At 41.1% G+C, this 144,179-nt stretch overlaps 2 protein-coding genes across 3 annotated transcripts; one reads left to right on the plus strand and one right to left on the minus strand.

Moving 5' to 3' along the window:
* Positions 1-19,294: 19,294 nt before the first annotated feature.
* On the plus strand, positions 19,295-89,297 carry sort1a (sortilin 1a). Its single transcript, XM_068007541.1, has 20 exons — positions 19,295-19,726; positions 30,302-30,361; positions 42,233-42,306; positions 43,470-43,572; positions 45,099-45,263; positions 47,627-47,700; positions 54,486-54,535; positions 55,905-56,032; positions 60,171-60,315; positions 63,607-63,762; positions 64,493-64,599; positions 68,945-69,047; positions 70,092-70,263; positions 72,577-72,767; positions 74,940-75,129; positions 75,755-75,871; positions 77,481-77,589; positions 80,070-80,182; positions 82,125-82,239; positions 88,245-89,297. The coding sequence occupies exons 1-20, from the start codon at positions 19,463-19,465 to the stop codon at positions 88,257-88,259; spliced, it is 2,451 nt and encodes an 816-aa protein (XP_067863642.1). The 5' UTR covers positions 19,295-19,462; the 3' UTR covers positions 88,260-89,297.
* A 9,895-nt stretch (positions 89,298-99,192) lies between these two features.
* Positions 99,193-137,250, minus strand: LOC137344507 (acidic mammalian chitinase-like). Of its 2 annotated transcripts, XM_068007542.1 has the most exons (11): positions 137,153-137,250; positions 135,150-135,182; positions 134,145-134,349; positions 127,339-127,395; positions 123,870-124,035; positions 121,245-121,369; positions 118,630-118,753; positions 112,828-113,010; positions 108,972-109,088; positions 105,623-105,758; positions 99,193-101,250 (listed from the first exon to the last, which is right to left on the minus strand). In XM_068007542.1, the coding sequence occupies exons 1-11, from the start codon at positions 137,175-137,177 to the stop codon at positions 100,994-100,996; spliced, it is 1,428 nt and encodes a 475-aa protein (XP_067863643.1). In that variant the 5' UTR covers positions 137,178-137,250; the 3' UTR covers positions 99,193-100,993. The 2 variants fall into 2 exon arrangements, with proteins under 2 accessions (XP_067863643.1, XP_067863644.1); XM_068007543.1 differs by lacking the exon at positions 105,623-105,758 and having other exon boundaries at positions 101,148-101,250.
* Positions 137,251-144,179: the final 6,929 nt, after the last annotated feature.

Here is a 144,179-nt window from a genome sequence, read left to right on the forward strand (position 1 = left end):
AAATAGCAGTTATAATTAATTTTTGCCTTCCCAGATCTAGCTAAATTGGCTGAATTTACAGTTGTCTCTTTTCTCTCCCTGCCTTCACAGGAAGTGGAAGGGCAGTGCCTCTGACTCCCCTTTGCAGGAATTTGTGAACAAACCTGTAAACCAAACTGCTCAACCCCTCTTCCAAGATTATATTCTCATCTGACTGCTCATGTTGGGCTCTCATTGAGTCATCCCCATTATAATGGGTGTGGTTGTTTCTTGGGCCATCTGAGAGGACATAACAAATTGATGAATGTCTCCAGTCGTCATGAAAACCTCTTCAGTGCCCGGCCCATTAACACCTCGACCCTCTCCTTTCCCCATCAGAGACTGCAGCCTGTGGCTTTTTAAACCTATGCAAATTCACTGTTTTAAATTACAAGATTTAAACAGAACTCATTCCCAAATCCTTGAGAGAATAATGGTCCAGAAATGTGACAGAGACCCTCTGCGCTACCTAGTTTTTTAAACTCGTGGTTAGATCCTGCCACAGTGAAGCTTGGTGCTTATATCATGATTATTATAAAGGAGTGTCTAGCATTTAATGCAATTACAGACTTGCTGTGATCTTTTCCACAACATGAGCATTGACAGCCTTCCTGTTACCGCTCCCCCTAAATTGTTCATTATTATATCCGAACAACTAGATTGAAACCCAAGCAGAATTCAACATAGTCATACTATCAGGATTAGATACGTGAGATGAATACAAAGGATTCCTACTGAGTAATTAACTGATTCTCCACATTTTATTCACTTATCAAAAGTTTGCTGAATCAATGCTGGTTATCTGTTGCAACATAATTGTGCATACTTTTAATTGTAAGGGAAGATAATTAGAAATTATGCTTTGTTTACTTATAACTTGCAATGACCTGTCAAATGGATTTATTCCTACCATTCATGGTAAAAGTGGTTATGTGAATTTCATCCAAAAAGTATGCAGTAAGCAACAACTTACACTTGTATAGCAAATTTAATGTGATAAAACATCCCCAAGTGATTCAGAGGTGAAAATAACCAGACACCAAGCAGTGATGGGAGAACAATTAGGGGTGGTGACTGAAGGCATGATCAAAATTGTAGCTTTTGAGTGAGGTGTTTAGGGAGACCATTCCAGAGTGTGGAACTGAGATGGCTGACGGTGGAGTGGGCGGGGGGGCTGCAAAGGTAGGCCACAATCAAAAGAGTGGTGGACACATGCAAGAACATAGTGCTGAATAAGCTTGTAATTATAGAGAGTGCTGAGGTTATGGAGGGATTTGTAAGTAAAGACAAGGATTTTGAAATCAATGGGTTTGGGGGCAGGGAGGAGCTAGGGAGCCAATGATGGTTGATAAGGATGGATGATTGGGGAGTGGGGCTTAATGTGAGACAGGAGGCAGAGTTCTGAATGAGTTGCAATTTGTGAAAGGCAGAATTCAGCCAATAAAGCAAATGTTAAGGTAGTTGGATCTTCATGGTGATAGAGACATGGAAAAGTATTTCAACAGCAGTGTGGGTGAGGTAGGGGCACTGGTGGGATAGGTGGGCATGGTGGTAGTAAGGATGTGGCAAGTGAATTTCATCTGGGGCTCAAATAGGACATTGAGTTTGTGGACCATCAAGCTTGGCCTAAGCGAGCTGCCATGGAGACGGATGGAGTTGGGAGTTAAGGTGCATAGTTTATGGCAGGATGCAAATTTTTAAATTTTTTTTTTATTCGTTCACAGGATGTGGGCGTCGCTGGCGAGGCCAGCATTTATTGCCCATCCCTAATTGCCCTCGAGAAGGTGGTGGTGAGCCGCCTTCTTGAACCGCTGCAGTCCGTGTGGTGACGGTTCTCCCACAGTGCTGTTAGGAAGGGAGTTCCAGGATTTTGACCCAGCGACAATGAAGGAACGGCGATATATTTCCAAGTCGGGATGGTGTGTGACTTGGAGGGGAACGTGCAGGTTGTGTTGTTCCCATGCGCCTGCTGCTCTTGTCCTTCTAGGTGGTAGAGGTCGCGGGTTTGGGAGGTGCTGTCGAAGAAGCCTTGGCGAGTTGCTGCAGTGCATCCTGTGGATGGTGCACACTGCAGCCACAGTGCGCCGGTGGTGAAGGGAGTGAATGTTTAGGGTGGTGGATGGGGTGCCAATCAAGCGGGCTGCTTTATCTTGGATGGTGTCGAGCTTCTTGAGTGTTGTTGGAGCTGCACTCATCCAGGCAAGTGGAGAGTATTCCATCACACTCCTGACTTGTGCCTTGTAGATGGTGGAAAGGCTTTGGGGAGTCAGGAGGTGAGTCAATGGTTACAGTTTTTCCAATGTCGAATTGAAGTTCTTACTCATCCAGGGCTACAAGAAATGTAGCTACTTGTCCAAGACTACAACTGGTATAGACAGTCATTCAATTTATGTTCACTTAATTAAAATACCCACTTAAGTGGAGTCAACTGTAATCCTTTTGCTTAAAAGTTGTGTTTAGTATGTCTCATTTACTTTCAGCTGGGAGGAAACTGCTGAGGAAAACTGAAAGGAGGGGTTATAATTAAGCATCATTTTCAGTAAATACAGTATTCAAACAGTACCTGAAGTTAAATGTGACAAGCATGCTGCTTGGAGTTGGTGATTTTACTGAGATTTACTGTTGCCATGCTAGAAAATATATTGATAGCAATGGCTTCTTTAAAGGAAAAATAATCACCCAGGAAAAGATTTACGCTGCCATTGAAATTTCTCATTTAGAATTTTATCGAGATTGTATTAAATATCTTATGTATGCACGCACTTCCTGTTAGCACAATTTGAACAATGCTTTTATAGAATCTTACAGCACAGAAGGAGGCCTGTCGTGCCTGTGCCGGCTCTTTGAAAGAGCTGTCCAATTTAGTCCTACACCCCAGCTTTTTCCCCGTAACCCTGCCAATTGCCTTTTGAAAGTTCCTATGGAATCTGCTACCACCACTCTTTCAGGTAGTACATTCCAGATCTTAACAACCTCTGCAGAAAAAAAAATCCTTTTTCCCCTGTATTATTTTAAATCTGTGACCTCTGGTTACTGACCCACTTGCCAGAGAAAACAGTTTCTCCCTACTTGCTCTATCAAAACCTCTCATAATTTTGAATACCTCTATTAGGTCTCCCCTTAACCTTCTCTGTTCTAAGGAGAACAATCTCTCCACATAACTGAAGTCCCTTATCCCTGGTATCATCCCGGTAAACCTCCTCTGTACCCTCTCCAAGGCCTTGACATCCTTCCTAAAGTGTGGTGCCCAGAATTGTACATAATACTCTAGCTGAGGCCTAATGAGTGATTTGTCAACATTTATAATGAGAATTCCCTATCTGTTCACTTTTTGTTTATTGTTGCTCAATGGGGGTATGTCATGTTAAGTGCCAAATCTAGCACCTAGATCCCTTTCCACTTAATCTTTAGCTATTTCTACACTATCCTTAATATATTATGACACCATCAGTTTGAACATCTTTTCTGTCAACTTGTTCTAGTAGTAGCACATTCATCTCTGAATCAGAAGGTTGTGGGTTCAGACTCCACTCTAGAAACTACAATTCAATACTGAAGAAGTGCTGCATTTCAAATGAGATGTTAAACTAAGGCCACATCTGCTTGCTCAGGTTGATGTAAAAGATCCAATGGCTCTATTTGAAGAGTAGGGAGTTCTGGTGTCCTGGCCAACATTTGTTCTTCAACAAATGTCACTAAAAGAGGCTGTCTTTTTCACTTCTCTCATTTACTGTTTGTGGAACCTTACTCTGTACAAATTGGCTGGCATATTTGCATACAAAAAAAGTTTTTAAAAATTTGTTCTTGGGATGTGGGTGTCGCTGGTGAGGCCAGCATTTATTGCCCATCCCTAATTGCCCTTGAGAAGGTGGTGGTGAGCCGCCTTCTTGAACCGCTGCAGTCCATGTGGTGAAGGTTCTCCCACAGTGCTGTTAGGAAGGGAGTTTCAGGATTTTGACCCAGTGACAATGAAGGAACGGCGATATATTTCCAAATCAGGATGGTGTGTGACTTGGAGGGGAACGTACAGGTGGTGTTGTTCCCATGTGCCTGCTGCCCTTGTCCTTCTAGATGGTGGGTTGCGGGTTTGGGAAGTGATAGTAAATAGTAACTAGACTTCCAACTAATTTTATTGGCTTTAAAGTGCTTTGGGACATCTTGAGGAAGTGAAAGGCACTATATAAGTGTAAGTTTCTTTCTTTAACTCCTTTTGCACATCAAGGGTGGTTTCTCTTCCCTCCCCCAAGTTTAGTTTCATCTGTGAATTTGACCAATTTGCATTGAGTTTTCAAAACCAATTTGCTAAAATAAATTAGGGGTCCCAGCAACAATCCCGACTGCATTTAGAACTTCCCCCTGTCCTCATTCAACATCATTCCACTAGCAAGTACCTGCTATTTTGTTTCCTTTAGCCAATTCATTATTCACATCTGGGTTTAACCTTGAATTTCCACTGCTTTCAATTTCATAGAATCATACAAAATTTACGGCACAGAAGGAAGCCATTTGGCCAAAAATGAGCCACCCAGCCTAAAGCCACTTTCCAGCACTTGGTCCGTAGCCTTGTAGATCACAGCATTTCAGGTGCACATCCAGGCACCTTTTAAATGAGTCGAGGGTTTCTACCTCTACCACCCTTTCAGGCAATGAGTTCCAGACCCCTACCATCCTTTGGGTGAAAAAAGTTTTCCTCAACATCCCTCTAATCCTTCTATCAATCACTTTAAATCTATGCCCCCTGATTATTGACCTCTCTGCTCAAGGAAATAGGCCCCTCACAATTTTGTACACCTCAATTAAATCACCCCTCAGCCTCCTCTGTTCCAAAGAGAACAACCCCAGCCTATCCAATCTTTCCTCATAGCTAAAATTCTCCAGTCCTGGCAACATCCTCGTAAATCTCCTCTGTACCCTCTCTCTACATCCTTCCTGTAATATGGTGACCAGAACTGTGCACAGTACTCAAGCAGTGGCCTACCCAGTGTTTTATACAGTTCCAGCATAACCTCCCTGCTCTTATATTCTAATGAATATGTTAATAAAGGAAAGTATTCCATATGCCTTCTTAACCACCTTATCTACCTGTCCTGCTACCTTCAGGGATCTGTGGACATTCACTTCCTCTACATCCTTCCACTTATTGTGTACTCCCTTGCCTTGTTTGCCCTCCCCAAATGCATTACCTCACACTTCTCCAGATTGAATTCCATTTGCCACTTTTCAGCCCACCTGACCAGTCCATTGATATCTTGCTGCAGTCTACAGCTTTCCTCCTCACTATCAACCACACAGCCAATTTTTGTAGCACCTGCAAACTTCTTAATCATGCCCCCTGCATTTAAGTCCAAATCATTAATATATATCACAAAAAGCAAGGGGCCTAGTACTGAGCCCTGCGGAACCCCACTGGAAACAGCCTTCCAGTCACAAAAACATCCCTCGACCATTACCTTTTGCTTCCTGCCACTGAGCCAATTTTGGATCCAACTTGAATCCCTTGGAACCCATGGGCTTATACTTCTTTGACCAGTCTGCCATGTGGGACCTTGTCAAAAGCCTTGCTAAAATCCATGTAGACTACATCAAATGCACTACCCACATCAACCCTCCTTGTTACCTCCTCAAAAAATTCAATCAAGTTAGTCAGACACGACCTTCCCTTAACAAATCCATGCTGACTGTCCTTGATTACTCAGTGCCTTTCTAAGGTTTATCCTGTCCCTCAGAATTGATTCAAATAATTTGCCCACCACCGAGATTAGACTGACTGGCCTGTAATTATTCGGTTTATTCCTCGTTCCCTTTTTAAACAATGGTACAACGTTAGCAGCCTTCCGATCCTCTGGCACCATGCCTGTATCCAGTGAGGATTGGAAAATGTTGGTCAGAGCCTCCGTTATTTTCTCTCTTGCTTCTTTTAACAACCTGGGATACATTTCATCCGGCCCTGGTGATTTATCTATTTTTAAAGATGCTAATCCCCTTAATACTTCCTCTCTCACTAAGTTTATCCCATCCAATATTTCACACTCCTCCTCCTTAACTACAATATCTGCATCGTCCCTCTCTTTTGTGAAGACAGATGCAAAGTATTCATTAAGAACCATACCAACATCTTCCACCTCCACACATGGGTTACCTTTTCGTCTCTAATAGGCCTAATCTTTCCTTAGTTATCCTCTTGCTCTTAATGTATTTATAAAACATCCTTTGGGTTTCCCTTGATTTTACTTGCCAATATTTTTTCATGCCCTCTTCTTGCTTTCCTAATTTCCTTTTTAATTTCACCCCTGCACTTTTTATACTCCTCTAGGCTTTCTGCAGTATTGAGTTCTCAGTGTCTGACATAAGCTTTTCTTTTCTGCGTTATCGCACCCTGTATGCTCTCTGACATCCAGGGGGCTCTAGATTTGGCAGCCCCGCCCTTTTTCTTTGTGGGAACATGTTTACTCTGCACCCCTTGAATCTTCCCTTGAATGCCCTTTCACTGCTCTGACACTGATTTACCTTCAAGTAGTTCTTTCCAGTCCACTTTTGCTACACCGCTTCTTAGATTAGTAAAATTGGCCTTTCCCCAATTGGGAACTTTAACTCCTGTTCTAGCTTTGTCCTTTTCCATAAATATGCTAAAACTAATTGAATTATGATCACTACCACCAAAATGCTCTCCCACTGACACTCCTCCCACCTGCCCAGCCTCATTTCCTAAAACTAAATCCAGAACTGCCCCCTCTCTTGCTACGTACTGGCTAAAAAAAGTTCTCCTGAATGCAATTTAAGAATTTTGTGCCCTCTGTACCCTTCACACTGTTTGTGTCCCAGTTAATATTAGTATCAGCATTTTAGGAGAAACTTTACCAAAGGCCTTTTGGAAAACTAAATACACCACATCATATGGTTTTCTGTTCACTTGCAATTTCAGCTCTTAAAGATGTTAGTCTGGCTGTTTCTTCCCCCTTCTAAACCCAGGTTGACTGCTATTTACTGGATTATTCTGATGCAGGTAGTTAAGTTTGTTCCTGATCAATTACACTATTTTACCATGTATTGACATAAGACAGATGGATTTTGTCATTTCTCAGGTTAAATTTGTCCCCTTTCTTGAATATGGATACTAATTTAGCTTGTTTCTAACCCAGTCAGACTTCCTAAACATTCAGTGACTCCCTGATAATTGCAGGACTTAACAATTTTAATTCCGAGTTTCTCTTGGTACGTCGATATAGATATCATCCATCCTTGGGGATTTGTTTGTTTTGAGCCCGTTAAGGCACAAGCTGATTCTTGTTGATGTTGAAGTCTGTTGGTCTGCATGGATTATTTCCATTATTGCAGGGCAAATTACTCTAATCTTCTGTTCACTGAGCATACCAAATACTTCCACCTGAAGTAAGGACAGGATCGTGGTTGGCTGTGATGTGTTCTATGGTTGAATAGCCTGTTGATACCCATTGCCTAGGCTTACATGTGAAGAATGACTATTTTGGATGAGGTAGTAGAGGGCAACTGGCACTCATGGTATAGTATCTAACTAGGCTTCAACACAACGAAAAGAGAGAAGGGGAAAGAATTAGACGGGTGAAGCAATTATATTGGTAAAATTTGTAGCTAACGCCATTAATTGCACTGATCCTACAACGCTTAGTATTAGCTGGGGTTGGTTTGTTGACAAATAATAGGAAGTCCACATGCTGAGTTATCATTTTAGCTGTGCCATCAGAGACTGGGTGTTTGCCATCAGAGAGCAAATCATTACAGACTGCCTTTGTGCACGCACTAGTAATTGGCTCCAGTGTACCACTGACTGAGACCTTGGTACAGTTCATGGCCAGCCTCACAGCTGGAGAACATTGTGTGGCCTACAGAAGCCTATAGAGAGAAAAAAAACAGAACACCTAAAAAGATTTTTAAATGTAGTTTTTAAGGAAAAATTCTATTTTCCCATTTTTCAAACCTATTGATCATCAAGCAAATTCATGGGTATAATTTAAAAATAACTTAAACTTCTCAATCTATTGAAGGGATAAACTATGTTGGTGCCATAATTCAGAGTTATAAAGGGAGATATCTCTAGACTTTCTGGACTCTCTTGAGTCACCCTTGTTACTTTTTATTTGTTCTTGGGAATGTGGGTGATGCTGGCAAGGCCATATTTATTGTCCATTCCTAGTTGCTCTAAGAATGTGGTGATGGGCCTTCTTGTTTAGCTACTGCAATCCCCGTGCTGATGGTAGTCTCACAATAACGTTTGGCAGGATTTTGACCCAGCAACAATAAAGGAATGGTGATCTATGTACAATGCAGGATGATGTGTGAAGGGGAACTTGGAGGTGACAGTGTTCCCACGATCTTGCTGCTTGTCCTTCTTGGTGGTCGAGGTTGTGGGACTGGCATTGCTGTCAAAGTAAGCTTGATGAGTTGCTGCATTGCGTTTTGTAGTTAGTACATACCGCAGCCATGTTGCACCGGTGATGGAGAGGGTGGATATTTAATCCCAATGGCAATGGCACTGATCAGACAAACTGCTCTGACTCGAACGGTGTCAAGCTTCTTGAGTGTTGCTGTGGCTGCACCCATCCAGGCAAGTGGTGAGTATTCCATTACTTGATTTGAGACTTATACATGTGGAGTGGCTTTGAGGGGTCAGGAGTACCCAGCCTCTGCTGTGCTCTTGTAGCCACAGTATTGATATGGCTAGTTCAGTTAAGCTTCTAGTCATGCTAGGATGCTGAGGTTGCACAGTCTGGTTCAGCCTGAGACAGTAACCACGGAGGGGGACAAAAATCAATAGCGAGGATACAGAGTTTGTGGCTGTGACTGAGCTTGATAGCTTCAGTCTTCCAAATGTTTAGCTGGAGGAAATTGCAGCTCCTACAAGACTGGATGTCAGACAAGCAGTCTAACTGCACAGTGGCACTGCAGGGTCGAGAGCGGTGGTTGTGAGATGGAGCTGAGCATCATCAGCATACTTGTGAAAATTGACCGCAGGTTTGCGAATGATGGTGCCATGGAGCAGCATGTAGATGAGGAAGAGATCATTGGGGGACTCCAGAGATCATGGTGTGAGGGCTGGAAGAGATCCATTGCTGGAGATGTGCTGGCTATGATCAGATAGGTAGGAATATAATGAAGCAAGGGAAGTCCCATTGAGCTGGACAATGGAGGAAAGCTGTTGGAGGAGGATGGTGTCACCTGCCACTTACCAGTCCAAATCTGGATGTTGTCCAGGACCTGCTGTAGGCTGAGGTTGTGCAGTCTGGTTCAGCCTGAGACAGTAACCACGGAGGGGGATAAAAATCAATAGCTTCATTATTGGAAGAGTTACTTTATGATGAAGGAAAGGTCATTGCTGAAGCAGTTCAAAGTGGCTGGTGTGAGGACACTTCCCTGAGGAATTCCTGCCCTGGAACTATGATGATTAGTCTACAATAACCATGGAGGTATGACTTCAAACACCAGAGGGATTCCTCTTGACCCCCATTGACCTCAATTTTGCTACATTCATTGGTGTCATACTCAGTGAAATGCTGCCTTAATGTCAGTTCTTATCTCTTTGGCATTCAGCTCTTATGTCCATGTCTGCATCAAGGCTGTGATGAGGTCTGGCGCCAAATGATTCAAGCAGAACTTCAACTGAACATCAGTGAGCAGGTAAGTAGGTATTGTTGATGGCACTGTTGCTGACTTTGCTGATAGGATGGTAATTGGCTGGGTTATATATGTACTGCTTTTTGTGGATAGGACCTACCTGGCCAATTTTCCATATTGTTGAGTTGTCGATGTCATAGCTGCACTGGAATAGCTTGGATAAGGGAGTAGCTAGTTTTGATGTGCAGGTCTTCAGTATTACAGCTGGGATGTTGTCAGAGCCCATAGCCTTCACTGTGTCCAATGCACTCAGCTACTTTTTAATGTCATGTAGAGCAGAGCAAATTGGCTGGACGCTGGCATCTATGATGCTGGGGATCTCAGGAGGGGGCCATGTGGGATTGTTCACTTGGTATTTTGGCTGAAGATGTCTGCAAACTCTTTAGCCTTGTCTCTTGTACTCACGTGCTATGGTCCACCGTGGTTGAGGATGGGGATGTTCTTGGAACCTCCCCCTCTCTAAAGTTGCCTGATTGTCCAGTGTCATTGCTGACTGGATGTGGTAGGGGTACAGAGGTTTGCTCTGATCTGTTGGTTATGGGACCACTTAGATCTGTCTATAGCCTTCTGCTTTTTGTATTTAGTATGCAGGTAGCCATGTGTTGTAGCTTCTCTTGGTTGGTGCCTAATTCCAAGGTGTGCCTGACCTGCTTTTCTAAATTCCCCATTGAATCAGAGTTGGTCTCTTGGCTTCAATGTGATGGTGGGGTAAAGGATATTCTGAGTTATGACATTACATATTGTGGTAGTACTAAATTCTGCTGCTCTTGTTGATTCACAGTGCTTCATGGGTGTCCATCTTTGGGCCACCAGCTCCGATCATTGTCTGCCTCATTTAGCACAGCAGTAATGCCATACTACATGATGGAGGGAAAATTTGTATTCATAAGGACTCTGTGATGGTCACTCCTGCCAATGCCATCGTGGACAGACGTATCAGTGACAGATAGGTTGGTGGTGACAAGATCAAGTAAGTTACTTCCAGGTGTTAGTTCCTTCACTACCTGACATGGGCCCAGGCTAGCACCTATGTCCTTTAGGACTTGGCCAGCTTGGTCAGTGGTAGCACAATGAAACCACTCTTGGTGGTGAACATTGATGACCCACCAAGAGTACATTCTGTGCTCTTGCTTCCCTCTGAGCCTCCTCCGAGTGGTGTTTAACATGGAGGAGTACTGTTTTTTCAGCTGAGGAGGCGTTAGATAGTAAAGAGCAGGAGGTTTCTTTGACTCTGTTTGACCCGAAGCCATAAGACTTCATGAGATCAGGAGTCAATGCTGAGGGCTCCTGGGTCCAAGCCCATCTGATGGTATATTACTTTGCCCTCATCTTTGGTGGGTCCATCCTACTGGTAGGACAGGACATGCCCTGGGATGGCGATTGAGGAGTAAGAGATATTGGCTGATAGATATGACTCTGCCAGTATGACTATGTCAGGCTATTGCTTGACTAGTCTGTGGGACAGCTCTCCCAACTTGGACACCAGTTTCCAGATTTAGTGAGGAGGACTTTGCAGGATCAGCTGGGCTTGGATTGCCAGAGTCTTGTGCTGATCTGATACCTGTGTTGTTGCTGATAGGTCTGTTTGATATTTCTCTTATGACAGCGTTCTGTTGTTTACAATTGAGTGGCTAGCTGAGCTGATTCAGAGGGCATTAAAAGTCAACCAAATATTGTGGGATTGGAATCACATGTAGGGCAGCCTGAGTAGGAGTGGCAGGTTGCCTTCCCCGAAGGACATTAGTGAACCAGTTAGATTTTTATGATAATCAGACTGCTTTAATGCCTACTTCTCTTCGTGCTAGCCCAGTGTTCAGCTGAAGGAGCCAGGAGAAACAAACTTTTCAAATAAAATGTCCCCTTATGTAACATCATAAATTTAGAGCACCGTCTTTCCCTGTTTGTGATGTCATGTAAGAGGGAGCTTTGCACAAAATGTCTGCTTTCAGGCTGCCTCTAATCAGTGGTACTAGAGTACTAGAGATAACTGAGATACCTTAGTTCTCCTTTTAACATTTAGGTTCAGTGAAATAAACTTCCAAATTACCTGCCATGAAAACAATAACAACTTGCATTTATATAGCACCTTTAACAGAGAAAAATGTCCCAAGACACTTCACAGAGGCACGTATTATCCTATAATTAAGATCTTGGAATTCCCATTGTAAACATGCATGCAGGCTAATTATCCGTCAACACCAATATTCACAATTGAAGTGACATCAGCAACATTGAATGCTTTCACTGCCTGCAAGGTCTCACTGTACAGTGATTTACCAGTATTGACCATTTAGACAGGTTTACTGCTTTCTCATTACTTGTTTTGTGATTTATATAAGTATTCTCAGGTTTATCTTACTCCATTGGTTCTTGCTAAGAGTCCTGTGGTGACCATTCTCATTTTGCAATTTCTCTTGATTGGTCCAATACTGATCATATTTGTCCTGTGGCTTTTCATTACAGAAGACTACATACCAACTCTCCCTTTTATCAGTGGCAAATAGCATTAATACCCTTTACTGAATTTTATCAAATATCAAGGATGGAAGCATGCATCTAAGAGAGACCTTAGAGTAAATTTAGGGTTGTAAACCAGTTTTGGTGTTTAGATTAAATTGATGCTCAAACTTTGTTCTGAAGCTTCACTGCATTATCGAATACCTTCAATTCAATTATAGCCTTCAACTCACTTACAGGAATCCATTTTCCCCACATAAATCATTTGGTGTTGTGATGTCCTTTTAATGCAATGCACCCAGAAAATGGTTTGAACAAACTGTAAAGGTTGCTGTTAGCTTTAAGTGAAACAATAGGAATAGGGTTTATTGAATGTTTTTAGACCAAAGTACTTAAAAACAATGGAAAATGTATTGTAATATAATGCAATATTACATGGCCTACATAAACATCTATTTCATATTCACTGCATGCTTTTGAACAATGCACTACATTCCAAATTGACAGCACAATAGCTACATTGCCAACTCCCTTTCCCTGAAGCACAAGGAAATAAATATTTTAAATATACATTGACTGATTACCTAAATTTGATGTTTATCAGATTAACTGAATACAAAGTAACTCTGAGATACCATTTACATCATAAATTTGCCATCTACATCAATGCAACATAAATCGTGGTTCACTCAAAGCCATTTCATACTGTGTCAGAATCCAATAATAATTTAAAAGTCATTGATTTTTCAAAATATGGTGTAATTTTCATTTGGGCAACCTTCAAATGGAGTATATTGACTCATTTACTTATCTGCAAGTTTGTATGTAATTTTCTTTCAGGTTCAAAACACTTGTAGGAAAATATATCATTGCAAATATGAATGTTTATTAAATGTGTGATTTTTTTTTCCTTGAGTAATGATAATCAGTTTACTTATCAGTTACCTCAAAGGCATTATAGATGGTGGATGATATAATGCAGAAAATTACACCACTGCACCCTTATCTACAGTCTTGTTCCTCTATACTAAGTGAATTGTAAACAATTTTACAACACCAAGTTATAGTCCAGCAATTTTATTTTAAATTCACAAGCTTTCGGAGGCTTCCTCCTTCCTCAGGTGAACGATGTGAAGGAGGAAGGAGGAAGCCTCCGAAAGCTTGTGAATTTAAAATAAAATTGCTGGACTATAACTTGGTGTTGTAAAATTGTTTACAATTGTCAACCCCAGTCCATCACCGGCATCTCCACATCTATACTAAGTGACGCCAGGAGAGGCTAATCTTCCAATACTATTCTGTCTATTCATTCTGAAACATCTCTAAGAGGTAAATTTACAAAATAATTAATGATAACATATTTGTCTGTAAACTTTGACGAAACACTGCTTTTTGGCTGAAGCTGTTCATGATTCAGCATTTATCTACAGCTTTGTGAAACTATTTATTTATTTTATTGGATGGTTAAAAATGTCTTTCGCTGTGTCTTCTCTGCTCTGCAGGTTGGTGACTAGTACACTTTATATTTTCTGCCCTCTCCACAGGTGGATTGCATTAGTCCCTAACTTTAAACATGTATCTTTTATCACATTATCTGAATATATTCGTCTTTGCCAGCCTCTTGATCCATTGCAGTACCATCAGATTTTACAGACATTATCCACCCCAATATTTTCCTTGTGATCCATGGACAATGTGTTTAATGTATTTAATGTTTCTTATTTACTCACCAGTCTTATTGGTGGGTATTTGGATATTAGGAAGGAGGTGGGTTGGTAGCGGGGGTCGACTGGGCGCATGGGTAACGTGCCCAGTGAAATTGGTAGGTTTGGCACAAGATTGTAAGTAAATTGAAGCCACTTACCTTGGCTTCCGGGTTTCGCGCTGGAAAGCTGTGCAGTGGGCGGACTGCGCACCCGCATCATAGGCTGTCAGCTAGAGGAGCCCTATTTAAAGGGGCAGTCCTCCACTGACTGATGCTGCAGCAAATAGCCAAAATTACAGCATGGAGCAGCCCAGGAGAAAGGCTGCTCCTAGGTTTAATGAAGCCTCACTCCAGGTCTTACTGGATGGGGTGAGGAGGAGGAGGGAGATCTTCCACCCGGCGGACGGGAGGAAGCGGCCTGCCTCTGCCACCACGAAGGCCTGGCTCGAGGTGGCAGAGGAGGTCACCAGCACAACCAACATATCACACACCTGCATACAGTGCAGGAGGCGCTTCAATGACCTAACCAGGTCAGCTGAAGTGAGTACTCTTACTCATTCCCCTACACTCCGTCTGCCACATCACTGCCCCCACCCCACATCTCCTTCTGCACTGCCAACACTACTCTATCACATCACTCCTCACACCCACTGAACTCTCATCCTCATCTTACCTGCACTTCCTCACCTCCCCAGTAATCATCTCACCACTACCACTCAACCCAAGCCTCATACAATCTCATAGCTCTGTCTCATACTCACCCTCTCATGCATCTTTTTCACGGTCAGCCTCACCCAACCTGCCACTACCTGTGCTGCAGCCACAGGGCATGCATCACGTATGTGTAGTAGGAAGCGTAAGGCAAAAGTGTCGTGAGCATGAAGGGGATGCACAAGAGTGTTCGAGGGTTTGTCATAGTTTTTACTTATATTTGATTTCTGATCAACTCACATTACATATTATATTGTCACCACTACTGCCACGTCTTGGCTATTCTTGACTGGCTTGTGCAATAATGCCCTTTCATGAGGTTCTCCATGAACACCCTCGATGCCACCCATTGGGCCACCCTACAGTGGGTGCATGTGTAGTTGCACAACTACTTTGTGCAGGTGCCTGTTGCGCAGCACTGTGTTGTGTAGCTCCACGTGGCGGAGGTGGACAGTGTGCCTGGTGAGGCTGGTGATATTGCCTGTCCTTCAATGGACAGGCAATATCACCAGCCTGTGATATTGCCTGTCCTATGGAACCCTCCCCCAGCTATGGAACCCTCCCCCCACCCTCATCCTGACAGTGTGAGTGTGAGGGGGTCTGCAAAGTAGGTAAATGTGTTTGGACAGCAGAGTTTAGGGTATGATGTAATAATTTTGAGTGTGGAGACAACGGTGTGGCAGGCAAAACTTTGTCTGTGGCGATAGAGTGCCTTGCTGCAATGAATGAAGTATTCCCCCCAACTGTCAAGGAATCCTCTGCATCTCAACAATGGCTGCTGACTGAAACACGTCTGCAACAACAGGAAGTGTTTCCGACAGCATTGGAAACACGCTGAGGAGAGTCCAAAATCACATCCCTGCTAAAATCTCTTCCCCATGAGGTCTGTCAACGACCTCAAGTACCTCCCTAACTATCTAAGCTGTCATCCCGCTGGCTTTAATTGTCGGTGGGAGTCCCGCATGTGAGGGCTGCACACACACCGATTCGCGTCATTGGGGAACCCGGAAGTGGGTGGGTTGGAGCTGGGCACCGGACCCGCTCCAGGATTCCCCAATATTAGGAATCCCTCGGCCACAAACGCACCAGCTTGGCCATCCTAAAATTGACCCCATTACCTCTCTCTCTTTTAAAATAACTTCCAATAAGTAACATTATGGCCAAAATTCCAGCCTTCGTCTAACCACATTACTGTACATCTATTTCTGATTTCCCACTCCTTATTCATGTTACTGTTTTTTTTAGTTTCTCTCTTAAAGTCATCTTTCACCTAAAAATACCTGTCTAATTTATTTTTTTACCTCTTTTAGCTCATTATGCATTTCTGCTTCCATACTTGTTAGAATTCCTGCTTTCTGACTACTTTTTTCTCTCCTCATTCAGATATTTCAATTACTTCACCTACGTTTTCTGGCTAAGTTCTCTACCACCAAAACATACTTAGATCCCAGCCACCTCAACAAAAGAATTGCTCTTTACACCAAAAAAATGTAAATAACCAAATTTCAGTTGCTGCCCATCACTTCATTAAAGGGCATTGTCACCACAAAAGGGATTTTTTTAAAGGAAGGCTCAGCTCTTACTCTAGAATTACATAGAATTTACAGTACAGAAACAGGCTATTCAGCCCAACAGATCAATGCCAGCGTTTATGCTCTACACGAGCCTTCTCCCACCTTACTTCATGTCATCTATCAACATATCCTTCTTTTCCTTAGCAGATGCTATCTGTTGGAATGCAGGTTTTGTTCCTGCTTATTAGTTAAAATGTTTAATTTACAAATCAAACTTATTTTTATCTGATACATGATCAGTGGTCCAATAATATTTCCATTGCCTCACCCTGTTTCCATCTGTTTAGCAACCTGGTAGATTGCTTTGCAAGACTATTTGCGTCATAGCATTGTGTCAACCAGGCTTCGTATGGCTTGGAAAGTAGCCAAGCTCCATCACACATAAACCATCCATTGTATTATTATTCGTTGGCCATTAACCTTTGACCTTTTTTAGGCTCCGCCTTGATGGATCTGTATCTTAGAATCATAGAAATGATACAGCACAGAAGGAGGCCATTTGGCCCATCGTGCCTGTGCCGACTCTTTGATAGAGCAATCCAATTAGTCCCACTCCCCTGCTTTTTCCCCATAGCCCTGCAAATTTTTCTTCTTTAAGTATTTATCCAATTCCCTTTTGAAGGTTATTATTGAAACTGCTTCCACCACCCTTTCAGGCAGTGCATTCCAGATCATGACAACTTGCTGCGTAAAAAATGTTTTCCTCATGTTGTCTCTGGTTCTTTTACTAATTACCTTAAATCTGAGGCCTCTGGTTACCGACCCTTCTGCCAGTGGAAACAGTTTCTCCTCATTTACTCTATCAAAACACTTCATAATTTTGAGCATCTCCAGCAAATCATCCCTTAACCTTCTCTACTCTAAGGAGAACAATCCCATTTTCTCTAGTCTCTCCAAGTAACTTAAGTCTTTCATCCCATTCTAGTAAATCTCCTCTGCACCCTCTCTAAGGCTTTGACATCCTTCCTAAAGTGTGGTGCCCAGAATTGGCCACAATACTCCAGCTAGGGCCTAATCAGTGTTTTATAAATGTTTGGAATCTTACAACACCAGGTTATAGTCCAACAAATTTATTTTAAAATCACAAGCTTTCGGAGATTATCCCCTTCGTCAGGTGAATGGATGTTAAAGGTGGTGGATGGGCTGCCGATCAAGCGGACTGCTTTGTCCTGGATGGTGTCCAGGACAAAGGGGATAATCTCCGAAAGCTTGTGATTTTAAAATAAATTTGTTGGACTATAACCTGGTGTTGTAAGATTCCTTACATTTGTCCACCCCAGTCCATCACCGGCATCTCCACATTATAAATGTTTAACATAACTTCCTTGCTTTTGTACTCTGTGCCTCTATTTATAAAGCCAAGAATCCTGTATGCCTTTTTAACAGCCTTCTCTACTTGTCCTGCCACCTTCAAAGACTTGTGTATTTAGACCTCCAGGTTTCTCTGTTCCTGCATCCCCTTTAAAATTGTACCATTTAGTTTATATTGCCTCTCCTCCTTCTTCATACCAAAATGAATCACTTCAAACTTCACTGCGTTAAATTTCATCTGCCATGTGTCTGCCCATTTCACCAGTCTGTCTATGTTCTCTTGAAGTCTGTTGCTATCCTCCTCACTGTATACTATATTTCCGAGTTTTGTATCATCTGCAAACTTTGAAATTATGCCCAGTATACCCAAGTCCAGATCATTAATATATATCAAAAAGGGCTGTGGTCCCAACACCAATCGCTGGGGGACATCACTGCACACTTCCCTCCAGTCTGAAAAACAACTGTTCACCACTACTCTCTGCTTTCCGTCCGTAAGCCAATTTCGTATCCATGCAGCCACTTTCCCTTTAGTCCCATGGGCTTCAATTTTGTGAACAAGTCTATTATGTGGTATTTTTCCAAACGCCTTTTAAAAGTCCATATACACATCTACCGCACTACCCTCATCAACCCTCTCCGTTACTTCATCCCGTTCACCAATCACCCGTGTGCTCACTGACCCACATTGGCTCCGGTTCCAGCAATGCCTCCATTTTAAAATTCTTATCCTTGTTTTCAAATCCCTCCATGGCCTCCTCCCTCCCCCACCTCTGTAACCTCCTCCAGCCCAACAACCGTGCGCTCCTCCAATTCTGGCCTCTTGCGCATCCCCCAATTTTAATTGCTCCACATTGACGGCCATTCTGCTGCCTAAGCCCTAAGCTCTGGACTTCCCTCCCTAAACTTCTCCAACTCTCTCTTTTCCTTATAAGACGCTCCTTAAAACCTACCTCTTTAACCAAGCTTTGGTCACCTGTCCTAATATCTCCTTATGTGGCTCAGTGTCAAATTTTGTTTGATAACGCTCCTGTTAAGTGCTTTGGGACGTTTTACTACGTTAAAGGCGCTATATAAATGCAAGTTGTTGTTGTTGTTCAACTTAGATCACGGGTGTCCAATATATTAGCCGCGTGTGGCTAATTGGGAATCCAGATGTGGCTAATTGCATTTCTGATCAGTAAAAAAAATAAGTAATAAACACTATTGTTGGGCATGTGATTTCAATACTTATTTGCACAATGTGTGCTTGTGTACTTTAACCTTTTGTGCATTTATTGGTAAATTGTTGTGACGAAAAACAGAGTGTACAAGTATGTTTTGATCATTGTTAGTGCTTTACTTCCTTCATTACTGAATGGTGGTTGATGTTTGTCAAGTGAATATACACCGTAAAGTACATTTACCTGTGTTGTGTGAGTGTAGGTAAGGCCTTAGCTAATAAAATTAGTGCATGTGGCTAAAATGGTGTCAGCAATTTCTATTGGACAACATTACCTTAGATCTCCTACCACTGCTTGCATTCCAAACTAATGTTGTTAAAATAAAACGAAACGTACAATACATTAATGGAATTAATACGAAGGTACTTTCAGTAGAGAAAAAAAATCCATTGCATTATATAAACGTATTTCATATTGTTCTAAGCGCCTTGGCACGTTTCAATACGTCAAAGGCGCTATATAAATGCAACTTGTTGTAACGACTCAACACCTGAATAAAAGTAATTGGGCGGAGTTTCCACGAGCACTAGCGTGATGACACGTATGCCGATTGACGCGTCCCACATCCAATCAACGATGGGGGCATGTCGGGCGCGCGAATGGTTGGCGGTTGACGTTGCGAAGGGGCGGGACTTCCGGCGGCGGGGGGGTGAGGTGCAGGTTGTTGTTGTTGGTGGTGGCGGCGGTGCTTTAAACCGGGTGTAATGTCGGCATTTTAAAAAAAAATTTAAAAAGAAGGAAAAATCAACCAGTAACTCAAATTCGGAGGTTTGTTTACGGTCGGATGTGCTTCTGAAATAAACATTTTTTAAAAAATGAAAGAGGCGGTTTGGTGGCAGTTGGTGCTTGTGCTCGTGGTCCCCGCCGTTGTGCCTTCTGATTTCCAGGGGAGATTTTCAAGTGTTTTGCCTGGCGAGCAGCAGCAACGCTTCAGCAAAAAGTTGTTCGGCGGTGGCGGCGGCGGTGTTTACAGTCACAGCTCGTCGGGCATCGGCGCCGTGAGGCTGCACAAGAGGGCGAGTGATGCTTGCCAGCAGCGGCAAGGGTTTCAGAGCAATTTAACAGCACACACCCACAAGGTGAGCGAGCACTTGTCTATCTTGTTCCTTATGTGCGTGAGAGCTTGTTCCTTTTCTTAAATATAAATAGTTATGTGCGTGTTATTTACATGTTAGAACATCCTTTTAACCCGTGTAATATTTTTTTTAAAAACATCGCTTTCACGCTTGTGTCAGAATTTTAAAAGCAAAAATGTAATTAAATTTGCGCAACACGCCCTATTCAATCGTGTCAACGTTGTTTTAAAAATAGTGCATCAGATGCACCAGGATTTGTAAACCTCTAGGCTGCATCTTGTGTTTTTACCCAACAGTCTTTTAAAAAAAAAATCCTTTTAATTCATGTAATTTTAAAACAGCAAGGGTGTATCAGGATTTTAAAATTGTAATTGATATCTCTGGTATGAGACCTACCCAATTTATTTTAAGTAGGCGTTTTGAATTCTCTCAAACTACTGTTGCTGGAAACGTTGTGAAATTTGGTAACGGTCAGGTTCAGGATAAATGTCTTTTTTTAAGATTTAACTTAAAAAAAAATATGAACTATTAGAGAATCCATATCTATAAATGTTGGTTTTTGATGCTGAAAGTACGCTAGAGTCATGCGATCAGAACTTAAGTAGGAGGTTGAATCTGTTCCTCCCTTTGTTGAGGCGTGTGTATTTGGGAACATGTTGACAGATCGGCGGCTAGAGTATGTTGCAAAGTTCAGATTTAGAATCCAAGCTCCTAAATTTTGGTTCTTGGAATTGATTATTAGAGTAAGGATTTGTAAAAGTGTTACTGATTTTATAATTTGTGCTTTGGATGTTATAGTTTGCAAAACTTGTCACTTACGTCACAAGTCTGAATTGATTGGAACTTTGGAAAAAATTGAATTTTCTCAAGTAGGAGTTAAACTGCATTCTGCGTGAACTGTAGGGGAACTGACACTGCGACTGTTCTTAAGGGGGACTCGCACCTCTGTGTTTGATAGCTTCCTGAGTTATAATGCCATTTTTGTGTTGATACAACCCAAAACTGCTTTAAATTGTTGGAAAGTAGCAGTAAAACTGCATCTTCAACTTCTAATGCTATTTTAGAGCTCATCTCTATTTGGGAATGTGGCCTTAAGTAGTAAATTGCACTGTACTTATAATTCAGGTGATATTTATCTCCCTGATTTATATAGCTGAACTCATAACTGTTGACTTTCTTAAGCTGCCTCTCCATTGCTCTTTACGTTCAAAATCCTTTGGGTTCTTCCTAACCTCTAATCTGTTTCCCTTCATAGCATTTTACTGTTTTTTGCTCCTTATCATTTTGCTCTTTCCTTTGTTTGAACTCTGCTTCCTTCTATGGTAAATGATTCATTTCTTTGCATTTTTCCTTCATTAAGCTTTGTTTAGAAAAGTAGTGCTGATTTTTGATTGCTTAATTTTAAGAAATTATATGAATGCATTTTTGAACTATCTGTACTCTGTTGTTAGCCCACTTCTGATTGACTCTGGTTTAGTGTTGGCACTGATGGCAAATAAACTCAAAATTTCAGGAGGCAGAAATTGGTTGGGATAGTTTTTAAGCCATGGTGTCAAATATATAATCTGTAGTCCAAAATAGCTCAAACTTTGGGGTCAAATTTGCTTTGGTTGGATAAGTTGCCTATTCCTTTAATTTCCTGTGAGAAGTATAGTGGCTAACTCCACATATTGGTAGAGAGCAATTAATTAATCCCTGAGGAATAATTGAACACAATCTCTGAACAGACCCCTCAGTACTTTACATCAAGCCCCTCTGTAACTCTGCAACAGTTACTTTGGGAACTTAAATCACTTTAGCTGAACCATTTAGTGAGCAGTAGTAAATCATGGGAACTGCTTTTGCATAAATATAAGGTGTAAACTATTGTCCTTTTTGTACAAGTTTTTTTAACGTTCAAAAGTCAGCTCTTGATGCATCAGTAAGACTTGAATTTAAAGAATAGTTCTGTTAATGCCTTTAGTTGGGAAATTTATATTGGAGCATCTGTGTGTTACAAGCTTGGATGAGTTCCAATGTCTAAGGGAAATGGATCATGGTTTAAGTTTGTGTCTAGGTTTTTATTGTGATGCTCCAGGTGTCCTATATCAATCATCTCAATTAAAAAGATACGGGTACTATTTGGTCACCAGCATGGATGTAGTACAGTATTGGTTGAATGCACTAGATGCACTTTAGAGATATTAGCACAAATGCATGTACCATAGCTACCATAACACCTGGCATTGGTGATTACAGTGATGCAGCTCCAAAAAGATGACATAGCTCAACAGAATATAAATCACCATGAGCACAATAAACTTGACTTTCAGTATTGCAACAGAATAACATTTGCTGTGTTCAACTAAACCCAGTACAACAAAATTACTGTAGCACAGCTTTAGCTGGGTTCAGTTTAACCCAAGAGTAGCATTAATTTCCAGGATTACAAAATGGTTTGGCAAGCTTAATTGTTGTAGACTATATTTTGCAAAGTAGCACTTGTTGGCTTTCAGTATCCTATCTATTACTTGGATGCAGTTAGTGCAAAGACATATTATCTCATCAAATAATAGATTAACTGCTGTATTGAAACAGTTTCATCCTTCTCTGTTATGTGCTGTTTTGGCAAGCAGTCTGTTGTCAACTCTACCTAGCTCATTGGTGGTCTTGTTTCACTTGTATACTATTTCTCAGTATTTAAACCTAATGGTTTGTTTCGTTAACCTTCCACAGTTCACAAGTTTTTAAAACTTTTTTTTCAAAATCTTAAAATATTTTAAGCTAATAACTTTACCATCACATTAAGCAGATCTCAGACTTAAGTGAACCTTTGTAGTCCTATGGAGCTTGTACAAGAGTAGTATCACAATCAAGAAAATATCTTGGAGAATGAATTGTTCTAGGCTGTAGATTTTGTAGTTGGCAAACCTAGTGATCAAAATGTATGATTACAGTTTCTAAATTTACCTCTGCCGAAACATCAGCTTTTCTAATGTCGAAAAAGCTATCTTACAGTGGATTCTTAAAATAGTCTGTATCAACACTAGAAAATACTGCACAGGAAACTGTTGAATACAATATATCCTCTACAAATGAAGTAGTTTGCATAAGTTGAGCAACTGAGCGCATCTCTTGCAACTTGCAGTTATGGACCTTTACATGTCCCAAGGAAGTCCCAGTGCTTTTATAGCCAATAGATTACTTTTGGAATAACATCACTGTCACACACAGTAAATGAATGACCAGATAGACTAATCTGTTTGTCAGTGTATTGATGGTTGAAGTAGGATTGTTGGCTAGGTCATTGGAAAGACTCCCTGTTTTCTCTTCAAATAGTGCCATGCCCATCTGAACTTGCAGACCAGGCTTTGGTTCAGCATCTCATTTGAAAGATATTCCCTCAAAACTGCACTGAAGACTGCAACTGTCTGACTGAGGTGGGAGTGCTGTCAGCTGAGTCAATCTGACACATGTAGACATATTCAATAACTTAGTTGCATTACTGCGCACTCAGTTTTATTGTTTTTTTCATTGTACTTTAAGCTTAACTATTTAGTAGGAGTGTTTTACTTTGGTATGTCAGCCTTTTGTCTTTGCACACTGGGCTACTATGAAGTAGTGCCATCACAACACAATGTATATGTTGAAAGCCATCATTACGTTGCTTGATTATTGATTTCTCTGCTGTATAGCACAAATATGCTCTGAGGTATTAAGATCTCCAGAAAGAGAGCTTAGCAGCTGCTAAGTGTGAATTTATTGTTACAGCTGATACTCCTGGTCCCTGGTGCCAGATCACAGTTTCCTGTTTTTTTTCTCAGTTGTGGTGGCTTGTACAAAATCGTTCTAGTTGTGTTGAAACAAAAAAAAGAAAATACTGGAAACACACAGCAGGTCATCTAGCATCTGTGGAGAGAACAGAAGTTACCGTAAACAAAAGCAAAAAAACTGCAAATGCTGGAAATCTGAAATAAAAACAAAGTGCTGGAAACACACACACAATCATAGAAGTTTACAACATGGAAACAGGCCCTTCGGCCCAACATGTCCATGTTGCCCAGTTTATACCACTAAGCTAGTCCCAATTGCCTGCACTTGGCCCATATCCCTCTATACCCATCTTACCCATGTAACTGTCCAAATGCTTTTTAAAAGACAAAATTGTACCTGCCTCTACTACTGCCTCTGGCAGCTCGTTCCAGACACTCACCACCCTTTGAGTGAAAAAATTGCCCCTCTGGACCCTTTTGTATCTTTCCCCTCTCACCTTAAATCTATGCCCCCTCGTTATAGACTCCCCTACCTTTGGGAGAAGATTTTGACTATCTACCTTATCTATGCCCCTCATTATTTTATAGACTTCTATAAGATCACCCCTAAACCTCCTACTCTCCAGGGAAAAAAGTCTCAGTCTATCCAATCTCTCCCTATAAGTCAAACCATCAAGTCCCCGGTAGCATCCTAGTAAATCTTTTCTGCACTCTTTCTAGTTTAATAATATCCTTTCTATAATAGGGTGACCAGAACTGTACACAGTATTCCAAGTGTGGCCTTACTAATGTCTTGTACAACTTCAACAAGACATCCCAACTCCTGTATTCAATATTCTGACCAATGAAACCAAGCATGCTAAATGCCGCCTTCACCACCCTATCCACAGTGGGTCATAGAGAGAGAGAGAGAGAGAGCGATCTGATGAAGGTTCATGGACCTGAAAATTTAATTATTTTTCTCTCCACAGATGCTGTATGACCTGAGTGTTGTCCAGCATTTTCTGTCTTTAGATAAGTCGTTACAGGTGTAGACCCTTCATCAGAACTGTAGGGTTGTTTCCTTGTGCATGTAGAATATTGTGATCTATGTAGGTGTTAGTACTAGTAACTATTGGTAATGTTTTATATAGTTTCTCAGACTGACAGTTTAAATTAATACTTCATTTAAAGAATGGATCAGTGTGTCTCATGAGCAATAGTTGTATTTATTGCATAAAATGTGGGAAACACTCAGGAGGTCAGGCAGCATCTGTAGAGAGTAGAAAGTAGGGTTAATGTTTCAGGTCTTACGACCCTTCATCAGAACCCTTAGGGTCATAAGATCTGAAATATTAGCGTTGCCGTCCCCTCGTTACAGATGCTGCCTGACCTGAGTGTTTCCAACATTTTCTGTTTTTATTTCAGATCTCCAGTATATTGCTTTTTGTTGTATTTTTTGCAGTTAACTACAACCATTGAAGCACATCTGCTCCAATTGACCTGTTAAATCACAGATTGAACTAATTTGTTTGTCCATAAGTTGATCTGCATCTGTTTCTGTTTCATTGAATAAGGTCTATTGAAATAGGTATGCTTAAAGTAGACATTCCTGGACTAGTCTGCTTTTTTTATAGTGCAATGTGGCTTCGCAGTTGGTCACCGATTAAGTTAGAGAAGCACTGTTACTGAAATGGTAACTATTTTACCCTTTTTCTTTGAGGTGGCCTGCATTCTGGTTCAAACAGACAACTGAATATCTCAACAGCTCTGTGACGGAGTATGATAATGGCTACTGCAAGACTCCCTAAAAGTCTTCTGTTGGATGTTACATCAATATAACTCAACATTGTAGCAGCTCTGTGGGGTCAGTATGGGAATGGCCAGTTGAAAATAAAGAGAAAATAAGACGACCCCCCCCCAGTTTATTTTACCTTGCTGCTGAAGTTGGGGCTACTATTGGTAAAGTGAGTAGTGGAGTGAGTCAGTTGTGTCCCAAAGCAAAGTGGTGCAAGTGCTGTGAAACTGGGTTTGTACTATACCTCCCATTCAGTACATCTTTATGTAAAGAGTGCTGTAAATTCATGATTCTAGATTAAAGTATTTTATATACTTGGTGTGCTGACGGTGTGTTAGCATTTTTATTGTGCATCAATCACATTTTTAAAAAATCATGCGCGTTGGACTTTGTTCCATTTATTGATTAGTTTGGAACCTGGAGATTAGTTTTATGCTTTTTTTATTCAGTGTTTAAAATTCTAAGGGTTTTTTTTAAGGTCAGATAAATGTAAGGGTTTCTAAATCAAATGTGTACTTGGCCTAAGTACCGTTTCTTGTTTCTTTCCCAAATGTGACATGCATATTTCTGGACTACAGATTTTCTCTTTCTGAACAGACTTGGGCTTATTCAACCTCAAATTAACATTGAACTGGCATTTCCTCTTTATCATAGATCCAACTAGCTACTCCAAAGTTGTACCTGAACCAGCATTTGTCACGGTTTTACTCCTGCAATTTTATTTCTTCTGCTTCTGTTTTGGAATGAGATGGATAACCTTAAATCAACAGTAACTAAAATTTAATGTTGATTCAGTAAAATACTGGCATATTTTGAAGAATACTCATTCAAACTCAAGAATTTTTGATCCTCCGTCCCAGCTTTTTCAGTCTACACACAAATAAGTCAAATATGGTAGATGTGAGAAAAGGGAAGCTTCTGTCTTAATTTCATGCAATTTCTCTGCCATGCCCCAACAAAAGACATAGCTCCCTGTCCCTCTCGAGACGGCCACTTGTCACTGATTCCCCATCTAGAAGAAATAGTCTTTCCCCATTCACTCTATCAAAACCTATTATTCTTTTGCCTTTTCTGCTCCTAGTGTTTCGAGTCTTTCCTCATAACTATAGTTTCTCATCTCAGGTATCCTGGTGAATCTCTGCTGTATGCTTTTGTTGGCTTTCATGTCCTTTCTATAATCAGTCTCCCAAAACTGGATGCAGTACTGTGGTCTAATCATTGCATTGTGCAAATTTTTTATTACTACTTAATAATAATAAGTAATTATTATTACTAATTAATAAAACTCAAAATTCTATTGGCTTCTCTTTATGGCTTTATTGACCTGTGCAAGTACTTTTGTACAATTTTATATTTGAATCCCTAGGTTTCTGTTCATCCACACCCTTAACGTCTTTCTGTTGAGTGTATATTCCTTGTTTTTTCTCCCAAAATTTATTACTTCACTCTTCCCTGCATTAAATTGGATCTACCATCTGTTTGTCAAACCCATACTTTTTTGTTGCCAGCAAATTTTGATATTGTATGCGTCTATTTCAAGAACAAAAATGAACCCAGCACTACCCCCTGATGCACACAACTTCCAAACCTTTTCCAAGCTAAACAACAATTCTTTAACCCTAATTCTTTGTTTCCTGTCTGTCAACTAATTTTCTATCCAAGCTGCTAGATTTCTTCTCCATGTGTTTGAATTTTTGTAATGAGCCTTCTGTGAAACGCCTCATTAAATGCCTTCTGAAAATTCATATATACTCCACATTCTCTTTACTCAATTGGTCACCACTTTTTTTTAAAAAAGCTCTCAAATTTGTGAAACATGATTTGCCTTGAACAAATTTGAGGGCTGCTTATATTCTTTTTCAAGTTATGCCTTTCAGTTTTTTTTAATGTGATTGACTTACAGCTTTGTGAAGAAAAGCCTCATAACCCTTCTGGATATGAAGTCATTTCATTTGTGGAAATCCAGTTTGTTCCTCTACAGACCAAAGCTAAGATGTGTGTACCAGATTTGTGGATCATATTTTCTCTCTGTGGCTTTGCAATCGCTCTGGCCTAGAAGAAGAAATGCAGCCATTCTTTTTATAACTCAGAAAACTTTCTTTAATTTCATTTTCAAAATAACAGATCTTAGTGAGATTGTTCAGTTCGTTTGATATGCTTGTGTTGACTCAGTGAAACTCTGTTTTTATTGTTGTGCTATTGAGACCCCAATAACTGACTAGGTCATAACTTTGTTACACAAAGTACAGAAACGCAATGATTAAATCACATTTGGCTGACTTGAATAGAATGTGGGACATTGAACAAGTGACAGAGCATTGTGAAGTTTTGCATTCTGAGTGTAACTTTGCAGAATAACAGAATTAAATTAGCATGTATCAAATATGTTAATTTCAAAAGATTCATAATGCTGCACACTTCACCTGCTGTGTGAAAAAAAATCCACACTAGTTATTAATTGACTTTTATCTTGTTATTTTACTAATCTCACTGCTCAGCATAATTCTCTTTCCGTAGCGCAGTAAGCTAAATAGTTTTAAAACCCAGTTTGCAAATGTTCTGATGAAAGGTCATCAACCTGAAACATTAACTCTTTCTCTCTCCACAAATGCTGCCTGACTTGTGTTTGTTTTCTAGCATTTTCTGTTTTTGTTTGATTTCCAACATCTGCAATATTTTGCTTTTGGAAATACTGCTGTTCATTTCAGTACTGCTTTAACTAATGTGCATTAACTAAAATACATCTACAAGCTACCTATAGTGGTACAGACGCACAATCACTATCTATTTGTGATGCAGGAATAGTATAAAATCAGAAATAACCTGTTTGAATGCAGTGCATTAGTAGAGGTCAATGTCTTAGACTTCAGCTATAAGATGTGCTTTCCCTTCAAAGAAAATCAACACTTACATTCTATATTTTTTTACATCGACTAATCATTAGATTCTGTAAATGCAGAAAGAAAGGGACAAGTGAAAAAGATTTTCTAATTGTATTGCTTTGAATGCTTCCCATTTTTATTTTGGTGTTTTTACCTTTTATGCTGTCAGTGCTGCCAAAAAAGGAATCTAGCTTAAATTTTAAAATTGGAACTATGGTACTTTGATAATATTAGGGCTGTGCCAACGATTCAATAAACATTTGGTTAACTTGTTGTCTTCAAGCTATTTGCTGTGGACTTTTACCGAATTGTAGATATTTGACTTAGTTCTACAGAATACATTTTCAACATTAGAGCACCACTTCAACAAAATGAGACACTGCCCCACTGTTTGCAAATGTTGCATTTAGCTTAGCTTAGTTGAGTGTCTCACTATTTTACTATTCCTAAGATAACAAGATAATTATGGCATAGTACACAAGATTTATTTAAAAACTAATTGCACAATTTGGACAGATGTTTTGGAATCATACTGGAACCCCAGTGTGAATCATTGCTTTTCAATAGGAGGGTTAAGTGAGAAAGTCAGGAGCAGGAGGAAAATTATTACCTGAGGGGCTGCATGGTGATAGATATTGGTGCTTTAATGTTTTGCATCACAGTGATGGGAGACTGATTTGCAACAGTGATCTCCCACAGAGTTCAGTCTCAATTGTGTTGTTGAGAGCTGACAGCTAGTGAGTGGAGGCCTAGTGCTTTCTTGGGCAAGGGAGAATTTCATGGAGAGTTACCCAGCCCATTCACCTACACCCCAGCAGCTAGTTATGGGTAGGCATTAGCAAATCTCAGTCTATCCTGTATGGCACAGGAAGACTTTAGACTAGAAAAGGTGGAAGGCAGTAGTAACTATTTACAGCAAAATATGTTTCTCCCCCATAGATTAAGCTTAATTCATGTGTCAAGAACTCCCACGATAGTTTATGGCAAGCATATAGATGCGAAGATCCTTTTTAACCAACTGTCATAAATACATTGCATGCATTGTGAGAAATAAACTAATTTTGATGTTGGCTGACTAAGTTTTGAAGTATGCCTACCCAACGTTACTGCAGACTGAATGCAATTAGTTGGTCCTACTCCACGCTGTAACTTCGCCAGAAATACGAGGTCATGGGACTGGACTAGCTACGAAGAAATTCCAGGCTGCTTCAAGGAACCAGCCAGACAGGCTCCCTGAGCATTGCCAAGTGTGATGGTGGATATTGCAAGTAGCGATGAGGCACGCAGGTGTGAAGTTCTGCAAATACAGAGTAATTTCCTCCTGGATTGCGAGCAGCCATGTCCAGGAGAGCAACACGCAATTCTGGGAGACTCCTGAACAACCTGGGAGGGTTAGCAACCCTAACTGGTTAATATAATGAATCAGTACACTATTCTTTCACTGCTGAGATATGTCAGTGTGTCTCTACGTGGTGAAAATTGGAATGTTAAGTGTGCAGGAGAGAACTTGGGCCAGAGCTGTGCAATGACTTAAGTTTGAGTGGTGAAGATGGGAAGGACTCTGAGGAGACCATTTAAGAAGTCAACCCTTGAAAGCCTGAATAGGCATTTCAACAGTGATGGGATGATTGAGGCATAAATACAGCGTTTTGAAAGTGCTCATATTGATGAGCCAGATGTGGGGTGTAAAGTTTAGCTCTGGGTCGAGCGCAATGTTATGATTGCAGGTAACTGAGCAAAGTCAGTAGGCACTGGCAGAAGTTGAAACATAATGATTTGTTATGCTGATAAACTCCAGGGAGTTTTGGTTCATCTAGTTTCATTTAGTTAGTAAAACAGCAGTCCTAGTGTCAATGGTAGTGGAGAGGGGGTAAAGTTTGGTATAACAGTAAGCGTGATGTTGGAGTTGCAACATCACTTTGAATGTGTGTTGTTGGTGTGAAAAACAATTGTGCAAGTTGATGCATAAGTACACTAATTACAAGAAAAAGCCTACAGTACAGTTTTAAAAACTATGGCCCAAGTTTATTTCATTAAACCCCCATGTTTTCTATTAGGCTACCATATCAGTCAGACTTTAAAGTGTCACTGCTTTGTAAATGTGTACGTCCTTACAATGGAAAAGTGCCTAAATATGCTTTCTAATGCTTCTGTTCTTTTTCTCCAGTATGAGTTTGTGGATTTGAGCGGATCTGTAACATTGGCATGGGTTGGAGACGGAACTGGTGTAAGTATTATGAGCTTTCTATTTCCCTTACAATTGAATGTAATAATTTTGAGTTCTAAGTCATTGAAACTGCTTAGTGCATATTTGCATGCAATTGAACTTCAACAAAGTTAGCATTATTTAACTGGAAATATTATGTTGAACAATGTGAAATATGTTCAACGTTAAACCAGTTCCCCAGAGTGTGCAAATAGATTTTCTGGGGTGCAAGTAAATTTGCTCAAATCTGAGAGAAAACAAACTTTTATACTTCATCAATAAACAGGTTAATACTGCCATGAAAGTATCAGATGGAAGAATTTCATCTGAGTGTTAAAGTATTTATTTTCTTATATTTAGTGTAATTTCAAAGACCCGGTCAAGATTAACTGAATCTGTCGCCTCATTGTATACCTTTTTATAATAGTGGTTATCAAGACTGCCGTCTGTATCAACAAAAGAATTGCTGTCCCCTGAGGAAAATATTGTGCCAGAACTGGTGCGGGTGCAGTTTAGTTTCTATAACTAACATTACATAAGAACATAAGAAATAGGAGCAGGAGTCGGCCAATCGGCCCCTCGAGCCTGCTCCGCCATTCAATAAGATCATGGCTGATCCGATCCCAACCTCAAATCTAAATTCATGTCCAATTTCCTGCCTGCTCCCCGTAACCCCTAATTCCCTTTACTTCTAGGAAACTGTCTATTTCTGTTTTAAATTTAAATTTACCTTCAGAAAAATAATTGTGTGGGTAATTGCTTGCTGTACTATCTAGTTTTCCTATCAATTAATAGTCCATTTAAAACAAAGCAGAAATACATATCCATTATGAGGTGAAGTTTTAAATGCAACCATTAAAGTTTGCACACCTATTTACACTCTCTACCCTGCCCCACCACCGCCCCCCCCCCCAAAAAAAAAGCCTTCCAGAAAACCTTTTCTATCAATAATGAGCAGGTTACATTTTTAGATTCCATTATTTATTACTGTCTGGTTATTGAAACTCCCTAATGATTTGCTTGATGAACTCATTTTATAGCTCAGATCCACACTAGACTGATAAGGTCCTGAGTCCAGTCCCTGTTCTGTGTTGAGTTATTCGGTGTGGCAGTAGGATACTGCATTTGACCTTTGTGCCCCTGGATTGGTAAGGGAAAAATTGGCCAGAGTTCATGCTCCTGATTTGTAGTTCAGCTCTCTTGTTGGAAATCGTGTGTATGTGTGCTTAAATGAGGACGGGATCAGGCTTGTTTGTGAAGCCTTCCACTAATAGGCTGCAGATGCTCACTGTCTAAATCCACACATGAAAATGAGATACCGGAGGGTAGCTAGTTTCTAAGGAAAGGCCCTGGTATAGGCCAGTGCCTTCGGGACATTAGTGAAGAAAATTGGAATCAGGATAATGTAGTAGTCTGTAAATATATTGGTATAGACTTACTAATACTAATTGGCAGCGTAACATTTCTGGTTTGAAAATAGGGCATTGTAGAATAGGAATATTGACTTAAAATTTCAAAGAATGCTTTCAGTTGGCAGGTTAGAGAGACTTTCACAGCTTCGTACTTGATATGACAATTTGAATCATGATTTGGATCTCTGCTGCTTTTATTGAGGCCTTGTAATTTGGTTGATGCTTTTTTTTACTGACTTTGTATCACAATTGGAGCCACTTTACATGAGTGTAGAATTTCACTAATCCTAGGTCTGTTTAGAAATCAAACTATTTGAGTATATTCAAATAGTGAGGAAGTATTGTGTAAACTGTATTCTTCCATGTGCTCTGCCCTTGCTTCAGGCCTTTATGCTATCAGTATGTTGCCTACTTTGAAGAGTGTTAACTTCCATACTCATTAGCACTCATCAGACATTAGCATGAGAGGTAGTTTTGCACTAAGCTATTTTATGGGTATCCCAAAGTATCTTATGTTTGTGGGGGAGGAGGGAGGAGATGAGAGAGGCAGAAAATGCACCCTCCCTCCATTTGTCAGGTCTGCAATATTAAGGTTGGCGTTTAGTGCTAACATTTTGTTGGGGGTTGGTGGAGGTGCTGGCATGCATGGTAGCGTTTGTCCAGGAGGGGATTTTTTTTTATTCGTTCATGGAATGTGGGCGTCGCTGGCGAGGCCGGCATTTATCGCCCATCCCTAATTGCCCTTGAGAAGTGGTGGTGAGCCGCCTTCTTGAACCGCTGCAGTCTGTGTGGTGAAGGTTCTCCTACAGTGCTGTTAGAGAGGGAGTTCCAGGATTTTGACCCAGGGATGATGAAGGAACGGCGATATATTTCCAAGTCGGGATGGTGTGTGACTTGGAGGGGAACGTGCAGGTGGTGTTGTTCCCATGTGGCTGCTGCTCTTGTCCTTCTAGGTGGTAGAGGTCGCGGGTTTGGGAGGTGCTGTTGAAGAAGCCTTGGCGAGTTGCTGCGTTGCATCCTGTGGATGGTGCACACTGCAGCCACAGTGCGCCGGTGGTGAAGGGAGTGAATGTTTAGGGTGGTGGATGAGGTGCCAATCAAGCGGGCTACTTTGTCCTGGATGGTGTTGAGCTTCTTGAGTATTGTTGGAGCTGCACTCATCCAGGCAAGTGGAGAGTATTCCATCACATTCCTGACTTGTGCCTTGCAGATGGTGGAAAGTCTTTGGGGAGTCAGGAAGTGAGTCACTCGCCGCAGAATACCCAGCCTCTGACCTGCTCTCGTAGCCACAGTATTTATATGGCTGGTCCAGTTAAGTTTCTGGTCAATGGTGACCCCCAGGATGTTGATGGTGGGGGATTCGGCGATGGTAATGTCGTTGAATGTCAAGGGGAGGTGGTTAGACTCTCTCTTGTTGGAGATGGTCATTGCCTGGCACCTATCTGACACGAATGTTACTTGCCACTTATGAGCCCAAGCCTGGATGTTGTCCAGGTCTTGCTGAATGCGGACTCGGACTGCTTCATTATTTGAGGGGTTGCGAATGGAACTGAACACTGTGCAGTCATCAGTGAACATCCCCATTTCTGACCTTATGATGGAGGGAAGGTCATTGATGAAGCAGCTGAAGATGGTTGGGCCTCGGACACTGCCCTGAGGAACTCTTGCAGCAATGCCCTGGGGCTGAGATGATTGGCCTCCAACAACCACTACCGTCTTCCTTTTGTGCCGAGTGTGACTCCAGCCACTGGAGAGTTTTCCCCCTGATTCCCATTGACTTCAATTTTACTAGGGCTCCTTGGTGCCACACTCGGTCAAATGCTGCCTTGATGTCAAGGGCAGTCACTCTCGCCTCACCTCTGGAATTCAGCTCTTTTGCCCATGTTTGGACCAAGGCTGTAATGAGGTCTGGAGCGCAGTGGTCCTGGCGGAACCCAAACTGAGCATCGGTGAGCAGGTTATTGGTGAGTAAGTGCCGCTTGATAGCACTGTCGACGACACCTTCCATCACTTTGATGTTTGAGAGTAGACTCAAGGGGCAGTAATTGGCTGGATTGGATTTGTCCTTTTTGTGGACAGGACATACCTGGGCAATTTTCCACATTGTCGGGTAGACGCCAGTGTTGTAGCTTTAGTGGGACAGCTTGGCTAGAGGCGCAGCAAGTTCTGAAGCACAAGTCTTCAGCACTACAGCCGGGATATTGTCGGGGCCCATTGCCTTTGCTGTATCCAGTGCATTCAGCTGTTTCTTGATATCACGTGGAGTGAATCAAATTGGCAGAAGACTGTCTTCTGTGATGGTGGGAATATTGGGAGGAGGCCGAGATGGATCACCCACTCGGCTCTTCTGGCTGAAGATGGTTGCAAACGCTTCAGCCTTGTCTTTTGCGCTCGTGCTGGACTCCGCCTTCACTGAGGATGGGGATGTTTACAGAGCCTCCTCCTCCCGTTAGTTGTTTAATTGTCCACCACCATTCATGGCTGGATGTGGCAGGACTGCAGAGCTTTGATCTGATCTGTTGGTTGTGGAATTGCTTTGCTCTGTCTATAGCATGTTGCTTCTGCTGTTTAGCATGCATGTAGTCCTGAGTTGTAGCTTCACCAGGTTGGCACCTCATTTTTAGGCATGCCTGGTGCTGCTCCTGGCATGCTCTTCTACACTTCTTATTGAACCAGGGTTGATCCCCTGACTTGTTGGTAATGGTAGAGTGAGGAATATGCCGGGCCATGAGGTTACAGATTGTGCTGGAATACAATTCTGCTGCTGCTGATGGCCCACAGTGCCTCATGGATGCCCAGTTTTGAGCTGCTAGATCTGTTCTGAATCTATCCCATTTAGCACGGTGGTTGGATGTTGTCCTCAGTGCGAAGATGGGACTTCGTCTCCACGAGGACTGTGCGGTGGTCACTCCTACCAATACTGTCATGGACAGATGCATTTGCGACAGGTAGATTGGTGAGGACGAGGCCAAGTAAGTTTTTCCCTCGTGTTGGTTCACTCACCACCTGCCGTAGGCCCAGTCTGGCAGCTATGTCCTTCAGGACTCGGCCAGCTCAGTCAGTAGTGGTGCTACTGAGCCACTTTTGATGATGGACATTGAAGTCCCCCACCCAGAGTACATTCTGTGCCCTTGCTACCCTCAGTGCTTCCTCCAAGTGGTGCTCAACATGGAGGAGGACTGATTCATCAGCTGAGGGAGGGCGGTAGGTGGTAATCAGCAGGAGGTTTCCTTGTCCATGTTTGACCTGATGCCATGAGATTTCATGGGGTCCAGAGTCAATGTTGAGGACTCCCAGGGCCACTCTCTCCTGACTGTATATCACTGTACCGCCACCTCTGGTCGGTCTGTCCTGCCGGTGGAACAGGACATACCCAGGGATGGTGATGGAAGAGTCTGGGACGTTGGCTGAAAGGTTTGATTCTGTGAGTAAGGCTATGTCAGGCTGTTGCTTGACTAGTCTGTGGGACAGCTCTCCCAATTTTGGCACAGGACCCCAGATGTTGGTGAGGAGGACTTTGCAGGGTCGACTGGGCTTGGTTTGCCTTTGTCGTGTCCGGTGCCTAGTGGTCCAATGCCAGGTGGCCCGTCCGGTTTTATTCTTATGACTTTTTTTAAGCGAGATTTTACAACTGAGTGGCTTGCTAGGCCATTTCAGAGGGCAGTTAAGAATCAACAACATTGCTGTGGGTCTGGAGTCACATATAGGCCAGACCGGGTAAGGACGGCAGGTTTCCTTCCCTGAAGGACATTAGTGAACCAGATGGGTTTTTATGACAATCCGGTAGTTTCATGGCCACCATTACTGATGCTAGTATTTTAATACGAGATTTTATTTAATTAATTGAATTTAATTAATTGAATTTAAATTCCCCAGCTGCTGTGGCGGGATTTTAACTCATGACTCCAGATTATTCGTCCAGGCCTCTGGATTACTAGTCCAGTAACATAACCACTATGTTACCGTACCCTTGGCGCAGATTAGTCCCAGTTTATCTTGTAGCCTGACAGCCCCTCAGTTTTGTGGCAGGTTTCTCACTAATATTTTTGAACTTTGACAGGAACACAGTAGTATGTTGTTAACCACAGAGGGATATATTCTTAAATTGTTCCTGCCTCACTCTACCTCTATATGCTTCCTCACCGTGGCTTTGGATACCTCACATCTTGGTTTGAGCGGCAGGGAAGTAGTGAGCAACCCTGCTGACTGTACCCACTTTAGGTATGGGAAAGATATTACTCGCTCTGTGGTTACAGTAATGAAGTCCGAATAGAGTTTGGGTACTCAATCTGTATATGGACTGGTCAGAGGTGGGCAGAAAAGTGGCAAATGGAATTCAATCCAGAGAAGTGTGAGGTAATGCATTTGGAGAGGGCAAACAAGACAAGGGAGTACACAATAAATGGGAGGATACTGAGAGGTGTAGAGGAAGTGAGGGACCTTGGAGTGCATATCCACAGATCTGTGAAGGGAGCAGGACAGGTAGCTAAGGTGGTTAAAAAGGCATATGGAATACTTTCCTTTATTAACCGAGGCATAGAATATAAGAGCAGGGAGGTTATTCTAGAACTGTATAAAACGTTGGTTAGGCCACTACTTGAGTACTGTGTACAGTTCTGGTCACCACATTACAGGAAAGATGTGATTGCGCTAGAGAGGGTACAGAGGAGACTTACGAGGATGTTGCCAGGACTGGAGAATTTTAGCTGTGAGGAAAGGTTGGATAGGCTGGGGTTGTTCTCTTTGGAACAGAGGAAGCTGAGGGGAGTTTTTAATTGAGGTATATAAAATTGAGGGGCCTGGATAGAGTGGATGGGGAGGACCTATTTCCCTCAGCAGAGGGGTCAGTGACCAGGGGCCACAGATTTAAAGTGATCGGTAGAAGGATTAGAGGGGAGCTGAGGAGAATTTTTTTCACCTGGAGGGTGGTCGGGGCCTGGCATTCACTGCCTGAAAGGGTGGTAGAGGCAGAAAACCTCAACTCGTTTTAAAAAGTACTTGGATGTGAACTTGTAATGTTGTAACCTGCAGGGCTACAGACCAAGTGCTGGAAAGTGGGATTAAGCTGGATAGCTCTTTTTCGGCTGGCACGGATACAGTGGGCCGAATGGCCTCCTTCAGTGCCGTAACTTTCTATAATTCTTTGCTGTTTTGGCAAGGGGAATGATTGTTATCAGACAAATAATTTTTGGAAAAATCCTGCACTGCACGTAGTGACAGGTACCAAATTAATTTGGTTTTCATAACACTAGCTGTGATGTTAATGTAAAGATGTTTTTGAAAATGCCCTACATGTGTGTTCATAGTTCATACTTGCAAGTTTGCATGTTTTGCTTGCATGTTATCTGGTTTGCCATCACTTGGTGGAATTTGTTTTATAAACGACAGCTTATTAACATGCTATCTGTAGATATACAATTCCACTGAATCGAAAGCTTTGAATATCAGAATGAATGCTGTTTACCCTCCTCGTGAACACAGTGCAGGAGTAGGAGAAAAGACAGCGTGTTCTTTCCCCACCCCCATCTGTACGTGTGCTCTTTCCCAGCCCCCTCATTTTAATGCACTTTTTGAAGTTTATTGAACACAATACAAACTGCTACAGGTGTGTAATCAGAACACTAATTCCCTACCAGTCTATCTGATTTTCAAAACAAAACATTCAATATAAATTTTAGAAACTGAAGAAAACATGTCATTAGCTGAGTGAGGAGTACTGATGCATCCTGGGAAATTAGGTACACAGTACATGCTCAGACTGCACAATTCAGCTTAAGCTCAGAATCATAACTCTGGGCAAAAATATGGCACCAAAACCAATGCTTTTGAGAGGCTGAGACCTTTTTTAAGTAAAAACTTTAACGAAGGCAGTAAAAGACAAAATACAATTCAATGGATGCACTTTATTGCAAATATGTAATTTTTGAATTTTAAAGTTTTGTTTAAATCTTTGTTGTAAGTGATTTCTGTTAAACTTGTGGTCAAATTATGCAATTACAGGATGATATACTCACTATAAAATACCAGTTATTGTCATCGGACAAGGAGTAGGCCACCCAGCCCCTCAAGCATGTTCCGCCATTCAGTTAGATGATGGCTGATCTGTGTCTTAACTCCATCGACCCGTCTTGGTTCCCTAACCCTTAATACCCTTGCCTAACAAATCTATCAATCTGTTTTAAAATTTCATTTGACCTAGCCTCAACAGCTTTTTGGGTGAGTGTTCTAGATTTCTACTACCCTTTGTGTGAAGAAGTGCTTTCTGACATCACCTTGAATGCCCTAGCTCTAATTTTAAGGTTATGCCCCATTGTTCTGGACTCCCCCACCAGAGGAAATAGTTTCTCTGCCGCGCGCGTGCCCTTTGATCATCTTAAACCTCTCAATTAGATCAGCCCTTAATCTTCTATATTCAAGGGAATACAAGCCTAGTTTATGCAACCTGTCCTCATAATTTAACCATTTTAGCGCCGATATCATTATGGTGTATCTGCGCTGCACTCACTCCAAGGGCAATATTTCCTTCTTGAGGTGTGGTGCCTGGAACTGAATGCAGTACTCCAAATGGGGTCTATTCAAAACTCTGTACAGCTGTAACATAACTTCTGCCCCCTGTATTCCAGCCCTCTTGAGATAAAGGCCAACATTCCTATTAGCCTTTTAAATTATTTTTTGTACCTGTCCACTAGCTTTTTGTGATTTCTGCACTTGGACCCCTAAATCTCTCTGCTCATCCACAGTTCTTAGTTTCTCGCCATTTATAAAATAAGTAATTAAATGTGTCAAATAATATGGCAGCTTTAACAATGAAAATGCCTGTCACAGTGGCTTGTGAGTTTCAAAGAAATGCGTGCCCCTTATGCTAAATTTAATGTATATTAATTTGCAGCTTATCCAGCCAAAAACAGATTTATTGTGAGTGAGTCATGCTCTGTTGCAATCATAGAAAGGTTACAGCTTGGAAGAAGGCCATTCAGCCCACCAAGTCCTTGCTGGTGCTCTGCAAGAGCAATCCAGCTAGTCTCGCTCCCCCGCCCTACCCCCGTAGCCCTACAAATTTTTTCCCTTCAAGTACTTATCCAATTCCCCTTTGAAAGCTACGACTGAATCTGCCTCCATCACCCACTCAGGCAGTGTATTCCAGATCCTAACCAGTCTGTGTTTTAAAAAAAAGTTTTTCCTCATGTCATCTTTTTGTTCTTTTGCCAATCGCCTTAAATCTACGCCCTCTGGTTCTTGACCCTTCTGCCAATGGGAACAGTTTCTCTCTATCTAATCACATTAATCAACCTGTGCTTGCCACTATGGTTGCATTTACTTGGAGCTAGCTATCTGTGAAGTGGTTACTGGCAGCTATCTCCCACTATCTAGCAGTGTTTTTCAAACTTTTTTTTCACGTGAACCAGTGGAAGAAAAACACTTACCTAAAGGGACCCAAAACAATAGCATTTTCTGACTAGCGTTTTCATAAAATCTCAATAAAGGGCAATACATGCTAGCTTTAACCACTTCACTTCAAGTAATAACTAAAATTAGACATTGACGTTACATGAAAAACATTTTAAATACAGTAAAAAGATCAGGTGAGATTCACTTAATCATTAAGTGAAACTCAACCTGGTCTTTTTTTTACTGTATACTGTATTTAAATGTGACTGGTGGGTCTGCCTGTTCATGATCTCGTTCCAATCTGGATCACAAGATGAAAGCGCTACAGCGTATCAGGTGTTCTGTTGAGTCGGTTTCTTTCTCTTGTTTTTAACCTTGTCAAAGTCGCAAATCCCAGTTCGCACATGTAGGTTGTTGTGAACGGCAGCAACAACAGAACACTAATCTTAACAGTGGATATTCGTTGAAAGCATGGATCCAAAAAGATGACAAACTTAATGATGTGGCGTGTTGTCAGCGTGCTATCACAGGTGAGCTGCACCAGCTCGTTTTATTGGTCAGGCATCAAATTTAGCTTCATTATTGATTCAGGATTAACTTATTTAAAGTATTTTTTTTTGTAACCCAGGCTTTCCTTGCTGCTGGACTGCAACTAAATTTTACAGCTGACAAACATAGCTCAGTGCACACATTTGGATGTGCACATGCAGAAGCTCTGCTCTTCCCACAATCTGAGTGGTGCATGTGGGGCAATATAACTTGAGACTGCAGCAAGTTGGCAGTATCAAATCTACACAGTGCAAAACAAATACATGGTAGTTGCAATATAATGGTACAAATAAATTATAGTAGCTGAGACAACATTGATGTTGAAGACTTGAACAGTAATTTTCTAAATACATTTTTGGAGGGGTGGGTGTGAGGGTTTGACGAGGTACCTCCACAGTAGATTCAACTTGTAAATGTCAGATATGTTCACGTTTGCCAGCTATATGTGGAAGAACGAACTTTTAGGTTGTAAACTACTACTGTTGTCCGCGGGGGGGGAGGAAAAACAGGGTCACTTCCTAAAAAGAGGCCAACACTACAGCACAAGGTGAAACCAATTCACTCCAGGTTTATATTTGAAATTAGATAGCTGGAATATAAAATTGCCTTTCGGAGGATTACATTTTCAGTCCTTTATGCACGCCTATTTTCAAAAAAGAAAAATTGCAACGCTAATGAGATGACCGGTAGCTCAGTGCTCAGTGATTCGGGAAGAAACTTCTTAAGAGGAGTCTGAGTTGACACCCACCCCCACCCCCCCAAAAAAAAACTCCAGGAGAAACACATGCTGCTGGAGTGGCTGTCGTGCTGGTCCCAGTACATGGGCCAGGATTTGAAGAACAGCAGGACAAGCCCTGTTTTCTGAGCCCAACAAAAGGCGCGGGGGTGAGAGAATAAAACGGACTGAAATTAAACTCCAGATTGGAAACCCAGATCTCTCTTTACAAACATGTTTCTCCAGGTCTACCTCACATTTTCACCCGGTGGCTTCACAGCCACCAGGATCAGGTTGAAAATGGTTTAAAATATACTGAGAACATGAATCACATCATCTGTATTTAAATAAAAACTATTGTTTCCTCCTTCCCCTGCCCACCTCTGTTTTTAAAAAAAAATCGAACCCCCCCCCCCCCCCCACTGCAACTTCTGCTTCTTGTTCTCTAGCTCCTTTATCTTCTTCACCACAAAAGACCTGAAGATCTCCTCTATGTTGGTCGCCACGGTTGTTGTCTAGCCTACGGCACCTACAAGGCACCTGCTCATCACGTCCCCGCCCGCCGCCAGGGGGAGCAGCGTGTAGCAGCAATAAGGGAGTGAGCAGGCTCAATGCACGTTGGGGCAGCTCTTCATGTGAGCTTGGCGGGGGACAGAGGCAGTGTGATCATGATGGGCGGGGATGCAACCCAGTAATTAATGTTTCGCAACCCAATCTTTGAAAGCAACTGATCCAGCAAATATCCCGATGTGGCATTAGGTCCTTCAAAGTGCTGAGATGTACTATGAGATGACAAACAAGCTCTCGCCGTTTAGAATATAATTGTAAACAATTTTACAACACCAAGTTATAGTCCAGCAATTTTATTTTAAATTCACAAGCTTTCGGAGGCTTCCTCCTTCCTCAGGTAAATGTTTGTGAATTTAAAATAAAATTGCTGGACTATAACTTGGTGTTGTAAAATTGTTTACAATTGTCAACCCCAGTCCATCACCGGCATCTCCACATCAGAATATAATTGAACAGTCATCTCCCCACTTTTTTTTGTGAGTCATAGTTCAGCCCCTTTCCTGTGCTGTTTTGATCTTCTAGACACTTTGTTAAATGTGAACAGGCAATTACCCCAACAAAAGCCCAGTAAAATAGTGCTAATGGGTGGTATCACTTTCTGATCACTGAGTAGATAAGTCGATACTTTGGCCCTTATTTTTAATTACTAAGTGTTAGTAGAGGTTTCACCCCTGAAGTTGTTTTTGCAAACCTGTTACCGTTAGCAGTTTGTGTTTTCCAAATCAAAACTAACTTGATGTTCATTATGGCCAGTTACTATGTCAAAGAAATACAACTAATTCAGTTACTTTAAAGCAATGGTTTTGGTCACAAACCTTTATTCAGGCTGTTTTTCAGTCGTATGATGCTCTCTGAGTTGTTAGAATTTAAGGAGATGTCAGCTTCTTTGAAGCATGTGTGACTATTGGTTTGACAGAAGTGTGATTGATCTTGTGATTAAGCTTGCAAAGCTGTTTCAACATGCAAAAAAAATTGTGGAGGCTTTTTACAGACTTCAACCAATGTGAGATTGTGAGATTATAGTGACTTATTGGTTGCTAGTTCTGGTTTAATTTTGAACTCTATAGCATATCTGCAGCTACAGACTTTCACTGATCCTGTGAATTAGCAGCAAACTATTCTAATGAGCCATTGAATGGATTGAAATTGCTGTACATCAGTGTAGAAGTACTCTATTGTGAAGAACTCTGGACTTGGAAAAATGTGAATTCAACACAGTAGATTAAATTTATTCAATCATTGTGTTTTCATTCACAGGTACTCTTAGCCTTAACAACCTTTCAGTTGCCATTCTTGGGAATTAGCTTTGGACAGTCGCGGTTGTACAGAAGGTAAGGTTATGCATGTAATCTTCAGGTTTCAATTATATCTTTTTGACAGGGCTTAAACAACTTTTGCCTTTCTTCCTGTAAGCAGTTTGAACTTGAGGGAAAAACACTTGCCCTAATGAGTAACCAAGTTCAGAAATTTTAATGAACAGCCCTGAAACTAGGACATGCATTAAATATTGCTGTCTTGTGCTTTTATTGTAAGCAATAGCAGAGTATCAACCTTCTGCAGTTATTTTCTAGCTGCTATACAGTGCCAAAATGTCTCAATATTTCTAACTGAGCATATTACTGTATTTATCTGAAAAGGAGCTCTGATGTTCCTCATTCTTTACCTACTCAAATTTGTATTTTAACAATTTCTGACCACATGCTGAGTTGTAGTAGAAGCTACAAAATGGTTTGGTTTGCTTCTTGTATCCTCTTGTGACTTGTCAGTAACCATGCTGATAATGGATTAACAAATACTTCATTTAAATCGTAAAGCCTTCATGCTTGGATACGGAAGTTGGATTTTCAGGAAGAATGTCAGGATTTATTCTGTATTACCATGGTTGCAAAGTTGTATGCTGCAGTGCCATGGGATGGGCCAAATAGTATTAGGGATAATTTCATCATTACTTGCTTGGAGTATAGTAAGAAGGCAGAATTGTGACCAAATTATTTGTACCTTTTGGATAGTTTAGAAGTTTTTAAAACTGGGTAGAAGGGTGATGGTAAACCTGATTACATGTGACAAATAACCGTAGTACAACTGTATTATGATCTAACTTTTTTCAGTTACAACACAAAATTTACATTAAGTTTATTTCTGCTTGAGACCCCGCAGTCTATCACTTTCTGGCTGACTACTTACGGGCTCCTGTGTAATTGCTACTAGAAACTGTGCTGATTTAATATGGTTTGATTTAAGTTAAATGTCTCTTCCTCTTGGGAAGAAACACCTGTTCTTACTTTGCTGCTCCCCCAAGAATAGCCTGGCTAAGAGTAGGAATTTGCCAGGTTGGGAATCCTTGATGTAAAACCATATCCTACTATTCTAGGACACAGTATTTTAATACACCAAGTACCAATGGAATGTTTTTCATTACTTGGCATTTTCCAATTTTGTTTGTTTATTCTGTAGGTTACATGCGGTATTGTTTTAATTGGTAATTTTCTTTCAGTGATAATTATGGAAAGACCTTCTCTGATATTACTAAACTCATCAACAATACTTTCATTCGTACTGAATTTGGAATTGCTATTGGGCCTGAGAACTCTGGAAAGGTAAATCCTTTTATGTTGTATACTAGACTGACTTAGACTGTCCAAGATTGTAATTTACCAATGTGATATGTTGCAGTACACTATCCACTGCTATCCATCTTGCTTTCAAACTTTTCTCAGTGTTAAGATTTGGATTCACAACCATGATTCTCTTCCCTACAGTGTGCTGAGTTACAAATGTTGTCTGTTCTCTGGGTAGCACAGTGTGCACCTTAGATAGTTCCTGACAGACAGAAAATTGGAGGGAGAATCCTCTTGGGCTGTTCTTGTACATCTCCCAGCAACCAGGTTCAGAACAATATTGGGGGCATGGGGTCAGACACAGGTCAGCTGCTCTCTTGACTTGATGCAGGAGGACCTAAGGAAGAGGGAAGAATATATGTTAATAGATTTTGAGATTTTTCTTCAAGGAAAAAAAGCACAATGGCACAATGAGAAAACAAACTTATAGTTTGTGGTGCATGCTGATCACAAGATAGATATAGAAGATGAAGGCTATTTGATTCATCTTAGCTCATCTATCCAGAAAGATTCTGTAATTCCACTATTGTTGCATCCATATGTTGAAAATATTTTGTGTGCTCCAGCAAACTCTGAAGTGGAATGGTAGGAATTGGCTTGCACCCACAATTCTCAAAGTCTGGCTATTCCCAGTCTGTTGATAGGCATCCTTATCCAGCAGAGCTCCTTTTAATGTCATAATGATTTGGACTTTCAATTGGCCTCACATCTGGCTTTTAAAGACTTCTCCGTGAATAGGAATTCAATTGATTTGGAATTTGCTCGCAATTGTAAAATGGGTTGTGGGAACCAGATAAATAAAAGAATGTTACTTTTATAGATTGAATGAATGATGAGTTATACTCGAGGCCATTGAGCTATATAATGAGGTTCTGGGTACTGAGGTGTCACAGGGATTAAAGCAGGCAACAGAAACTGGAACTAATAATCAAATTTCACATTGATCATATGAGCATGAGACCTGTAAAGCTAAGTGTAAACACTGAAACATATTGTCCATGTAGCTGGTTTGCTACCAACTTTCAGGCTGCTACTAGTGGTCAAATAAATGAAGCCAACAGTTTGTATTACCATAAGAGGTAGTTTTGGCGCCTGTCTCTGACAACGGTGTAACCCGGTAGCATAAATGTACAGCAAGTGTAGTGTTTGTTTTTTCCCTGCCAATGGTCTGAGTAGTTGAAGTGGCTATACTTGCTGTGTATGCAACAGCAAAGGAGCAGATTTAAGACATTTGGTCTATATGGGTCCCCCAAAGTCATTAGAGAAAACAGTCCCAGAAAATGGCCACAAATAGCACTTAAAAAAATTGTTTTAATGTGAATTCAGTATGAATGGATGTAGCTAGCATTGCAGAGCCACTTCAGGAAATAGTTCTGCATTATAAATATAACATTAATTACATCTTCAAGGTATTTAGGAAGCATTGGCAGTTTAATTGTGATTTTAAAAAAAACTTTTCATGTATATTTCATCATGACCATTGTTTTCCTGTCATTCTCCTTTAGGTGATTCTTACAGCTGATGTGTCTGGAAAGAGCAGTGGAGGAAGGATCTTCAGGTCAAATGATTTTGGAAAGAACTTTGTCCCCATAAATCTTCCTTTTCACCCACTATTGCAGATCTTTTACCATTCCAAGAATTCTGAACATCTGCTAGCACTGAGCATAGATGTGAGTGCATCTAAGAAGGAAATTATTGTAGTCTTTTTAACTGCACTGGGTTTTGGTTATTTAGGAGATGAAAAAATAACTTTGAAATTCTGAGTTAGGAATGTTGCTTTCAGTTTACTACAGTGTGTGGAGTTTGAAGATGAGAAAGTTCAGCTGATACAGAATGGAAAAACTAGTACATTTGGCATTTACCATTTTTGCAGTAGTACTTTATTTCTAATAGCTATTTCTGTGAAGGGGAAAATATATAACCATTGCAGCTGCCTTGGATACAAAAATATAAAAGTAATCCTTTCTCAAATGTCATAGTATTTTGTAGAAATAGATGGCTTTCGGTATGTATAAAGTTTTATGCAGATGTAACAATATTTGAATAATCTGCTATAGAAACTTTCACTAACACTAAAATATATAAGTAAATTACTATAAATGATTAGAAGAAAATCGAATGGTAGTAGAAATTGCAAGAGAAAATCCACACAACAAATGACACTTAAATATAATGCTTCTGAATGTGTACTTAGTTTCTACATACTTTTCTTGCCACTGTCAGCATTTCCAGAAGCGTCATTGCTGATGGTGTTTAACACCATAGGTTATTTAAAGATGTCTGTGGTTAAAAGTGTGATGTCTACTTTTTTTTTAATGCAGTCATGTTAGCCTATTTCCAACCATAGAAATGCCAGAGAGTATAGACATGACCAAACTAAAATAGTAGTTTGGTTGCTTTATAGTGTGAAGAAATGCTGTTACTGTTTTGGTACTAAACAACAGCTGAACTTTAAGCAACATAATTGTTTCACATATGAAGAATACCTCACACATGCAAGTGACCATGTTCTCAAATTTGTTAATGTGTCTTATTTTTGAGGCGTTGATGGTCATTATGAGGGAGTGAATGAACCCCGGCAAGTCTTGGTAGATTGGAAATCAGCCATTGTGCTCATTTTACAACCAATCTGGGGAACTAAAATAATAAAATTGGTTGTCAGGAATAAACTTGGGAATTACCTGTGTGGTGATCTAAGCAGCAGCCAGTGTGGATTAAGAAAGGGGAAGATCCTGCCTTCATTTTTTTTTTGTTGAAGAAGTGACGTTCCAACATACCTTCATTTCCAAAAGCGCTTGACAGAGCCACACATGATAGGGTACTAGTTGAGCTTAAAGTGATGGGGATCCAGGGTAACTGGGGAATGGATAAGAAATTGGCAAAAGGATACTTGTTACAGGAATTATGTCAGAGCAAGAAGTAGTGCTGAGGGGGTAACCCAGGGATCAGTATTGGGACCCTTATTGTTTCTAATTTACATTAATGAGTTGGATTCAGAAGCTCAGACTATTTCGAACAAAAAGTTGAATCTGAGGAGGCAGTCCAGGAACTACATAATGAATTAAACAAATATGTAAATGAACACTGAATTGGACAAAATATGTAAGTAACAGTGGCAGATTGAAATTCAGTATAGAAACATGCAGAGTACTGCATGTCGGAAGAGATAAATGGATGGCATAAATCCTTCACAATTGGTGTTGAAATAGCTAAGGAGAAAGTTCAGAGATCCAGGTACCATTTGACTCTACTCAACATGTCCAACAAAGCAAATAGAATGCTGAACTATATCGTCAAAACAGTAGGATGCAAGTCAGAGGAAGCCATGCTCATACTGTTTAGTGATCTGATAAGGCCACACCTGAATAATGTGTCCAGTTTTGGTCAGACACCAGGATACAGTCAAGCCCTGGAGAGTTAAGAGAAGAGCCACAAGGCTGATCCCTAGCATCAGAGGACTGAGTTAGCAGAAAAGACGGGAGAAACTTGGCCTTTGCCTTTTTCTACCTTGAAAGGGGGTAACTGTAGGGGATATTTATTGAGATACTAATACGGAAAAATGAAAGAAGAGAGAAAGATGGGGATGAGAAACTTGCAGAAAGGAGAGAAGAAGTGAGAAAAATAGTCAGATGAGATGAAAGTATACGAGAGGCATACAGAAGGAACAAGAAATGGAGATAAAATTAATGGGAGAAGCAGAGGAAGACTTAGCAGAAGAGTCGCAACTAGTGTTCAAATTATATTCTAGCTTAGCCATGTACATGCCACAACAAACAAGATGAATATTTTAAAACGAACAGGTGTGCGTGTAAAATACTTCCTTTTAAAGCAAATGATATGTTGCATTTGCAAATGAGTTGGCAATTTAAAAAAAATCTATCAATAGGATTTGTATGCAAGTAGTTTCATACAAGTATATTTCATAGTGAGTGAAAACATTTTTGCACTTAATATGCATCTGTGGCACATTTAGTGATTTATGTAACCCAGAGATGATGTTCTTTTGTCTGAAACATTATTTGCAATATTCCAGAATGTTTTGTGGTTTTCCTCCAATTTTGGTGAAACGTGGAAAGAAATTCATGACTTTGTCTGTCTTGTTAAATGGTAAGTAAAGCTCAACTAATAGTAACTGAAGTGGCTGAATGTATTTTGTTTTATTAACATATGCAGCAAATCATTTTTCAATTGGTGATAACTTGCATTTATGAAGCACCCTTTAAAGTAGTAAATGCACTTCACAAGGAGAAATGGATGCTGACCATAATACTGCTGAACATAATGCTGAAAGGAGATAATTGAGGGCATGATCTGAGAGCGTAAGGTTTTGAAGGTGGGACGAAAGATAGCAAGGTGGGTTTAGGAAGGCAGTTCCAAAGAGTTTGGTTGAAGGTGCTCTTTTTCTGAGTGAGTGAGGGAGAGAAGAGAGATTGCAGGTAAGGCCAGAGTTGGAAGGGTTCTGATAGGGATGTTGGGTTGGAGGAGAATGCAGTGGTAGGATGAGGCTATAGAGAGATTTGTAAATTGAGGATAAGGACTTTGAATTAAATGTGTTTGGGGATGGGGAAGCAATTAGGTTGGTAAAGGCAGAAACGATTAGTGAATGGGAGAGGATGTAGAGCACTGTTCCCTCTAAGCTGCGCGCGGTCGCATAGCAGTCTGTTGTTTGCCGCGCACTTATTCCATCCTCGCTCCAAACCTGAGCCATGCGGTGTCATCTGTCACATCCGGGTGACTAAATAAATGATCTTGTTGCGTCTGGTGGATCTACATATCCGGCAGAGCGAATGCGCTGGAGTTTGGAATTAGCGCAGGCTCTGGTCGTCCTCGTGCTTTGTGTCTGCAGCTGCTCCTGGACTTGCTGCTCGTGCTCTGATCTGGCTCTGTGCGCACCCGTGACCGTGGAGAATCATTTTAAGGTGGGTGTTTTGGGGGTTGGGGTGGGTATCGGATGTGTAAACAACTAGGTCCTGTAGATCAAAATCCTTTCAGGTTCAATCCTCTCTCTGGCTGAGTTAGCCAATAGTGGGGACACAACATTTACCTTCTGTGTTACTGGACTAGGGAGGGGAGAAAGGTTCTGTATTTGCTCCAGCCTTAAATCCAGCAATCCACCCTGGAAAGTGTATGTGCATTCAGATAAGGTCGTTTCCGAATTTCACCTGCATTTCCCCCATGATCAAATAGCCATCTGCAAACACAGCACTGCACAGGCCAGACCAGGGATTGGACCAGGGACCTAGTATGCATGGTTTGATTCCAGTGCAGGAATGTAAATTAATAACTCGGCCATCGCTATACCCCATTTGTGCCATGTGTCTATGGCACTGGCGAAGTTGGAAGCACCAAAAGGCGACTGTTTCCAGTTGCACCTCGGGAAGCAGGTCCACCTCTGCCTGCAACGTTAACAGAAATACTCAGCCTTCACTGTCCTGGCTCATATGTGAAGAATGGTCATTTGGTTGAGGTACCGAAGGACAGCTAACACATTCTGAGCTGTGCCTCAATGTAAGTCACTAACTGAAAAGGAGTAAAGGGGAAAAAGTGGCAGATTTCACAAGCAGGGGGAACATTGTGCATCTGCATGCCTAAGTAATAAAGGTTTACGTTTTTGCAATGGTGATAGCAGTGGTTGTTTGCTTCCATCACTGTTGGGGGACATAATCACTGCTGAAACAATGGCATTTGAATGTGTTGATAAACATCGGTAACTTCTGTACTGTGGTCTCAATAGTCAGATTCTGAGGTCAGTTGAAGGCTAGTTATTGAAGGAAGTTTCTGTACATTAGCAGAAAATCCAAGATTCCTGTCCTTGAGAAGAGACAAGGAAATGAAGGTCAGAAAAAGCAGAAGGAAATTACTGGCTTTTTTTAATACTTTTGACACAGTAAATGTGATTGCCAAAGTGTGACATCTCAAGTGTGATGGACTCATGCTAGATCCAAGACATATACTGTGTATCAGGCACAAAAAAATTACTGATCTCGTGAAAATAATGAACTCCAAGGCACATGTGTATCGGAGTAGTTAACATTTTAGCGGACAATTTCACCTTGTGTTTGAACAACCCCTGGCTTGATAAAGCCCCAATGTACTTGCACCTCATTCCCTCATTATTTTTCAGACATTTTATTTGCCAGTTCTGCCCCATTTAGACTGAGCTGAACCATCAAACCATATAGCTACTCCACATGACTCTAACAGAGACACAGCCTTTATTTACACACAAACATCTGAACCAGAGACAGTCACCCTCTTCTCCATCATCTGGCTTGTCATCTACAGACTGAGTCTCAATCAGGATTTCCCCTTTCCTCTGGTGACAGTGTTTACTTCTGAAATTTCTATAACCATTTTCATAGAATCATGGAAAGTTTACTGTACAGAAGGAGGCCATTCAGCCCATCATATCCATGCTGACAGAAAATGAGCCACCCAGCCTAATCCCACTTTCCAGCACTTGGTCCGAGCCTTGTAGGTCATGGCACTTCAGGTGCATATCCAGGTACTTTTTAAATTAGTTGAGGGTTTCTGCCTCTACCACCTTTTCAGGCAGTGAGCTCCAGACCCATACCACCCTCTGCGTGAAAAAAAAAAATCCTCAACTCCCCTCCAATCCTTCTACCAATCACTTTAAATCTATGGCCCCTGGTTATTGACTTCTCTGCTAAGGGAAATAGGTCCTTCTTGTCCACTCTATCTAGGCCCCTCATAATTTTGTATACCTCAATTAAATCACCCCTCAGCCTCCTGTTGCAAAGAGAACTACCCCAGCCTATCCAGTCTTTCCTCAAAGCTAAAACTCTCTAGTCCTGGCAACATCCTCGTAAATCTCCTCTGTACCCTCTCTAGTGCAATTACGTTCTTCCTTAATGCGGTGACCAGAACTGTACACAGTACTCAAGCTGTGGCCTAACCAATGTTTTATACAGTTCCAGCATTACCTCCCTGCTCTTACATTCTATGCCTCGGCTAATAAAGGAAAGTATTCCATATGCCGCCTTAGCCACCTTATCTACCTGTCCTGCTACCTTCAGGGATCTGTGGACATGCACTTCCTCTACACCTTTCAGTATCCTCCCATTTATTTTGTACTCCCTTGCCTTGTTTGCCCTCCCCAAATTCATTATCTCACACTTCTCCGATTGAATTCCATTTGCCACTTTTCTGCCCACCTGACCAGTCCATTGATATCTTGCTGCAGTCTACAGCTTTCCTCCTCACTTTCAACCGCATGGCCAATTTTTGTATCATCTGCGAACTTCTTGATCATGCCCCCCTGCATTTAAATCCAAATCATTAATATATATCACAAAAAGCGAGGGACCTAGTACTGACCCCTGTTTTGTTTAATTAAAAATCCTTGACAGCTCGCCTTGTTACAATTGTCCATTATTTTGTACATTTGTTCTGTTTGTTATATACCCTGAATAATGTTTTCTAAAAAATGTTCTATTCAAATTTGTGACTTTCTTTTACGGTGGCGCGCACAGCCTTTATATCGGTGCACAAACTCAAATTCATTCCACACATGGCTGAAAAAAATTAGAGGAAACATTGATGTGCAGTGGAATTTTTGGTGAGTTGTAGTTTGTAGATGATGGGAGGCCAAAAAGGAGAGTTTTGGAGGTTAACACACATGTTGTAAAGGTTTCAGTAGTGACGGGGTGAGGTAAGGCTGGAAGCAGGTGACGTTGAGGTGGAAGGAGGTGATTTTGGTGATAGGAACAGGAGTAGGCCATTCAGCCCCTCGAGCCTGTTCCGCCAGTCAATGAGATCATGGCTGATCTGTATCCCAACTCCTTCCTACTGCCTAGGCTCCGTATCCCATAATACCCTTGGCTAGCAAAAATCTATTGATTTCAGATTTACATTATTTATTGAGCTAGCACCTACTTTTTGTGGGAGTGTTCTCTGCTTTGACCACCCTTTGTGTGAAGAAGTGTTTCCTAACTTGCCTTTGGAATGGCCTGGTTCTGATTTTAGTGAGTTCCAGCCCTTTGTTCATTATTAATTTCCCTGGAATGTCAGGTATCCTCGTCCTCTACTGGGAAGACTGACGCACAGTAATTATTCAACAAGTCTGCCATTTCCTTATTTTCATTTGCAATACTACCCACATCTGTTTTTAAAGGACCCACATTACCCTTGACTACCCTTTTTCTTCTAATATAATTGTTAAAAACTTTGTTAATCTTGATATCCCTCGCAAGTTTCTTTTCAAATTCCCTTTTTAACAGCTTTTACAATCTTTTTGATGGCTAGGATGTGGGGTTTGAAATCAGCTCATGGGTTAAATACACCATCTGGTTCAGCCTGAGCAAGCAGCTGGCAAGGGTGAATGGAGCTGAAGGCAAAGGTGCAAACTTTTTTGGCAAGGGTTCCACAAAATGGTTTTGGTCTTGCCATTGTGAAGGGTTCTGGTTTAAACATGACTATGACGATCCGGATTCTTTCCCCTCAGTCTGGTTCAGTAATAACTGAAGTCGAATACATTTTAAAGTTCAACACATCTTTAATAGCAGGGTTCTTAGTCTGCAGCATTGATTTGGACTCCTGATAGAGTCCCTCTATGCTGGCAGAGCAAGAACAACAACATACAGAAGTCCACACGTTTTTATACAAATCAATAGGGTTGGAACATACTTAACGAGGGTCAACACCAATCATAAGCCGGGCACAGGTTGCCATGCGAGGTTACATTATTTCCGGCCAATCATAGATCGTCCATGTGCTGATCATGCTGCTGTTAGACATCAAAGGGGATAACTTCCTCACTTTCCAACTTAGAATGTTCTTCCTGTTCCTTCTGTTCCTTATCTCCCAACCTGGAATGTCTTTCAACTTTGGCTAAGCTCGTTACCTATATTGATCTGCCATAAACATGGAGACATTCAGACCAGTCCTTGACTCACATCAAAGACCTATCATTGATAAGACAATGCAGGCCTGCTGACTAAGCAAACATATGGCCCAGCAGGAGGGCCAGGCCACTTGTACCAATCTCAGTTACTAACTAATTAACCCTTTCTAACCATTTTGCATTCTGCTTCTTTGCCACGTAGACATTTTAATATTTTACCGAAAACTGACCACGTAGGGATTCTCAACTATATTGGAAAAGCAATATGACAGCACAGTAGTTTTTGTAGAGTTAAGGATGATAGAGAGGTAGATCTGGATGATATTAGCACACATCTGGAAATTCAGCTCATGCTTATGGATAATGTCATCAAGGAGCAATATATAAATGAGAAAATGAGTTAACCTTTGGGACTCCTGAGGTGACCATGTGGGGAAAAATGTAATTGCATGAGATGTACTTTCCATGTTGGGATAGGTAGGAGTGAAACCAAGCAAGTCTGGTCCCACAGAGGTGGACCACAGAGGAAAGAATAGCATGTAGTGATTGACCATGTAGAATGCTGCTTGAGAGTGCAAGAAAAGATGAGGTGTCATAGTCACAAAGGATACCAGTGATTTTGACTAGGACAGACTTGGTATTATGGACAGGGCAGAAACCAGATAGAAGTATTTGGATAGAGAATGGTGGGAGAAGTGAGCATGGACTTGAGTGATAATGCAGTGCAGAACCTTGGAGAGCAAAGAGAGGCTAAAGATGACTGGTGACTGGAAAGGGTGGATGAGCTGAGGAAAATCTTTTGAAAAGGGGTTTTTTGGAGGTCTATGCAAGAAACAAAGTGTAAACCATATCGCCAAGCTTTGAAGAAAAATAGTTGTATTGAGTTGGGCGAGATCGAGGAAGCAGGTGGTTTAGCGTCATGGAAGAAATGTGCCTGGTGACCATCTGGGGAGAAGCTACAAAATGACATGGAATCGGTGCTGAGGAGGAAGTTATAGACAGGTGGTGGAGCTAATTCAGTTGGCAGACTGTCTTAATTTTGGAGACACAGCAAATCTGAGGTTTTTGCACTTGCTGTTGGGTAGAGGGAGCAGTGCAAATGGATTGTAGGAGGCTGAAAAAAAGAGCCTGAGATTGTTCTTGCCTTCAAGGATAATCCTGAGTAGTAGAGCATTTAGCTGTGGAGGGTGATCAATAATATTGCTTTCGATGTGCAGACTGAGAAAACATGCTGGTTTCTTTTTTAAATAAAGGCCATAAATAATAAACTTAACTCCATGACCTTGCTCTAATATCAATATAGTTCTCCACTCCAGTTGGTACTTCACCTAAAGGGTTACTTGTCATTGTATTGGGGCTATTTATTATATTTTCAGTGCATTTGTGGGCACCATAATTCAAATAAATTGAGTTATAAGATGAAAGTGGCTTGAACCACTGCTCACTATAATTTGAAGCACATGGAGGAATTGCAATGTTAGCTACAGGACTGGTTAATAAAATAGGTAAAAATGCACCCTATATTCTGTGTTCTTTCTACAATGAGACTAAAATTCCTGCCTTCACTAATTTTAGCAAAACAAAACATACGTAGCTAATTTATTTGCTAAAATTAGCAAAGGAAGAATATTGGCTTCCAAATATGCAAGCAAGTTCTCTTCTGATGTATCCGATTCACTACTAAGGAAGAACTGAGCATGTAAAATCATTAGAGGTCGGTTTGTATGCTCAGTGACTCCATTTAGTAACTATTAGAATTCGTGGAAATGGAGATAAGTCAGTTGGAGATGGGACGAGAAGTGCATTGAACAGCTGAAGTGAATTTGTACATCAGATGTTATTTTGTTTATGAAACAGTTTCTTAGTAAATGTTTGGCAATTACGGACAACTTACCTACTTATCTCTAACGCTTTTATGCCTTTTTTTCTAAGTACTTCCTCTTCTCCCCCGCCCACAAAAAATGTTGTTTGAGGATTAAGCCTAATGGTAAGCATTATTTTCCATTTGATTGTCTTTGCTTTATTCCAGGGGACAAAATGATACAATTTTCTTCACAACCCACCCCAGTGGATCTTGTAGTAAGTTTATGTCAATACCATACATTTTACAAGTTAATAAAAATCCTACTTTGCAGTACTTTAGAAAGGACTCCTGAGTTTTTGTAGGATTGTAATTTTGAAACAAGAATTATTAGTTGACACTTTTTCACCATCTATCATTTACATTTCATGTTATTTGTTTTACTTTTCTTGCTACTTTGGAAGCTTGTAGAGATTTTTTTAAAAATCCATTAACAGTTCATTTGATGCAACCATAAAATATGATTTGTGTAGAAAGTTAATCCAAGCAAATTATGGCTACATGTGCCTGCTTGTGCTGGTTATACAGAAATTTAACTATATTTGTGTTTTTCACAATTGATGTAACATTTGCTCTTAAAGGACTAGAAGTACACTGAAATTTACCCAATTCTGGTCCCAAAAGTCATGTGGAACTGTCCTGGAGCTGGCACAAGAGAAGCCATCAATACGTGGCTTTGCTTTGTTTTCGGGTTGGACTAATTAGAGTAAAACTGTGCTCTGTAAACAGCTGTTGATACACTGAATGGAGTGGTGGTCAGCAGCAAAAAAACCCACAAACTCCAAAGCATTTTCAAGTTGTTCTGACTCAGGATTTTTCTTCACTTTCTTAACATTTTAATTGGGATTACAACTATTTGTTCAATTTGTTGGAACAGTTACCTGGGCAGTACTTAAACCAATGCAGTTTAAAGCAGACTTAAACCCTTGCACTTTCATTAAAAGGCTTCCGTAAAAGTGAACAAAACTGGTTATATGTGCATTGAATTTTGCTCTATCTGCCCAGTAGACTGCTACTTGAGTGCATGAGTACTATTGACAAAGACTGCAGGTGCAGCTTGTTTAACTGTGTGGATTTACTGCCAGGGGCCAACTCTCAGCCCTTGCTTGCAGGATAACATTGTTAGTACCTGTGTCCTAGAATCAGTGTGCCAGTAATAATGCTGGAAAGCACTAAAGGCATGCATGTGTTTTCTTTAGTATGTGAATGCTGGGCGTTAGCAATGTCTGCTGTTTTTATGTATTGCTTTACAATGGTAATTACGCATAGGGAATATCTACAGTATCTTTTAACCCCACGTAGTTTCCTATTCAGTAGCAAAGCCTAAATTTTGGTTTCTAATTGATACAGAACTTTTAAATAGCTGACCAGCTTTTCGAGCTTGTGTTACAGAGCTTGTTTTTGTTCAAATAAGCTGGGGCCAAGGCATTTGAACATTAACTAACTATTTGTTATTGATATTTGAAATATTTAATTAAAAGTATTCTTGTAAAAATTGAAATATTTAATCCAAAACCTGGATTTTGTGCTGTGATCACTACTTGCAATATGTATAGGAACAGATGAAGATACAGTCTTTTTCTTTAGCTGCACGGGGTCTATTGGAACTGAAAAGAACAGATGATTTTGGAAAATCATTCAAAACTATTGGATCAAAAATTTACTCGTTTGGACTTGGAGGGCGTTTCCTCTTTGCTTCTGTTATGACTGATAAGGTAAAGATTTATACATTTTAGATATAATGTATAAGAACTGTTACTGGCTTTACGGTCACTTTGGGGGGGGGTGGGGGGAAGAAAAAGCTTTCCCTCCCAAGCTGGTTTTCCCCCGTCCTTATTCTGGTCTCTCCACACCATGATGCAACTGTGGGAGAGTAATTTGTTCCCAGGTCATCTCAAATGCTAGTGGGAAGTGTTAGAGTAGCTAGGTAATGTCTCACCCTTTTGAAAGCACTTCTGTAATATCAAAGTGCAGTTCTTTCCTACTTCAGTTATTTAACCAACCTATTAATTTATTGATAGAATTTGTAAATCAAACACCAAACCATAAGAAATAATAAGTGACTTTTAATTTTTTGTTAGAAGAAATAGTTGATCTGTGCTGGGTTAGCCAGGGGTGGTGGTAGAAGCAGTTTTCCTCAGCAGCCTGAGTTACGGAGGGAAAATCTGCAAAAGGGATTGGTTGTGATTGCAGTTTAGCAACCCCTGTTGAAGGTGTACATATATGTAGAACATTGGGTGAGAATGGAATTAGACTTGCCTGTGATGCCCGATCCACATAGTCGAGTAGTCTAGTCACTCACTGTCAAGTCTCGCATGTGAATAATGGCAACTTGCATGTAGTACTGGAAGGTGACTGATACATGTTGAACTGTGCCCTTGGAAGGAGTCAATGCCTGAAGGACCGGAGGGGAGAGGAGAAAATTGACATGACTAAGTAGTTGAGCAGATATCAATAGTCATTTATTGTTTCAACGCCTCAAAAATTTGAGCTCAAACATGTTGAAACTGCCACTCCAGAGCTGAGATACTATTAGCAAGTGGCCAATCTGATGGAAAATAAAACAAATAATGCTGAACAGCATAACCAGTATGAGTTATCTTTACTGTCTCACGTAGTATATTTTCTTTAAGCCACTATACCCTTTTTTGTATTTTTTTGTACTACATAATCCTTTTTCAGTTGCAGGAATAAAAGTGCAAATATTTTTTCTATTGGAAAAATTTGCCCACGAAAAATATTAATTGTGTTAACACCGGTTCATACTATGTGCATAAAAGTTTTAAAGCCTTGTTAAAGCAAACTGGAGATCTTCAAAATTACTTTTAAAAGACATTCAACTTACTGAATTTGAAGTACTCTTATTTACTGACCGAGTGATCTATCAATACAAATTGAAGTTTAAGAAATCCCAGTGTTGATCTTTGTATTTAAGCCTATTTGCAGAGGAAAAAGGAAAATACCCCCCAAGATTTTGTATCTTACAACAATGTCTGGGTTATGCTGTTCTATGACGAGATCTGGCTTGAACATTTATGTAGAATAATGTAAACTGTAGTACTAAATGACCCACTCTGGGTGACCCCTGCAAGATTAATATGCCCTCAACTACAAATTGAACTTGCTGAATGACTAATGGCCAAAAAGTTACAATGCTGGAAAACTGAATTATATACTTCATTCCACAAGTGTTTCTTTGAAAGAATATTTTGTACTTTGTTATTGAATCAAATTGAGGCATAGTTTCATGTATATGAAGCTTTTATAACTAAAGAGTTGGGTCCATATTTCCACGTATCCTTCCTCCAGCTGTACCAACTTAATGTAGCTCCAACTCAGTATACGTTCAAATATAGCCAAGTTTTATTTATCCAGCACCCTCTGGCCAGCATCTGAGATAATATAAAGTTCAAATGCTAAGATAACACTGTGACCCTTGCAAAGCAAAACTCCATATATGCTGTTTTGATTTCAGCATTATTTTCCATTCTCTCCTGAAGAATTTAATCTTCAGGTCCCATCAGAATTCCTATCGTAAGTTATTATGAATAAATCCTCCTCATCCAGGTGCTCAACTATCTTGCTTGCCATCTTAACTGATAAGTCATTTGTGTCTTTAATTTGTTGGTATCTCCTAATATTTCAAAAATATTTTCTAGATAATAGCTGTTTGTGACAATGTAGTGACCTCCATCTTAAACTGTGAAGGGGGGGGAGGGAGGGAAATGCTATATAGTATCATTCATTGGGACAGACTTATGATTCCAAAGGCAACAAAAGAAATATAGAAAGTAGAAGTTCTCTGTCTTAAATTTCATCTTGTACAATAAGCAAAATCTAACAAAATCTGGGTGTCTAATTTAAAATGTAGCCAATTGATTTTTTGTTATTTGTTCATGGGATGTGGGCGTCGCTGGCGAGGCCAGCATTTATTGCCCATCCCTAATTGCCCTTGAGAAGATGGTGGTGAGCCGCCGCCTTGAACCGCTGCAGTCCGTGTGGTGAAGGTTCTCCCACAGTGCTGTTAGGAAGGGAGTTCCAGGATTTTGACCCAGTGACGATAAATATTTCCAAGTCAGGATGGTGTGTGACTTGGAGGGGAACGTGCAGGTGGTATTGTTCACATGTGCCTGCTGTCCTTGTCCTTCTAGGTGGTAGAGGTCGCGGGTTTGGGAGGTGCTGTCGAAGAAGCCTTGGCGAGTTGCTGCAGTGCATCCTGTGGATGGTACACACTGCAGCCACAGTGCGCCGGTGGTGAAGGGAGTGAATGTTTACGGTGGTGGATGGGGTGCCAGTCAAGCAGGCTGCTTTGTCCTGGATTGAGTGTTGTTGGAGCTACACTCATCCAGGCAAGTGGAGAGTATTCCATCGCAATCCTGACTTGTGCCTTGTAGATGGTGGAAAGGCTTTGGGGAGTCAGGAGGTGAGTCACTTGCCGCAGAATACCCAGCCTCTGACCTGCTCTTGTAGCCCCAGTATTTATGTGGCTGGTCCAGTTAAGTTTCTGGTCAATGGTGACCCCCAGGATGTTGATGATGGGGGATTCGGCGATGGTAATGCCGTTGAATGTCAAGGGGAGGTGGTTAGACTCTCGTTGGAGATGGTCATTGTCTGGTGCGAATGTTACTTGCCACTTATCAGCCCAAACCTGGATGTTGTCCAGGTCTTGCTGCATGCGGGCACAGACTGCTTCATTATCTGATCGGTTGCGAATGGAACGGAACACTCTGCGAACATCCCTATTTCTGACCTTATGATGGAGGGAAGGTCATTGATGAAGCAGCTGAAGATGGTTGGGCCTCGGACACTGCCTTGAGGAACTCCTGCAGCAATGTCCTGGGGCTGAGGTGATTGGCCTCCAACAAGCACTACCATCTTCCTTTGTGCTAGGTATGACTCCAGCCACTGGAGAGTTTTCCCCCTGATTCCCATTGACTTCAATTTTACTAGGGCTCCTTGGTGCCACCCTTGGTCAAATGCTGCCTTGATGTCAAGGGTAGTCACTCTCATCTCACCTCTGGAATTCAGCTCTTTTGTCCATGTTTGGACCAAGGCTGTAATGAGGTCTGGAGCCGAGTCTGGCGGAACCCAAACTGAGCATCGGTGAGCAGGTTATTGGTGAGTAAGTGCCGCTTGATAGCACTGTCATTGTTCATCTAATAACTTCCACAATTGCCAAGTAATAAATGTTAAATTTCAATCCATGGATCTTTATTTGTTAAGGACAGTTCAAGTTGGGTACTGGATTAGATATTCTTTGTTTTAAGAGAATTCAATTTTTTTGGTGAGCAAGGCAAGATGGAAACCAGAATTGCAGTTTCCATTTACAATCCTAAATTATGCATTTCTGATCACTCAACTGCAAGAGTAAATCTGAATTTGAAGTGGCAATTTTGTCAGAATTTTTACTTGGGGCCTTTATAATATATTACTTTGTGGAGTGGTGTATTGCAGCATTAAACTGTCATTTTTACAGTTTAGTTAGATCAATTAAACCTTTGGTAGAAAAATGTTTGTAAACTAATATTTTTGAAAGCAAAGTTGTAAAGCTTGATCACAGTTCAATAAGATTCAGTTTGTCAAATGGAGCATTCAGAACTATAGGATTTTTTTTTGCATAGGTACAAGCACTCGTAGAGAAAATGAGGGTTACCCATCTTCGTTGTGTACTTCTTGGATCAGGATAACCAAAGAGTTTTTTTTAAAAAAAGTTGATAATTGAAGGGACCATGTATAACTATGGTATAATTCACGCACATTCTGTAATCTGTTTGATTTTGTTTGTAATCTTTGGATTTTTCTCACCATTATGGCCTTTAGAAAATGTTTTATTATTTATATTGTCACTTACAGGCCAGTTTAAGGGCACTCCATGTGTCCTTGGATATGGGAGACACCTGGAATATGGCACAGTTGCCTCACGCAAGTGCTGAACAGTTCTACTCCATACTGGCTGCAAATGATGACATGGTATTCATGCATGTCGATAATCCTGGTGGTAGGTGTTGAGACAATGTTAATTCAGAAGAAATGTTGTGCTAAACCTATTTTCAGATTTCTATGTACTACTTACAGATTAATTTTTAAAAATAAATGAAATAGGATCAACTTTGGCATCCATTTTTAACATTTCTCTTATTCCTGTTTAGTTTTTGCTTGGAATGGCAGGTTTGGATGACAGCATAGGGGTATTTAAGCAGATATAAGAGAAAAAAATTAACATACATACAGCTGATGTTGATATTTAATTTCCTGTCTGAATTAGTAAATCTTCTAAGCCAACCCCTTGTGTTGTCTAAAATCACTTAGCATGATAGCATTTTTGGGGAAAAGAATTATTGGAAGTCGCATCCTAATTCTTTGCAACAGTTCATTTTAAATTGGGGTTTGTGGTCTGGCTTGATGGTCAGACTCCATCTTTAAGGATGTTGCTTAGAAGTTCAAAGATTAGTAAAATAATTTTTGAAATTTTATTACCAGGATTACCCATTAAATAAAGTGGCTTTGGCGACAGTGTTTTGGAAAAGTTGTGTATGTTTTAGAAAAGAAGGGGAAATAAATCTTCATTGAACTACAATCTTCAAGAATGCTGAGAAAAAGCAATAGTTAACTTTTTTTGCCTCCAGATTGCTCTTTATTGATTTATTATATGTGGTGTGTATGTGATTAGTAACCTTTCTGGATAGCTTTGAAAATTTGTCAATTTTATTTTTATTAGGTGTAAAAGAATTAAATCATAGTGAAATATTTCAAGACCTACGGGTCTACCTCATTCCTTGGCCCCTTTCTCTTCCTCATCCACATGATGCTGCTTGGTGATGTCATCTGCAGACATGGGGTCAGTTTCCACATGTATGCTGACAACACCCAGCCCTACCATTCCACCACCTCTCAACCCCTGCACTGCCTCTGCTTGCCTGACATTCAGTCTTAAATGAGTTGCAATTTCTTCCAACTAAACATTGGGAAGACTGAATCTATTGCCCTCAACCCCTGTTCCCTAGCCACTGATTCATTCACCCTCCCCAGCCAGTGTCTCAGGCTGAACCAGACTATTAGCAACCTTGGCACCCCATTCAACTCTGGGCTGAGCTTCTGACTCCTCTTCATCAAAAAAGCTGCCTATTTCCACTTCTGCAATATCACCCGCCTCTGTTTTTGCCACTGAAACGTTCATCCATGTTTTTGTCACCTCCAGAATCGACTATTCCAATGGTCTCCTGGCTGGCCTTCCGTTTTCCACCCTCCATAAACTTAAACTTATCCAAACACTGCCTGTATGCTATCCTGCACTAAATCCTGTTCTTGCTGACTTAGATTGGCTCCTGGTCCCCCAACACCTTCCATTTAAAATTCTCATTGTTTTTAAATCCCTTCATGGCCTTTCCCCTCCCCTGTTCTCTCCTCTTTTAAGGCCCACCTTAAAACCTACCTCTTTGATCAAGCTTTTGTACACCCTTCCTAATACCTCCTCCTTTATCTGAGTGCCCACTTTTGTCTGATTACGTCTGTGTAGCACCATGGGACATTTTTCTACGTTAACAGTGCTATATGATTGCATATTGTTTTGACACCCAAAGAAATGATTTTGAAGCCCAAAGAAATAATTTTGAAGAACAGTCAAGTTAAACCTTCATTGACATTATTTTGAATTACTTAGGTTGGCTGATTGAATAAGATGACTATCCTCGGCCCCCTCCTATTTCTCATCTACATGCTGCCCCTTGCGACATCATCTGAAAACACGACGTCAGATTCCACATGTACGCTGACAACACCCAGCTCTACCTCACCACCACCTCCCTCGACCCCTCCACTGTCTGATTTGTCACACTGCTTGTCCAACGTCCAGTACTGGATGAGCAAATATTTCTTCCAATTAAATATTGGAAAGACCGAAGCCATTGTCTTCGGTCCACTCCACAAACTGTGTTCCCTGGCCACCGACTCCATTCCTCTCCCTGGCTGTTGTCTGAGGCTGAACCAGAGCGTTCACAACCTTGGCATCCTATTTGACCGAGATGAGCTTCCGACCACATATCCGCTCCATCGCCACGACCACCTACTTCTACCTCCGTAACATTGCCCCTTCCTCAACTCGTTTGCTGAAACCCTCATCCATGCCTTCGTTATCTCTAGACTTCCATCTTCCACCCTCCATAAACTTGAGCTCGTCGAAAACTCTGCTGCCCGTATCCTAACTTGCACCAAGTCCTGTTCACCCATCACCCCTGTACTCGCTGATCTACATTGGCTCCCGGTCCAGGAACGCCTCGATTTTTAAAATTCTCATCCTTGTTTTCAAATCCCTCCATGGCCTCGCCCCTTCTTACCTCTGTGACCTCCACCAACTCTACAATCCTCCGAGATCTCTGTGATCCTCCAGTTCTTGCCTTTTGCGCATCCCTGATTTTAATCTCTCCACCATTGGTGGCTGTGCCTTCAGCTACCTAGGCCCGAAGCTCTGGAATTCCCTCGCAAAGCCTCTCTACCTCTTTCTCCTCCTTTTAAGATGCTCCTTAAAACCTATCTCTTTGACAAGCTTTTGGTCACCTGCCTTAATATCTCCTTATGTGACTGTGTCAAATTTTGTTTGATAACGCTCCTGTGAAGTGCCTTGGGATGTTTTACTACGTTAAAGGTGCTATATAAATTCAAGTTGTTGATTATGGCATATCATGGCTCCACTTAGACATCTAAATTTTAGTCCAAAGCTATAAGTTCTGAAAAAACTATTACGTATTTACAATAGGACTGTGTCGGAAAGAAATTGCAGCTTTTTAAATTTTAGTAAATCGTTCTGTGCTCGTCAAAGTGAAGGATACCTATAGGGAATAGAAATACTATTGTACTTTTGGCACTCATGGACCTGGGAGTGCTTGATGCGGGCAGGTATAGAGTGAGTTAGGGCAGGTTTAAGCTTGACCTGTTTGTTTTTCCTCCCAAAATTTATACTTGACCACAGATGAATGTTGTCATGATATGAATTTTCTATCTCCAGATCTCCATGCGACAAACAGTTTGTGTTTTATTTTTTGCTGAGGGCTTGGAACTGGAATGAGGCTGTTCAAATTAATTTAGGGCCCTTATACCAATCAAGTTTAATTTTATCTTGTTAGTCTGCGCTGATTCAAACTCTGATCCCAGGAGTGAGGGAGCTGTATTCAAACACATTATCCACCCAGTCTCCTTCTTTTAATAAAAATCATAGATGTTTGTTTGTGCACCTGTAACTTCTTTTTGCATTAAATGGAAAGTTTTTCTTTTCCCCTCCCCTCCCCCCATTCAGATACGGGCTTTGGCACAATTTATGTTTCAGATGATCGCGGAATAGTGTATTCTAAATCTCTTGAGAGACATTTGTACACAACGACAGGAGGCGAGACAGATTTCACAAATGTTACCTCATTGCGTGGAGTATACATTAGTAGTGTACTTGCTGACGGTAAGTAAAATATACTTGCATTTCTAAAAGAACAAATTTGTCCTGATTTAGAACTATAAACATGCATACTTTCTTATAATTTGTAAAATTGAAAATTAAATTATATTTCTTCAGTCTTATAAACTTCATATTTTTTATGTTCCATTGTTGTGCTGAAACATGTCACATCTTAAAAAGAACATGTGTTATAGCCCAAGAAATTTGTTTAGTGACTGTAAATAAGCAAAAGGCACTTTAAATAAAAGCATTTTCTGTGTCAGGTAATTAGTGTTCTCTGATGGGATTAATTTTTGGTAGTGATGTCTACATGTTGTTTTGGGTTCTCCCATGCAGTGGACAGCTGCTGCTTAGTGGACCAGTTTTAAATTTATTAGATGCATTGAGAACTTAATTTGGATGCTTACAGGACATATCACGATTATTTGGGAACCAGTAAAGTCTCATGGGTGCTTGCTTAATGGGAATTGTTTCACCCTCCAACTACCCTGCTTCATATGGAAGGGTGAGATGGCCTGAGCTGCTTTGTATTCCTTTGTGATTAACCAATGAGTCACAACATTTGGGGATTATACAGTAAGTGAGAATGTCTGTCAGTCAAAGGTTGCAACTCAGTTTAGAATTCATTGTCACTGCTGGAACTCACCACTAGCATCATTTAGTTCCCAGAAAATCCAGGGAAAACTGGTTTTATCTAAACTGTATTAAATAGCATGTTTTAATTTTCTTTTAGATGGTTCTGTTCAGTCTGTCATTACATTTGATAGAGGAGGAGAGTGGACGCCCTTAAGAAAACCAGAGAATAGTGATTGTGATTCGACTGCCAAAAATAAAGATGAGGTGAGTATGTGATATAAATATGGGTATTGGTATAGCTCTCAGACCTCTTATCTGGATATGTTATATATGTTCTGCTGAAGTCTTCATTGTGCAGCATTTTAAGCTTTTTTTTATACAATTCAAAGCTGCCACTTTTTGAAATGTTTAAAATAGAACATACTTTCTGACTGACTTCTAGTGAGTGTGATCTACAGATAACAGTGCAAAATGGTTTTAAAAATGCTATTATACTGCTAAACGGGAATGTTTTTTTTACTTGTTCATGGGATGTGGGCATCACTGGCAAGGCCAGCATTTATTGCCCATCCCTAATTGCCCTTGAGAAGGTGGTGGTCAGCCGCCGCCTTGAACCACTGCAGTCCGTGTGGTGAAGGTTCTTCCACAGTGCTGTTAGGTACGGAGTTCCAGGATTTTGACCCAGCGACTATGAAGGAACGGCGATATATATTTCCAAGTCAGGATGGTGTGTGACTTGGATGGAAATGTCCAAGTGGTGGTGGTGGTCCCATGTGCCTGCTGCCCTTGTCCTTCTAGGTGGTAGAGGTCACGGGCTTGGGAGGTGCTGTCGAAGAAGCCTTGGCGAGTTGCTGCAGTGTATCCTGTAGATAGTACATACTGCAGCCCCGGTGTGCCAATGGTGAAGGGAGTGAATATTTAGGGTGGTGGATGGGGTGCCAATCAAGCGGGCTGCTTTGTCCTGGATGGTGTCGAGCTTCTTGAGTTTTGTTGGAGCTGCATTCATCCAGGCAAGTGGAGTGTATTCCACCACACTCCTGACTTGTGCCTTGTAGATGGTGGAAAAGCTTTGGGGAGTCAGGAAGTGAGTCACTCGCTGCACAATACCAGCCTCTGACCTGCTCTTGTAGCCACAGTATTTATGTGGCTGCTCCAGTTAAGTTTCTGGTCAGTGTTGACTCCCAGGATGTTTTAACGAGTTTTTTCTGTGGACCAGTACAACTACCCTACTTTGTTATCTTGTCAACAGTATCACTGTTGTTACATTTAATGGCTATTCCACCAAGTGAAACTTCTAATTAATAAGTCTGTCTTTGATTCAGTACCATTCCATACCCATCTGCTGCTTCTAAAAAGGACGATGTATACGCCGATGTGTCCCTTTGCAGAACTTATCTGATTTAAAGTTCTCTGAAATATATGCATCAGTATGCACTGGGATGTCTTTTAATTAGGTTTACTGAAGTGTCTGTACTTATCATTGCTTTAAGGTCAGTCTTGATTCAACAGTTCAGTGGTCACTGCATCTAAATTGACTTGTACGTCCTCATTTAACAGACAAAGGCTGAAGGTTGATAGTACTACAATATAAAGAGAAATCAATCGAAGTATAACATTAGCAGACTTCAGGATGGTCTGATTAACCCTTTCCTCACACTGCCACTTTTGCATTGATGCACACCTAGAACCATTTTATATCAGTGTGAAAGTGGTAGTAAAGCAGTAGCCTGGTCTGATATAGCTGTGGTTCATTTTTACATAGAATTACATAGAAACAGGCCATTCGGCCCAGCTGGTCCATGCCGGTGTTTATGCTCCACACGAACCTCCTCTCACCCCTATCTAATCTTATCAGCATAACCTTCTATTCCTTTCTCCCTCGTGTTTATCTAGCTTTCCCTTAAATGCATCTATGCTGTTCACCTCAACTACTTGTGGTAGTGAGTTCCACATTCTAACCACTCTCTGGGTAAAGAAGTTTCTGCTGAATTCCCTATTGGATTTATTAGTGACTATCTTATATTTATGGCCCCTAGTTTTGGTCTCCCCCACGAGTGAAAACATCACCTCTACATCTACCCTGTTAAACCCTTTCATAATCTTAAAGATCTCTTATCAGATCACCCTCTGCCTTCTCTTTTCTAGAGAAAAGAGACCCAGACTATTCAATATTTCCTGATAGGATAATAGCAGAACAGAGAGGCTATACCTAATAAATCTTTTTTGCACATTCTCCAGTGCCTCTATCTCCTTTTTATAATATGGAGACTAGAATTGTGCACAATACTCAAATATTTGACATGAAAAATAACTGAACTACATAGAACATTTTCAGGAAGACCTATTTTTGAAAAGTGGGTCAGTAATTTCAATGTTTTGAATGTCAAACAGGTTGGTGCAGTTTTTGAGTCTCCTGTATTTTGCTTTAGAAGAATCCTCACCATGAAATTAAGTATTCTAAGTAATGACAGTGAAAACATTTTGTAATCATTTGTTGCAGTAAACTTTGCTAATAAGGCTGCTATCTTCTGTATAACCTGACTACCTAAGGAGTCATAGCTATAGATCTTAGCATTTCCTTTATATGTGTATGCTTTTTATTTTCCTTGCGGCTTAGGTCCCTATACTTGTGGGATGCACGTTCATTTGTGCTGGTCAGGTTACGCTGGACATTCTGGTTTTCTTCCAAACTCAGAGCACTGCTACACATGCACAGGCCACATACACACTAGCCTAGTTCTTTCGCTCGGCTGTAACATCAGTGGAAATGCTGCGGGGTAGGACTTCTGCCCATTACAAAGATGCATCTTGGCCCTGGCTGTTCCTTTTTCTCACTGGCGTGAGGATCATTTAATTATGGCAGGGAGTGGCCAGAGAATGGTTGCAGTGCGCCTCTTGAGGCCTACCATAGCATGGTGTGGACCCTGGCCTCAGTGCTATGGGTTGAAGAAAAAATATTTGCATATTTTTACAAATAGCTAAGCAATCACTTTGTGGCCGTTAACATTTTAAAAGGACCCTCCACAGCCCATAGCAACACTGGGCATCAGAGATGAACAGGCATCTAGCATTGTATGACATACTTCTATCCTTTTGCAGTGCTTAACTATTTCTGCTTCTATTTGGACACCAACATTCTACCTTGACCTTCTGTTAATTTTTGCAATCTTTATACATTTTGGGCACTTTAGATTGCAGTTTCACTGAAGGAACATATTTCTTGATTTTATTTTCTGTCCATTTTTAACAATACTGAAGTTTACTATTTAGAAACCACCTACAGTTCAATTACTTCCATCAGGAAAGTGGTGGGGACAAGCAGTGAGCCAGTGAAGTAGCTCCTAAAGAACTTTCTGCTGCACCCTGCCTAGGTTATGCATTAAATATGTGCCTGCACACTTGCTATAAACTGGAGGCGCCTGTTTAACCTGGCTTACATATTCGACATAACAGAACACTGTTGATCCACGGCGTCTAGCTCATCCTGTAGGAGAGCATAAATTATGGCAGTGAAACATATCAATAGTTTCTGGGCATTGCGTTGGCTGAGTGCACTGTAGGCACCAGCATAAATCCACTGAGGTCAACACTTTGGGTAGTTCTCCAACCCTGTTGCACAGTTCAAGATTAAGTGTGGCAGGAGTCTCACATTTGATACTTTATGCCACATTTGCCATTAGAGAGGTGGGAGTGCAGCACTAACAATTCAGTATAATAGGACATTAGTTTGGCAACATGACCATTTAGCTCATTTGTGCTTTAAAATATAAAGCCTCATCTTCATACTTAAAAGTAACACTTTCAACAAATTCTGAGAAAATGACATGCTGTGCAAATATCTGGGAATATTGATCTACTTTCTAGCAGCATAGAAACTTGCTCACATTGTACAGATTTCTTAGTATCAATGCTCCAAGTAGAACACAACTTCTTTCATATTTGACCTTACCCCCAGATTTGAATAAAAACAGAAAATGCTGGAAATACTCAGCAAGTCAGGCAGCATCTGTGGAGAAAGAAGGAGTTAACGTTTCAGGTTGATGACCCTTCATCAGAACTGGAAGTAGTTGAAGATTAAACAGTTTTCAAGCAAGTGCAGAGCCACGGAAAGGGGTGGGGGGGAAGGAAGGGGAGGGGTGGAAAGAACGAAAGGGATGGTCTCTGATAGGATGGAGGGCAGGAGTGATTAAATGACAATAGGGATGATGGTGCCACGTTTCCAACATTACAACAGTGACTACAATTCAGAAGTGCTACTTTTGCTGTAAAGCGCTTTGGGACGTCCCAAGGTTGTGAAAAATGCTATGTAAATGCAAGTCTTTTTTAGTGCGCTACCAGAAATAATCCTGCTTTGTAATGAGATTCACGGTATATAAAACAATTCAAATATTTCTGTGCAGCGTGTTGAACGTTCAAATTTTTTCAGTGCCGAGTGGATTTAATAAAACGCTGTATGAAGTTATCCTGGAGTATTTTTTGTTGAACTGATGTATTAAATTTTGCTCTTCCCTAAATGTTTTTTAAATGTCTTTTTGATTATAGTTAGCCCAAGTCTGACAACTTGATTTTTTGTTGAGTAGTTCTAATTTTTGTCTTTGAATCTCCACAGTGTAGTCTGCATATCCATGCATCCTACAGCATTTCCCAGAAACTGAATGTACCAATGCCGCCGCTGTCTGAGCCAAATGCAGTTGGTCTGATCATAGCACATGGTATTAAGCTATTTGACTTTTTGTTCTGTTAATTATTTTATATATTTACGTATTCTTAGACACTTACATTGCAGTTTCACTGAAGAATGCATTTCTCGATTTTATTTTCTGACTTCTTAACGATGCTGAAATTTACTGCTTAGAGCATGCCTGTAGTTCATTTGATAAATTGTTTTTTTTTTAAAGCTTTCTCTCTCCTCCCCCAAGTCCAACTCCTTTTCAGGTCTTCCCATGGCAAGCATCACTTCCAGTGCTGCTGTATAACTGGCAGGATCTGCACAAGAATAGCCCTGGCTACTTTCTGCTTGATGTCTTAATAGAGCAGGATCCATTTGTATGGGATTGTTCAGAAATTTTATTTGCAGGATACACTTTTATAACAGCATGCTGTATTTGATTGTGTAGTTACTTTTTGCAGCTGCTGGTGCTGGGCACAAAGAATATTAATGGTGTGGATAAATTGAGGAAAACTTAACCAAAACATTATTGCAGAAAATATGGGCTCATGCTAACATCTATTTATTTTGGGTCAATTGAGTCGTTTTGTTAATGTGACCAGAATGTGAAATAAAACAGACTTTCTTAGATAGCAATGTAACATTAATTGGAGTTTCAAAAAATCTGCCAATGTTCGAAATTAATTAATTAACTGAAAACGCTGCTCTATTAACATCTGAGGAGAAAAAGATAGGCTAACATTTAGAGTTGAGACTTTGTCAGAATATTTACCTAATTCAGTCTTTAACCCCATTGCTGTTATAATTTTAGGAATGTCCCCCATTATGTAATGGGAATTTGCTAGCTATTTCAGACATTGCTGAAAAGGAAGGGAAGTTGAGGAATAAATGAGAATAAAAATATTCAATTTAATATCTTACATTAAGTTTAAACCTCTACAGACTACTGTTACAATCTTGTTCAAATTTAGTGTTGCAGCAGAGTGTTGAAATACTCAATTATCCCAACTATTTTGAGATTTTGTTTTGTTCAGTTTTTAAAGTCACCCTGCACTTGTTACCTAGTACTGTCTTTTATCACTTCTAGGCAGTGTTGGGGATGCAATTTCTGTAATGATACCTGATGTGTATGTGTCTGATGATGGTGGATATTCCTGGTTTAAAGCTCTAAAGGGACCGCATTACTATACCATTCTGGACTCTGGAGGCTTGATCGTTGCGGTGGAGCACAATGAATATAACAGTGTCAAAATGATAAAGTAAGTATTCTTGCTTCGTAACCAAGACCTGCACTGCTTTGCAGTTATAATTGACCGATCAATAACACTTCCAACATTGTTGTGAAAACGTACATTTAATTGTCAATCCCTTGGAGAGGGGATGGCTAGTGCTAGTGGCTGTGAAGAAAAAAGGAAACTTTTAAAACTACCCTGTTGTATCTGCACTTCCATAATTCTACTAGATCTCAGTAGTAGCCTGAAGACTTTTGGTAAACATTCCAAATTTGTTTCGTACATTTTAGGCCGGATTTTCCTCTTGGCATAATTACTGCCAGAATGGCTATTGACTGGTTTTAGACTGATTGAAATGGAAATGCACTGTTCACACTTAGTTTTTCTCTGTCAGGTTATTAGCATAACTTGAGGTGTTAGTTAGAACAGATCTAAAGAGCAGATTGATGGAAGAGGAAGATTTCATAGAATTCCAATTTAAAAGGATTGGGACAATTAAAAGTGGATGTCACAATAGGGAGACGGAAGTTCAGAAAGCTTTTGGAGAACCTCAGAAGTAATTTGAACACAGCAACATTTGCAAAGGCTGAAGGGGTTGGGGGACTTAGAAGAGATGGGCCAAACTTAAGGGAAACAATTCAACTAGATGTGGGCATGTCTGCAGAAAAGTGATGGAGCAGCTTGGCAACCAGCTTGACTACTGAAGTCAGGGTGGTGCTGTATGAGGTGATTGAGAGGATAGTTCTCCGTGCCCCTCCACAGAACCATCCCTGTAGCCCAGCATTGCAGTGTGCCTGAAATGTAGTGCAGCGAAATTTCAGGCCACAGCTGCCAATTATTGTCTCTGCATGAGCCAACCCTATGCTACTTAGTAGCCACAGATGTCCTTGCAGCACGTAGCACAATTGTGCATCTGCCTTTCTGCTGACCCAGACCCTGAGTTCCCCAGAATCATTGTAAAATAAGTGTGCCGGGGCCTACAGAAATGGCTGGCATCTTGGCCGGTGGTGATCAATCAGGCAGTGCTGGCTGTTGACCATGCTGGCATTCCTTCTTTCATGCATTGCTTCTGAAAGCATGACCTGTTGTGATCGGGGTGCTTCTGGGGAAGTCTCCAACATTGAAGTTAGTCACGCATTCACATATTTTGGGGTTGCTATTGGAGATTTGCTGGCACGTTTCTTTTGGGAACAAAAAACTCCACCAGCACTATTTGTGACAAAGCAATATCATGTCACTCTGTCTATTGATGTGGGTACTGGCAGGTGGGCACAAAGCATCTCTAGCCTGACTTGTCTGCCACCCCTTTGTAGTTCCTGCTCTTCCACACATGTCAGATAGGGGGGATTTCCTTTGAGAAAACCATTGGTGCCAGTAGTTGGTGTTGGAAATACACTTACCTATATATTCATGTATTCTTTCTATGACCTCCTGATTGTTTACCTCTGCTTAGCAACTCTGGAAAGCTGTTTTATAATTGACGGTCTTAATGCAGGGTGTCATGCATGCTAGAACTGCAGAAACTGGTGTGTAGGTCTGACGCACCTAAAATCAATATTAAAATGAAGATCTCCCACTCCCTTCCACTTCACCCCCCCCCACCACCACCCACACACACTAAATTTGAGTTGGCACTTCTGAAGCTGCTGATCCCACACTCAAAATGAGTTGGGACACAAATCTAGTCCGGCAGCACTTGCCCGATTTCCAGCATCTGGACATCCAAAAATTGGCCAATAACAAAAGGAAAATCCTGCCTTTTACCTCTAATCATACATATTGGAATCTGCATGTATAACTTATTTTATTGTGGTATGAGGTTGAGTATTTTTTTACTTGTGAATATAATCACGTTATATAACAATAGTTTATATTAAACCAATGAAACAATGCTTTTGTTCTTGCAAACTCATGCAGATTAACCCCAGCTACCTGCCTTCTCAGCATATCCCTTTTTTTTCTAGATTTATTCTGCAACTTATTAAACTTTTGGATGAAAAAGTTTCTGCCTGACTTTTCATAGTGCTAACTTCCATTTTTTAAAATCTCCTGTGGTATTTGAACTTCATGCCATAGTGAACAATTTGCCTAAATCAACTTTTGTCAAGCCCCCTTGTAATTTTGAAAATTTCAAATTGATATTATTTGATTCTGGTTCACATTGAGTATTTGTGTATTATTGACTAAGTTGTGCAGATATTAGGAGAATAGGGTGGGAATTTGCTTTGCCCTAAATAAAGGGAAGGAATTGGTTGTGATACTCTAATTCATTTTTGATAAAATGTAGAAAACAATCTTTTGAAGTTTGTGCCTGTTTCAGTAAGTTGCTTTGATTCCTAGGTTTTCTATTGATGAAGGCCAGTGCTGGTATTCGTATCAATTCACAGACAAGCCCATTGTATTTACTGGCCTTGCATCGGAACCAGGTGCTAAATCGATGAATGTCAGTATCTGGGGATATGTGGACCTCATAATTACGCAACACTGGGTATCCGTCACCATCGACTTTGAGGAACTCCTTACAAGAGATTGTGAGTTCAGATTCAATGAGGTTGAAAATCAGTAGATACAGATTAATTAAACCATCTTGATCGTTTTTGTTGAATTTGATTTAATGTTATTGGTTTCACCAAAAGTTGATTAACTTTGTGCCCTAACTACTTTCAAGTTTGCTCAGTATTGCTGCATAGACTGATATGTATTTTTCAATTTTTTATATTTTCTATTAATTTGGAGCTTGTGGTTGCAGTTGTGTCGGCCAAGTCCTATTTTTGGTGATTCCTTGCTGTGATAGATTTGATCACCTGACGAAGGAGGAAGCCTCCGAAAGCTTGTGATTTCAAATAAAGCTGTTGGACTATAACCTGGTGTTGTAAGACTCCTTACAATAGATTTGATTGTAATACATTTCTGGTTATGGTGTTTGGTGCCCTCTAATGATGAATACATTTCACTGGAGAGAAAGGTTACTTGAACCACTGTCAAATGTGGATACTGAACACTCAACCCATTTTGATACTGGCTTTGGGAAGCAAGCAATTTTGTTACAAAAAGAATGTTCTAATGTGAATCTTAGAACCTAAAATGTAGCCTGTAAAAGTTATAGAATGTCAGCAATCAGCCGGATACCCACCCAACCTCCCTTTTTTTTCAATCAGCATTTGTGCCGAGTGATTTTTCAGCCTACACCTCAACTCTTAGTCCCCTTTCTGATTTCACAGCATTCCTGTCCTCTCTCAATCTCTGCCTTCATATAAACTTCCTGCACTCATCCTTGGCCACCCCTCAAACTCACCATTTCTTAAGTCCCTTCACACCCAAGGTCTTGATCACCAACAAGGCTATTTATGACCACTTTCCTACTTCCCTTACCACCTACATCCCCAACCCCCCTTTTACTTCCACCATTTTTACCTAACACCTTCACAAACTCACTCTCCAGCTCTCTACTCTCTTTCCTCTGGCCCTCTGCAGCTGTCCACCTGCCAAATTGCTCCCTTGTCTTGTCCCAAGCAAATCAATCACCGTCACTCCTTACTGTCATCCTCCGGTACAGCCTCTATCTTTGCTCCCTAAGTCAGAATACTGCAAACCCAAGCATACCTGGCGTACAACTGGCCTAGTCACCAATTGCCAAACTGGATCGACCATGTCATGCAGTACTGTTTCTTGTTTTCCTCAGCCAAAAGCACATGCTACACCAGGATAATTCTCCTACATTTCCACCCTTTTTAAAAACATTGTTGAAACCCACCTCTTGAATCAAGTCATTTGTCAACACTCTTAATGTCTCTATCCCTAGCTTGGCATTTGTTTCCCCTACTTTGTTTGTGAAGTGCCTTGTGATGTTTTAATGTTTAAAACTATATAATTGCAAGTTGTTATAACTCAGACCCCAATAATTGGAATATGTGCATTTACTGCGTAAGTGTACACTTAAGTACTTTTGAGATGAGTTTTTCTTAAATTGAATTGTTTCCTGTTACAATATCCCAACCTATTAATATGTTTTTAATGCAACATAAATAGAACTATGGGAGCATGTGTGTGAATGATAGTCCTTATGGCAAGTGGTTACAAAAGAGCCCAAGCAGAAGTTTATTTTGAATTGAAAGAAAGAACAAACTTGCATTTGTATAGCTCATCCTCATGAGTTCCCCAAAACACTTCACATCCAATGGGTTGCGTTTTGAAGGCAAATGCAGCTGTCAATTTGCACAGTGACATTGTACAATAAGATAAATGATTAGTTAATCTGTTATGGTGGTGTTGGTTGAGGGATAAATGCTAGCCAGGATAATGGAAGAACTCCCTTGCTCTTCAATAGCGCCATGGAATCTTTTATGTCCACCTGAACAGGCAGATGGGGCATTGAGGAATGGCACTTCAGACAATGCAGCACTCCACCAGTGCAGCACTGAAATGCCAGCCTGGATTGTGCTTGAATCCTACGGTGGGACTTGAACTCATGACCTTCTGACTTGGGTGAGAGTGCTGACACTTAGGGGTTGTATGAGCTTTTAATTGTGGAGCTTCCATTCTGCATTCACACATGGGAAAGAAATTGGAAACATGTTATAGGATGTCCAAGGCCTAAAGACTCTTTGGATGTATTGTTTTTAGAAATATAGCTGGTGTTTTAGGATTCATGTAAATACATCAATGCACTGTGCACTAAAAAAGTTTAATCCTGATTTCCCTAGGTGGTGATGATGATTATATCCAATGGCTTGCACATTCAAATGATGTTAATGATCCTAATGATGGCTGTATATTGGGTTACAAAGAAAAATTCCGGCGTTTAAGAAAATCTTCCCTCTGTCGAAATGGGCATGCCTACATCGTGAATAAACAGCCCAATGTCTGTCTGTGTACTCTGGATGATTATTTGTGGTAAACTATTGCTATTTATCCAATGGTTCATGATCAAAATATGTTAATCCAACCTACTTATCTTTTGAAATATGTAGGCTTGCCAAACTCTTTGTCAGGATCTGTTTTATTTACTGAATGCTGGAAGCATGCAAGACTTAGGTTTAGGTACATGGGAAAATACAGAACAGGAAAAGTCCATCTGGCAGGTCCTTTTAAAAAAAAATATAGTTTCACTACATGTGACCACACACCTCTGGCTCTTCTGTCTTTCAGAATTCCTAATCTGTAATTGTTTTGACAATTCAAATTAATTTAATTATGGAAATTGATAAATATTAACAGTTTCTAATACAATGACAAAAAAAAGTAGTGCTATAAGGATGTACTGCTTCTATTTGAAAGTTTAAATTGGTTTACATGGAACTTGTTTTTGGTGATAAAATAATGTGCATTACTGAATTGTTTGTGTTAATTGCATGTAAATTTTGGAAGGAAAGATAACTTATTTTCTTTTTGGAAGTGCGAATTGAGTTTTAGATCTTTTCACAGTTGCATTTTATTAATTTGTTAAATTAGCTGGGAATTTCTGTGTTGCTTTTAAAAATGTGTATACATTTTTTTTTTCCCCCCCCCCCCCCCCCAGTGATTTTGGATACTATCGAAAAGAAAATAGCTCAGAATGTTTGGAACAGGCTGATCTGCAGGGCCGTGATTTGGAGTTCTGCTTACAAGGAAGAAAAGAAATATTGAAGACAAATGGGTATTGAATGTGTTTTAATTAAAACTGTTTGAAGGAAATTTTACCTCTGGACTGTCAGTACCTCTCAACATAAATTGACATTCTGTACACTATTGTATAATCTAAATCTCCAGATTTAAGAGTAAAAGCAAATTAAGACAGCAGTTGCAATCATCTCCATTTGCTTGTGGTAGTGTTGGACATTATGATTGGATTAAGATTTGGGAGTCGATTAGAGAGAATGCTGATGGACCTGCAGGAGGCACAGGCTTCTTTCCAGGTTAGCACAGGTTTTTTTCTAGGCTGATGGCATTGTTGCTGCTACATGGTGTTTTATGGGCTTCAGTCAGCCATCCCTGGCAATTTTTTTAATGTAGTATGATGTGTATGGGATTGTTTTGGAGGCTCTGGTCTCTATGCTTAACTATGGGTTGTATTGCCAGCTAGATTCTAGGCCATAATTCCCCAGAGTTGGGTCATCAAGCAGTAGTAAATGAGATTGAGAAGACTGAGCCCACCTTCAAGTTTGGAGAGCTGGGGATGTTTGAGGCCTGTTAGTTTCTAAGGGCAGGCAAAAGAAATCATTATCAGTGCTTGTTGAACACTTGGAATTGTTGGGCTGTGGCCCTGACTGGCAGCATCGGAAATAAATAGAGGAGGTGGAGAGTTCATTAATTGTGCTTGCTCTCCCAGGAAAGATGTGGGCAAGTTGTTCAGAACCTGCTGTGAGAAATTGTAAACAATTTTACAACACCAAGTTATAGTCCAGCAATTTTATTTTAAATTCGCAAGCTTTTGGAGGCTTCCTCCTTCCTCAGGTGAACGTTGTTGGAAATCAACCCCAGTCCATCACCGGCATCTCCACATGCTGTGAGAAAGACATCATCAAGCTACACCAACTTCATTGCAGGGACCGGATTATCCCTCCCACGAGGTGGCAGACAAATTCCAGTTTCCCCAAACATGACCAATATGGTTACCTACAAATTGAACACTTCCTACAGAACCTAGCCTTGCTGCATAGGTTTCGATGTGAGCACTTATGGCAGATATTACGAAAAAGCCCAAGCCCAAAGGTTGTGGTTTCTAGCTTACCCTTGATTTGTACCAGCAATGTATTCTCCTGATTTGGGAATGTATGATTTCAATGGAGATTTATTTATGGTCTTTGCATTTTTATTTTATGCAAAGACCATTTTTGAAAAAGTGGAAGCATTTTACAGCAATAGTTAACATTTTTTTAAAACTGGCAACCTGAACAATGCTTGCGCTACTCCTTTGTTTCAGAGCTTCAAATCCAACCATGAGCTCCCATTGTTGAGCAGTTTGACTTGTAAATTCCTAGAAAATATGCAATCACTTCTTCTTTTGGAATAGTCCACTTGACTGGGATTTAATAACTTGCTTATGATCGCTGGTTTATGACACTTCAAAAATGGTATTTACTTCCTATTTTACCAAAAAAGAATAATCATTCACACCCAAGAAGTTTGACTGGAATGAAGACTTGTTGTTGTGTTGGTGTTCCATTCACATTATTTTAAAATAAAAACTCTTCCTAGATCATTTTAAATGTGAACTTTCTTTTTTAATTTTTAACATTTGATATATCGACTAATTTATTTCTTAGATACCGAAAAATTCCAGGAGACAAGTGTTACGGAGGGATACAAGTGGATCGCTCAGTGAAAGACATTAGTAAAAAATGTATCAGTAACTTGTTGGCACCTGAAGAACTGGTAAGTGCAGCTGCAATCATTCCTGCAGGTGGAGGAATTGTTGGCTTCATAGAGGGAAAAAAATATAGTGAAGAATTTCTGAAGTTTTCCAGGGTAACAAGTTAAATGAGGAAGCATGTGTAAAGTGAGTTCTTGGTCAATGATTGCATAAGAACATTTACTCCATTGCACTGCTGTGCCGGTGCTGTCATCACCAAAAGTGTAGAACTGAGCTGCTGGTCTGATCTAGTCAGTGTGAAATTACTTTCTTTAGAAAGCTTGAGGAGATGCTTAGTGGATTATTTTTTTTTAAAAACGTGTTCGGGGTTGTATTTGTCTTCCAGGATGATTCTGGATTGTAAGATTTAGCAACTGAGATGGAGAGGCAAGACTGGTCAAGCGAGATCTGATGGGCCAACAAGCCAGCCATACACTATGTTCACTGTAGATTGAGGCTCATGGACTAATCCACCAAGGTGGCTATTGGGGGTTAGATATTAACCAAAATTTGATATGGGGAAGTCATTAAAAGTCTAAATAAGGCAGTTGCTGAGTGAATTGACAGAGATGCCAATGTTGGTGCGGATGAAGGGTCAGAGTATAAGGTCTTAAGCACTTGAGTCGAAGAGGCACTAGTGACGGCAGTTGAGGTGCAGTCGTTTTTTTTCCAGGTTCGGAAAGAGAGGGTCAAGGAGACCTTATTCGTGACCTTTAAAATGGAGAAGCCTCGTGCGATGACATTGTCAAGAGGGTGGATGTGGTTGGGATTATTTATGGAGAGTGAAGTTAAGGAAGGGCAGTGAAATCTGAGATGAGGCAAAGTAAATCAAAGTCCAATTTGATTGTACTGAATTTAACAACAAGAGAAACATACTGATTTCTAAACCACATGAAATTACAAAGTTGTGGCAGAAGTCAAATTCATATTCTGCAAAATGCAGTATAAATTGCCCCATATTACAGTTGCTATTTTGGTTTCAAAATCCTGAAAACATGAAACTGCAAATCATTCAATAGATTTCAGTAGGTCGTTTTCAAAATGTTTCAAATCCAATAATTAAATATTGTAGGTGGTGAAATTATTTGATACATTGCAAAATCAAAAGAAAATCTGAATATTTAAAAGACCTGTTCTTGGTTAAAGAAATCTCAATTTGGACTTTTTTTCCTGGACAATGGATTAAACATCAATCTGAAAGCACAGACATTTGCTTTGGTATAAAATGTCATTTTTAAACTGGTCACATTTTTTTACTTTTAATTCCACATTTGTAGTTGTTCAGTGCATGCTTCTGAACTGAAATTCATGTGTTTGGCCCCACGTACGCAGCCTGTCTTCCTGACTTTGTGCATGTTGAAACTTACTGCAGTGTATGCTGAGTGTTGCAACATTTCAACTCTTTCTTAATCCAACCCACCCAGCAAGTGCATTTTGAAAACATAGCTGAAAATTTTATTTTGGTGTAAATTATGACTGTAGCCTACAACCAGAATAATCTTTTTATTATTCAGCCTTTTTTCAATTTGAAAATTACAGCCAATTCTAATCAGACTGCACTTTGGGGGGCGGGGGAAGTTAGCAATCTAATGAAATCGGTGAAAGACTGCTTTCAGTTTTCAAATGTTGCTGTTCAGAAGAAAAAAAAGTTGCTTATAAATTTGCATAATGCACCAAACCTTTTAATTTTCTATTTGGTCAAAATGTAAAGGAGAATTTGTTAAGAGTTAGAACAGAGTCCTTTTACCTATGGGTTAAATGATGGGATGATGGACTTATCTCCTGCAGCCGTAATGGTTCTAAATAAAATTAATTTGTGCAATTTAACTCAGTACTCCTGGTTGTGAGTTCCGAGCTACTTTTGGGACAGAAATTGTGCTGTATCAAATAAATATTAGGGTTTTAAAATGAAAATATCACGTTGGTGTAATAGAATTAAAAGGAAAAATCTCTATGCTTTTTTCCCTCGCATTAACGTGTGCTGGATACCCCTTGTTTATGTGAGTCTTGGCAATGAGTATTAGTAGGCTAGTCAATGGTGAGGAGCATGGCAGCTAAGTCTGATCCAGTCTTCACCTAATGCCCACACACGACTTGAGTGGAAACCCTGGCTGATATTGCCCTCCTTAATCCAGAAGTATTGAGGGCAGTTATAGTACCTCTGCTGTCTCCTTGACCAAGATCAACCAGCTCATTAGTCACTGGATAAATTCATGGAACCCACAGAGATATGCATCCGAAATGGGATAAAGGTGTGTTTACAAGTCAGCTAGAAGAAGTTTTACCTTGCATTTGATCTGAAATACTAACATAGTACAAATTTAGAACAGTAGTATTTCTCTGGTTGTGACATTGCTCACCTTGATGAGAGCATCTTTAAGACAGCTTCGAGAGAGATCCAACAAGTTGTCCTTGCTCTGATATTAAATGTACCTATTGTTGGAATGTATTCAGTTCAAATAATATTTGGAATTAAAAAATAACATTTCCTTTGCTTTTTCAGTCTGATTCCCACAGAACCAGCTCTGTGCCAATTATCGCCACTGTAATAGCATTATTACTGATACTGTTAATCTTTGGAGTGATTTTTATCAAGAAATATGTGTGTGGTGGAAGGTAAGTATATTCAATTTAATTTTATTCTGAGCAAACTAGATTTTTAGGGTTTTATGGTTAGTTTAAATATAGCAATCTGTTTAATTTTCCAATGTTTTTCAGCTCCTTAAGTTCCCGTTGACAGCCGATTTTGATAGAACAGGGACAGGAGAGAATACAAGGAGTTTTTTTTTTAACTGGCAGTATAGATCCAATTCGATCTTCATGTGTAACTTTCCCAATTTGTGCTGCCAGTGGGAGCCCCTCGAGACCATTTACAGGAAAATTGCAAATGCGCTGTGAACCGTTTTCAGCAAAGCCAGAAAATGATCCCTTTTGTGCTTTTTTTTTATATAACAAATCATCGCAATGAATGAAGGGATTTCTATTGGTGCACACATCCCAATAACTACCAACAGCCTGCGCCCAGAGTGGTATTTTATGGGTTTGTGTGTTTGATATCGCAATGTGGTTTTTTTTGATTGAGTCAAGGCAATCAAGAGAAGCAGCCACATCTCTGAGGAAGTTGATGTGCGAGTCACCTTGAACAATTTGTAGAGACTAGGGACCAGCTTGGTTGCCTTTTCCTCTTGACCAAAGGAAAATGGATAGACAGAGGCTGTTTAATTTCATCTTGCATACATTCTATTAAAAGCAGTGCAACAGATAAACATTTTAAGGGTACATTTACACTACAACTTTAGCATTAGCACAAAGCAGTTTTCATTAAAGTTGTAGTATAAATCTCGAGTCGGGACCTAACCTGACTGGAGCAAAGCGCAGTAAGGCTCGGTAGAGGAGGTTGTCTCTCTGCCTTTCTTGATGCTATATCGAGTGCCAATCTGGTATGGTGGCAAACTTGGTGCAGAAAATTCCATAGGGTCCCTTGGACCTCCTGGGTACTTTTTACATCTACCTGTAATTAATTTGAGTGTTTATACAGTGAAGATACTATGTTCCCCACCCCCTCTCCTCACCCCTGCACTATCTAAACATTTTAAAATTTAAGAGTACTTTCCTGGGCAGCAAAATTCTCTTCTGCCACTACAATGTCATTACTCGGAGTATAATACCTATAAGATCAAAGGGAGAAGTTTTAATTTTTGCTGTAGGCTGTCCACCTGACTAGAGGCAAGGGGCACACTATGGAGCCTTGCAGGCTACTTACAAAATTTAACACAGTTATCATTAATTTGCATGTATCTCAAGCTGCAGATCCCAACTTACCTAAGTGTTCTAATTTAGCATTTATCTGCCAATGAGGTAACAGCACAAAAACAGTCCTTTCAAACCTCAGGAGGCCCCCAAAATTCAGGAAAAAAACAGCAAATAAGAAATATAAGCATAAATTAATTGAGTTGCATCTCAGTCTAGAACTCTGCATGGCTCTTGAGATCACATGGTACTGATGATTTTATGAAAGCTATTTAAATCGACGAGCAAGCCATTAATGGAATGGTGTAGCATTTCATTAAGTACAGTGACTTTTTTTCTCATTCTTCCAATTCAGTAAAATTACTAAATATTGAATAAAATCTGCCGTAACCATTGACGGTGAGAAGCCCATTTGCAGTGGGCTCTGATAAGCCAACTCTTGATACATTCCTCAGTTTTGATATAAAGAACATCTATGCAAATAATCGATTCTGAATTAAGAACAGAAAATCTGAAAATGCAAGTAGATAACTGAAAGCGCCAACTGGTTGAAGGGTCTTTCTCATTCAAATGCTAACTAAAATACTGTGTAAATTTTAGGATTTTTAGCCCCGATTTTTACCATTTGCAGTTTATTCTCTTAATCCCTCACTGTGATTTATGGCTGGAAAACCCAATTATTTTTTTTTCTACCCTAAATTCCCAGATTGTTCATATAGAAGGATTTGTGTGTATATAAAACTTAAATAACCAAGATGAAGAATTGCCAACTGTAATCTCTTAAAATTGCTTTCAATCAATCTTTTAGATTCTTGGTACATCGGTACTCTGTCCTACAACAGCATGCAGAAGCTACTACAGCAGATGAACTGGGCACTACTGTAGCTGTTAATAAACCAGAGTACCATGATGACTCTGATGAGGTAAGTGTAGCACAGTTTTTCCTTTTTAAATGTCATGGGCAAATTCAGAATTTGGCTGTTCCCCCTCCTCCTCTCCTTGACTCAATTGGTGCCACTCTTGTTTCTAGGTCAAAGGTTGAGTGTTCAAGCCCTCAAGAATGTGTGCACATAATCTATGATATTACATTGCAGCATTGTCAGGGTGCCTTCAGATGAGATGTTAAACTCAGGCCACACCTGCCTGTTCAGGTGTCATAGAGTCATAGAGTTATACAGCACGGATAGAGGCCCTTCGGCCCATCGTGTCCATGCCAGCCATCAAGCCCTGTCTAATCTAATCCCATATTCCAGCATTTGGTCCGTAGCCTTGTATGCAATGGCATTTCAAGTGCTCATCCAAATGCTTCTTGAATGTTGTGAGGGTTCCTGCCTCCACAACCCTCTCAGGCAGTGAGTTCCAGACTCCAACCACCCTCTGGGTGAAAAAGTTCTTTCTCAAATCCCCTCTAAACCTCCCGCCTTTTACCTTGAATCTATGCCCCCTTGTTATAGAACCCTCAACGAAGGGAAAAAGCTCCTTAGTATCCATCCTATCTATGCCCCTCATAATTTTGTACACCTCAATCATGTCCCCCCTCAGCCTCCTCTGCTCCAAGGAAAACAAACCCAATCTTCCCAGTCTCTCTTCATAGCTGAAGCGCTCCAGCCCTGGTAACATCCTGGTGAATCTCCTCTGCACCCTCTCCAAAGCGATCACATCCTTCCTGTAGTGTGGCGACCAGAACTGCACACAGTACTCCAGCTGTGGCCTAACCAGTGTTTTATACAGCTCCATCATAACCTCCTTGCTCTTATATTCTATGCCTCGGCTAATAAAGGCAAGTATCCCATATGCCTTCTTTACCACCTTATCTACCTGTTCCGCCGCCTTCAGGGATCTGTGAACTTGCACACCAAGATCCCTCTGACCCTCTGTCTTGCCTAGGGTCTTCCCATTCATTGTGTATTCCCTTGCCTTGTTAGTCCCTCCAAAGTGCATCACCTCGCACTTTTCCGGGTTAAATTCCATTTGCCACTGTTCCGACCATCTGACCAACCCATCTATATCGTCCTGCAGACTGAGGCTATCCTCCTCGCTATTTACCACCCTACCAATTTTTGTATCATCAGCGAACTTACTGATCATACCTTTTACATTCATATCCAAGTCGTTAATGTAGACCACAAACAGCAAGGGCCCCAGCACAGATCCCTGTGGTACCCCACTGGCCACAGGCTTCCAGTCACAAAAACAACCTTCGACCATCACCCTCTGCCTTCTGCCATTAAGCCAGTTTTGTATCCAAAGTGCCAAGGCACCCTGGACTCCATGGGCTCGTACCTTCTTGACCAGTCTCCTGTGCGGGACTTTATTGAAGGCCTTACTGAAATCCATGTATACCACATCCACTGCGTTACCCTCATCCACACGCCTAGTCACCCCCTCAAAAAATTCAATCAAATTAGTCAGACATGATCTTCCCTTGACAAAGCCATGTTGACTATCCCTGATTAATCCTTGCTTCTCCAAGTGGAGACTAATTTTGTCCTTCAGAATTCAGGTGGATGCTAGAGATTTTGTGGCACTATTTGAAGAAAAGCAGGGAGTTCTACCAATGTCTGGGCCAACATTTCTCTCTTAGTGCCACTGAAAACAGATGAACTCGTCATTCATCTCATTGCTCTTTGTGGGATCTTGCTGTGTCCAAGTTAGCTGCTGTGTGTTTGCCTTTTTTTAAAAAAGCGACTGCACTTCAAAAGTAATTCTTGACTATAAAGTGCTTTGGGACATCCTGAGGACATTAAAGTTGCTTTATAAATTCTAGTCCTTTCTTTATAAATGCATGTATTTCTTTTTGATCTCTATCTATATATCTAATTAAAGATCTCACATCCACATCCTATCGACAAAATCTTGCTTCCTTTTGTCACTTTTGTCACACTTTTCTGTCAGTTTCTGTCTTTTATAAATTCCATTCATATTTATAATGGCAAAAGTCCCTTTTTGTAATTGCACAATCTGGCTACTGGATGGTTTTGTGAAACAAATCTGAACTGTTTCTCTGTATTCAGTTGCCACCATCTTATTCAACCAGGTAATTTTTTGTTTACTTTTTAGAAATGTTTTCAAAATATTTCTGAATTTTGTATTTTAAAACTTGTCTCCTGGCAACTTCTCATGCCCCATAGACTCGGGCATTAAATTCAAAGCCCCCCTCACAAATATGGTGTTCAAGCTGTTATGTTTCTTGTTTCCCTTGAAAAGATTGTCGCTTTCCACTAATGAAAATGGCCCCTCTCGAGTACGCTCGGTCATCAAATCAGCATCTTTCAGCTGTTGGGCCCACAGACTTGTGCCTCTGCTTGTGAGCTGGCAGCTTCCTGAATGACTATAGTAATAACTCTATAAACCCAAACTGCCAACGAAAATCAGATGGAGAAGGAGAGAGAAAGTGAAAAATAGCGAGACGAAAGAGATAGGGACTGAAGGACAGAGACTTCAGGGCAGAGCGAGATATGTGTGGGAGATAAACTCGTGTCGGTGATAGAGGCACAAATCAAAGGAACATACAGGTTATAGGAGTGAGAGCAGGCAGATAATCGGAGGGAGAGATCAGTGGATAGAGGGATTGAGGGAGGAAATACTGATCTGGGGGGAGAGGGAGGTTTGAGAGAACCAAAGCGAGATCAGGGAGAGGTGGGTGAGGGACAAAGACAGATAGAGAGGAGAGAAAAACCATAAAGGAGCTAGACCAAGGGAATAGCCAGACGTCACAGTGACAGAGGAAGAGAGAGACAGGGTGACACATACCGACACCCACCCCTGATAGTGAGGGAAGGGGAAAAAGAGAGAGGTCAGGTAGACAGACAAAGAATGGTCAGGGACAGAAGCGGGTCACAGGCACAGAGAAAGAGATTGAGACACTCACAGACTGCACAACTTCATCCCCAATACTCCCACATCCCTAAACCACTCAAGATCCTATACACACTCCATTTTTGTCAACACCCCAACATTCAACTTACTCGCTGTTACCGCATCCTATAACCACTATCGTAACTACCTTCCAAATATTCATCACCTCTCACCCCAAGCACGAAAATGTTTCCCCATTCCCAAGCTCTCAATGCCACTTGGTATTCCATCTTGAACGCTAATGCATTCCAGTCACTTTCACTTGCAACTCCCTACTACTGCTTCTGGCCTAAGCCCCTAAACTTCACCATTATTTCTCACCTCTGACAACCTTCAATTATTTGTCACTGCCTGACACCAGTGCTGAAGAACAACTATACACACAGGAATTACATAGAAATTACAACACTAAAACCAGCCATTTGGTCCAGCTGTGTTGCTATTTTTCCTCCATGAGTAGGTATCTTGTCCCAATGTCCCTTAGTTCCCTTTCCTTTCAACCACTTATTTAACCTACTCTTGAATGTTATCACGGTCTCTGCTTGAATCACTAATTTCAGTAGGGCATTCTGCATCCTTAATTTTCTGTTTTTTAAAAAAAAGTTTCTCTTCTTTGTCCTAAATCTCTTACATTTAACCTTATGTCTATGTCCCCTTGTTCTGGACCCCCTAAATCACTGGAAACAATCCAAACTAGGAATAGAGAAATAAAAGATGACCACGCATGCTTTTATTTAATTCCACTGTCAGTTTGGGAATGTTTATTTTATAGGCAGGATTTGTCTTTGATTTTATCTGTTGTGGTATATGGATTAGAACTGTGTGTGGGACTTATTGTCTGTGAAAACTTGTTCCGATTTTCATTACTCCACCATTGGCGGCCGTGCCTTCCACTGCCGAGACTCTAAGCTCTGAAATTCCCTCCTTAAATCTCTCCTCCTTTAAGATGCTCCTTAAAACCTATCTCTGACCAAGTTTTTGTTTACCTGTCCTAATATCTCCTAATGTGGCTCGGTGTCAAATTTTGTTTGATAACGCTAGTGTGAAGCATCTTGGGATGTTTTCCTGCATTGAAAGCACTATATAAATGCAAGTTGATGTTGGTGTTGAGTGGATTGGAGAGGGAGATTTTACTGTAGAAGATAGGTGACTAAGAGAAGGAAAGAGAGAGAGTACAATGAGAGAGAAAAACCATAGAATCATAGAAAGGTTACAGCAGGGAAAGAGGCCATTCGACCCATTGAGTCTGCGCCAGCTCTATGCACAAGAAATCCAGCTAGTCCCACTCCCCTGCCCTATCCCCGTAGCCCTGCACATTTTTTTCATTTCAAGTACTTATCCATATTCATGTGAAGAAGTGTCTAGCAGAGTGCAGAGAGAATAATGAAGAAAAGCTGAGAAAGCCATAAAAAGAAAGAGGAAGAACACAAGACGAAGCAAATAAAGATAAAGAAACCAACAATTAAGGAATGGGAGACAACACGAAGAGAGAGAAACACAACTGTTTGGTCTCTGTTTAATGCACTGTGTGTAACTGGCAAGTAAATAAAGCAATTCCAGCATCTTGGCCTAAATGTCCCTCCTTGATTGTGGCATGTTTAGTATTATCCACTGCAACAGCAACAACTTGCATTTATACAACACCTTTAACGTAGAAAAATGTCCCGAGGCGTAAACAGACAAAAACGGATGGTGAGCCATGGAGTAGACTTCAGGAGGGATGACTAAAAGCTTGGTCAATGAGGTGGGTTTGTAGGAGGACTTTAAAGGAGGAGATGTGGGTCCTAGATGGCTGAAGGCATGATCACCAATGGTGGGGCAAAGGGATGGGGATGTACAAAAGGCCTCAGTCAGGAGAGGGGAGTTCGGTGGGGTGGTTATAGGGCTAGAGAAGATTAGAGATGGGGTGGAGTGAGGTCATGCAGTAATTTAAACACAAGGAAGAGAATTTTAAATTGGTGGACTGGTAGCCTATGTTCGGTCAGCAAGTGTAGGGGTGATGGGTGAGTGGAACCTGCAGCAGCGAGAGCTAGCAACCTGATATTTATGCCATAAGAGATCCAATAATGTTAGATTTCCCTCATTGCTAATGTTATACTTTGACAATGTACACCATTTAAACAACCCTCTTACCTTTTGGGTGGGTCTCAGACTTGAGGCAAGGTTGCAGAACAGTTGTTCACTGGCTTTGGCTTTTCTTATGTATTTGAAGTTTGAGATTGTCATATACAGCACAATAACACTTCATATCAGACTGTGCCTGTAAAATTTACACCAATCATAGTTTAATGATGTGTGAAAGTATAAAAAAAAACTCGCAGCAGTATTACTGAAAATTAAGCCTAGCCTTTATCTCTGTGAATGCGAAAGAAATATCTAGTCCTGGGGACAAACAAGCCATCTCCCATAGACAGGAATATGTTTTGATTTGTGTAAACAAGCCATGCTTTTAAGTTTTTAATTTGAAGGTTGGAGGTAATGCATCACAGAGATAAAGAAATTGCTTCTTGAGAAATCAAATTTATAATGGATCCAGAAATGCAAATTATTTTGTCTTGCCTCCAAAAATAGGAGTGGGGGAAAACAAACTTTCACACATTTGCACGAAGGTAGCTTTATTCATATAAGTAGATTTGTATAGTTGGTGTCTGAGATACTTTTTAATTTCTTGTTTTGTATACCATGATATGAATTACTGGTGCATCTGTAGTAGTATGCAACTTATAGATACTTGACATCTGTCTATATACAAAATAATTTCTTCACTTCCCAAATAATTTCTTTTTTTTCCTAAGAATCCAGTTTATTTACTGGTACAGTATAATGTAGAATAAATGTGAAATGTGGATTTTATCAACTTTTGTAAGGATGATTTCTTATACATATGAAATCAGAATAATGCATTCTGCCTGGGTTTTGTTCCCTGAACTCAGGGCTTTTAGATTGTGCTTTGAAAGTATTCACAAATATTATAATTTTTCATTGATGTGACCTATTATTTCAGTGCACAGTGAAATTCAACCCCTTCAAATCAACATTTTGCATTGAAACCCAGAACTTTTTTTTACAGGATCTCCTGGAATAGACTGATTTAAGAAGAAAATTTGGAGCTACAAGATGCTGTTCTTGCCAAACAAACATCACCGTAGTACTTAGAGATGCTGTTGCCTCCATCTGATATTCTCTATCAAATACCTACATTTTGATTTTACAGCATCATGCAGTGGCAATGTGACATTTTTATGAATGTGATATATCTAGATCTGCAATCACAAATTTCACAGATAAGACTGCTTCTGGTCCTGGTTTACTGGAACTGTTTTTGAAAGCTTTGTTTTATGTGGGGGAGGGACAGGGGAGAGGAGACTGAATTGGTGTCAACCAGAGTTTTTTAAAAGGGGAAAATAGTGGGTTTGGAGTATGCCTGACTTATTTGCAGAACTACATTTTTAAAATCTGCTTCTGGGTACATAACTGCAAGGTCTAGTGGACTTTTTATATGATTAAATATTCTTGAGAAAAGACTGCATTAACCAACATACCTTTTATTTCTCGCCAAGGCTAACTTATGTCACAAATTAAATGTAAGGAGTGAATTTTTTATTGAATGCAAATGTTGCTTCTTGGAGAATAAATGCCACTGAATCCAGAATCCCAGATAATGGGCACAAATAAAATTCAGTCCTCACCTTCCTCAAGCAGGCATTTATTGTGGCAATGCTTTTTCCAAAATGTCTTAAAAATATTATGTGGCTACTTTATTGACCTCCGAATAATTTCCCTCATGTAACAATTTTAGTATCAGACTCCTTAGGAAAGTTAAGTCCTCAAGAGCAACGCCCTGCTAGGAGCTCTAGAGATACCGCTCTGTGTACTTGATATGTATAAGAAATACATTAGAGATGCACATATTGATTCTCAAAACACTCCAGCTTTGTATTAAATAAGAGATGTACTGTTAGATGATTTTGGGAGATAATTTACCACTTAAGTCTTACGCCTCATAAACCACGAAGAAACGATTAATGAAGGCGTTTCACACATTTAGAATATCAAAACATCCTAATCAAATGTCAACTGTAATTTAATTTTTTTTAAATTAAAAACTATGCTTGTGTCCTGACTTGCTGCACTTTTGCTGTTTCTTTCATTGCTGCTATAAAAGAACAGTAGGCATATAAACAAAACACAATTCATGGATTATAAAAATAACTTGGAATGACATCTGGTCTGTACCCAGGTACCTTTTTTGACTCACCATTGACAGCATAAATCGTTCCAGCTGGTACTCTACCTTTATCTGGTAAACTGGGAAATAAATTGAAACCATTGTGTTCCTGTACTTTGGGGTAGTTTATATAAAAATGTTATCCAGTTTCAGAAATAGCAAGTAGGGTGTAGAATGTACTGAATTTGATGAATACCTATTTCAGTGCTCAGTCTACAGCTGCTAATTTATTTGCTTTGAGGTCCTATCTTTACTCCTGAACACAGTTAGTTTTTGGAATCGGAATATTTATGAACATTTTATAATGTAATATAGTTTTCTTTTCATTTTATAAAATTATATTGCATTGTTTTCTGTTCGGCTATGTGTTCAACCAAGTGCTTTGTGCTACTCCATTTCTTTATAAATTGCTTGGGAAAAATTCACAACAGAAATGTCTTTCAGTACATTATATCATTGTAAATCCAACACTTAAACCCCAGCCGTGCAGCAAACACATGCTCTAGGAGTGTATGCATAATATGTACGTGCAATTCAGTGGTGTGTAGGAGTCGGTACTTTTTTTGCTTGTAGTTTGTGGTATAAGAAGCTGTTGATTACTTCCATGTACGTGTTCCAAGATGCATCTTCTACTCTTGTCCATGTGCCATTTTGATAGATTATCCGACTAAGTGCTTTGTGATTATTTCCTCACCTCTTGGGTATAAGCATTATATTCTATAGTTGCAGATCATAGGTCTTAAAATTACTGAACAATTTTATAACTTCATCATGACAGTTGAATATTCTTCAAGTGGATATGCACTCATCTTTCACTAAGGCATAGATTTTGTAGGAGTATACATTTCTACTTGGATCCGTCATGGTTACTTGCAGAAAGGTTTTGTGATTTTTATTTCATTTAATTTTGATTGCTCTCTGTCAACTGAGGGTGAGGAGGGCCTCAGGAAGTCATACGTTTTATGTTTATGGTTCTGAATAGCCTTAAACCGACTAATAGAACAGAATTCATTTCTGGATCTTAGTCCATATATGATACATTCAAAAAACGTTGTGTGACTGAAAAATGTATGTTTACAAAAGTTGTTTCCCAATCAGCAAAATTATAAACTTAATCATAAACTAGACGCAAACTATCTCCTATTTGTTTTAAGAAACCTTGATCAAGCTATTTTCCACAATCTGTATCCAACTCATTAAGAGTGCATAAGAACATGATTTTGGTTTGACGACTGCAGTTGCACATCCATTCAAATCGAACAATAAAAGTTTATAGCTCAGAAGGAGGCTATTCAGCCTATTGTGTCTGTGACTGTCTTTTCTAGAAATAATTTAAAACTAATCCCACTGTTTCACATAGCCCTTATCTTGCTATGTTTAAAACATTTATCCAATTTTCTCTTAAAAGGTGCTCAGATTTCATGACCTGAATGTTATGTCCACAGCTTTTTGTAACTACAATAGGTGGGTGCAACAAGGTCTTGTGCTGCTGAAGCTTTGGATCATACAGGTCTGACACTTATCTGATCAACCAAAGTGAAATGGGTATGGTGTGAATAGTTGTATCAAATCAGCCTTGACACAAATGGATGCATGTAAAACTGCTTGCTTTACATTCAATTTCCTTTCTATCTGTTGGCAGATGATAGCAATTGATTTTTTTTTCAATTGGATTTTGTTCCGTCACCATCCATCCTCAAAAACCATAAGTTCTGTTTGCTCAAGGTTTTGGCCTTTTCATAGGCTCATTTGTCTAGTCACCCAAATTTCCATTTCAGATTTAACCAACTCTAGCATATATTGTTTTAAATGTGATCCTGATCCACACCTTATGAATCCAATCTACTATAATGTGATTCCTTGCTTATTTTGTTTAATAAAGGTAATGTTTTACAAGCAATAGAAACTCTGAAGATGATTGCCACTTAGCACTTTTGACGGGGGGGGGGGGGGGGGGGAGGCATCCATAGGTTGCAAATTTGCTTTCAAGTATTTTGCACAAAAATACCTCTGTTCAACGGCATAAATAGTCAACATTTTTCACATCCAGTGACGTTCCTTCAAATGATCTCTTGAGCATACTATTCACTGTTCCTAGTTGGTAGATAGTCTTGGACAGACAGGATGGCTTTTTAGATTTATTTGATTTGTTCATTCTACATGAACAAAATATTTTTGTCCAGTTTGTAACTTTTTTTAACCTGGCCTATATGCAATGCATTAAATCCATGGCTTCATAAAGACTAAATTTTGAGCTTGCCCCTGAATTTGATTCAGTGTAGCAAGATTAATTGGAAAAAAGGAGATCTCACTTGCAGGTCACCATGATGCATACCCCCCTGCCCCCAAAACAGTTTTGAGGACTAGACTATCAGGCTTTAGAAGATGATCAAAAATACATTGGTTAGAAATAGTAGGGGAAGTATACAAGGTCTTTTGTGGATGTCCTCCTCAAAGATCACTGGTGAAAAACATGGAAGAGTTGAAACAAATCAAGTTATTAAGTAAATATACTTATACCAAATAACATGGTCCCCTAATTTCAAATAATGCAGTCCCCATCAGTTTGAACAGGATTTTTTGTTTTCTTGGATATGAATTTCTTCAATGTTGGAATTGGAAATAAACTGGAAATAATTTTAATGCTGAATTAATTAAATACAATGTGTGCTTTAAAAATAAAGTACAATATGTAATTTATTTTTGCTGATCAACTTTGTTCAAGATTCAGAAGTTAATCATTGTGATCCATTACCAATCAGTCCCTACATAGTTTGGATTAAACTGGTGTCTTTTTCTATAAATTTCAAATTGTACAGTACACATGGACAATGCCTATGGAAAGCAACATTATACACAAAGGTGTTATGTATCAACAGTTAAAACCATTGAATTGTACTGTTTCATGTTTTAATGCATAAGCCATGATCTGTATTTCAAATGTACTATAGTGAGTTAATTTATAACTTATTCTAGTCAACAAAAAGGTAGTAATTTCAACTGGAAACTTGAATTAGACCTAACTAGAGGGTTTTCAAAAGCCAAGAGAAAGCAAATTGTGTTGTGAATGTTGTTGAATTAATTGGTTTATCCTCTGAATGCTGGTGTATTTTCAGTGATTAAAGCTCAATCATTTCTGTTTCTAATTTATGTGAATAAAAATCATCTGGATCTTAGCTATTCAGTATTCATCCTTCTTAAGTACAGACCTCTGAGGGGAGTGACTTTTGTCCTGGTTCATGTTACTTTATGATCATTTGAATTTGCATACTTTTGCAAGATCATTGTTTTGAAACTTAAAACTAAAGTCCTACCATAAAATATATTTGTATGATGAAATGGTTGGAATTGTTGGAAAATGCTACTTGCGATTTCTTTATTTTTCCTCCAGCAGCATTTCTACCACATTTTGTAATTTGCAGAAGTGAAATTTATAAACTCAGTACAATCAGTTTCGCCATAAGGTCATGGACTATTTTAGTATTAGTTGTATTTCAAATGAAAAAATATATATTTGATCCTAAATGTATAAAGGAACTGTAACCTGGGGACATAAGGTTATGTGTTTTGCTTTTTTTTTTATTATCTACAACAAAAGGAATATGCACAACACAATTTGTTGTGAGCTGATTTTTCATTTTTAACCTGTTTTGAAACTTTTCCCTCCCTCTGCTTCAGGAAGCTGCTTTCTTCTTCTGACTGACTCTGTTTGACAATTCTCATTAGAGTATATGGATTCATTGTTTTTAAATTTTGGGGACTCTTCTGGGTTTTCATCTTCAGTACTTTTGGGGGCACTATTAAGCTGGATACAGTCTATTGACTTACTAATTAATTTTAATGTTCTTGTCGAAAGCATATAAGCCAACTCAGGACAATAAGTAATTTTCAGATTGCTGTCTTGTGAAGTATTTGAAGATTGATGAAGTTTGGGGGGAGCAAAGTGTGCTACCATGCTGATGCAACTGTTAAAAAACTGCTCGTTAATAGTGAAGGATTCAAATTAACTTGCAGAATTGTCAGAAAAAGGGTGGGGCGTTAACCACAGCACCAGCTGCCTAGAGAAGTAGCTGTGTTCAAGCAGTATTTTAAATTTAAAGAGGCAGACCATTAAATTAGCCAACCAGTGTTTTAACATTATCATAACTGAGTTATTGCAACTGGTTATGGCGCCTCAAAATTTTAAATCCTATTTCATACTTTTTTTCAAAAATAGTGATGCTGCTGATGTATGAAAATCAATTGACTTTTTATTGCATTTACGTATTCCCACACACAAAATTTTAAGTGTAGAGCTTACTGAATTTAAATAGCACATGGCGCCAGGAGATGCAGGTGTAGAAATTTGTGGTGTACATCCAGCCTAACCAGTGATCCTGAACAGTAAAAAAAAATTTAAATGCCTAAATGCGGAGTTGGGAGTTGCACTTCTGTTCCTGGGCCCACAGCAGTGCCGAAGACCATTACTGGCCCCCATTCAGCCGCCTCCCGATCGCCACACCTTCTTCCAACCCCCCCCCCCCAAGCCTTCTAGGACCTATTTGAGGGCTTTGCTGGTGATACAGCGGCCGCAAATTGCAATCCTCAGTAGGAGTCTGCAGCTTGCCAGTCTCTTGTAAATACGGCAAGAGACCCAATATAAGGAATGCTTTGGGCCTTCCCGGCCCAGCGCACCCTTGCCCTCTTCCACCTAGCACTTCCCTCCTGAACATCCATTCCTTCCTGTCCTTACCTTCTCTGGATCCTACTCTTTCCTCCTAATGCCTTCTATCCTTGGCTGGATCTCTCCCCATCACCCAGTGTTCACCCCCAGAAAATGCAGCCTGGGTCTCAAACAACCGTTCACCACTACTCTGCTTTATCAGACTGGAGGGAAGTATACAGAGGTGTCCCCCAGGGATCGGTATGAGACCCATTGCTCTTTTTGATATATATTAATGATCTGGATTTGGGTATACAGGCATAATTTCAAAGTTTGAAGATGACACTGTTCAGGAACTGGTCACCCCACAGCTTAGAGAGCAGGCAGAGAGGGACTGGGTGATCACCTGACAGACTAAGACGGCCAGGCAGGTAGTGCAGGAGCTCCCTGAGTGCATCACTTTCTCCAGTGGTGAGGGAGAGGGTTTATCTGTGGAGTGCAGCCAGAGCCAAGATCATAGCACCATGGGTGACTCAACTGTATGGGGTTTGGGTGGGGGGGGAGGAGAAATGTCAGGAGAGCAAACGTGATAGGGGATTCTATAATTAGGGGAGCAGACGTGACTCCAGGATAGCATATTGCCTCCCTGGGGCCAGGGTCAATTCTTGTTGGGGGGAGGGGGGGGTTGGTGAACAACCAGGGGTTGTGGTCCATATCCGTTCCAACGACATAGCTGGAAAGAAGAATGAGGTTCTGCAGGCAGATTTTAAGGAGTTAGGAAAGTGATCAAGAAGAAGGACCTCAAATATAGTAATCTCCGGATTACTCCCGATGCCACGCGCTAGTGAGTATAGAAATAGGAGGATAGAGCAGATGAATGTGTGGCAGGAGGGAGGGCTTTAGATTCCTGGGGCAATGGGACCTGTACAGGCCGAACGGGTTGCACCTAAATGGAGCTTGGACCAATGTCCTCGCAGGGAGGTTTGCTAGTGCTGGAGGGGCGGGGTTTAAACTAATTTGGATGGTGGGTGGGTACCAGGATGTAGCATTGGAAAGGAGAAATATGAAGCACAAAGGATCGGGAGAGAAAGATAGTACTAGAACAAATAGTACACTATTAGGTGGGATCAGACAAGAAAGACTAGAAGTGGTTTGCAGTGTCTGTAAACACACGAAGCGTAAACATGGTGAGCTGCAGGTGCAGATAGCTACATGGGAATGCGATGTGGCGATAACTGAGACCTGGGTCAAAAAAGGGCAAGATTGGGTACTTAATATTCCTGGATGCAAGATGTTCAGGAAAGAAAGTGGGGGTGGTGGTGGTGGTGGTGGCAATATTGATTAAGGAGAATATTGCAGTACTAGAGAGAGAGAGGGAGTATGTCCTGGAGGGGTCAAGGACAGAATCTGTTTGGTTAGAGATAAGAAATAAGAGGTGCCATTACACTACTGGGTGTACTCTTATAGGCTACGAACTAGTGGAAGGATATAAAGGAGCAAATTTGCAGGGAAATTAGAGAGGTGCAAAAGCTATAAGAGTAGTGATAACTGGGGGCTACAACTATCCTAATATAGACTGGCGCAACAATATAAGGGGCAAAGAGGGGGAGGAATTTTTGAAATGTGTTCAGGATAACTTTCTTGACCAGTACATTTCCGGCCCAACGAGGAAGAAGGCATTGCTGGACTTTGCCTGCCTCATTCCCTAGAACCAAGTGGAACAAGGGTCAGTGGGGGAGCATTTAGGGAGTAGGGAGCAGAGATCATAGTATCATAAGGTTTAGAATAGCTATGGAAAAGAACACTGACTACTCTAAAGTAGAGGGCGGCCAATTTCAATGGGATGAGAATAGATCTGGCCTGGGTAAATTGGAATCAAAGATTGGCAGGCAAAACTGTAATTGAACAGAGGGTGGCCTTTAAAGAGAAGGTTTGGGTACAGTCTAGGCACATTCCCCTGAGGCTGAAAGGTAGGGCAACTAAAGCCAGAGCTCCCTGGATGATAAGAGATAGTAAAATGAAACAGAAGAAAGGGGCCTATGATAGATGTCAGGTTGATAACACAAGTGAGAATCAGGCTGAATATAGAAAGTTCAGAGGTGAAGTGAAAAAAGAAATGAGGGGCAGAGCGTATGAGAATAGACTGGTGGCCAACATAAAAGGGAATCCAAAAGTCTTCTACAGGCATGTAAACAGTAAACAGGTAGTAAGAGGAGGGGTGGAGCCGATTAGGGACCATAAAGGAGATCTACTCATGGAAGCAGAGGGAACGGTTGAGGTATTAAATGAGTACTTTATATCTGTCCTTACCAAGGAAGAAGATGCTGCCAGAGTCTCAGTAAAAGAAGACATAGTTGCAATACTGGATGGGCTAAAAATTGATAGAGGTACTTGAAAGGCTAGCTGTACTTAAAGTAGATTAGTCACCCGGTCTGGTTGGGATGCATCCTAGGTTGCTGAGGGAAGTAAGGGTGAAAATTGCAGAGGTACTGGCCATAATCTTCCAAACATCCGTAGATACGGGGGTGGTGCCAAAGGACTGGAGAATTGTAAATGTTACACCCTTTTTTGAACAAGGGAGTAAGGATAAACCCAGCAACTATAGGCCAGTCAGTTTAACCTCAATGCTAGGGTAACTTTTAGAAATGATATTCCGGGACAGAATTAACAGTCACTTGGACGAGTGTGGATTGATTAGGGAAAGGCAAACTGTGTTTAATTAACCTGAGAGTTTTTTGATGAGGTAACAGAGGGTAGATGAGGGCAATGCAGTTGATGTGGTGTATGAGGACTTTCAAAAGGCAGTTGATAAAGTGCTGCATGGTAGGCTTATCAAGATTGCAGCCCATGGAATAAAGGGCACAGTAGCAACATGGAAACAGAATTAGCTAAGTGACAGGAAAAAGAGAATAGTGGTGAACGGTTGTTTTTCAGACTGGAGGGAGGTGTACTGGGGTGTTCCCCAGGGATCGGTACTAGGACAATTGCTTTTCTTGATATATATTAATGACTTGGACTTGGGTGTACAGGACACAATTTCAAAATTTGCAGATGACACAAAACTTGGAAGAGTAGTAAACAGTGAGGAGGATAGTGATAGACTTCAAGAGGATATAGACAGGCTGGTGGCATAGGTGGACACGTGGCAGATGAAATTTAATGCAGAAAAATACGAAGCGATACATTTCGGTAGGACGAATAAGGAGAGGCAATATAAACTAGAGGGCACAACTCTAAAAGGGGTACAAGAACAGAGAGATCTGGGGGTATATGTGCACAAATTGTTGAAGGTGGCAGGGCAGGTTGAGAAAGCAGTTTAAAAAAGCATACGGGATCCTGGACTTCATAAATAGAGGCAGAGAGTACAGAAGTATGGAAGTCATGATGCACCTTTATAAAACACTGGTTCGGCCACAACGGGAGTATTCTGTCCACTTGTGGACACCGCACTTTAGGAAAAATGTGAAGGCCTTAGAGAGCGTGCAGAAGAGATTTACAAGAATGATTCCAGGGATGAGGGACTTTAGTTACGTGGATAGACTGGAGAAGCTGGGGTTGTTCTCCTTGGAACAGAGAAGGTTGTGAGGAGATTTGATAGAGGTATTCAAAATCATGAAGAGCATGGACAGAGTAGATAGAGAAACTGTTCCCATTGGCGGAAGGGTCAAGAACCAGAGGACATAGATTTAAGATGATTGGCAAAGGAACCAAAGGTGACATGAGGAAAAATTTTTTTACACAGTGAGTCGTTAGGATCTGGAATGCACTGCCCGAGGGGGTGGTGGAGGCAGGTTCAATCATGGCTTTTAAAAAGGAACTGGATAAGTACTTGAAAGGAAAAAATTTGCAGGGCTATGGGGAAAGGGCGGGGGAGTGGGACTAGCTGGATTGCTCTTGCATAGAGCCGGCACGGACTCGGTGGGCCGAATGACCGCCTTCCGTACTGTAACCTTTTTATGATTCTATGACACAGAATTTGGAAATGTAGTAAACAGTGAGGACAATAGTATCAGATTTCAGGAGGATATACAGACTGGTGAAATGGGCAGATACATGGCAGATGCAATTTAATGCAGAGAAGTGTGAAGTGATGCGTTTTGGTAGGAAGAATGAGGAGAGGCAATATTAACTAAATGGTACAATTTTAAAAGGGTGCAGGAACAGAGAGACTTGGGGATGTATGTACTCATCTTTGAAGGTGGCAGGACAAGTTGAGAAGGGTGTTAAAGCATACAGGATCCTGGGCTTTATTAATAGAGGCATGGCGTACAAAAGCAAGGATGTTATGCTAAATCTTTATCAATCATTGGTTAGGCCTCAGCTGGAGTATTAGGTCCTATTAGGAGGGATGTCAAGGCCTTAGAGAGGGTGCAAAGGAGATTTCCTAGAATGGTACCAGGGAAGTGGGACTTTAGTTACATGGAGAGACTATAGAAACTGTGATTGTTCCCCTTGGACTAGAGAAGGTTAAGGGAAGATTTAATAAAGGTGTTCATGATCATGAGTTTTGATAAATGTAAGTAAGGAGAAACTGTTTCCAGTGGCAGAAAGGTCGGTAACCTGAGGACACAGATTTAAGGTAATTGTCAAACGAACCAGTGATGAGAAATTTCTTTTTCGCAGCAAGTTATGATCTGGAATGCACTGCCTGAAAGGGTGGTGGAAGCAGATTCAATAATAACTTTCAAAAGGGAATTGGATAAATACTTGAAAGGGAAAACGTTACAGGGCGATGGGGAAAGGACAGGGAAATGGGACTAATTGGATAGCTCTTTCAAAAAGCCGGCACAGGCACGATGGGCCGAATAGCCGCCTGCGCTGTATCATTCTAGGCTTCTCCTTCAATGACTTGAAACTCAAAAGGCATCTGTGGCATGCACCACTGGATGGATGCTTCCCGGCTTGTGCTGTGCAGCTACCACCACAATGTTCTGCCTTTCCTGTTGCCCCGTCCATCAGCTCCCACCCAAAAGGATGCAAGGGAGAGAAAAACTGGAAAATACACAATTGTGAAAGGGAGGGACAAAAGAGATGCAAACAAAAAGGGAGAGCAAGAAAGGAACTGCAAAACAAAGACCATTTTGAGAATTTACCACTAGTAGCAGCACTGCAGAAGATTCAGTTTTTTTAAAAATGACTGAACAAAAATTCTCAAGTTTGTAGTAAGATTTGATTTTATTTAGTTCAGAAAAGTATTTAAGATTTGATATTAAATACAAATAGGATCATTCACTTTCAGTCAAATGTGACTGTTTTCTTAATTTCTTATGTTCTCCGAAAGCAAAAATTGGGCCATTAAAAATCCAAAATATTCAGCTTATGATTAAAGCCAAAGTTCTGAGAGCTCGTTGCCAGTATTTATTAAAATCAGGATATAATAGAATGAGCCTTCAAATACTGAATTCAGAATAATTGGTGGCATTCTGTTATGCTGGCACCTTAAGAAGAACAAACTGAAGATAACATTTTGATATTCATGCCATAGCTGTAGCTAATTGATGCATTTATGCACTAGATTCTTGTTTTGTTAATGATTAATAATGTAGAAGTAAGCAAGATGTAGAAAAAAATAAAATTTGAAAATGTGTTGAAGTGTTCAATGTTGGTAAAAGTATTTTGGAAGAATGCTTTCTCTTTAAATTATCATTTAACTTGCATTTTGGTTTAAGCACCATGTACATTAATGACCTAGTGTTGGGAGTATGGTCAGTAAGTTTGCTGATGACAACAAAATCTGCAAGGGTTAAAACGGTAGAGGAATGAATCAAATGCAAATGCCACACAATGGCAAATGGCATTTAATTTAGATAAATGTAGTGTCATGCATGTTGGTAATGCCAACGTGGAATACACATATCATTTGCAGGGAACAATACTGAAGGAGGTTGAGAGAGAAAAAGATCTTGGTGTTATTGTTCACAGATCAGTGAAGGTTAATGACCAATGTAGAGAAACTGTAACTAAAGTTAACAGGGTATTGGGTTGTATTAACCCTTCAGTATAAATCAAAGGACACCATTTGGCACTTTACAGGTCACTGGTCAGACTGCATCTGGAGCACTATGCTGAGTTTTGGTCCCCCGACATGGGTGATATAATGGCCTTAGAAGTCCAGAGGAGAGCTAAAAGAATGATTCCTACCTTAAAGAATCTCAACTACTCAGATAGGCTCAAGGACCTTGGTCTATTTACTTTACAGCTGCGCAGACAGAGCTGCAAAGACATGGAGGTAACCTGATAAAGATCTATAAAATAATTAAAGGGTTAGATAGTGTGTCTATTGATAGATTATTCCAATTTAACAGATTGGGGAGGACCAGGGGACACGAGTTTAAACCATGTAAGATTAGGAATAGACTGGGAATAGAGAGTAATGAGCCTCTGGAATACATTGCCAGCTGGTGTGGTGGTTGCTGACCCTCCATACCTTCAAGAGGGACCTGGACTGGTTCTTGACAGGGGTAGAGATCACATCAATTAAAGGTAAGTGTCTTTATAGATAACGCTTGGTCCAACTCTTGGACTGGTTTCGATCACCTGAGGGGGTAGGAGAGGAATTTTCCAGAGTATTTTTCCCTCATTGGCCCTGGGTTTTTTCTTTCTTTTTTTTGCCTCTCCCAGAAGATTACATGGCTGGAGGGAGAGGGAGGAGGAAGGAGGAAGGAGGAAGGAAGTGTTTGGTCATGATGCTTTGGCCATCATGGAGTGGGGCAGGTTCGATGGACCAGCTGGTCTTTTCTTACCTGTCAATTTCGTATGTCCCTATGAGCACTTTGTGGGGGGGGGGTGCAGAATGATAATTTAAACATTTTATTTACATAATTTAATTGGAAAGGAGGACAATAGTGGCTCAGAGAAGGGTTCTCTTCCAAGATCTAGGGGGAGGGTGGGCAGGCACTATTTTGTTGGTACACTAACCTTTTGGTGCAGTCCCTCTATTGCCACTTTTTTAAGGCCAATTACAACACATGCAACTTTTCTCAAAGATCAATCCATCAGCACAGCGATCATGGATGGTTAGCTGATCACAGCGGTAGAATCTGGTAGGATCTTCTGGGTCACTGTAAATACCAGCTGTTTTATTGAGGCACCATCCGCCATTAATATGTACATCTTCACTGCCACTGCCATCATTTTTGCTCTTAGTAATTTCACTGCTGTGAACATTAGAAGATGGTGCAGGAATCACTGTTGGTATTGCACAGTCTGGAAGAGAAACATTTAATGGCATTTACATTTACTAAAATAGATTAATTGCATGAAATAGAAATTCTTTTTCTATGACCGTTGGTTGGAGTCATGTGATCAGACACCAGATAGAAGAGAGTGATGCAGTAATGCTGCTGAATTCTTCGGTCCATTTCTGCATAGCATCTTTTAAGTTCCTTGAACATTGGCTGTGACTGTTTCTATTGTGCGTTCTGCTTTACAAGACTTCAGAGCCTGCAACTGTGTCTCTGTTTAAGAATTCGAAGGCTGCAGCTAGGAGCTGTCAAAATTCAGCACTTCAATCCCAATTGTTACTACTGTATGTACTATTATAATATTCAATTTTCAGTTAGAAGGATGAGAAATTTCCTGCAATTTAAAAGTTGGTGTATGTGCTTCTTATGATGGTTTTCTCAGCTCTATAATCTTTGAACTTGTAATGAGTTGGTATTTGCTTTTGTGAAACTGTCAAATCATCTTCAAAAATAGATATAAATTAGCAATCTTTTAAATGTTTTTATTTTGATTTAAAGGATTTGATTTGGTTAGAATTAAGAAACAATAGAGGTGCCATTACACTACTGGGTATATTCTATAGACCACTAACTAGTGGGAAAGATATAGAGGAGCAAATTTGCAGGAAAATTACAGAGAGGTACAAGAACTATAGAGTAGTGATAATGGGGAACTTCAACTATCCTAATATAGACTAGGATAGTAATAGTGTAAAGGGCAAAGAAAGGGAGGAATTTCTTAAGTGTATTCAGGAGAACTTTCTTGATGAGTATGTTTCCGGCCCAACGAGGAAGGAGGCATTGCTTCACTTGAATGAGGTGGGTCAAGTGGAGCAAGTGCCAATGGGGAACATTTAGGGAACAGTGATCATAGTTTCATAAGGTTTGGATTAGTAATGGAAAAGGATACTTAATTGGAGGAGGGCCAATTTCAGTGGGTTGAGAACACATCTGGCGCAGGTAAATTGGAATCAAAGATTGGGAGGCAAAACTGTAATTGAACAATGGGCGGCCTTTGAGGAGCAGAGTCTAGATACGTTCCCATGAGGGGGATCAGTAGGGCAACCAAAGCCAGAGCTCCCTGGATGATGAAAGAGAGAGCGAGAGAGTAAGATGAAGCAGAAAAAAGGGGCGTATGACAGATGTCAGGTTGATAATACAAGTAAGAACCAGGCTGAATGTAGAAAGTATGGAGGAGAAGTGAAAAAAGAAATAAGAGGAAGTGAAAAAAGAAATGAGGGAGTATGCGAATAGACTGGCGGCTAACATAAAAGGGAATCCAAAAGACTGTATAGGCATATAAATGGTAAACGGGTAGTAAGAGGAGAGATCGGGCCGTTTAGGGACCAAAAAGGAGATCTACACATGGAGGCAGAGGGCATAGCTGAGGTACTAAAGGAGTACTTTGCATCTGTCTTTACCTAGGAAAAAGATGCTGCCAAAGTCACAGTAAGAGAGTAGGTAGTCGAGACTGAATGAGGTGAAAATTGATAGAGGTACTAGAAAGGCTGGCTATGCTTAAAGTAGATAAATCACCCGGTCTGGATGGGATGCCTAGGTTGCTGAGGAAAGTAAGGGTGGAAATTGCAGAGATGTTGGCCATAATCTTTCAATCCTCTTTAGATACGGGGGTGGTGCCAGAGGACTGGAGAATTGCAAATGTTATACCCTTGTTCAAAAAAAGGGTGTAAGGATGAACTCGGCAACTATAGGCCTGTCAGTTTAACCTCTGTGGTGGGAAAGCTTTTAGAAACGATAATCTGGGACAAAATTAATAGTCATTTGGACAAGTGTGGATTAATAAAGGAAAACCTGCACAGATTTGTTAAAGGCAAATCGTGTTTAACTAACTTGATTGAGTTTTTTGATGAGGCAACAGGGAGGGTTGATGAGGGCAATGCTGTTGATGTTGTGTATATGGACTTGCAAAAGGTGTTTGATATAAAGTGCCACATAACAGGCTTGTCAGCAAAATTGAAGCCCATGAATACGAAATTGGCTAAGTGACAGGAAACAGAGAGTAGTGGTGAATGGTTGTTTATCGGACTGAAGGAAGGTATACAGTGGTGGTCCCCAGGGGTCAGTACTAGGATCGCTGCTTTTTTTTGATATATATTAATGACTTGGACTTGGATGTACAGGGCACAATTTCAAAATTTGCAGATGACACAAAACTTGGAAGTGTAGTAAACAGTGAGGAGGATAGTAATAGACTTCAACAAGACATAAACAGGCTGGTGGAATGGGCAGACACATGGCAGATAAAATTTAATGCAGAGAAATGCGAAGTGATACTTTTTGGCAGGAAGAACGAGGAGCGGCAATATAAACTAAATGGTACATTTCTAAAGAGGGTGCAGGAACAGAGAGACCTGGGGTTGTTATGTGCACAAATCTTTGAAGGTGGCAGTACAGGTTGAGAAAGTGGTTAAAAAAGCATACAGGATCTGGGCTTTATAAATAGAGACAGAGTACAAAAGCAAGGAAGTTATGTTGAACCTTTATAAAACACTGTTTCAGCCACAACTGGAGTATTGTATCCAATTCTGGGCACCACACTTTAGGAAGGATGTGAAGGCCTTAGAGAGGGTGCAGAAAAGATTTACTGGAATGGTTCCAGGGATGAGGGACTTCAGTTACGTGGATAGACTGGAGAAGCTGGGATTGATCTCCTTAGAGCAGAGAAAGTTGAGAGGAGATTTGATAGAGGTGTTCAAAATCATGACTGGTTTAGATAAAGTAAATAAAGAGAAACTGTTCCCATTGGCGGAAGGTTCAAGAACCAGAAGACACAGATTTAAGGTGATTGCCTTGGATCTTTTGCCAATGTGAGGAAATACTTTTTTACGCAGTGAGTAGTTATGATCTGGAATGCGCTGCTTGAAAGGGTGGTGGATACAGATTCAATTGTAGCTTGCAAAAAGGAATTGGATAAATATTTGAAGAGAAAAAATTTGCAGGGCTACGGGGAAAGAGCGGGGGAATGGGACTAACTGGATTGCTCTTACAAAGAGCCGGCACAGGCTCGATGAGCCGACTGGCTTCCTTCTGTGCTGTTATGATTCCAATAGCAAAGAACTGCAATTGATATGCTGCTTTGAAGGGTTTTGCCTGTTATGTAGGCAAACATAGTAACCATTTTACCCGCAAACTGCAATGTAATGAATGATTAGCTTTGATGATGACTGCTAATAATTTATTTTCTCTCCTAAATGAATTATCCAGGAACACCTTTAGTAACAAAACACTTCAATTATGGCTCCCAGATAATACTTATTTTTTTTCAAAAAATGCAAGTTAAAAACAGGGTGATTTGATTAACCAGAGGGAGAAAATAACTTTGACTGTACAAGGCAACTTTGTTGATCACAGCATGTATCTGGTAGTGACTTAAAATAACAGTGCACAAGGTGGTGTACATTTGGACTTGAGCACATAATCTAGGCTGAGATTCCAGTGCATGACTGAGGAACTACTGCACATTTCAATGTAGTTCATTATCTGTTAAATACTTTAAGATGTTCCTTACAGATCTAAGGTGCTACAAAAATGCAATTCTTTTTCAAACCGGTTTATTGAGTTGGGAAAACACAAATAGGAAATAGTACTTTCTTCAGTTATCCTGTTCCAATTTAACTATACAGATTTGAGTTCTGATAAATTCAGGTAAATAATTAAGGACTCTCCAATTGCTTCTGTGGTACTCAAGCTGGTACTGGCAAGTCCATGCAGTGTGGAGGCAGATTCAATCATGGCTTTCAAAAGGGAACTGGATAAGTACTTGAAAGGAAAAAATTTGCAGGGCTATGGGGATAGGGCAGGGTAGTGGGACTAGCTGAATTGCTCTTGCATAGAGCCGGCACAGACTCGATGTGCCGAATGGTCTCCTTCCGAGATGTAACCTTTCTACGATTCTAAGTCTTACCCCAGGTGATGATGTTTATCATCTGAATGTGTGTATCTGTGTAGGTAGCAGAGTTGTTGAAGTCTGGAGGCTGAAAACAGGCAGTTATACAACAAAAGAAATGTTCTACACAATAGATGTAACTTTTCCTTTGTGGACCTCTTGAATCAAGCCCAGAACTTTACAGTACAGAAAGAGGATTAATGGCTAATAACTTACAAAGTTTCTAAATCTGGCTATATGTAAACTGCATCACCATGATCCTTCTAGTCACTAGTAATTTAGTTGCCCATATCTTCAAAATAGCCGCTGATTTTCAAAATTGCACTCGCATGACCACGTGCAGTAATACTACCTTACTGTTGTAACTCCTACGCCAATATATATTAAAAATAGCTTGATGAAATACTATTGAATTTTTTCTATTCCATGGTAATGGTAAATATGTTACCTGAATTTATTTCAAGAAGTTTCTTCAATTTGTTTGTTAGAGGATATACTCCCTGTTTGCAATAACCATTGAAATCATCGAGGTCTATTGTCCACACAAAAGCACCTCCGAAATAGTTCTTTATTAGCCACCGGGCCTACAATGATAAATTAACAATGGAACTGTTTTAATTCCTGTTTGAGTAACTTTTATATATCCCACTGTATTTAATTATTTTTTTTTCATTCAGGCATCCATGGGACACAGTGGCCCAGGCTTTTTGTATCTCCCTCGATTGGGGTGTAACTCTGGAGGACTAGCACCCATCGTGGAGATATCCCCTGATGCTGGCCAACTTTCAGGCCTCAAGGTCGCCGCCATATTGGCGGCAGTCTCCATGGCAGAGGCTGGGGAGTGTATAGAGGATGGAGTTTTGAAATGGCATGACTGAGGGTCTTGCTACAGCATCAGAATGCAGATACTCTCCATGCTGCCTGCAAATTATCGTGTTCCAATCAAAATTTTTTTAAGCTCACTTCCTAGGCCTGTGCAAAGCAGCACTCCCTGAGCGCCTGCACAGGCCCTGTTTGCAGTGAGATTCCTGGGCCTGCCTGCCGCTGACCATTGAACACTGGATGCCTGAACCAAACAATGTGCCTCTGCAGCCAGTGTTTGAAACAACCTACCTATGGGTGGCCATATTCGAAAACAGGTTGGCTGAAATTCCTTATCTTGCCTAAACACCAAGCAGGGGCAAATGCTTTCCAACAGAGAAATGAAAGAATGTGACCTAGCAGGCACTTGTAGAGAAGAACAGATGGTGGAGGTGACCAGTTCACCTGTCTACCCTCTTAATTAGGAAATAATGGGTTTTATAATGGGGAAGGGAATAAAAATGACCTAAGAAGTTATCCAAAAACAAATCCCTACTATACTGAGAACAATAGATGCCTGGGAATTAAAATCTTGCATCTAATATATGCAAGGGGTTTGAATTGTATTATAAACTAGAGAACATACAAATTACAGCTCTGGGCGAATCATATACTGTGCAACTGGACTGCAACATTTGTAATTTCTGCATATGGATTACTAAAATGAGTTTAGAGCATAAGTCACTCATGGACCACACATCTTGCATAATATCTCAAACCTCATGACTTAAATAGTTTTCTCTAGATAGTTATAATCAATATTGTAATTATTAACAATTGAAAAGAACTATGCTGTTCTATTTTAATCATTCTTTACATAGAATTTACAATATGGAATGGACAGTTTAGCTCAACCAATTCATGTTGGTGTTTATCCTTCAAGTGAGCAGTTGTCTTAATCCCATATGCAGATCCAGTTCCCATATCTCATTATTTCCTTTTCCTTCAACCACCTATCTAACCTATTCTTAAACATTGATAAGATCTCTGCTTCAATCACAAACTCTGGTAGTGCATTCCAAAGTGTTACAAAAAAAAGTTTCACCCTTCTCTGACCTAAATCTTTCTCATTTAATCTTGCATATTTCCCGTTGTTCTAGACCCCTCAATCACTCAAAACACTTTGTTTTTTTGTACTTTGTCCCATCCCTTCATAATTTTTAGGCATCGCTGTCAAATCACTAAGTAATCATCTCGGTTCTAATGGAAACAGCCCCAATTTTCACGTCTGTCTTTGTATTTGTATTTCCTCACGCCAGGCAGCATTCTAGTGAATCCAAGCTATACCTTCTCTATTACCTCAACAGCCTTCCTATACTGTGGACCCCAAACTGCACACACTATTCCAACTGTGTTCTTCATAAGGTTTTATATAGATTCGCTATTACATTTTGACTTTTATATTCTATACCTCTTGCTATAAAACTCTACTACATTCATTTTTTTATGGCTTTATCCAGTTGAGGTGCTGCTTTTAATATCTTGTAAATCTGAATCTCCAAACCTCTCTCTCCACTCTTTAGCGGGGAGACTGGGGGATCAGGAGGAAAGATGGAGACTGGGGAATAGGGGCTCAGAGGGGGGGGAGAGATGGGAGATTCGGGGGGGGATCAGGGTGAGACTGGGGATTGTGGGAGAGAAGGAATGGGAGCTCGGGGAGAGGGGGAGACTGAGGAATGGCAGATCAGGGGAGAATAGGTGAGGGAGAAATTGAGGAATGGCGGATCAGGTGGAGAGATGGGGGCTTGGGGGGAGAGATGTGGGGGGAATGGGAGCTAGCGGAGAGGGGGAGACTGAGGAACGGCAAATCAGGGGGAGAGATGGGGAATGGGGGCTCGGAGAGAGGGAGACTGGGGAATGGGGTGGGCGTGGTGCCCAGAATTTCCTGCAGAGCTGGGAGCAGCAGCAGCAAGGTGGTGAGTGGGAACAGCAATGAGAAGAGCAGCCAGTAACGGTGGGGACCTTACTGTGTGGGTAAAGAGTGAAAGATTATTTCCATTGGTTTGTGAACGAGGAACGGAAACTAAGGATTCTCACTGAAAGAAGCAAGGAGGAAGGGAGGAGGAAAGTTCTTGAACTGAGGGCTATTAGACCATGGAATCCTTCACCACATGTGGCTATTGAGGTAGAGACAAAAATTCATTTTAAAGGGCATGAGATAAATACTTGATATGGTGACATGTCATGTGATCAGGGATCACATGGTCAGGTTTCATGCGATCAGAATATCACATGATCAAACCTCCAGGAATGATTCCAGCCAGAGTTGGCAACCCTAATTGGTGGCCATGCTTTCAGCATTCTAGAGTCTAAGTTCTAGAATTGCCTCCCCAAACCTCCTCGCTTCTCTACCCTCTCTTCTCCTTTAAGACTCTGCTTAAACCTACCTCTTAACTGTCCTAATGTCTCCTTCTTTGGCTTGGTGTCAATTTTTGTCTGTTTACACTTCTGTGAAGTGATTTGGGACCTTTTGCTATGTTAAAGGCGCTATATAAATGCAAGTTGTTGTTGTGTTGAAACTGCAACCTATGAGCCATATATGGCTTGTGCGCCTTGACAATTGATTCCCAAAAGGCCAGCCAACTTGTACTCACATTTCTTATTTGTTCGTTTGTCCTGTTTGAAGTTTATGAACCTAATGGTTTGAAATGAACTTCTATTAGCACTTTTGCCTTATTGATGGATAAATTCTAAATCATAACTCCCAAGATCTGTTAGTATCAGCAATTTGAGATGGATGTAATTAATATTTGACTTCCAAGGCTCCATGGTATGTACTTATGTGACCCATAACAACAAGAAGTTCAGATACCTCTCTTTTAATATATAGATTTGTTTAGCAATATGCATAAATATAACAGAATATGTTATGAAAATTTGAGTCAACTAGAACAAAAGTTTATAGATCAGTATAATTCAGAATACCCAAACCATACTTTGGTCTCAAAGCTTTCCAGGTTATCGTATCCAAGCCACACGTCTTTCTTAACTGCATATGAGACCATCTGGTCCTTAATCAATTCGATTTTAGCATTTTTCAAAAAGTCACAGATCTGTCAATGAGAAGAATTGGACTTTTTTAGTACAAATTCCTTGAAAAAAAAATTGGACACGTTTATATATTTAAAACAGATTATGTAGGGTATGCACTTGCCGATCATAAATCTTGCTTTCTGTGGTCACGATTTTTGGTCATGCTTTCGTGCTAGCATTTACCATTGTAAATTACCGTGTCAGTGTTTTCCATTCAATTTTGTTATGTGAACTGTTGCAGTATAATTGTAGGCTCTGGCCCCGAGGTGGCTCTGTGGACTCAGTTTGATTTTCCCAACTGTGGCGTCATCTTGTATATTAAAAAAACCTGTATTCGTCAACTGACTTGGGACAATGCCACAGGCAGCTTACTAGTTTTTAGTATATTCTTTATGATAATCAGCCTTGTGTTCTAATTAACACTAAACACAAAGGTGATTGCTTATGGTCTTATAAATTGTATTTGGTCCTTTATAAATTATTTTCCCCTGTATGATATCCTTTTCCTGTTTATAAGCTGTTAGTTTGATGCATAAACAGGAGTCCAAATATTACGGAAAGCAATGGTTCCAGATTTGACGTTAAAATTAGTCAATAGCAGTAATTTTGGTGTAAATCTGAATTGGGTCATCTTTAAACACTGTGCAGTTAAGTATTTTCTAGATCTGTTATTAGAGTTCACCCAACACCTGATTCAGTATCTACAGTGCCTTATTACCAAGGTGGCATGACATTACTGGGAGTTATGATTGAACAATGTTAACAACTCCCAAAGCTTTTGAAACCATTGGTGCTTGTGTATCTTTGTAAGTGCTTCTTTCCATATTAAGTGTCTTTGGATCACTCACAAATCTGACAGCAGAATTTCTGTTTTAAGTCTGGAAATTAGTCAAGGATATTATCTTGCAGATGCTCAATGCACTTGTTTCAAAATCCCCAGAGACGTCAAAACAATATAAAATAAATGTAGCTGAGAGGAATTTGAAACACACATGTTAATAGTTTGTGTGATAACTCTGTAATTTCCAGGCTTTAATCTCTTAACCAACTAGTTTAATAAGAGCATAACATCTCCTCCTACTGACTGTATTTTAGATTTGAAAGGTATTTGAATTCCCACATTAGCTCTCTCTGTGCCCCCCCACCCCTGCACCGTTCAACTCAACTCACGGTTTATTTTCTAAATGCCATAGTGCTAAATAAAAGCTATAACACTCTTGTTTTAACTACACTGCATTTGCAAAATAATTCATTCAATTTAGATCCCTTCTATAGTCATATTGGCATAAATTCAATACTATATAAACTTGTGGGAATATTCCATGATAAATCTCGAAGGTCTCATGGTAGAATGTTCTTCTTCAAAATACAGAGCTGCACTTAAATTTATTATAAAGCAAATTAAAAAAAAATAATTTTATGGGCAATATTTTCCATGACTCCATTAATGCCAAAGGAAGGAAAATCACAGGCATTAATACATCTGTAATTTCCTGATAAGATGACCGGAATCATAGGGCCTTGGAATATTATGCCCTTGAATATGGCTTGGCTTTCCACCCGAGTTTTGCATTCTTTCCTTCATCTATGTAGGCTTGGAATACTGGTATAATGTTACTAACCACTGCTGACTGACAGTTTTCTGAAGTGGTTTTATGTATTTAAACATGTTTTTGTGTATAATTTCGTAGAATCCTCTGTAGCTTTTGTATGGGACAATTTTTAAAAGTTTTTTTTGTCCCATTTCATTCTTTAGTCTCCTCTATTTCACACTATATAGGATTCTTGGCTTTATAAATAGAGGCACAGAGTACAAAAGCAAAGACGCTATGTTAAACCTGTATAAAACACTGGTTAGGCCCCAGCTGGAGTATTGTGGCCAATTCTGGGCACCACACTTTATGAAGGATGTCAAGATCTTAGAGAGAGTGCAGAAGAGATTTACTAGAATGATACCAGGGATGAGGGATTTCACTTACATGGAGAGACTGGAGAAGCTGGGGTTCTCCTTAGGGCAGAGAAGGTTAAAGGGAGATTTGATAGAGGTGTTCAAAATCTTGAAGGGTTTTGGTAGTGTAAATAAGGAGGAACTGTTTCCAGTGGCAGAAGGGTCTGTAACCAGAGGACACAGATTTAAGGCAATTGGCAAAAGAACAAGAAGTGACATGAGGAAAAAATGTTTTATGCAGCGAGTTGCTATGATCTGGAATGCGCTGTCTTAAAGGGTTCAATAGCAACTTTCAAAAGGGAATTGGATAAATACTTGAAATGGAAACATTTGCAGGGCTGTGGGGAAGGAGCAGAGGAGTGGGACTAATTATATAGCCCTTCCAAAGAGCCGGCACAGGCATGATGGGCCAAATGGCTGCCTTCTGTGCTGTATTGTTCTGTGATTCTATAATTGGCAGAAAGCACAAGCAGGCAACGTGCTCACACTTCTGCTGTTGCTCAGCTTGGCACAGTGATAGCACTCTCACCTCTGAGTCATAGGGTTATGGGTTTAAGCCCCACTACACGCTCGAGCATATCACGTAGGCTGACACTTCAGTGCAGTAGTGATATAGTGCTGCATTGTTGCAGGAGGCATTAAACTATGGCACTCTCTGACTTCTCAGGTGGCAGTATAGATCCCATGGCACTATTTCCTGTCATCCCTCTCTCATCCAACATCAAAAGCAGGTTATCTGGTTACTTATTTACTTGCCATTTGTGGGACCTTGATTTGCATAAATGAACTGTATTACAGTGACTGTATTTGAAAAAATCCATTGCTTATAAATTGCTTTGGGACATCCTAAAGATGTGATGAGGTGCTACATAAGTGAAAGTTCCTTCTGTGTAATTTTGGATATAAAGGAATATTTAACAAAAATACTGCCTTAATGGGCCAGAATTTGCTGCAAAGTAATGGTGAGTTTAAGGTGCACACCGTTATTAGTGTGTAAAAATCCAGAAATTTGTGGCAAGGAAGAGATTCGCCGCGAGTTGCGAATCGCCACAAATTGCTGGGCAATTTGTACCACTCCGTTGTTAGCCTCACGAAAATGGGATCTCACCATCAATCTGCCCATGAGTTTCAAGAAATTGCTGGATTTGGTCTTGTAAATACGAATTAAACTCACCATAGAAAGTTAACAGCATAAGAACCCTTTTGATGACTAGATATATGTTCCTGCACTGCCACTGAACCTCGAAAGAAAACAATTGAAACTGGAGTCTCAATCCTGCAGTTAGTAAATTGTTCCTAGAGGTTTATTAAAATTTTAAATTTTTTTCTTACTTTTCCATTCTGTCTCTCTCTTTTCTCTCTCTTAATCCAATCATTCTTTCTCGCTCTTTATTTCTCTTGTATCTAATTTGAGACTAATTCACCCTATTTCCTTCTCTGTTGTTCGCTCTGTTTCTTTCTCTGTCCTTAAGTGCAATTGGTTAAGGGGATAGACTGTTGGTCCCGTCGTTCACCAAGGTCCCAGCTGCCCCGTTGACCTTGCCGTGCCATTATCAGCTTGCACTTCCAGCATTTTGTGGCACCAAATTACTTGCAGCTGAAGGGTGAAGAAAAAAATCCAGCTCACGGTGCTGACCGCGAGATGCCCTGTTCCAGCAAATTCTGGGTCAATAAGATCACATGGCAAGAAGAAAAGAATTTGCTGGGAAATACTACGCGACATTTGTTCAAAAAAGCATGGAGATATTTGTGCAAATGTTTTTGTTTTAACACTTGATGGATTAAAAATAAATGTATTCATGTTTTATCACCTCATAATAAGCCAGGATACCAGCCTCTTTTGTATAGTTACCAGCTGGTCCCGGACCAGTTGCTGCAGCACCAATGCTGTCATTGGAAGTCATAAGCTTGAAGGTCCGTCCAAACGTTGGGAATCCAATTATAATTTTGTCAGCTGGTAAACCATTATCTCTCCAGTATTTAGCGGCAAAATCCTGCAGCAGAAACAATGAGCCGGTTACATTTCTGGGGTTTTAAGCTCGATATTGTACTTTGGTTCCGTGTAAATCACTCCCATAAGGCAACTTCATCTCCCCTACAAACCAGAGTGTGTCTTTAACTGCCCAATAGCTAGGTAAATGTAGACAGAACACAGGTAACTGAGAACTCTTGCCATTATATTCTGACTTATAATATATCAACTTGCTACCTTTATAGATGGATGAATATACACTCGATCAGACTGAGGCTTAATCTATAAACCAACAGACAAATTTCTCTAACATTGAACGGTACTCAGTACACACATTTATAAAGGATATTCTAGAAAATTTCCAATCTTCCTTGAAATATCAAAACAATGAAAATGCTTTTCCTGCCCTTTCTCTTAACATAAAATTGCTGCATGAAACAGATGTCAAAATACTACCAAAGAGCCAGCTATGGCTTGGTGTCTCTGTTAGCTTTAAACTTCCTGGGTCAGTTTTGTTCAACCAGCGCAAAACTTTGGGGAGGTGGGCAAGGCGATAGCAATGGCTGCCCATTGCAGCCAGTGGAGGTTCTGTCCAATTTTATGGGCTGCCTCTCGTTGGCTTGTGGTAGGCAAACTGTCAACCGAAAACGCACTTCCTAATGGCAACTTACCGATTAGGAGATGGAAAATGGGTTGTTGCATCAGGATCTTGATAGTCTGTAGCAGCTCAAAGGGGAGGTGCACGTTAGTTGTGGCCGAACAGGAAAGATAGATTGTGAAAGTGTAGGCTTTCCACTCTACAAACATTCACCCCTCTGGAAAAGCTGCTATTGATATAATAGGAAGAGAGACACAGCAGTCAGCATTGGAGATGGTGAAGCTGGAAACTTTGTGTCACAGCAGGGTTTGTGGACAGCTTCCCTACATTTTCCCTTTCTACTTAATTGTTTGTCAGACAGTCACTTCTTGAACATGACAACCTGGTGTTGACATAATATTGCCAGTGATCTGGCAAGTGCTAGCCATCGAAAGTACGATGAACTCTTGTCCCTCCTTTCCTTTTTCTAGGTCCATCAGAAGACTTGGATGCTGATGCCAGAAAGAACAACAAGAAAACCCTTGATAATAATGTACCATCGCTCGCTCTTACCATGCCAACCACCAGTACCGAAATCTGCATCCTGCATGACTTGGTGAACTTGAGAGTGCATCAGGGGATTAGCTGAGCACAACTGAGCAGGTAGAGAGGGCAAGAAAATCCAAGGGACGAACTACTCAGAGGGCTAGCTCTCACCCTAGCTCTGCTCAAGAGGATAGTGAGACAGACTTCAGGGACTGAAGATTTATTTTTTTTAAAAGATTTTTTTTTGTGCATCAGCAATTGCTGAAGGCCTTGGACCACCTGCCAGGGAGCTTCCATATAGTACGGTGAAGTCAGTCAGGCACTACGGGTTCATACTGGGGTGACAAATAGTGTGTCGACCTTTCTGTAAGCCATTGAAACCACAATTCTATTTGAAATCTTTGAATTCAGAGACTGTTCCTGTGATAGCTGGTGATCTTGCAATGTGAGGTGACACAGTTTTGGTATTTGGGCAATGCTATTGATTGTAGGGTGAGACAAATGTTGGATATAACTGTCAAGGCAGGGGAACGTGGATTTTCAGCTAAGTGCTGGACTCTTTTCGCTTCCTCGCCATCCTGTATGTTGGTGCCCTCTGCCTCAAATGCTGAAGATCCTCCTCCATGTGCAGTCCTCATCGCAGAGCAATGTAATGTGACACAAGTAATGTGGCAGCCTGTGACACAACAATCATACAGTATATTCTCTGTGGGCTTTATTGAAGAAAGCCAACAGCCCTGTTCAGGCATCTCAATTGTTGTTCAAGGACTGCTTTATGAGGGCTCTAGTTGAAATAGGGATCTGATTTTAGTGGGGTTCCATTGCTGAACATAGGTTTCTAAGAATTGCTATAACCAGTTGTGCAGGGGATAGCCCTTGTCCACAAGAAGCGAGCCTTTAACGTGCTGTGCAGCAGCAAATAATGAGGAGGGGGATGGTTGAGTGATGGAATATAAAAATGTCATGGCCAAAACTGCCAGGAAAGAAGGCACAGAACAGAATGATGCATTGCTGGCCATCATAGACCAGATGAACATTAATACCTTATGATTTGTGAAGACAGTCACACATGTCTATAATGTATGTGTGTGTAAATAGAGATAGAGAGATGCATAATTATTTTACATATGTGTCAGCCTTAGCACAAAGGATCAAAGCCCACCTCAGAGACTTGAGCACGTAATCTAGGCTGACACTTCAATGCGGTACTGTCGGAGGTGCTGTCTTTCAGATGAGACATTAAACTGAGGCCCTTTCTGCCCTCTTACGTGAATATAAAAAATTTCATGGCACTATTTGATGAACAGCAGGGGAGTTCTCCCAGTGTCCTGAACCATCATCACTATAAAAAGATTATCTGGTCATTTATCTTGCTGTTTGTGGGATCTTGCTGTGCCAAAATTAGCTGACTTGTTTTCCTTTCGTTACAACGTTGACTACACTTCAAAAGTATTTCATTGGCTGTGAAGCATTTTCAGATGTACTGAGGACATGAAAGGTGCAATATAAATGCAACTTTGTTTGCAAATCCCTCCATGGCCTCGACCCTCTAACCTCCTCCAGCTCTACAGCCCGCCGAAATCTCTGTGCTCCTCCGATTCTTGCCACTTGAGCATCCCCAATTTTAATCACTCCACCTTTGGCGGCTGTGTCTTCAGCTGCCTGGGCCCTAAGCTCTGGAATTCCCTCCCTGACCCCCTCCGCCTCTCCACCTCTCTCTCCTCCTTTAAGACGCTCCTTAAAACCTACCTCTTTGACAAGGCTTTCGGTCACCTGCCCTACTATCTCCTTCTGTGGCTCGGTGTCAAATTTTGTTTGATAACGCTCCAATGAAGCGCCTTGGGACGTTTTACTATGTGGAAGGCGCTATATAAATTCTAGTTGTTGTTTAACAGCCATTCACAGGTTATCAATTACATTGTGTGGACAAACATCCTATTAACCATTGAAGTAAAGTTCAAAACACATCTCCCCACCTATCTGTTTCTGAGTGAAGCATTGAGCTGCATCTAAGCAGTTAGGTGTCAAGAAATGCTTCTTTGGAACAATATGTCTAAAATAACCCTTTTGTATTCACACTGTAATGTATATGGCTATAGCTTGCAAAAATCAACCAACAGCAACCACAACAGTGTGTATTGTGCTTAGCACAAAGGAACCAATAGTTGATCTATTGCAGACAAAAATGAGCTTCATTTCTGTCACAGTTCAAAAGAACATATCTTTTCAAACCCCTTCTAAGAAGCAAATGTTCCAAAATTGCACAGTTAAAATGTGATTGTTACTTTTATGTATAAAATAGAAATTGGTTAAATCTGCAGATGGAACCAAACTAGGAAGGGCAGTGGAATCAAAGGAGGCAGCCCAGAAACAACAGAATGACCTAAACAATGGGCCAAACAATGGTTGATGAAAACTGATGCAGACAACTGTGAAGTATTGTGCATAGGAAGGGAAAATGGGCAACTTGCATTCTTCATGACTGGTGTTGAAATAGCTGAGGATGAAGTGGAAAAAGATCCAGGACCCTTAGTTGACTCAATGGTCAACATTTCCAGCCAATGCCGAGCAGCAATTAACAAAGCCAACAGAACGTTGAACTACATGATCAAAACAGTAGAATACGAGTCAGAGGAAGAAGTGATCAATCTGTACAATGATCTGGTCAGATCACACCTTGAGTACTGCATCCAGTTCTGGTTACGGAGAAGCAAGGAAGACATTCAAGGGCTGGAGTTAAGTGCACAGAAGAGCTATGAGGCTGATCCTTAGTATCAGGGGTCTGAAATTATGAGGAAAGACTGGAAAGGAGGTGTCTGAGAGTTAATCTTAGAGGTATAAAAGATAGAACATGGTAGGGAAAAGGTTAATCTGGAATACTACTTTAAATTAAAGACACGGAGTAGAACAAGGGGACACAGGTTCAAACTTTGAGACAATAATCTGGGACAAAATTAATTGGCACTTGGAAAAATATGGGTTAATTAAAGCCAGCATAGATTTGTTATAGGCAAATCATGTTTGACTAACTTGATTTGAGTTCTTTGATGAAGTAACGGACAGGGTTGATGGTAGTGCAGTTTATGAGTATGAGTATATGGACTTTCCGAAGGCGTTTGATAAAGTACCACATAATAGACTTGTTAGCAAAATTGAAGCCCATGGAATTAAAGGAGCAGTGGCTGCGTGGATACAAAATTGGCTAAGGGGCAGAAAGCAGAGAGTAGTGGTGAACGTTTTATTTTCATACCGGACGCAGGTATACAGTAGTATTCCCCAGGGGTCAGTGTTGAGATCATTGCTCTTTTTGATATATATTAATGACCTGGACTGGGGTATGCAGGGCAGAATTTCAAAGTTTTCAGATGACACTAAACTTGGAAATGTAGTAAACAGAGAGGAGGATAGTAACAGGAGGACATAGACAGACTGGTGATCTGGGCAGACACACGGCAGCTGAAATTTAACGCAGAGAAGTGTGAAGTGATATATTTTGGTAGGAAGAATGAGGAGAGGCAATATTAACTAAATGGTACAATTTTAAAGGGGGTGCAAGAACAGAAGGACCTGGGGGTGCACATACACACATCTTTGAAGGTGGCAGGACAAGCTGAGAAGCCTGTTAAAAAAGCATTTGGGATCCTGGGCTTTATTAGTTGAGGCATAGAATACAAAAGCAAGGAAGTTATGCTAAACCTTTATAAAACACTGGTTTGGCCTCAGCTGGAGTAATGTGTTTGAATCTGGGCACCACACATTAGGAAGGATGTCAAGGCCTTAGGGTGCAGAAGAGATTTACTAGAATGGGACCAGGGATGAGGGACTTCAGTTATGTAGAGAGATTGGAGAAGCTGGGGTTGTTCTCCTTAGAGCAGAAAAGGTTAAGGGGAGATTTGATAGAGCTGTTCAAAACCATGAGGCGTTTTATTAGAGTAAATAAGTGACCAGAGGACACAGATTTAAGGTAATTGGCAAAAGAACCAGAGGCGACAAGGTTAAAAAATGTTTTACGCAGCGAGTTATGATCTGGAATGCACTGCCTGAAAGAGTGGTGGAAGCAGATTCAATATTAATTTTCAAAAGGGAATTGGATAAATACTTGAAGTGGAAAAGTTTGCAGGGCTATGGGGAAAGAGCAGGGAAGTGAGGCTCCTTCAAAGAGCTGGCACAGGCATGATGGACCAAATGGTGGCCTCCTGTGCTGTATCGCTCTATGGTTCTATGAAATATGATCTCAATACAAGATAAAATGGGGGCAAGTTTACTTCAGAAATATTGTTCTGCTTATTGTTCAGTTATCCGTTTAGAAAAGTTCATAATGAACAGATTTCGAAGAATTCTTCCAAAGTTTTCATATGTTAAGTGGTTGAGCTGAAAACCTGGAATCATTTGAGAAAAGAAATTACATGCAGCAATGGGAGGAGTGTACAGTTGTTCTGAATGCATGTATTAAGGTTGGGTGAAATGGCCTACCTCATCCATTAATATCTTGTGAATGTTGGGAGGTTGCATACATACCATGTTAGAATTTACATAAACACCATGATCAGCTGGGCCACGATAAAAAGGGCCTTTGTGTCCAGTGAAACGGTCCCAGGCACCATGGAAACTATATGTAACCAAATTGATAAAATCCATCTTTCTGTAGAAATAAAAATACAGTAAATTAAGTTATGAACAATCAATCGAAATACTGATACATCTAAACTATATTGACATGACTAATGGAAACGTGGCTTATTTGGTGGTCACAACTTGCCCCTTGCTGAAGCCTCCCCGCCTGGCTATACTTTCCACCATCTGCCCTACCCAAGCCGCCACTGTGGTGGTGTGGCCCTTATCACCAAATCACACCTTGGACTCTCCCCTACTGCTCTGGTACCACCTTCTCCTTCTCCTCATGTTGTTCTACCCCTCTCACCTCTCCTTTAAAATCCTCGTTCTCTGTTGCTCCCCAAGCCCCACCCCGAGTTTCTCACTGAGATATTTTCCTTTCTTCTCTACACTGAGCGACTCCTCATCCTCAGGGATTTCTAGCTCCATCTCAATTCACCTTATCCTCTCTCCTCTAATGTTATTGCCCTCGTGTCCTCCCTTAACCTTTCCATCCATATAAGCTCTCTTGTTCATATTCACGGTCACCTCCTCGACCTTGACACTTATACTCCCATGGTCTCAATCACAGATAAGGTCATTTCTGACCACAAACCTGTATCCCTCACCACGCATAACCCCTACCCCTTCCAACCTCACTTCCTTCAGCATCTGTTTGAAATAAACTCTTCCCCCAAGTTACTTACAACTACACTTCAAACTCCAAACCGCCTAGCCACTGATCCGCTATTTGCCACAATACTTCTGCACCTGTTAATCTGTTCAACCGCTCCCCCTCTTCCACCTTTGATGCCGTTGACCCCAGCAAAACACTTGCTCTCTCCCATTCTAGTTGTTCCCCCTATCTTTATTCGATCAAATCCAAGGAGTACAGACTTGAGCATATCTGGCATACAACTGGTTTAGTTATCCATCGCCAGATCTGGCTGGACCACTTCAACACTATCTCATCTCGTTCTCTCTGCCAAAACCATTCATTGCTTCAGGATCACCCTGGAGAGCAAAGATAACCCCGGCTTCTTTTCACCCCGACTAACCATCTCGTTAAACCCTTTAAGTTTGGTTCCAATATTGCCTTCTGGTACGGAATCCTTTATGGTTCTCTCAAAGTAAAATGAATTTGTATTACAATAGCAATAGGAATTGATTGGGAAGGTATATATACAACAACTTGCATTTAAATAGTGCCTTTAATGTAAAAAAAAATCCCAAGGCACTTCATAGATGCGTCATCAGAAAAAATGGACACCGAGAAGGAGATATTAGGAGGGGCGACTAAAAGCTTGGTCAGAAATGGGTTTTAAGGAGAACCTTAAAAGAGTAGAGGGAGGTGGAGAGGCGGAGAGGTTTATGGAGGCAATTTGAGAGTATAGGCCAAGATGGCTGAAGGATAGCTGCCAATGTTGGGGCAAAGGGAGGGGAATACACTCGAGGCTAGAGTTGGAGGAACAATGTTCTCTGGAGAAGGTTACAGAGATAGGGAGGGTGAGGCCATGAAGCGATTTAAACACGAGAACGAGAATTTTAAATTGGAGGCATTGGGGGACCGGGAGATGGTGAACAGGACTTGACAAGATGCGGGCATCAAAGTTTTGGTTGAGCTGAAATCTATGGACCGTGGAGGATGGGAAGCTAGAAAGGAGAGCGTTGGAAGAGTTGCATCTGGATCACAAAGGCAAGACTTTCAGCAGCAGATGGGTTGAGGCAGAGGTGGAGACGGGCGATGTTATGGAGGTGGTATACGTTCTTCATGATAGAGAGGATATGGGGTCAGAAGAACACCAAGGTTGCGAAGTCAGATTCAACCTGAGGCAGTGGCCGGGGAGGGGGATGGAATCAGTGGCAAGGGTACGAAGTTTATGGCAGAAGCTGAAGACAAATTCTTTGGTCTTCCCAGTGTTTAAGTGGATGAAATTGCCAGATGGTAATATTGGAACCAAAATTAAACAACCACTGTAATAATTCCATTTACCTCACTCCCTACTGAGATCTCACAAGGTCTTCTGCAGAGTTAAAACGGTGCAGCTTTTTATCAGACTGGTAGATCTCATGCACTATTGAGGGTAACTGAACTGAAGGTATCAAGAATATTGCCATCCTCTTTGATATTGTATGATCTGCTAGTATAATCAAACTAATTCACTCAAAAGTCATCAGTTTCCAGGACCTCAAAACTATAGAAATCCTTACCTTGCTCAGTCTTCCGTTCCTCTTGCAGTCCATAGGCTTTAAATCCTAGCTGGCCATCAACAAATTACTACTTATTAATTTATTTGTAACTTTACCACACTTTTTTTTCCAGCCTTGGTAGTGTCCAGCCCTTTGGCCCCAATTCTTCACTTAGTTTTTATTTTCACTGAGAAACTTTTGTCCAACCTGGATTCAAGTAAAATCCTTCAGAGGCTGAAGTAGGATTTTATTTGTACAGTGGCATACAGTTTGAACGAAACATCACAATCCAGCAACTATTGTGAAAATTGCAGGGAGAAAACATTTGTATTGAAAGAATGAATACTCACTTAGCAATTTTTTTGATCTCAAAACCAGCATCAATATTTTGTTTACCAGCAGCCACCGCTGCTGTAAGTAGAAGCCTGGCTTTTCCAGTTTGTCTTGCTTCTTTTTGTAAGGCTTTTTTTAGTTCCTGGAAAAAAAGATAAAATATTGACTTTAAATAATAGTCTACCATGATTCTTTTATAATGCTAACATATTTAATTACAATAAAACAGCTGGTGATTACATGGGCTTTTCTGTACAAATATTAATGTCATTTTTTGCTAACTAATGAACATAGAAATATTGATGGCATTGTGATAGAAATGGTTTCTGCTGGGAAATGGGCTGTATTTTTGGCCTTGCCTGAAACACATCAAGAAGAAGCCAATCAATCTGTTGATTACAGTTGATTCAGGTGCAGAAAGCATTTAACCTCATTCACCAGACAATACATCACAATCTATTCAGAACAAGCTTGGTTTAGACAACACTGTCAAACCCCCAGCTTATCTTTGATGGGCCTTTATGTACCTGTCACTGTAGCTGGCCATTTGTTGTATGGGTAAGTGCCTTAGTGTCGCAAAATGGTTTCTCACTGGCAAACACAATAGATCTAAGGGTGTAAAAAGTATAAGTTACAGGCATTTCTAATGTTCTATTTAGTTACAAGTTTGATTGAGCTGCAATGGACGTGAGGCAAGATACACTCCATGGGTAAGAGCATCTATGTAATTCTGAAAATGACTACAATCGATAGAGATTTTATACTAAGTTATCGAGATGATTCCATCTGTTAATTGAAGAGTCTACAAAGAAAAACCATTCAAAGGAACTCAGATGACTGACTTGTCTGTTTATCTCTTTCATCAGCTGGTTGTGCTATTCAAGCTGACTTGGACCACTGGCTGTACTTTACTGTTACTGTAAAAGACTATCGATTGATAAACCAGATTGGTATTGCATTCTGGTACAAAAATATCTGGAGCGACTGATAACATTCAGCCTCTGAAGTGATGTGGGTGTGTAGTGGGAATTCTATGTATAAATGCTGAGACACTAAACATTTCTACTATTCACTTGGCACTTTATCTGTGATTATATTGTGCACTAAGCTTTGCTTCGGCTCATGGGGAGTGAGCATGCTGGTCTATAGGAGATGACGTGGGCTAGATGTGAAGAAAGAATCTGAAGCCTAATAGTTTTGTATCCATCTATCTATATCACCATCCGTCTCGAAAGATGATGGTGTAGGCGCCTTTTCCAGTTGCTGGAGATTGCTCCCTAGGCCTTCTCAATCTGATTCGATCCTTCCATGATAGTACAAAGGCTACAATCCAGTACGATGGTAATCAATCTCACAGTTTTTTGAAATCTGTAATATTGTCAAACGGGGATATGTTTTGGCATGAACATTCTGGGATATTCTTCTCTCTGCTGCTTCATCATGCTTTCTCATCTAGTGCCGAAGGTGTATTACTCCTTACAAGATCAGATGGAAAAGTCTTTAATACTGCATGCCTAAGAGCAAATACATAGAATTACACAGAATGTACAGCACAGGAACAGGTCATTTGGCCCAACTGGTCTTTGCCGGCAATTATGCTCCACATGAGCCTCCTCCCATCCCTCTTCATCCGACCCTACCAGTATATTCTTCTAACTAGTAAATAGTAAAATCAATCAACTGTTGATAAAAGAACTTCTTTTCGCAGATGATGCAGAGTTCATTGCACACAGTGAAGTGGAACTTAAACAACTTTGCAAATTAGTGAAAAGCTACTGCAATGAATTCGGACTAATCATCAGTCTAAAGGAGACAGTGATCATGGCACAGGGTGTGTTGACTGCACCAGAAGTTTCAATAGCTGACACCATGCAAGAAGTTGTACACGATTCTGCTACCTAGGATTAACTGTATCAAATAACATCTCTGGATGACGAGCTAAACTCCAGCATCGGAAGGAGAATGTATCAGACATGGCATCACCAATCATGTCATTGTGCTTCTGTGTAGTTAAGTCTTGTAAAATAACATGCTAGTGACCTTACTGGGATAAAATGATCCCTTTGAATAAAGTTTAGAGCACTTCAGATTGAAAATTAACTTAAATAGAGTGATGCATCTATATTTGCTTTTCTTTCACTTAATGATAAAGCACTGCATATTCGTTTCATGTTATAAAATTGAAAACTAGGATCCCTGCTGGCTTACTGGGTAAAAAACCTGCTGCTGTTGTTCTAAACTGCAGAGAACGCAGAGTCCCAGGTTTGATACGTGGCCTATGCTGAGTTAGTTGACCTTAACATCGGCAGCTGTGGTGGGTGCTACAATTGGCTCCTGACCCTGGGCAAAGGAAATGAAAACAAAACAGCTAAGGTTCCTGTTCCTGACCAATTTGCAGTGACTCCTCCTGGAAACTTTGTGTGTGTGTGTGTGTGTGTGAATGCTGGGTGAGAACTGAACCATGTTGAGCTATGATGCTTCCCCCAATTGAATCACCTGTTGACATTTATTGACTACTCCCATATGAAGAATGGCCACTTAGAAAAGGTCCCAGAGAGTTGCTGTCCCCTTGGAACTATACCCTCAGAAGTCAGTGCTTAAAGGAGATAAAAGGAGAGAAAATTGAAAGCTGTTTTACTCACCTTAAACAAACTTGTGAACCTTTTTCTGTCCTGAGATGGACTTCCTCTAGAACCTGGATACTTCCAGTCTAAATTTAAACCATCAAAGCCATGCTTTCTAAGTAATTTAATCACAGAATTGATGAATATTGTACGATTCTTCTTGGTAGAAACCATGTTGGTAAACCTGAAAGGACGGGGAGAACTGATGAAATGTTTTCATATTGTTTTATCTGGTTTAAGCTTTTTAAAAAAAGTTATGAGAACTCTTTCAAATTCCATTGTGTATTTTATAGGAAAACACATATCCTTCAGAAGTAAATACTTCACAAACACCAGCTTCTCCTGCTCTCTGCTGTCTTTCTTGCTGCTCCCCCTCATCCTCCAGCCCTGAAGGCAACCCTGCCAGACCATCCATGCAGTCAAATTGTCCATAAGGCAGCCAAAAACAGTGCAACACCAGCAAAATCATGATCTCAGCAGTCACACTTAACTTTCCAGAGTCAGAAAGCAGGCTACAATCACCCAAAAGTTAACCAGCAGTCTGAAATGACAAACCAGCAGTACTGCATGTTCCCTTTAGTGGAGGACCCTTATTTACATAAGTTATTCATTGCTTTAAATAGTTCTGACGTGAGCGCTGGATGCCTATGGAGAAGCCCGATCCAATATGGCTAGCAGCACACTTCTGGCTGAAAATGAGCGCGCACATCCTGCCTGTCATGTTGGAGGCTTTAGCACCCAAAACAAATGGGCCTGGTGTGATCAAATTTCTAGGCCACCAGATCCCCTGAAAAACAGTTGTGTATTAACAAACAGCCTGGCCTGTTGTAGAATATATTCTGAGTGTTTTCAGTGAGTTGACACTATGGGCTCGATTTTACCGTCGGGTTTCCTGTGGGTTTCCAGCGGGCGGGCCCCGAAAATCCCGATATCCAGTCACGTGACGGGATCCCGCCACGATCCCGCCCACTTCCGGGTTCCCCGATGACGTGCGGGGGTGCGTGCGTGGCCCCCGCTGGTGGGAATCCCGCAGGCAATTAAAGCCAGCGGGATGCCACTTGAGGTTATTTATTTCGCTTGTTCAGGTCATTAGCTAACCTGATTAAGGGACTGTGTGTAATTTTGGGGAAACATGGGACTGTTTCACACACTGGGGGAAACAGTCCTAGTTGAACTGGACGTGTTGCAGCCGTCAGCCTGTGGCAGCTGCAAAGGTCCATTTGACAGGTTGGGGGGGAGGCCCTCACCCATTGCAGGAGGCCGCTCTGTCACTTGGGACAAAGTGTGGCCTCCACCACCCCCCTCCGGACGGTCAAAGTCACCAACCTGCACACTCACCCCGGGATCCGGAGACACGTGCCTACCTTGCAGACCCCCTCAGATGTACATATTGTGGATGGGGGCCGCCATAGCTGCAGTCATGATCCCCTCGGAGGGCGAACAGCATCACCAGCCTCGCCATCCACGCCATCCACCTCTGACACGTGGAGCTCCACAACAGAGTGCTGTGACACATCCACCTGTACAGCAGGAGGGAGGGCTACCGCAGAGAGAGACGCGTCGCAGAGGGCACTACCCTCGCCACAGGGTCCACAGACCGAGGTGCAGCTCCCCGGACCTCTCCGAGCAGCAGTGCACACGGAGGCGCAGATTCACTCGACATGTAGCCGTGGAGATCTGCAGGCTCTTTCATGCCGAGCTGCTCCTGGCTGGCCCCAGCACCATCTGCTTACCTGTCGCTGCCAAAGTCACCACTGCCCTCCACAACTTCTCCTCCACATCCTTCCAGGGTGCAGCCGGGTACACCGCCGATGTCTCTCAGTCATCTGCGCGGAAGAGCCCTGCAAATACACCTGCACCTACTCTGCAGTAACACGATGGGTGGCATCAGTGGTGGGTCCTCATAGTGATACCCAGGAGCGGGCATTATTGGACACAACAGACAGGATTCGCGGAGACATGGCAGTGGTGGTGCCAATATAATGTGTGATGTTTGTTGCTCTGAAATTCAATATAGGTAACACCCATGGCAAACCCTCAGACACCCTTGTGCATCCCCTTCATGCTCACGACACGTTTGCCGTACGCTGCCTACTGCACATATGCGATGCATGCCCTGTGGCTGCAGCACAGGTGGTGGCAGGTTGAGTGAGGCTGGCCATGAGAGAGATGCACGAGAGGGTGAGTATGGGATAGAGCCATGAGATTGTATGAGGATTGGGTTGCGTGTTAGTGGCGGGTGAGTACTGGCGAGGTGAGTAGGTGCAGGTAAGATGAGGATGGGGTTTGAGTGGGTATGAGGGGTGATGTGACAGAGTAGTGTTGGCGGTGCCGAAGGAGATGTGGGGTGGGGGCAGTGTTGTGGCAGACGGAGTGTAGGGGAAAGACTACGTATTCTCACTGTGGCTGACCTACTGAGGTCATTGGAGCGCCTCCTGCACTGTATGCAGGTGGGCGATATGTTGGTGGCGCAGGTGACCCCCTCTGCCACCTCGAGCCAGGCCTTCTTGGTGGCAGAGGCAGGCCGCTTCCTCCCGCCCGCCGGGTGGAAGATCTCTGTCCTCCCCCTCCTCCTCACCCCATCTGATGATACCTGGGGTGAGGCATCATTAAACTGGGAGCAGCCTTCCCCCTGGGCTGCTCCATGCTGTAATTTGTTCCATTGGTTGCAGCATCTGTCAGTGGAGGACTGCCCCTTTAACTAGAGAGCCTCCAGCTGACAGATCGTACTGCGCATGCGCAGCCCGCCCGACGCGCAGACCAGCAGCGCGGACCCCGGAGGAGCAGGTAAGTGATTCCAATTAGTGGATTGCCTGCTACGATCGCGCGGGCAACCCACTAATTTCACCGGGCGCGGAGGCCACGCACCCGAAACCCAACCCGCAGGAAACCCGCAGGCCTGCTAAAATCAGGCCCTATGTGTTAAGATGCAGAAAGTTAGAACAGTTAATATGGATCCAAACTTTTAAAAGTCGGTATCACCTCGGGTGAACTATTTAATTTACCTGGAATTACATTGCCAAGTATATGAAATCCACTCAATGAATATAAATGAAATGTAAATTCTCAATATGAATTAATGTTTTATAAAATTAGTGCATGTTTAATGTGATAGAGATTAAAAAGAAATACATTTCAATTCCACATATCAATTCTGGATTTATACATTAACTTATAGGCAAAACCTGTTCAATTATGCTGCTTGAAATCCGTCTTCTACTGCAAGTTGCATCAATGTGATTCAGGCCCACACACTATAATTTCAAACTCTGTTCTCTCCTCTTTGCTTTCTAGCGCTGCTGCCCAATTGGAACAGGAAGCAATAGGACACATGATAGCAGAGACCAAACCAGTCTCAGCAGAAAGAAAAGCACAAGCTGATGGCCCGTGAGATCTGGTAATTACTGATCATCTTGGTCGTATTGTAAAAGCTAATTTGCTAATCTTAGGGGAAAAATTGCCAGCCTGCACCTTTGCCAGACATTACCTTTGTATACCAAAATTCCATCCTCCAACACCCAAAAGTGTCTTCAATTCAGGACTCCTGTTAGGAAAACAATAAATGATTATTTTCAAACCTTTATTTTAACAACTAACAACTTGTACCTCATAATCTTGGGAGCAATAATAATTTTCAGTGAGCTAAAATGGAAGTTGCACAAGTTTCTGTGGTATCTAGCCCTCTGAGAGGGAATCATTCAGCTTTAGTCTCCCTTTCTGAAAACTTTTATTATTAAAGCCATTATTTTACTCCAGTGAAAGAAGGTATGACCATTCTGAGTCTATCATTCCTAATAAACTATTTATGTATTTCGCCTTTCACTATCCCACAATGCACTAACTCAATCCATGCACTCGTGTATTTTACTGCAATATACTTGCACCTTCTAATTTTTTGTTTTCCTTTGTATTTTACCTCATAAAAACAAATGTACTGTACTTTTGGTAATTTCAGATGGTTGAATGATAGACAATGGATGGAATTTTTTTTTACTATCTCCAGAATAATAAACAAAAATTCTAGCAACAAGAATGTGCATTTATACAATGCTTTTAAACATAGAAAAATGTCCCATGGCGCTTCTCAGAGGAAGAAAGGAATGGAACCTAAGCATTTGTGGAAGAGTCAGGAAAGGTGACCAAAGGTTTTGAGAAGGCTCTGACAGGTTGAGCAGTATAGAGGCAGAGGGGATTAGGAAGGAAGATCCATTGAGTAGGGTCGAGAATGCTGAAGGTTCTGCCATCAATGGTTAAGGCGAAGGGAGAGGGGAATGCACAGGAGGCCAGAATCAGAGGACCAGATGGACGTAAAGCTGGAAGAGGTTGGTGATTTAAAGCCTTGGAGGGATTTGAAGATGAGAATGAGCATTTTAAATATGGCAAGTTGAAGGACAGAGAACCGGTGGTGGTCAAGTTCAAGTTAACTTAATTGCTGCTAACTGAATCATCTTCTTCTCCTTGTATTATTGAGGCTTAGCAGCTTTAGGAACTTCTGCCTGGCCCTTACAAGGCTAATGTCACTGTGGTGTAGAGCAAGGGGTGGGACCCAGTGATTCTCTGGCGGTCAAGTGAGTTGGTTGAAAGTGGGGCCCACTGTTGGGGTCCAGACCAGGGAAGCAGCCTGAACCTCAGAAGAAAAGGGACTTTTATTTACATTTTGTTAATTTCCCCCCTTACACAGGAGGATATGGCCAAAGTCACAGGGGTCCGGGCAACTCATACCCTCATTGGTGGGCCTGTGCTAGAGTTTCTGGCCGTGTGGAGCAGGCTGACCCTGGAGATGCACCCACAGTGGTGCTTGTCCCTCCAGTGGCATTTGTGCTCGCCCCACCCAAGCAAATTAGGTGCACTCCCGCTAACCCCACAAACTCTGGGGGAGCCAGCACTGGAAGGTACCAGCAGGAGCACTAAAAGCCGGGACCAGGTCCCAAGGATTTGTAGGGCCATATATCTTAAGTATTTCTAATATAGTAGGAAAAACATAGCTTTTATTCTTTTGATACCTTGAAAATAGAATAGAATTTGCATTTATATAGTACCATCCATGACCTAATGATGTTCCAAGGTACTTTGCAGCCAATGGCCTATTTTTGAAGCATACTCACTGTTGTAATGCAGGGAAACATGGCAGCCTATTTGTACACAGTAAACTCCCACAAACAACAGTGAGAAAAATGACCAGATAATCTGTTTTAGTGACGTTGGTTGAGGGACAAATGTTGGCCAATACAGAAGAAGAACTCCCCTGCGCTTCTTCGAATAGTGCCATGGGATCTTTTATATCTATTCAAAAAGGAAAATTGGCTTTTGTTTAACATCTCATCCAAACTACAGCACTTCCTCAGTGTTGCATTGGTGTCAGCCTAGATTATGTGCTCCAGCCTCTGGAGTGGAGCTTGAACCCGTGACCTTCTAACGCAGAGGTGAGAGTGCTAGCACTGAGCCAAGGCTGACACCTACCAAAGTATATTAAATCCTGCATTGCCACACAATTCCTGACTGTAAAACCTTATTTCCTGTTGGCATATTTTTGACATACATTTTTGACACTCATTTGAGTCAATGATTTCTATTATAAATTGCTGTGTCACCTTTACAACAGAAACCATCTATGCAAATGTGTCATGGTGTAATTACACCCTCCCGCCAGTGATGGCACTAATACCTCAGCTTTATGTTACCTACTTACTCAGCCTTCAGAAAAACTCTTATGTTCTGACCAACTCTACTTCTCTGCTTCCTAAATGACCATAAGTTGTGCTATATAGCTAAAAATAATAGAACATCAAAGTATTATACAAAAATAAGGGAGTCACCTAAAGTCCTTGACCCCTTGTGCAATGCAATTGGACAGTGTCTAGTGTATTATAAGTATCTTAATTTTTCTTCATTAATGACATTGGCCTTGAAATTACACCATGTAAATATCAAATGCCTAATATGATCATATAAAATTCCTTTCCAGTTATTCAAACCCATTTGAAGTAAATAGGTAAATGCCTCTGATAGGGAACAAATAAATTTTATATGAACTTTTTAAGTGTTCTTACACCAATATTGTCCCATGTAATATTAAGGCCATAATATTATGAAATCAGCACAGTAACTGAAGGTAATGACTTGCTGCCCAGTTTAGAAAGTGGTGCATGAGCACAATTTCATCTTCCCTGCAAATGAGTTTACTATTCTACTTTAGTCCCACAGGACTACCTGGGTCCTGCAGCAAAGTGTTGTAAAGAGATGCTATTTTTCAGAATAATTAACCAAGTGAATGTGCAGCCCCTCCGAGTGTGTTAAATTCCTATCATCCTGGCATCAGAAATATCACACAATGTTTCCATTTTTTTAAATGTCAATGTATTCTCCGCTGTTTAGATCCTTAAGTCTTCCAGTTAGTTCCTGGTACTCGATGAATGTTTAAACAACATTTTTTAATGATTTACTTGAAAAGGTTGAGATTGTGTGTTATATGATGCTTGTATGGTTTTGCTAAATTGACATGACTTCCTCTGTTCTGTCTCATTTGTTATTGTCTCATGATATGATCAAATACACAACATCTAAAAGATTCACAGGGATGATCCTAGAACTGAGAGGATATATTTATCAGGAAAGGCTGAACAGGCTGGGGTCTTTTCTCTAGAAAAGAGAGGTCTCAGGGTTGACCTAATAGAGGTCTTTAACATTATGAAGGGGTTTGGTAGGGTAGAGGTAGAGAAGATGTTTCCATTTGTGGGGAGGACCAAAACTAGGGACCATAAATATAAGTGGGAGGTGTTCAAAAAAGAATGTAACGTGATACAGAACTCATTCATACCCCTAAGGGGCAAGAGCTCTACTTGCCAAAAATACAAAAGAGGTAAGGGACAACATAAAACTAAAAGAAAAAGCATACAATAATGCAAAAAATAGCACAGATTCTGGTGACTGGGAGAGAAATAAAGAACAGCAAAGGGTGACAAAGCAGACAGTAAGAGCTACAAAAAGGGGGTATGAAAAGAAACTTGCAAGGGATATCAAAATCAACACAAAATGTTTTTACAATTATATATCAAGAGCAATGTGGGCCCCTTAAAAACTGATAATAGTGGTATTGTAAATGAAAATAAGGAAATGGCGGACATATTAAATAATTACTTTGTGTCAGTTTTTACTGTAGAGGAAGAGGATAGCATGCCGGACACCCCAAGGAAACTAATTTTGAATTAGGGATGGGATCTCACTATAACTAACGTAAGCAAATTAACAGCAATGAAGAGAATAATGGCACTAGAGTAATAAATCCCCAGGTCCAGATGGTTTCCATCCCAGGATTTTAAAGCAAGTAGGTGAGAACATTGCACATGCTCTAACTATAATCTTCCAAAGTTCTCTTTATTCAGGAACCGTTCCTTTAGATTGGAAAATTGCACGTCACTCCACTATTTAAGAAAGGCGAGAGAAGGAAACCAAGGAGTTATAGACCAGTTAGCCTAACATCTGTTGTCAGGAAAGATAGAGTGACTGAACACCATAAAAATTTTCAGCTGATCAGAGAGAGCCAGCATGGATTTGTAAAGGGTAGGCCACACATGAAAAACCTGATTGAATTTTTTGAAGAGGTGACTAAAGTAGTGGACGGGGAATGTCTATGGATGTTGTTTATATGGACTTCCAAAAGGCATTCGATAAAGTCCCTCATAGGAGACTGTTAACTAAAGTTGAAGCTCATGGAATTGAGGGCAAATTACGAGGAGAGATTACACAAACTAGGGTTGTATTCCCTGGAATTTAGAAGATTAAGGGGTGATTTGATCGAAGTTTTCAAGATATTAAGGGGAACTGATAGGGTAGATAGAGTGAAACTATTTCTGCTGGTTGGAGAGTCTAGGACTGGGGGACATAGCCTAAAAATTAGAGCCAGGACTTTTAGGAGTGAAGTTAGGAAACACTTCTACATGCAAAGGGTGGTAGAAGTTTGGAACTCTCTTCCACAAACGGCAGTTGATGCTAGCTCAACTGTTAATTTTAAATCTGAGATTGATTGTTGTTAACCAAAAGGATATGGGGCTAAGGCGGGTATATGGAGTTAGGTCACAGATCAGCCATGATCTCATTGAATGGCGGAACAGGCTCGAGGGGCTAAATGGCCTACTCCTGTTCCTATATTACTAAGATGGTCACCAATAAATCCAATAAGGAATTTAGGAGAAACTTCTTTACCCAAAGAATGGTAAGAATGTGGAATGCGCTACCACAAGGAGTAGTTGGGGCGAATAGCATAGATGCATTGAAGGGGAAGCTAGATAAATACAGGAGGGAGAAAGGAACAGAAGGATATGCTGATAGGGTTAGATGAAGAGGGATGGGAAGAGGCTCGTGTGGAGCATAAACGCCGACATAGACCAGTTGGGCCGAATGACCTGTTTCTGCGCTGTACATTCTATGTAATCATTTATTTATGTAATGCTTTTGATGTGACATATCCCAAGGCACTTTGCAGAGGCAAAAACAGATGATGAGCATCAGTAGGAGGGGGGTCAGGGGAGGGAAGGAAGTTGTGGGTGGGGGAGACAGGGAAAATGGAGGTGGGGGATGGGGGCTTGGTGGGTGAGAGGCAGACTGGGGAACGGGGGTTAGGGAGAGAGGGGAATGGGAATCAGGTAATGGGGGGGTTGAGGGAGACGGGAATGGGGGTTGGGGTAATGGTGACTGGGGAATGAGGTGTGCGTGCCCATGGAGACCAGCATTTCCTGCAGAGCTGGGAGCAGCAGCAGCAATGTGGTGAGTGGGAGCAGCATCGTGAGCAGAGCAGCCAGGAAAGGGGTGAGTGAAACCTGGGGACTTTACAGTGGGTAAACATGGAATGATTATTTCCACTGGTGAGTGAATGTAGAACAAAGGGACGGAGACCAAGAATTCTCACTAGAAGAACCAAGGGGGAAGGGAGAAGGAAGATTCTTGAACTGAGGGCTTTTAGACCATGGGATGCTTCATCAGAAGTGGGTACAAAGGTAGAAACTAGAACATAATTTAAAAGAGAATGGGGATAAATATTTGAAAAGGAGGAATATAAAAGGATATGTGGGGAATCGTGTTACAGGGGAGAGTGCCCCCCCCTTTGCTGTAATTTATATCCTTCTCTGAAAACTCTCCTCTATTGAGTCCAAGTGGTTTAGAAATGTTGGTGCTGAGCTGAGTTTAGGACGATGTGCCCTGTGAGAAGTGCCCCAAGCACTGCCCACTCCCCGTGTATGCTACAATAAGAATTATAACTGTGCCAGCTGTGGCTCAGTGGTAGCACTCTCACCTCACCTCAGAGTCAGAAAGGTTTGTGTTCAAGTCCTGCTCCCGAGATTTGACCACATAGTCCACACTGACACTGAGGAAGTGCTACACTGTTGGAGGTGCTGTCTTTCAAATGAGATGTTAAACCGAGGTCCCGTCTGCCCTCTCAGGTGGACATAAAAGATCTCAAGGCACGACTCGAAAAAGAGCAGGGGAATTCTCCTGATGTCCTGGCCAACATTTATCTCTTAACCAACACCTAAAAAAACAGATTATCTGGTCATTTATTTAATTGCTGTTTGTGGGAACTTGCTGTGTGCAATTTGGTTGCTGCGTTTCCTACATTACAACAGTGACTACACTTTAAAAGCTGTAAAGCACTTTGGGATGTTCCTGAGGTCATGAAAGGTGCTATATAAATGCAAGTCTTTCTTTTATCACAGCAGTGAAGGGATTTAACAGCAGTGAAAGGAATCTTATCACTCACACATTTTGCTGTTACTTTAAGAAATGTTGACAAAAATGACCAAGGCTAAAAATGGATTTTATTAAGAAATATTTAACTACCCCTTAGCTGGGTAAAGGCATATCCCAGTGTAGTACTAAGTCATATAGAGCAGCAGGTGCCAGGGATGATGCCTGTTGCATGATCTCAGCTGGGACAGCAGTTGGAGCAGTCCAATTGACCTCATTTTCCCCTGAGATAGGAAAGGGAAACAATTGGACTGGGTTCCTTTTCCTGATTGTTCTCCAGTGGAAAATATATGTGTAGAGACATAGGATGGGAACAGGGTCAGACTCCGCTGTGAGACCCTTCAACAGTGAAGTATCGAGCCACTGTATGGAATCATACATAAAGAACAGGCATTTAGATGGCATACATGAGGTCTGCCAGGATCTGTCGACTACAATATCAACACAGTTGCCTATAAGAGAGGAGGGGAGAAAGGGGGCTCATTGGAACCATAGATGGAGAAAACCTTCATCTCACAAATGAGAGCTGTTACAAAATATATGCCTACTCACTGGTTTTTGAGATCATTGAATGATTTATAAAGAAACTCATCATTTTCTTCCTTGGTCGTAATCTTGTGGTTATCATCAATGATAGCAAACGCGTAGATTAGATGGGTGCACAGGCAAGGGGGGATGTTTTCAGGCATGAACTTGGCAATTCCTGGTCTGTGCTGGGCCCAGTTTGCATAATAACAAATCAGTTTGTAAGTATAGCCTAAAAACAGAAAATAAAAAATGGTTGTAAAGCAACTCACCATCCACCCTTGTTCAAAATAGAATCATAGAATCATAGAAAGTTACGGCACAGAAGGAGGCCATTTGGCCCTTCGTGTCTGTGCCGGCTGAAAAAGAGCTATCCAGCTTAATCCCACTTTCCAGCACTTGGTCTGTAGCTCTGTAGGTTACAGCACTTGAAGTGCTCATCCAAGTACTTTTTAAATGAGTTGAGGGTTTCTGCCTCTACCACCCTTTCAGGCAGTCTGTTCCAGACCCCCACCATCCTCTGGGTAAAAAAAAATTCTCCTCAGCTCCCCTCTAATCCTTCTACCAATTACTTTGAATCTATGCCCCATGGTCACTGATCCCTCTGCTATGGGAAATAGGTCCTCCCTATCCACTCTATCTAGTCCCGTCATAATTTTATATACTTCAATCAAATCTCCCCTCAGCCTCCTTTGTTCCAAAGAAAACAACCCCAGCCTATCCAATTTTTTCCCGTTGCTGAAATTCTCCAGCCCAGGCAACATCCTCGTATATCTCCTCTGTATCCTCTCTGGTGCAATCACATCTTTCCTGTAATGTGGTGACCAGAACTGTACGCAGTACTCAAGCTGTGGCCTAACCACAGTGATTGGCATTTTTCAAAAAAAACTAACAATGGGGTTTGGTGGCAGTTTTTATTCAGAAGGTGATTGTTTAATAGAGCTGCAACTTATATAGGCTCTTATGGGAAAACAGGACACTAAGATACAGTAGTGGGCAGCTCTTGCATTTGGCAGTAAGACTGTGACTTACCCACTTGTAATTCGGACAACAGGATGAATCCCACTAGAAAAAATAGGAAAACAAGCATTAAGTTTATTCAGAGGCGATCCATTCTCTAGTGTAGAATGCACTGGCATAGGCAGGAGGAGGGGGGGCCCTTGATGTTCAAACACCCCCAAAATTACTATGATTTTTTTTTGTCGGGGCACTCCTTCTTTCAAAGAATGTGCCTTAGATGACTGGGCAGAACACAAAAACAATGTTCTTCCCGAGCTAATCAGTTCCATAATTCAACCAGTGAAAACCGATTAGTTGGGCTTGCGCTTCTAAATGTTCACTGGGATATTGCAGTGAATAATAGCGAAGTTATTGATGGACTAGTGTCACATAACTGGCTTCGACTGTGTTTTTATCATTTACTTTGCTGAATTGTTAGATTAATGGAAGTAATGTTTATATTTGAACCTTACTGTGAAATTCCTATTTGGAACATAGATCTTTGTTTATTAATTCTCGGGGTATGGGTGTCGTTGGCAAGGCCAGCACTTATTGCCCATCCTAAGTGGCCCTGAGAAGGTAGTGGCAGCCCTTCTTCAACCTCTGCAGTCCATGTGGTGTTTCACACAACTGACTGACTTGCTAGGCCACTTCAGAGGGCAGTTAAGAGTCAACCACGTTGGTGTGGGACTGGAGTTAGATATAGGCCAGGGTAAGGATGGTAGGTTTTCTTCCCTAATGGACATTTATGAACCAGTTGGGTTTTTACAACAATCTGTTGATTATTTCATGGTTACTTTTTTACTAATACTAACTTTTCATTTCCAGATTCTTTTTCAACTCAAATTCTCAAAATGCCATTGGGGGATTTGAACACATGCTCTAGATTATTGGTCCATGACTCCACATTTCTAGTCCAGTAACATGACTACTATACTACTGTACCTAGATTTTGAAGTTGTTTTGTTTGATCTGACAAACTCATATCCAAACACAACCTGGGAAAAAAATCCTGCCTATGCCACTGGTAGAATGCAGTACATTTCAAAATTATGAAAGATTTGTTGTAAAGCTGTAAAATTTGATGATTAATTGGATTGACCAGGAAAAAAGCCATCTAATGAACTGGCACTAAAACTCTGCAGCTAATTTCTATCTTAGAAGGATATGTTGATGGGGTTAGAAGAAGAAGAGTGGGTGGAGGCTCGTGTTGAGCATAAACACCGGCATGGACCTGTTGGGCCGAATGGCGTGTTTCTGTGCTGTATGTTCTATGTAATTCTATGTATTTGGTAAAGAGGGTAGTCACCATCCAATGTCCCTCCACTTTGCCTGACCTCTGCTCTGCCCTGCTCTGCTCCTCCTGGCAGTGCACCTCAGATCATGACCTGAGTGGGGGGGGGGCGGGGGGGTGGAATTATACATTCTCTTAATTCATGGCCCTGCATGTTGATTCTCTGACTGATGGGGACAGTTTATATAAAGAAATAAGTGCTGTAAAAGCTTGCATACAAGTCATACCTTTACACATCTTTTTATGTGCTGCTTATATGCCACTACAACTAACAGGGCTTTTTATCAAAATTGCAATCAAACTATAGGGTGTAACTTGTATTTAGACATGATATGTACATCATATTTCATAGAATACAGGATTAACAATTTTGTTTTTTAATAAATAGAATGTTATTGAAAATCATTTTTGTACACAATCTTGAGATACAGTCGGTCGAACACACAGTACAGTAAGCAAGCTAAAACTCAACGTTTTGATATTTACTGTTTCTGTGGTTTACAGCAAATATATAGAATCATAGAATCATAACAGCACAGAAAGAGGACATTCGACCCATCGAGCCCATGCCGGCTCTTTGTAAGAGCAATCCAGTTAGTCCCATTCCCCCGTTCTTTCGCCATAGCCCTGCAATTTTTTTCCCTTCAACACATCACTGTAATAACCATTTTCTATATAGGTAGAAGATTAAGAATATTGTTTCAATTATTTTTCTTGATAGTTTCTTTAAAATCATACTTACCAATTACACCAAGCACTCTCTCCATTTTTGGACTCAATAAGTCAATTTCCCTGCTGCTTTATGCTTGCTGTAGTTGATGACACTGTGGTTACTGGAGGAACCATGCACTGTCTCCGCAATTCCTACAACAGATAATTATTAACTAAGAAGTTAGGTGGTGGGACAAATAGATAAACTATTGCCATATGGGGTGGTAAACATTTAGAAATGACCTACCAGGTAAGGTAGTGGAGTTAATGACATTCGGGGAGTACAACATGCAGGTGGTTGAGCAGCTAGGGACTAAATTAAAAAGCAGAACCACAAAGGTAATAATCTCTGGATTATTACCTGAGCCACAAGCAAATTGACACAGGGTCAATAGGATCAGGGAGATGAATGCGTGGCTCAAAGATTGGTGTGGGAGAAGTGGGTTTTGATTCGTGGGGCACTGGCACCAGTACTGGGGAAAGAGAGTGTTGTTCCGTTGGGACGGACTACACCTGAACCGTGCTGGGACTAGAGTTCCAGCGAATCGAATAACTAGGGAGGTAGATAGGGCTTTAAACTAAATAAGGTGGGGGGGGAGGGTCCTGGTGGAGAGAAATCTAGAATGCTAAAGAGAAAAGACAAAGAAGCAGTGCAGGAAAGTGATTGGGGTAAGGATAACCAGATTGTGTCAGGAAGGGACAGAGGGAACAAACAAAAGACAACAAATAGGGTCCAGGTAAGAAAAAAAGTTAATAAGACAAATAAGGCCATAGTACAAAAAAATGTCAAGGTGTCTAAAAATGTTAAAAAGACAAATCTAAATGCACTGTATCTGAATGCATGAAGCATTCGTAATAAGGTAGACGAATTAACAGCGCAAATAGATGTAAACGGATATGATATAATTGCAATTACAGAGGCATGGCTGCAAGGTGACCAAGGCTGGGAGCTGAATATCCAAGGGTATTCGATATTTAGGAAGGACAGGTAAAAAGGAAAAGGAGGTGGGGTGAGGTTGTTAGTAAAGGATGAAATCAGAGCTATAGTGAGAAAGGATATTGGCTCAGAAAATCAAGATGTAGAATCAGTCTAGGTGGAGTTAAGAAGCACTAAGGGGGAGAAAATACTGGTGGGAGTTGTCCATAGGCCTCCAAACAGTAGTGGTAATGTAGGGGATGGGATCAAACAGGAAATTAGAAATGCACGTTACCATGGGTGACTTTAATCTGCATATAGGCTGGCTAAACCAAATTAGCAATAATACTGTAGAGGATGAATTCCTGGAGTGTGGATGAGATGGTTTTTTAGACCAGTACATTGAGGAGCCAACCAGGGAACAGGCGATCCTAGATTGGGTATTGTGCAATGAGAAGGGGTTAATTAATAATCTTGTTGTCTGGGGTCCTTTAGGGAAGAGTGACCATAACATGATAGAATTCTTCATTAAGATGGAAAGTGAAGTAGTCCAATCCAAAACTAGGGTCCTAAATCTAAACAAAGGAAACTATGAAGGTATGAGGAGTGAGTTGGCTATGATAAATTGGGAAGCTTCATTAAAAGGCTTGACGGCAAATAGGCAATGGCTAACATTCATGGAACGAATGCATGAATTGCAACATTTATACATTCCTTTCTGGCGCAAAAACACAAAAGGAAAAGCGACCCAACCATGGCTAACAAAAGAAATTAAGGATAGTATTAGATCCAAAGAGGATTCATATAAAGTTGCCAGAAAAAGTAGCAAGCCTGAGGATTGGGAGCAGTTTAGAATTCAGCAAAAAAGAACCAAGAGATTGATTAAGAGGGGAAAAATAGAGTATGAGAGTAAACTTGCAAGGAACATAAAAGTGGACTGTAAAAGCTTCTACAAGTATGTAGAAAGAAAAAGATTAGTGAAGACAAATGTAGGTCCCTTACAGTCAGAAACAGGAGAATTTATAATGGGGAACAGGGAAATGGCAGAGCAATTAAACAAATACTTTGGTTCTGTCTTCACGGAAGAGGACACAAATAACTTCCCAGAAATGCTAGGGAACCAAGGAACTAGTGAGAAGGAGGAATTAAAGGAAATTAGTATTAGTAAAACAATAGTGCTGGAGAAATTAAAGGGATTGAAAGCTGATAAATCCCCAGGATCTGATAATCTGCATCTCAGAGCACTAAAAGAGGCAGCCATGGAAATAATGGATGCATTAGTTGTCATCTTCCAAAATTCTATAGATTATGGAATAGTTCCTGCAGATTGGAGGGTGGCAAGTGTAACCCCACTATTTAAAAAAGGAGGGAGAGAGAAAACAGGGAACTACAGACCAGTTAGCCTAACATCAGTCGTAGGAAAATGCTAGAGTCTATTATAAAGGATGTGATAACAGGACATTTAGAAAATATCAATGGGATTAGACAAAGTCAACATGGATTTATGAAAGGGAAATCATTTTTGACAAACCTACTGGAGTTTTTTCAGGATGTAACTGGTAGAATAGATAAGGGAGAACCAATGGATGTGGTTTATTTGGATTTTCAGAAGGCCCTTGATAAAGTCCCACATAAGGGATTAGTGTGCAAAATTAAAGCACATGGGATTGGTGGTAATATATTGGCATGGATACTAAGGAGCTTTTTCCCTTCGTTGAGGGTTCTATAACAAGGGGACATAGATTCAAGGTAAAAGGCGGGAGGTTTAGAGGGGATTTGAGAAAGAACTTTTTCACCCAGAGGGTGGTTGGAGTCTGGAACTCACTGCCTGAAAGGGTTGTGGAGGCAGGAACCCTCACAACATTCAAGAAGCATTTGGATGAGCACTTGAAATGCCATAGCATACAAGGCTACGGACCAAATGCTGGAATATGGGATTAGAGTAGACAGGGCTGATGGCCGGCGCGGACACGATGGGCCGAAGGGCCTCTCTCCGTGCTGTATAACTCTATGAAAATTGGTTAACAGACAGGAAACAGAGAGTAGGAATAATTGGTTCTTTTTCGGGGAGGCAGGCGGTGACTAATGGGGATCAGTGCTTGGGCCCCAACTATTCACAATATATATCAATGATTTGGATGAGGGAACCAAATGTAATATTTCCAAGTTTGCTGATGACACAAAACTAGGTGGGACCGTGAGTTGTGAGGAGGATGCAAAGAAGCTTCAAGGCGATTTAGACTAGTTGAGTGAGTGGGTAAATACATGGCAGATGCAGTATAATGTGGATAAATGTGAAGTTATCCACTTCGGAAGGAAAAGCAGAAAGGCAGAGTATTATTTAAATGTTGATAGATTGGGGAATGTTGATGTACAAAGGGACCTAGGTGTCCTTGTACACCAGTCACTGAAAGCAAATATGCAGGTGCAGTAAGCAGGTAGGAAGGCAAATGGTATGTTGGCCTTCATTGCAAGAGGATTTGAGTTTAGGAGAGAGGATGTTTTACTGCAGTTATACAGGGCCTTGGTGAGACCACACCTGGAGTATTGTGTGCAGTTTTGGTCTCCTTACCTAAGAAAGGATATACTTGCCATAGAGGGAGTGCAGCGAAGATTCACCAGACTGATTCCTGGGATGGCAGGACTGTCGTATGAGGAGAGATTGGGTCGACTCGGCCTATATTTACTCGAGTTTAGAAGGGATCTCATTGAAACATATACAATTCTGACAGGGCTAGACAACAGACTGGATTCAGGGAGGATGTTTCCCCTGGCTGGGGGGTCCAGAACGAGGGGTCACAGTCTCAGGATATGGGGTAGGACATTTAGGAATGAGATGAGGAGAAATTCCTTCATTCAGAGGGTGGTGAACCTGTGGAATTCTCTACCACAGAAGGCTGTGGAGGCCAAGTCACTGAATATATTTAAGATTGAGCTAGATAGATTTCTAGACACAAAAGGCATCAAGGGATATGGGGAGAGAGCGGGAATATGGTATTGAAATAGAGGATCAGCCATGATTATATCATGAGCGGCGGCGGACCTGATCGGGAGCAGAGGAGAGAGACCAAGAGCGGGGATAAAAGAGCGGCGGACCGAGGCCCGAGACCAGAACAGCGGCGGACCTGATCGGGAGCAGAGGAGAGAGACCGAGAGCAGGGATAAAAGAGCGGCGGACCGAGGCCCGAGACCAGAGCGGGGCGGACCTGATCGGGAGCAGAGGAGAGAGACCGAGAGCGGGGATAAAAGAGCGGCGGACCGAGGCCCGAGACCAGAGCGGCGGCGGACCTGATCGGGAGCAGAGGAGAGAGACCGAGAGCGGGGATAAAAGAGCGGCGGCCCGAGGCCCGAGACCAGAGCGGCGGACCGAGGCCCGAGACCAGAGCGGCGGACCGAGGCCCAAGACCAGAGCGGCGGCGGACCTGATCGGGAGCAGAGGAGAGAGACCGAGAGCGGGGATAAAAGAGCGGCGACCCGAGGCCCGAGACCAGAGCGGCGGCGGACCTGATCGGGAGCAGAGGAGAGAGACCGAGAGCGGGGATAAAAGAGCGGCGACCCGAGGCCCAAGACCAGAGCGGTGGGGGACCTGATCGGATCAAAAACAACAACAGAAAACCAAGGAGTGACGTCACAGGACAGCAGGTAAGTGATTGGTTGGTGAGTATTACTGTTTTTTTTCTTCTCTAAATTAGGGCATAGGTTTAAACTAAGAGCTGGGAAACTAAGCAGCTTTTATAGCAGGTAGTTTTTTTTTTAGTGAACCTAGGTCCCTAGTATAGTTAACATTTTCAAATTTCAACGTAATTTAAAAGGGGTAACTAAGCTGAGGCAAATCATGGCAGCAGACCTCGCACCCGTGATATGCCCCTCCTGCAAGATGTGGGAAGTAATGGACACTACCAGTGTCCCTGCCGACCATGTGTGCAGGAAGTGTGTCCACCTGCAGCTACTGACCGATCGTATCTCGGAGCTGGAGCTGCGGGTGGACTCACTGTGGAGCATCCGCGATGCAGAGAAACTCGTGGATAGCACGTTTAGCGAGTTGGTCACACCGCAGGTAAAGGCAGTACAGGCAGGAAGTGAATGGGTGACCACCAGACAGAGTAAGAGGTGCAGGCAGGTAGTGCAGGGGTCCCCTGTGGCCATCCCCCTCTCAAACAGGTATACCGTTTTGGATACTGTTGGGGGAGATGGCTTACCAGGGGAAGGTGGCAGTGGCCAGGTTCATGGCACCGTGGCTGGCTCTGCTGCACAGGAGGGCAGGAAAAAGAGTGGCAGAGCTATAGTGATAGGGGACTCGATTGTAAGGGGAATAGACAGGCGTTTCTGCGGACGCAACCGAGACTCCAGGATGGTATGTTGCCTCCCTGGTGCAAGGGTCAGGGATGTCTCGGAGTGGCTGCAGAACATTCTGGAGGGGGAGGGTGAACAGCCAGTTGTCGTGGTGCATATAGGTACCAACGATATAGGCAAAAAACGGGATGAGGTCCTACAAGCTGAATTTAGGGAGTTAGGAGTTAAACTAAAAAGTAGGACCTCAAAGGTAGTAATCTCAGGATTGCTACCAGTGCCACGGGCTAGTCAGAGTAGGAATGACAGGATAGCTAGGATGAATACGTGGCTTGAGAGATGGTGCAAGAGGGAGGGATTCAAATTCCTGGGACATTGGAACCGGTTCTGGGGGAGGTGGGACCAGTACAAATTGGACGGTCTGCATCTGGGCAGGACTGGAACCAATGTCCGAGGGGGAGTGTTTGCTAGTGCTGTTGGGGAGGGTTTAAACTAAAGTGGCAGGGGGATGGGAACCGATGCAGGAAGTCAGTGGGAAATAAAGTGGTGACAGAAACAAAAGGCAGTAAGGGAGAGTGTACAAAACATGACCGGACAAATGGTCTGAAAAAGCACGGCAAAGACCAAGGGAAGTCTCGATTAAACTGCATTTATTTCAATGCAAGAAGTCTGATGGGCAAGGCAGATGAACTCAGGGCATGGATGGGTACATGGGACTGGGATGTTATAGCTATTACTGAAACATGGCTAAGGGAGGGGCAGGACTGGCAGCTAAATATTCCAGGGTACAGATGCTATAGGAAAGATAGAGCAGGAGGTAAGAGAGGAGGGGGAGTTGCGTTCTTGATTAGGGAGAACATCACGGCAGTAGTGAGAGAGGATATATCCGAGGGTTCGCCCACGGAGTCGATATGGGTAGAACTGAAAAATAAGAAGGGAGAGATCACGTTGATAGGATTGTACTACAGACCCCCAAATAGTCAACGGGAAATTGAGGAGCAAATATGTAAGGAGATTACAGACAGCTGCAAGAAAAATAGGGTGGTAATAGTAGGGGACTTTAACTTTCCCAACATTGACTGGGACAGCCATAGCATTAGGGGCTTGGATGGAGAGAAATTTGTTGAGTGTATTCAGGAGGAATTTCTCATTCAGTACGTGGATGGCCCGACTAGAGAGGGGGCAAAACTTGACCTCCTCTTGGGAAATAAGGAAGGGCAGGTGACAGAAGTGTTAGTGAGGGATCACTTTGGGACCAGTGATCATAATTCCATTAGTTTTAAGATAGCTATGGAGAAGGATAGGTCTGGCCCAAAAGTTAAAATTCTAAATTGGGGAAAGGCCAATTTTGATGGTATTAGACAGGAACTTTCAGAAGTTGATTGGGAGAGTCTGTTGGCAGGCAAAGGGACGTCTGGTAAGTGGGAGTCCTTCAAAAATGTGTTAACCAGGGTTCAGGGTAAGCACATTCCTTATAAAGTAAAGGGCAAGGCTGGTAGAAATAGGGAACCTTGGATGACTCGGGAGATTGAGGCCCAAGTCAGAAAGAAGAAGGAGGCATATGACATGCATAGGCAGCTGGGATCAAGTGGATCCCTTGAAGAGTATAGAGATTGCCGGAGTAGAGTTAAGAGAGAAATCAGGAGGGCAAAAAGGGGACATGAGATTGCTTTGACAGATAAGGCAAAGGTGAATCCAAAGAGCTTCTACAAATACATAAAGGGCAAAAGAGTAACTAGGGAGAAAGTAGGGCCTCTGAAGGATCAACAAGGTCATCTATGTGCGGAACCACAAGAGATGGGTGAGATCCTAAATGAATATTTCGCATCGGTATTTACGGTTGAGAAAGGCA

The sequence above is a fragment of the Heptranchias perlo genome, chromosome 27, assembly GCF_035084215.1.
Source record: "Heptranchias perlo isolate sHepPer1 chromosome 27, sHepPer1.hap1, whole genome shotgun sequence".
Lineage (NCBI taxonomy): Eukaryota > Metazoa > Chordata > Chondrichthyes > Hexanchiformes > Hexanchidae > Heptranchias > Heptranchias perlo.

Coding starts and splice junctions, on each gene's coding strand:
- LOC137344507 (XM_068007542.1), bottom strand. CDS start 137,177: ATGGAGAGAGTGCTTGGTGTAATTG. Junction 127,396..134,144: donor TTCAATGATCTCAAAAACCA/GTGAGTAGGCAT, acceptor TTTTCCTAACAG/GAGTCCTGAATTGAAGACAC. Junction 118,754..121,244: donor GAGATCAAAAAAATTGCTAA/GTGAGTATTCAT, acceptor TTATTTCTACAG/AAAGATGGATTTTATCAATT.
- sort1a (XM_068007541.1), top strand. CDS start 19,463: ATGAAAGAGGCGGTTTGGTGGCAGTTGGTGCTTGTGCTCGTGGTCCCC. Junction 54,536..55,904: donor CCACCCCAGTGGATCTTGTA/GTAAGTTTATGT, acceptor CTTTTTCTTTAG/CTGCACGGGGTCTATTGGAA. Junction 64,600..68,944: donor CTGCCAAAAATAAAGATGAG/GTGAGTATGTGA, acceptor GAATCTCCACAG/TGTAGTCTGCATATCCATGC.